Source organism: Mastacembelus armatus, chromosome 3 (genome assembly GCF_900324485.2).
Source record: "Mastacembelus armatus chromosome 3, fMasArm1.2, whole genome shotgun sequence".
Taxonomy (NCBI): Eukaryota; Metazoa; Chordata; class Actinopteri; order Synbranchiformes; family Mastacembelidae; genus Mastacembelus; species Mastacembelus armatus.
This window is the reverse complement of record NC_046635.1, coordinates 16971755-17099528: the sequence shown is the minus strand read 5'-3', so window position 1 is coordinate 17099528 and position 127774 is coordinate 16971755. Positions and strand designations below refer to the sequence as shown.

The window sequence follows — 127774 nt, the reverse complement described above, 5'->3', positions numbered from 1 at the left end:
TTTTTTTTAAACAAGTACATGAGCATACAGAGACTGTAAATTAAGGTCAAAGTCAAAGATTTTTGGTGAAATGCATATATTGCCAGCAAACACTTATAAGCTAGAGTTCCATGATTAGCCATCAATTCTGTTTTAATGCAATTTTTTACTTGTACAGTGCTGTAAAAACACAAATGAGAAATGAGACATTGTAATATGACTTCTCATTGACTGCAAGGCACAAAGATAAGGCTATGTTTGGTACAAACAAAATTACATGACACAGTCTTCTAACTGATCAGTGAATAATGCAGGTGCAGTGTTTTGCTGTGATTTCTTCCTTATTTGCTGCTCAATCATCCAGTCAAACTCTTGTCTTTCTCTGCGGAAAAAGGGGAGAATAAAAGACCATCACTAATAATATTCAGTATTTGGTGTAACAACTGTTCTTTTAATGTTTTATCATTAAACTACCTGTTGCTTATACATCGTCCTTTAAGGTACTTTTCTTCTGCCTTTTTCACAGAGACATTGTCCACCCCAGCTATGGCATAAATGATGGCCTGTGCAAGAGAGCATCAACTGTTAATTGTATCTCAGTAAACATACGACAGGGATATAATAAAAAAATAAAAAAACACATTAGGTAAGGAAATTAACTTATGTGTGACAATGGAGAACAAGTACATAGCAGAGTGCCAAAAGTAGCAAAGATGTAAGATAAATAAGAAATTTAAAATATTTTAAAAAATACTAAGTGGAATAAAACTATAAAGCTACAAAAACTATAAGTGTGTACGATATGTGCCTATGGGTATGTACAGTATATGGACATCGATGGATAAATAAATACCCGATAAAGTGACTACAGTATATTGCACTGATGGTGATTTACCTTATAATTATTATTGCACGTGATTACAGCAGATGGATGACAAATGTACAGTGTTAGTAGTGTTCATATGAACTCTGATGAAAGCTTTAACTCACCTCAGGCAGCAGCACATCCAGGACAAAGGGGACACGCTCCATAGATTTCACTTCAGTCGGGCAAGGAGCAGTTGCCACGGCTGTTGCATAGAGCTCATTTAGATACCAGTAGACCCGGTCCAGCTGCTGGTCATCTTCTAGGTATACATTCACCACCCGTCTCCGACTAGCACTCAGAAAGGAACGAAGCCATCTAGACTGCTGCTGCCCTCGGATCACAGCCTGAAAAGAGAGTGACGTTGAAAATCTAAATTTATTCGTCCACCGATGTGTGATCATCTCTTTAACTTAAAATTCCTATTCAAAGTATTAAATATGTACATGTTAGGGTGTTGCTTTGTTTCTTCAAAAAAAAAAAAAAAAAAAAAAAATTCACACCAAATAACTTTTCAGTCACCGACAGCAGATTAGGATTGGGCCAATTTATTGGTCCCATAGGGAAAATGCTTTTACACTCCACTCAAGAAATAAAGGAAAACCAGGACAGTTAAATAAGTGCAATCTTACATTAGAACTAGAATGTGCATTTCCTTAGGAAAATGCGTGTGATTGCTGAAAGCACGCTGTTATTGCCGCTTGCAATATATATCGATTACTTCAGAAGTTGGAGCACGTTTAAGAACATCAGAACCTTCTACATTGCATTGCCCGGGTCTCGAACCCTGCTTGCCTGAGTCAAGCCTATACCTTACCAATGAGCTATAGTACTGCAGCTGAGAGTGCTGTTTAAAAGAGAGATACACTTCTAGCTGATTACACCACAACGCATTTGTCCCATTCATTCCAATGGGACATCTTCAATTTTCAAAAATCCATATAAAATCACAGAGATGAGACACAAGCAACATAAGTAATAGCACGGGTCACCAAAACGTGCTCAACACTTAAGAGTTGAAACCATGTTTCTAGCTGTAAGCGCATAGGGCTCCTATGCGCTTACAGCTTTTGGCTTTTCTTCCATCCGTTTTTGGCTTAGGTGCCAAAAAACAGATGGAAGAAAATATAGTAAGTATAGTGAGGATAACAATTAGAATGTACATATATGAAAATAGATATACAAACCAAAAAAAAAAAAAAGTACAAATACATACAGTACTGTGCAAACGTTGAACACTAAAAACACAGTTGATGTTTTTAACTTAGTTTTTCATTTATCACTTAACTTAATACAAAGTGCAGTAAAAGGAACCAAATGTAAATCTAAACAGTAGTTGCAGCACTTCCCTTTGCCCTTAAACCAGCAGTAGTTCTCTTTGGTTTGTCTTCACACAGTTTCTGATGGTACTTTGCAGCACCTTGGAGAAGCTGTTGCAATTCTTCTGTAGATTCATGCCATCCCAGTGTTTCTGTCTCTTTATTTGATCTCACATTGACTGCCCAGATCCAGGCTCTGCGGGGGTCCGACCATCTGCTGTAGGACTCCTGGTTCTAGCCCCTGAAAATAGTTTTTCATGAAATGTAATGGGTACTTTATGGGCTTGTTGAATCTGGGATCAATCACACACCAGCTGGTCTTGTGTGATAAGAATCAAAAACATCTAAACTGCCTAAAACCTTTGCACAGTACTGTACATATAAAAATATACAAATGTAAATTAAATGTAAAGGTGTATATACAAATGTAAATGATAATTTAAAATATAAAGAAATTAGGTTACTTGGTACACTTAGCAGCATATAAAAGTGGCAAAAATAAGTAAATAAGGCACACACAGCAAAAAAATTAAGTGACATCAGTATTAGCACTTAGCAGCAGGTGGAGAAGTTGTACAGTTTGATGGTCACTGGGACAAAGGGTCTCCTGTGATGCTCAGTGGTGCATTTCACTGAGCTGAACATGCTCCTCTGTTGAGCCAGCACCAAGTCCAGAGGGTGAGAGTTACTGTCCAGTATATTAAGGAGTTTAGACAACCTCATCTTAACCACATGTAATATGCAAACGAGAAGATGTCCAGTGAGGGCTTGACCAGAGAAGTGTAGGGACTTCAGGAAAACTCTTAATTATTGTTAGGATGTAAGTGCAACTGGTCTGAAGACAATGCTGACACTTGGGCAGAGGATTCTTCAGTACAAGGACATTTTCCACAGTAGCAGAACCCCCTGTTGGTATAGGCGAAATATTTCTAGAGGACACCACAAAGCTTGACGGCACACTCTTTGAGCACCCTCAGATGTGCCCATCAGGGCCAGCTGCCTTTGATTTGCAGAGTATGCTCAGCTCTCTCCTCACCTGAACTGTCTGTGACAGCCCCGACCTGAAGTCACCAGATCCTTGCCCCCTTCTGTCACCGGGCTGCTGTTATTGTAGCCCGTGATGGTCCCCCTCCTTTGGCTTCTGTGTGAGTGTCATCTTGTATGTATCCTATCCTCCTCCCTGATCTTAACAGAGGCACCTCTGAACCTCATTTGCCGCCTTCTGGTCACCAGACCTTAACATCAACTTTTCCTCATCCAGGGTCATCTTGATATCCTTAGGGGCTTTGTGTTTGAGAAAAAACGTACTGTTTCTGTGGTACCTGAAAGTCCACACAGAACTTTAACTAGTCAATGAGGGAGTCTGGGATGCCATCAACATTCTCACCATACAGTTCACAGCATCCCCAGTAAGTACCATCAAAGCACTCTTGCAGTGGATCATGGGCCTCTCCTGGACATATCCTTAATGTTGTGATAGTGGGGGACTGACTCTGGACTAGTGGTGTAAACAGTGGGTGGGGATGCACCAAATTCCGGTCAGAGGAGAAGGGCAGTTCAGTTGTAGGTCTCTTCTGCATACAACAGGTCCAGTCTCCTGTTCCTCCTGGTAGGAGAATCTACACACCACATGAAGGTGCTGAGGGTCTTGGCGAGGGTAACATGACTGAAGTTTCTAGGGACTCATGTCTGGAGCCTCACCGTGACCAAATGTATGACATAGGTCACTACGTTATCAAAGAGGGTAATATAAACAGTCTCTAAGATGGCATGTGTATGTAATATGGCCAAAGGCCCACAGCCGACCGTTCAATAACGGAACTACAGACACGTTCTTTTACAGTTACACTTCCAGTATGACACTGTTTACTGTTTATAAGTACTACCAGTCCACCACCCACATGTTTACCACTCTCTTCCTGCCTTCTGTCTCATTGGATGGTGGTGAAGCCTACACTGAAGTTGAGAATGCCCTCAAGTATCCATTTCTCCATTAAATAGATTAGGCTACACTTACGAAAGATAAAAAATATAAAACAAAGTAAACTATTACTTTCATTAATATTCAACCGTGTCTGTTTATTTAAGCTTTGCATGATGATTTCTCTGGGCAAAACCAGTGGATGTCTTGCAAGTTACACATTAACTGAAGATGAACAGCAACGTGTAATTTTCCAAAGATCCCCGGACTGTAGGTCAGTGACTCAGCAACCTATTCACAAAGTCATGAAATTAAAAAAATTTCTTTAGCTTCAGGTTGTTTTTACCTGGAAACTGTTTAATCACCTTCCAGAAAAGGGTATACTTATCAAAAACATGGTCGCACCTTCATTTTATTCAAGCGATCATAAATTGGAAGGGCCAAGCCACTGAAAGGGACAATTGATTTTCAATTCACCTAGTTGCATCCACGTTTCTCTAATTTTTGTCTTTTGGTAGCACCTTAGTCCCACCCATGAACGATGCAAGGAAAAGGATCAACAAGCCATAACAAGAGACATGACACGTCATTTCCTCCAATCCTTAATTTGTAGCCTCCACTTAGAAACTGACTTCTAATAAAAGGACAGTCTAAATCTCTAACAGACCTCTGCAAAGGATGCACTCACATATCCCTGGCTATAGCTCTTTCAGGTAGCCCCCTTGCTACTCAGAACAAAAATAAGAGCTTTGGGCCTTCTTTCAACATGGCAGACCTGAACAACATCCGGTCGACAAAGAAATTATAAAATAAGGTAATTGAGATTCACCTACTATTTTTTTCCCCTGTAGAAACCATGCTTACTCTGGGGGTAAAGTCTATTAAGAAAGTATTTGCTAATCCAAAAACTACAATCGCAATACAACAGGATTCATTAATCATACCAGAAGGTGTCCTTCCACCATACGCTGCTTCACAATAAAGTGCACAAGCTTCTCATTAGCACGGTTGTGGGCAGCATGGGTCCGGTCTGGCAGCAGTCTTTTTGAGCTTCTGCTGACCTCTCCCTGTTGTTCACTGAAGCTTTTGTCCTTGGGATCATCATGCAGCTCCTCCATCATTGGATCACTGGTGATCATCAGTCTCTCTGAGACAGCCTGTGGGTACTTCCTCCTCACTGGATAGCCTGGGGTAGTTAAAAACCAACAGCAAAGAGCATCATCAGGACCAGGCTGAGCTGCAAGTGTCCTCAGGTAGAATAATATTCTGTGGTGCCATTTTAATAAATGTCAAAATTAAACTTACTCATGTCATGAGCAAAGTACTCGATGAAAGAGCCAGAAAATGAGCCACATGCTGCAAACACAAAACATGATTAATACAGTTTATTACAGGTATATGGTATTAGAACAACTGTTTATATACACTGCATGTAAATACATTACCTGTATCAGCGCGCCTTATCCCTGTCTGCATAAGCATTAAGTCTTACCAATACGTATTCTGTAGTCTGTTACAAGCTCCAAGGACCACTCTACAGCAGCATCATAGTTTTCTTTGGCTTTACGCTATGGCAAAACCAATATAACATACATAGTTAGAGTGCCACTGTGCCAGGAAACTAGCACAAAAAAAAGCATGTATTCTTTCTGAGCAATTCTTACCACCAGATCATTAGCTTCTTCACAGTCAAAAGACTTCAGGGTTTTCAGAGGTACAGTAAACCTAAAAGAACACAAACATAAAAGTAAAAAAAATCCTCATGATTTAAAAGACTGACTGATTTCTTGAAAAGTTTTCTTACATCTGGGTTTGTGCATCAAATATTATACAAGGATTTTTACTTCCACATCTAGTTGCACAGGATGCAGGCACAATTTCAATTTAATTTTGACTAATTCTAGGTCACAATTGTTGACAATCTAAATGCCACATTGAGTCCACAAGATGTCGAAATATTATCTGCTTTGGCTCTTTAGGTCAGGTGTGGGCAACTCATGTTCCTTGAGAGCCATTGCTTTACTTGTTATCTAATGACCCCTGCCCCACCTGCTGATTATTTGGATTAGCTGTCTTCTGTCAACCAGAAGCTGTAACATACCATTTCAGTTGAGGGTGGGGTTTGTGAAGACAAAGTGAATTGGCAGTGAGAGGGGAAAAAAGAAAAAAAAAAAAACATATTTCCTACCCTTTCTTTTTGTGAATCATTTCATCATCAATTAACACGATGCTGGCTTTTTTCTGTTTACGGTTCACGCTTTTTACCTGTAAAAATGGGGGGAAAAAACAGTATAAATTTTCAGGCTTTTCTAATTTGTACATTATTCAGTCATAAATTCAGTGAAAGTATAAAATTCACTATGTTTCTCAAATGCAAGAATTTATTTTTTGAATTTCTGCAAAAATATTAGAATTATATAGGTTATATATATATATATATATATATATATGGGCATTAGTAATACATTGTGTGTTTTTACATCTAAATAATTTTACAAAAGAAAAAAGAATGAAAAACTGATTAATAAAAAATAATTAATTATTAACCCCAAGTTTTTACACTCACCAATCCAGGCCAGAATGGATAATTTCTGAACTTGTACCACACAAATGCTCCTTCTGAGATAGATGGAGGCTCTGAAAGACAAAAGTACAAATAATCCATTTCAAATATAGAGTATGTATACATACATTTCATATTTAGTTCTTGCAGGGGCTTCTCTCACTTTTGTCCACCTGCATCAAGAAACTTGGCAGGTCCTCCTCTTCACCACTGTCTTCATTTTCCTGGAAGGACAAATATGGCAGCAGTTCCTCATTGTGACTCAGTTCTATTGACAGATCTGAAGACAGCAAAGACTCATCTTTTTGGGACTTCACTTCTATAGGCAGACAGCAAGAAGACAGAATTAGAACAGATAATTTTACTCACCTAAAATCTCTGTGAACAGTGGTTATTAGCCCAGCAAATACAAATCCAGAAAGAGTACAGTGTATTTAAGACTAAGATTCTGTGACAATTACAGTTGCGCAAAATGTATTATGCTTTAGGATGCAATGGTGATGACCTCTTACAATACAGTTTCTTGATTTTAAAAAAAAAAAAAAAAAAAAAAAAAAGGTTTATGCATGAAAGAGAAGAACATACCTTCCTCTGCCAGTACAAATTTTGGTCTTGTGCGTTGAGATGGCTGAATACTGGTAGCCATCTGCATATCCCTAGTATCAATTTTCTGGGTCCTACCACACCGGCGCTGGGCTGGTGGACCGTTTGTTTTACTGCAGGGCTCCATCTGCTCCATTGTTAATCTTTTTCTAACTTGTCTTGGCTGAGAAGCTCGCCCCCTCCTGCATTTGCTTTGATATTTGGATTTGCAGCATGATGAATCTACCTTAGATGTCTACAACAGAACAGACATCAAAGAACATCACTGAAATTAACTGTAGGATGAAAAATCTGCAAGCTCAAATTACAGAAATAATATTCTTAAAGATGTGATCAAATACCTTTAACTGACTGATAAATTCAGTGTATTTTAGCTCTGCTTGTTTTGCTCCAGGAGACCTTGAGATACTGGACAGGTTATCTGTGGAACTGCATACTGGTGTGGAGGTCCAGCGAGCATCTTGTGTCTGTCCTGTTTGTCCCCTGCCTCTTTTTGTAGTATTTAGTAAGGAACATGCCCCGGACTTCCTAATAGTGGTAAAACCAGCACCTGTCACACCACAGGATACTTCGGTGTGTGAGGTGACTTTCTTTTTTGGTGCCTTTTTAGGTTTCCTTTTTCTTGTTTTCCGAGATCCACCTGAAATGTCATACAAAGTTATGTTTCTACTGTCATTTGGAGTTACTTGTATGTCTTTAATGAATGCAAATTTAATTGACTCCCAAATACTAAAATCCAGAAAAGTGAAAGCATTGGACTACCTACCTTTCATTGTTGTATGTCTTGGTGAGGTCTTCTGGCTGGAGAGGTTACTCTTGAGTTCATTGGATTAGATGTCAGGCACAAATGTTAAGATTTTATGTTTATTAGGTTCGCTTCACCTGGGTGACAAAGAGCTGTTTGATCGAAAGGCAGAAAGGAAAGTAGGGTAATATTGTTAAACATTCCTGCACAATGTCGCCTTGTTTGGTCGTGGTGGACTTAAAGATAAATTGCATTTGTATCATCGCGTCACATTTGCAATTGTCGGCCCCTGCTTCGTTAGTCCAGCAAACCTGCCAGTTCAGCCCAAGAAAACCACTATAATAACACAGCGTCTCAGTAACGTTAGTACTTCAAAACATGTCGCAATATGTGCGGCCAACAGGGCCACTGGACAAATACATGCTAACGCTTTGCTAGTAAACAACCCGGAACACGACGTTAAACTTCTGTTAGCATATGCTAAACCAGTAAACAAACGCGGTGACGAAATCGCAATAAAGCAGCGACTGCTTAGCAGCTAAGGTCAACTCATACTGCATGACATAACAATCTGAACACGTCAACTTAGCTTATATGCTTTCTCATATAACAAATGTGTCACATCGATTAAACAGCGAGACCTCTATTAAGCTAGTTGAGCTAACGTTAACTAGGCACAACCGAACGTTTAACGAGCTAGCGTCAACGCAATGTAATGAGATAACGTTACTTTGCACATACACGCAATGAAAAGCGACCAGATAATCTTACCTTAATTTAAACGAAATTAACAACTGATGTAACGTTAAAACTGACGACTCACCTTAAAATCTCGTCTTGTGTTTGGATAGCTAGCCTAGCCACCAACTTGACTTCAGTTCAGTAACGGCTATGGGCATTATCGACACTGCACAGGGTCACTGCAAACTGATTCTCGCGGACTAGGAAAAATACCTTCCAAACTGCGATAAGATGTTACATATATAAACCTTCCAAACAGCAGTAAATGTTAAATGCACAGTGTAACTCGACATCCACAAAGTTTTACAAACTTCGTTGCCAGTAGTCCGTACTCGAGGATCATAAACCACCGCCCACAGCTGTACTTTCTACATCTACTGTTTTCTTCTTCTTCTTCCCCCTCATATAAATGTTACAATTAATCCCATCCTTTTGATTATGTATAATGTTTGATGTAGGCTATTTACACTAAAATGTCAGATCGACTCTGAAAGCTTACATTTCAAACTGATTAAAGGACTAGATAATCAGAATCAGCTTTATTGGCCAAGTTTGTTCACACAAACAAGGAATTTGACTCCGGTTCATTAAGCTCTCTAGTTAAATAAAGTCAAACTTATTTTTTCTTTTGAAAAAAGGATAGGAGGTTAAAAAAAGAAAAATCCTAAAATAATAATCCTAAAATATAGAATATATATATTTCTTTTTTTTTTTTTTTTTTTTTTTAAATTTCCTGCAGAAAATATGTGTGAATGCTGAAAGCTGAAATGAGCTGCCCAGCATTGGTAAAGATTGCTGAAATGCATTGCAGAAAAAGCTGAAGGTAGAAATTCAATGCTGAATAATTCTAGAAGATGAAATGTAAAACCGGAGTTGGAAGCTTAATTTGCTTAACAATATCCATCCATCCATCATCAATATCCACTTATTCCTCTTTAGGGTCACAGGGATATGCTGAAGCATCCCAGCTCTCTTTCGGTGAAAGGTAGGGGTACACCCTAAGCAGGTCACCAGTTAATCGCAAGGCCACATATAGACAGACAATCACACACAGACAATAACTCCTATGGGTAATTTAGAGTCACCAATCAACCTGACATACATGTTTTTGGACTGTGAAAGGAGACTGGAGTATCTGGAGAAAACCCACGCAAGCAAACACCACAGAGAAAGGTCCCTGCCAGGTTTCGAACCAGGAACCTTCTTGCTGTGCTAACCACAAAGCCAACATGCTGCCCTTTTCAACAAAATCATTCAGCAAAAATGTAAAATGACCAATGTAAAATTCAGAAAAGAGCTAAAAACAGCATAAAACGTAAACTGCAATTAATAGAAAAATGTAAAAGATATCAAAAACCTGAATACAAGAATTATAGCTTCAGACCCCTTTAAAGGTCAAAGGTGTAGCTGAAAGTAGTTAAAAGCTGAAAGAGGACAAAGCTGAAACAGATTTGAACATTCTCTCCATTCATTTCAATGGGAAAAAAATGTTTGAAAAAAGCAAAATATTAAAAAAGTATAAAAAGTTGAATACAAGCAGAAACGTCCTTAAAAAGCAGAATATTTTCATGATCTTTCTGGCACAAAGTACACAGAAGGAATTAGATCCCGAAAAACGTATGGAAGAAGTGAGAATAAAAAAGATTTGGATTTGCTGCTGAGAAAAGAACATAACATGATTGAAAGCAGTAAGTTGAAATAAAATTCCTTTAAATTGTGAACATATAATATAGAAGAACTTGTAGAGCTTCCAAGCTTATCTTTAGGCAGCTTTGGTGATCCTGGAAGGTGCATGTAGTTGACGCACCTTATGCATTAAAAGGATGATATCCACACAGTTACTTAAATGCTCAAAAATATGTTCATTTATTTACCTTGTGCAAATTGCGTGTATTGAAACGAAGCAGTCAAAAAACTGTGAACACCTTCCCTCCAGGAACACACCAAGTGAGGGAAGGTTCCTACCTTCATAACAATCTTTTACAGTGACACCTAGTGGTGGTTTAAAATATTACCGCTACATGGCTCTTACAGAACTAATTGAAGGAAGGTGTCCTTATAGTGAAAGATGAGAATAAGGAAGGAAGGACTGAAAAAAGGAAGAACTGAAGGAATGAATGATGTACGAATTAAAGGAAAAAATGATGAGCATTGCTAAAAAGGCTGGAAGGAAAGGCATGTGCTGGCAAAGCAGGATGAAATGAAGTATCTTAAAATTGGTAAACAGTAAAGTTTTGTGGTAATTTAAAAACAATCTAAAGGAAGAATTTCTTATAATCAAAGAAGATGAAGGAAGGAAGAACTGAAAGAATAAATGAAGTATGAATCAATATATAAAAGAATTGATCAGGATTGCTGAAAAGGGTAGATGCAAAATTATGAGTTATTGGCTTAAAATTGTGAAAGGCAGAAGGAAGGAAGAATTGAAGAAAAAGGAACTGAAGGAATCATTCAAGTGTGAATTAAATGAAAAATGAATGTAAGGAACATAAGAAAGATGGAGTGAAGAGCAATTAAAGAACATAAGGGTGAAGGGAAGAAAAAAAGAATGTGAACAGAAACAATAAAAGAAATAAAGAACCATAAGAATAAGAATGCATTGTGTGAAAAAGAAGAAAATAAGGAAGGGACAGGGGCGTGGACTTGTCCTGCTTGGAAAGCATAACATGGCACACATTAAGAATGGCCTCCATTGGTGTCTAAAACATCTTGTCAGGAGTCAAAGTCCATGATAAGCTCATATTTGCATTATTGACTTTTATTTTGAAACAATGAAACAGAAGGGCTTCTTTTTTGAAAATATGGCAAGATGCAGTGCACTAAAACGAACTTAAATTAAAACCTGGCGCAAACCAAATAGGCCAAACGCTGGGCTGAGCTGAAATGAGATCATTAGTCTACAGAGGACTTCCTGTTTGCATTACCAACTGTTCCTGCCCCTATCTTTGAGTTACGAAGCTCTGCTTCTGTTGCCTAGCAACCTTCACAGCTGCATAGGCTTGCCATTAAAAGGTTGAATTGGTAGTGAAGCTTTAAGCTTTGCCTGATTTCCCCAAACTAAAGATCTATCTACTGTTTATTAAGTTTTAAAAGTTTTTCTTCTTCTTTTCCTAAATTTTTTGACCAGCAGGCACATGGCCTGACTTTCGGCTGAGCAGAGAGGCCCTGGCTTGTTGGCTATTTCCTATATGGCTTCAAACGGAAGCTATTTCCACCCCTTCTAAAGTCATTGATTCAAACCTAGAGGACTAGAATAAGTGACACAACAGGATAATCAGAAATTCCTCTAAAAATGGATGGATGCATGAGTTCCCTATTTTGGTTAAACAACAAAACAAAAAATGACCATCACTGCCCTGTGACAGTACTTCAAAAGCACAATAAAAATGGTAATGCACGAATTCACTGGTTGTCTTGTTATTACTGGTTTTGTATAGGTTGAAGGTTAATGTTAGTTTAACTTATACGCAATGGTAAAATGGAGATACAAAAACAATCGTAGCGGATGCAAGCGGCGAGGTGGTCACTGTCAAAAGACAATGACCCACATAAAAACGCTAGTAAAGCCTAATAAACTAACCTTAGCTAAAGTTTACACTGTTGGCCAAAAGCAACATCACAATGAGATACATCGCTCGCCAATGCTGGCGGTGAAGCATCTCATTTTCTACCAAAATAATATAAATAGAGAAAAATAAAATTTCTGGCTCCATCATTAGCGATTAATTTAACACAGCTGTGAAGGTTGTTAGGCGACAGGATCCCAGAATCGTGACAATGACTCTCAGTTTCTCTGACATGCACTGTGAGCTGTAAGGTCTTATATAGACAGGTGTGTGCCTTTCCTAATCAAGTCCAATCAGTTTAATTAAACACAGCTGGACTCCAGTGAAGGAGGAGAACCATCTCAAGGAGGATCAGAAGAAATGGACAGCATGTGAGTTAAATATGAGTGTCACTGCAAAGGGTCAGAATACTTATGACCATGTGATATTTCAGTTTTTCTTTTTTAATAAATTTGCAAAAATTTCTACATTTCTGTTTTTTTCTGTCAAGATGGGATGCTGAGTGTACATTAATGAGAAATAAAATGAACTTTTTTGATTTTGGCAAATGGCTGAAATGACACAAAGAGTGAAAAATTTAAAGGGGTCTGAATACTTTCTGTACCCACTGTATATGGCCAAGTATGGTGACCCATACCCTCCTGAGACCCAGCCCACTGACTTGTTTCCCCTTGTAGTGGACAGTTTGTTCATATTCAAATGGTCCTATGGTCCACTGCAGTGGACATGCTATAAAATTAAAAATAAAAATAAATGTAAAAAAGTCTAAATTGTAACATGTTTTTTTTTAACCACAAATATATAGGAAATTACGAAAACAAGAAATTGGAAGACACTTATTTTCCTTGGTTCTCAGGAGGATATTCGGAATTTGTGCTCTGCATTTAACCCACCCAAGTGCGCACACACAGCAGTGAACACACACACACCGTGCACACACACACCCAGAGCAGTGGGCAGCCAATGCTGCGGTGCCCGGGGAGCAGTTGGGGGACCCTTGCTCAAGGGTCTCACCTCAGTCATGGTATTGAAGGTGGACAGGGCACTGGCTATTCACTCTGTGCCACCGACTAATCCAGCCGGACCTGAGACTCGAATTTTCAGGTTACAAGTCCGACCCCCTAGCCATTAGGCAGCGACTGCCCCCTAGGAAATAAGGAAATAAATAAGAAACTATATTGTGAAAAAGAGAAAGAAAGGGAAGGAGGAATGGGGTGGACATGTCCGGCTTGGAGATTTCAACATGGCAGACATTAAAAATGGCCTCTGTTGTTGCCTAAAGCAACTTGCCCGGAATCAAAGTCCATGATAAGGTCACATTAGTTATTTACTTTTTGAAAGTACAACATGCATCAGGGCACTCACATGACCTTGAATTAAAACGTGAACTTTAATACTGAATACACATTATACTTAGAATACTGTTGTAACTTCCTCTGAGGAACTATAAAATTTTATTGTGAAAGTCTGAGCATGTACTGCTGGGAGGAGACAACATGGCTAACATTTAAAATGGCCCTGGTTGGTGCCTTAAGCTGTATGCTAGTAGCCACGGTCCATGGTAAGCTCATGTTAGCATTTCTTTGGTTTAATTTTAAACCAATGTTTCTAGCTGAAATTATGCTAAAGTAGTTAAAACTTAAAATGGACAAAGTTGAAGAGGATTTGAACATTCTCTCCATTCATTTCAATGGGAAAACATTTTTTGAAAAAAGCATAGTTAAAAAAGTATAAAAGATATCAAAAAGCTGAACACAAGCAGAAATGTCCTTAAAAAGCTGAATATTTTCATGGTTGAACAGTCTATCTAGCACAAAGTATGCAGAAGGAGTCAGACACCAAAAAACATACAACCCATCACTAACTAATTGTGACTTTGAATTCAGGAATATTTAATGCAATTCCTAGTTTATTGTTCAGACTTTTTGATACATCTGTAACTCTGAAATTAGCTGTAGTAATTGTTTCCTGTAGCTCCACAAAATTTTCTTCTCATCCAATGCTTTTTGTATTTCTTTTCCCTTTCCCCAAGTTTCAGATGTAGCTAGTGTTAGGTGGCCCTGCTTTTGTCTCTGCAAATTAACTAAACTGAGCGTCATTTCCTCCATTTTAACTTGTCGAGCTGAAGTTGAAATTGTTCTATTGCACCTGAACATAACCTTTAAGCCTGATATTGGCTGCGGTCTACATTTTTAAACAATATCCTAGCAGCTGACCCTTACACTATGACCCCTTAATCAGTACTGACCTCATTGACCAGACATTACTGATTGCTCAGCTCTGTTCAAGTGTCCCTTGACATGATGTCTTCACAGTGTATGGATAACCACCATGATAAAAGGACCTAAAATGGAAAAAGCTGAAGATGATCCAACCATCATTAATTGTACTATGTGTACGTAAAAATATCATCTGAAAAATGCCTATCAGTATAAATAAGCACAGCTACCCTAAAATGTAGCACCTACTGCATTCTGTGTAAGTAACAATTTTGTGGCACCTTTTTATATTTGATACAATATCAGCGTGCTGCGTGCTTAGCAGCGTGCTTAGTACTGCAAAACTCAACAGTACACAACTCTATGAAGATGAATATCTGAAAATAGCATGTTAAGAGCATGTTTATGTAGGTGCCTGTATATTTCCAGCAATGACTTTACAACAACAGCAGAGGGCACTGTGTGATTGCTCAGAACTGCTCGCTATCACACTGCAATGATTCCTCAGACCCCAGTGAATTCATCTAGAACTGCCTCTTCCATTACAAGAAGACATTAGAAGATAATGCAGAACGATTAACAGCTTTTGTATTCCTTTTTTAGAGGCTTAGATCTTGGTCTTTTATGCTTAGGCTAGTATACTGACTTAGAACACCTTTTTCACTTACTTTATGAAGGACCAGCCAGCTGTTGGCTGAGATTTTAATTGACAGAGAATGCAACATGTTTCTTTTGTTCACTTTTAAAAATTCCTCCATTTCTAAAGGCCCTTTCCTTAAAAGTAGTGCCAGGGCCACAGCCAGTATTTTTAGGATGTCTGAGTCCTAGTCTTCCTCAGAGCAACCACCATGTTTCAGTTGTTTGGGTTTTTCTCATTTTATTCATTCAGTTTACTGTTGCATTCTAAAGCTACAACCGGTCATTAATATAATGTTACAAATCTCCATCCAACAAATCCACCTGTCACTCAGCTAGAACCTCTGGATGTGGTTGGTGAGGAGAAGGGACGCCCCGCCCTCATCCAGATGTGCGCCTCTCTCCTGTCTCTTCAGTCCACTGCTGTCCTTAGCAGGGTGTTGTGCTAAGGGAAGTCAACAGTCAACATTGCACCGCATGGGTTTTGTTGAACTGGGCAGCCTGAACCGCGTAGCTGATGGAGGGATGCAAGGCTGAGTACGGTGCCAGTCCGGAGCGCTGTTGAGCACACAGCCTCAGCGAGCGCACAGCAGACTCTGATGGTGGGGAGCGGTCTGCTTCCTCGCACAATCTATGGGAATTCTCGGTCTTGTTTTTAGAATTCTTTCGAGGGTTTTCTTTAGAAACAGAAAGTCGTGGAAAGAGAAACCAAAGCCGTTTAGGATTTTTTCTTGTTTGTTGTCGAGAGGAATGTAACCGATTTCCTCATGCTGCATTTGGAAGTGGCGTGAGGTTGCCTCCAGACTGTGAGGAGTAAACTGCAGGGGCGTGCAGTTAATTGAAATCGATCAAGTGGTCTCTTTTTGAATGCAGAGGTTTTATCTCCTCTCCTCCTCCCCCATCAGCTTACCACCATGACTTCACTGTCGGGGACCAAGGAGAGGTCTGTGAGCAGTCGGAGCAGAAAATATGGGGTAGGGTATTCATTTCTGTAGCCAATGGTTTGAAACCTCTGTTATCTATATGCATTATAGACACAAAACTTAGAATCCATTCAGTGCGTCATGTCCACCCATTCAGATTATTTTTTTCACTGGTTTGCACATATTTTTGAGCACAGTATGAAAATGACGAAAGCTCTCATTAGATTTGTGTTCATACTGGTGCTTGCTTTGTGAAGATCAATTTTCGCAAAAATCATTGCTCATGGTGTCACAACAGTGGCATGGAATTTTTAATTCCTTAATTATCACTAACTGAGGGCCAAGCAGCTAAATCAGGTGTTACACCTGTGCCATTGCATACTGTCTACAGCCTAATTAGCACTGATCTATTACACAGCACAATATAATCAACTCTTCACTTTGAACAATCCCACCTATCAGTCTACTCATTCTTCTTCTTTTCCTTTCGGCTGCTCCCTTCAGGGGTTGCCACAGCGAATCTTCTGCCTCCATTTAACCCTATCCTCTGTATTCTCCTCACCCACACCAACTACCCTCATGTCGTCCTTCACTACATCCAAGAACCTCCTCTTTGGTCTTCCTCTAGGCCTCCTTCCTGGCAGCTCTAACCTCAGCATCCTTTTACCAATGTATTCACTGTCCCTCCTCTGAACATGTCCAAACCATCTCAATCTGGCTTCCCTGGCTTTTTCTCCAAAACATCTAACTTGAGCTGTCCCTCTGATGTCCTCATTCCTGATCCTATCCATCCTCGTCCCTCCCAGAGAGAACCTCAACATCTTCAGCTCTGCTACCTCCAGCTCTGCCTCCTGTCTTTTTCTCAGTGCCACTGTCTCTAAACCATACAACATTGCTGGTCTCACCACTGTCTTGTACACCTTTCCTTTTATTCTTGCTGACACTCTTTTGTCACATATCACACCTAACACATTCCTCCACTCGTTCCAACCTGCTTGCACACGTCTCTTCACCTGTTTTCCACACTCTCCGTTGCTCTGGACTGTTGACCCTAGGTACTTAAAATCCACCACCTTCTTCACCTCTACTCCCTGTAACCTCATTGTTCTACTTGAGTCCCTCTCATTTACACACATGTACTCTGTTTTACTGCAGCTAACCTTCATTCCTCTCCTTTCCAGAGGAAACCTCCACCTCTCTAGATATTCCTCCACCTGCTCTCTGCTCTCACTACAGATGACAATGTCATCTGCAACCATCATGGTCCATGGAGATTCCTGTCTAACCTCATCTGTCAGCAAACCAGAAGGGGCTCAAAGCCGATCCTTGTTGCAGTCCCACCTCCACCTTGAACTCCTCTGTCACCCATACAGCAACACCTCACCACTGTCTTACAGCTCTTATACATGTCCTGCACCACTCGAACATACTTCTCTGCCACTCCAGACTTCCTCATACAAAACCAGAGCTCCTCTCTCAGAATCCTGTCATACACTTTTTCCAAATCTACAAAGGCACAATGCAGCTCCTTCTGGCCTTCTTTGTACTTCTCCATCAGCATTCTCAAAGCAAATATTGCATCTGTGGTACTCTTTCTTGGCATGAATATCAGTCTACTCATTACTACCTTTTTATAGCACTTGTGAGAAAATTACTGTAACTGTAGTACACAACCTCTCCAGCCACCACCACCACTTCAATGGGTGTCTCCTCTCAGACTGGATTTATCCAGCCATAATTTGCAACTTTTTGTGGTTCATTTGAAGTTCCCATTTCAATCTGAGCAGGGAAAAATAGGTCTACAAACAGACTCTAACTTGATGTTATTTATTTGGTAAAGGAAGCATCCAAAATGTTGACTGCCTCAATATGGGTTGTACCACCATCACAGTTTCACACTGTTTATTAATTTAGACTACCTGCCTACCCATTGACTGTCTGTTTAGGCACACATAGTAAAGTGATGTGTGTTTTTGAGGCTCTCTCTCATGAATTTCAGATATGTTCAACAGACCCCAAAACACTAGATAATTTGTTGAATACAACAAAATAGGTAGCTTCCTGATTATAGCTATAGTGGGTATAGTGAACATATATACATCTTATAGTTATTATTGTTAGTGAACACTTTTACAAAAAAAATGCTTATAGCTTGACTATTAACTTGCAGGATATAAGCCATATGCCCCGATTTGCTTATGATTTTATTAGGGTGGAACCTGACTCAGACACACATCTTATGTCATGGTGAACATTTGACCTGCCATACCAGAAAAGCACGGATGCAAACAACATTAATAATACCATTAATGTTATCTTCACAGATGCCTGACACTTCACCAACCAAATCTGCCTCCTTTTTCCCTGACACATGGTACCGCAAGACCTATGAGGAAACCACCCGGTCCAGCACACGCCCTACCCCAGAGGGTGCAGGCTCCATGCCAAGCTCTACAGGCACCCCATCTCCAGGCTCAGGAATCTCTTCACCAGGGTCCTTCTCTGGATCACCAGGGACCATTTCTCCAGGGATTGGGACAGGGTCGCCTGGCTCTTTAGGTGGCTCACCAGGTTTTGGTACTGGCTCACCGGCCTCAGGCAGTGGAAGTTCACCTGGTAGTGAAAGGGGAATATGGTGTGAGAACTGCAATTCTAGGCTGACAGAGCTGAAAAGACAAGCACTGAAACTGCTCATCCCTGGACCTTACTCCAGCAAGGTAAAAACTGTTTGCCTCACTATATAAGTATGTGACCTATTGTGTCATCCAGTGGTGAGTTGGTTGAGTGGGTTGCAGTAGCATGTCCTCCAAAACTAATGTGTTCCATTATTAATTGTGGCATGTGGACAGTGACACTTATTAACTTGGTTGTTCAAGAAAGACGGGGCCTCTAATCCTTCACTTGCTTATGGTGTTGCTGTGTAGATGGAGTTATTGTTCTCATAAATCACATGGATCATGTAATTTTCCAGCTGTTAGTTGACCAGCTCTGAAAGGAGCATAAGCCAGACAGCCTTAGGGATATGAGATCATTTTTGTATCTAATCAATTGCTGACCGTTTGCTAAAAACAAAAAAATTATGTTTTGATTCTTGGAGTTTTCTGTTTCATCGGATTGATTATATTCACAAAACTGACAAATTCACTTTTCTCCTTCTGAGGGAATTTGCATGATGGATTACTGAGAAAAGGGATTAATCAATGTGCATTGCTGCCTCTTTCTAATTTTTTGACAAGTGATTTCTTCCATCTTCCATTAGTACAGTGATCCCCACCAGGTAGACTGTGAGCCCCAGACTGTTGCGCCATGATTAATAGAGGCTCAAATCATGTACTCTACAAATTTATCATAATGTACTTAAACCATCTTTCTTTTTTTCTATACTAGGGAAAAAATAAGGACATAAAGGAAAAAATAAGGACACTGTTATTAGGTTGGCTGACTAAATTAGGGTATGCACATAGAAAGCATGAAGAAAAACATACTGGCCTTTCTGGCAGGGCATTTGACTCAGCATAATTTTTAAGATGTTACCTCTGGATTCAAGGTTGTTGTTCTGCAGGTCACTGGGTATCAGTTATAAATACACATATCACACATCAGACTTTGAGTTAATTGGTAACAAATAAACATGAATTATGCTCTGTGGGGCTAGTAAAGTGCAGCCAGTGCGAGAGAGTCTGATATAAAACTACAGTGGGACATGATCCTTACTGTAGAGAGACAGAAGGGGAGTAGGTGAGTCCTGAGCAACAAATTGAGATGCACTGCCCTGTTAAATCTTTTTTTTACAACATACAACATATCCATTTCTCTGACATTAAGCAAGCCTCTGGTTTTAATAAATGGTTGCCTGAACAGTCATCCAACACTCTTGCATATGCAATAAACACAAATACTTTTCGTTGAAGAGCCATCACTGCCATTATTCTCTGCTCTTGGTAAATGAACAGCTCCACCTTATCACTAAGGGTTTGTTTTCTTGCACCTCTAGGGTCTGTATTATAAAATTGAAAAATAATTTTAATCACTCAGGATTTCTAGGCTGTTTTTTCTTATTACATTGTGGCTTCTTCCCCAGAGCAGTGGACTCACCCATACAGGTGTGTTGTGTCAGGGAAAAGCTGAACTCATGTCTCTTATGAAGCAATGTGACCTAATAATCATGCTCCTTCAGCAAATGTGCCAGAGGAGCAGTTCAGCTTTGTGTGTATGTCCCTGCTGTTGTGCTGTCAGCAGGAGACTGCATGTTATTTCTAAAGGACACTTGGACATATGTGACCCCTCACAGCTAGAATAAAAACACACATCCACCAACCAATATACCCCACAGCATACACATTCATACTCATACCAGTGAACCATCTAGACCTCTTTTTGTCTGGATAGGAATACATGATAAGTCATGCTTGACCTGTGCTAGCCCCAGACACAAATGCACAAATGCACACACACACACACACACACACACACACACACACACGCACACACGCACACACGCGCACACACGCACACACGCACACACGCACACTATGCAAATGATGACCGTTGCCTGTCTTACTGTCACGAGTTGCGGGTCGTGTGGTGTGAAGGAGGAGAGGACCCAGGTGCAGGACAACAAAAGGCTTTAATTCCAGCTCAGGCAGGGAAACCAAAAGTTCTCCGCCACACGGCGGGCAGGTAGGCAAGGGCAGATCCAAGATACACACACAGTTACGGTGAACTAAACTTACTCAGTTCAGAGCATTCACTGCAATGATCCAGCGAGGAACACAGGAACAAGGGAGGTATAAATAGGGGAACACAAAAGGTAATCAAAACACAGGTGAACATAACGGGGACAGGTGAAACTCATGAACATAATTACACAAAGCTGCCAGAGACCCGAACGGGGGAAAACAGGAAGACATTACAAAACAAGAGTCCTCTGGCAGGAAGTCCCAAAGGGGAGTCATGACACTTACCACTGAATATTTGACTGTTTGGATGTATTGCAGTTTGGTGTGTGTGTGTGTATCTGTGATAGAGTATTCATTTGGTTGGTTATGTGGATGCATAAACACACACATTTGTTGCCATTCCTCACAGAGACTTTACATTGACTTCCATTAGTTTCCTGGAAACTTACTCTAATCTTAAACCTCTTTGTCATCACCGTAAAATTAATAATGATTCTTTGTTGTCCGTTATACTGTATGTCCTAATTTTTCATTTACTCATTCATTAGTAGTCTGCACCCTAGTGGGTCCACTTCATCACTAGGGGTTTGTTGAGCAGACAGCATAGTTAAGGGTTGAAGAGGCTGAAGGTTGACCTTCCTATATTGATATCAGACATAAAGGAAAACAGACACTTTCCAATTCCAGTTGGGTCAGTATGGGAGGGTATGCAAGGGAAAACATGTGCTGTTTAGGTATTAGGATGAGCAGAGTGGGTTTTCAGGTTTACATGCACACACATGCAAAATACCCGCACACTTGTAGCAACAGGACACCAAAGCACATCTGGCTACACAGCTGTATTCATTTAAACCCTGTGTCCTTGCTCTACTGGTGTGTATATCTGTGTGTCTGTCTGTGTATGTGTATTCATTCCTTATATGCATGCCCAAATCTCAAATGAATGCAGGGTAAGCTGTTCTTGGTTGGTCCAGTTCAGCTAAGGAAACTGGGTCATCTGTGTGTGTGAATATATTCACTCCTTTAATTGCAACTTGAGATTTACTGAGATTACTTTCAATTGACTTTGTTGCAAATTTTAACATGCCATAGACTATGGGGTATGGAATACTGTTTTTGGAGGATTTTCTGGATGTACAGTGCATTCAGAAAGTATTTTAACCTCTCCACAGATGTTCGACAGGGTTCAAGTCAGGGCTCTGGCTGGACCACTCTAGGACATTCACTGTGTTGTCTTGACTGTGTGCTTAGAGCCATTGTCATGTTGGAAGATAAACCTTCGGCCCAGTCTGAGGTCCTGAGTCCTGAGGAACAAGTTTTCATTGAGGATATCTTTGTACTTTGCTCCATTCAGCTTTTCCTCAACCCTGACCAGTCTCCCAGTCCCTGTTGCCAAACCCCCCCCCCACAGCATGATGCTGCCATGATCATGCTTCACTGTTGGGATGGTATTGGGCAGCTGATGAGAGGTGCCTGGTGTCCTTCAGACATAACATTTAGAACAGTTCAGTCTTGGTTTCATCAAACCAGAGAATCTTGTTCCTCACAGCCTGAATCCTTTGGTGCTTTTTTGCTAACACCAAGCAGGCTTTCATGTGTTTTGCACTGAGGAGAGGCTTCCGTCTAGCCACTCTGCCATAAAACCCAGATCAGTGGAGGGCTGCAGTGATGGTTGTCCTTCTGGAACTTTGTTCCATCTCCACATAAGCTCTTTGGAGCTCGGTCACAGTGACCATCGGCTTACTCAGTTTGGCCAGGCGACCAGCTCTTGGAAGAGTCCTGGTTCTGCCAAACTTCCTCCATTTGACTGTGAAGAAGTCTTCCAGGTGAAGTTATCGAGAGGTTGAGTCATGGCAACTGGACTACTAGTTTTTATTTCGAAATATTTCACTACTCATCCAAGCAGCTTCATTAGTCTGAGGGAAAGCTTGTATGGTATCTCAAATTTATCATTAAGGTTGGTTTCACTCCACCCCTGGCCTAAATAGGCTTGTTAGGTGAACTATGTAAATGGGGCAAGAATCGTTAGACCAGAGGTGGGTACTGAGGGCCACAGCCCTGCTTGTTTTCCAGCTTTCCCTGCCTTACCAATGCTGATTACCTGGGTCATGTGTATTCTGTCAATCAGAAGCTGGAAGGTACCAATTAATTTTGTCTTCCCCCACTTCCACCCTCATCTGAGATGGTATGTTCCAGCTTGTGATTGGCTGAACATACCTGATCCAGGTAATCAGCATTGGTAAGGGACAGTTGGAAAACAAGCAGGGAAGTGGCCCTTGTGGAACATGGATTGCCCACCCCTGTGTTAGATCTACACTCCATTTAATTTCATTAATTTAAACAGTTGTAGTATCAAACTGCAACACCTTTACTAACGTTAATACATATGACTTTTTGTTTTTCTCGCCCTGATGACTGCAATATTGTTAAACATACTCAGTATTAACAAATAACACAGTGAGTTTTGTCCTTGTATCCAGAAAACATCACACTAACCTGATCCGGCTCTAAATGTTATTACTGAAGCAATGGTGTGGTAATTCTGTGTATTTGACCATCAGAGCTTGGAAAGGTCTTGAGTGACATTCTTAAACATCTGTGTCTGGAAAAGTTGCAGACTACAGAGTGTTAGCATTACTTAGTTTTGTGTGCTGGTATTTTACCTTTAAGAAAAAGCTAATTACAAGTATATGTGCTAGACGTAGTTCCTGTAATATTCCTTTTGTTAAAAGCGTAGCGTTTTTTTGACTAGTGCTGAAATAATTGGTGGATTGGTCTACGTGCCACTTTTCCTCTGACATGGTCACATGGTCTTCATCAGTGGATGGAGATGGAGCTGTTGACATGCAAGCTTAGTAGTGCTGTTAAAATATGTTATAATCTGTATGACTTGTAAATGTTGATTAAAATTGATCACATGTAATAATTCAGTCAATCATATTAAATCATTTCACAGAAATGGAATTGATCATTGATAAATTATTTGTCATTCATAACCCAAAAATGTAGCATTTTCTTATTCTATTGTCCTAAATGGAAGAATTTGTTGGTATTTATTGTTTTATATCATTGTAAATTTATTGCCTTTGGACTATTTTGGATAACCAGTCAATATGAAGACTTATCAGATCTTAAGATAGCATTTTTTATTTTCTGACATTTAAGAGTAGACCAAACAATACACTGATCAATTGAAAAATAAATGAAAGATTAATGAATAATGAAAAGCAGCCCAAATAACTTCCAGTGTAAAAGGTAACACTGGTGGATGGTACAATGTGCAACACTTATCTATAATCACAAGCTACATCCTGATGATTTTCAATATATCTGACAGAATCAGTTATTCTCCAAACCTTGCACAACACCCACATCATTTCAACCCCATCCTTTTAATTGCCTGCATAATCAAAAAGCTCCACATCAGCTAGCAGCACATCTGATCATTACGTGAACTAAAGATTGAGATTTAGAGCTTCAGGTGCGTTTAACCCCTGAAAATAAGTAGAGTTAATATGCTTGTAAATATAATCAGTTTTACCGATTTGAGCGACTAGGTCATTTTCTCTTTAAACCAGTAATTTATCTAAAATTAGTCTACTGATCAGATCATGTCATTCTGTCCTTAAATGAGCCTATTCTTGCACACAGGTAGCTAGCTATTCTGTAAAAACCAAATCTCATAACACTACACAAGGTGGCCTTCGGTAACCACGGCAGCTGGTGTTGCCACGGCAGCAAGATGTGACAGATGTGAGTTGCATACATATCTTCATCAGTGCTAATGCGCTCCTCATAGCTGTGTGTGTGGTGGTGAGGGGCTCATAGAGGGTGAAAATGTATGTAGTTCATGTGAATAATAACATCTGTGTGTTTTAGGCAAGAGATAAGCAAGAAATATATATATACTGTAGTTAGTGTGATAGCTAATGTACATGAATGTGTATTTGTAAGAGACTAGCAATGTCCTCCTGGTGCCTTTCAGGTGTGAAAGACATCACATTAAAGAGGCGACCTGTGTGTGTGTGTGTGTGTGTGTGTGTGTGTGTGTGAGTGTGAGTGTGAGTGAGGGAGGGGTGCTGATGCAGGCTAAACTGAAGAGCTTCTTGCTCAGTTTATGTCAATTTGACCATCCCCTAGCACATTCATAAACCCCATCTTTGCATTTTCAATCCAATAATTAATTAATCCAATACAAAAAATGTAAGTAAATATTTAAGTGGTTGAAAAATGTAGGTATTTATAATAAAAAACATACCAAACTACAAAACAAATAATCAGTGTGGCATATAAGGATTGGCACATACATCAAGTGACCTAAAATACCAAAAAACCTGTGCAATCCAAATGTAATATATTTCAACAGTTCTATGAAAAACATAGCCTGTGTGGACACCTCAATGTTGAGAATACAGAGAAAAATATTGTAAAAAAAAAAGAGTCATTAAGGAAAAATGTAATTATTTACTCTGAGCATATTATTATGGGACAGCAAATATAGGTGATCATCAGGTGGCTCACTTTATCTAATAGTAAGATGTTGCCAAGAAAAATATCCATATTTAAAACATGTAGTGTTTTCACTGGTGTTAAACTCAAATCTGCATTCATGTCTGTAAAACTAAAACTATAGCAGAGTTTGACTGATTTATTTTTAGTTCCATTGTCTAGTTGAGATGTATACTGTCAGTGAAATAATGCACAATGGCATGAGTGATACACTTAACAGTGACTTGGCCTATTATTCCTGTCATCAACACAGTCTGTGCATCTCAAACTAGAGCTCTGTGGGGATCAGGTGGAACTAACATGAATGTGATGTTTTAGATCCTGTAAAAACAAATTAACGTCAGCTGAGATCCTTGTGTCCAGCATTTTATTTACACCTCAAAGAACATACATAGTTATGCAGACAGTTATGGTCAAATACACTACTGGTTAAATGAACTAGTGGCCATTATCTGTAGATCTTTTACCATTTTCTTAGTCTTCCAATCTATTGTGATTGCCCCACTCTCATTTTGAATGCTTGCAGATATAGCCATGCAGACACAAAATAAAAGCATCATAGACACACTAACACAGTCTTTCGGTTTCTTTCTTTCAAACTCACACACATTTTTGGCTAAATTAGGCTCTAGAGAACCAAAACAAATTGAGGGAAACAAATATTAAAATTTAGAGTGAGTGAAGAAGAGGAGAATGGGGAACACAGTGGATATGGTTGGCTAGAGGAAAGAAAGAAGACAGCTTTCCCTGATAGTGCTATTATTGTCATTACAGTCACTGACCCAGAGCGGACACACTTAATTAGACTAACTACCCTAGCCAGTTGCCTGCCACAGTCAACACACTGTGTGTGTGCAGGCGCGTGTGTGTGTGTCCTTTGTTAAGAGCCAAAGAAAGCACAAAAAGCTTTGCCATGTCCAATTATGAGCAGATGATGCCTTTGAATTTGTCAGTGTGTATGAATTAGGGAATTTAATACAAAACACATTAGATTAAGTACATGGATATACATCACATGCACAAATAAACACACTCAAACACACACTGCTGCAGCTTTATCTTTTCCTTTTGGCTGCTCCCTTCAGGGGTTGCCACATCGAATCATCTGCCTCCATTTAACCCTATCCTCTATATCCTCCTAACCCACACCAACTATCCTCATGTCCTCCTTCACTACATTGAAGAACCTCCTCTTTGGTCTTCCTCTAGGCCTCCTTCCTGGCAGCTCTAACCTCAGCATCCTTTTACCAATGTATTCACTGTCCCTCCTCTGAACATGTCCAAACCATCTCAATCTGGCTTCCCTGGCCTTTTCTCCAAAACATCTAACATGAGCGGTCCCTCTGATGTACTCATTCCTGATCCTATCCATCCTCGTCGGTCCCAGAGAGAACCTCAACATCTTCAGCTCTGCCTCCTGTCTTTTTCTCAGTGCCACTGTCTCTAAACCATACAACATTGCTGGTCTCACCGATACATTGCTGGTCTTGTACACCTTTCCTTTCATTCTTCCTGACACTCTTTTGTCACATATCACACCTGACACTTTCCTCCACTTGTTCCAACCTGCTTGCACACGTCTCTTCACTTCTTTTTCACACTCTCCGTTGCTCTGGACTGTTGACCCTAGGTGCTTAAAATCCTCCACCTTCTTCACCTCTACTCCCTGTAACCTCATTGTTCTACTTGAGTCCCTCTCATTTACACACATGTACTCTGTTTTACTGCGGCTAACCTTCATTCCTCTCCTTTCCAGAGCAAACCTCCACCTCTCTAGATTTTCCTCCACCTGCTCTCTGCTCTCACTACAATTCCATCTGCAAACATCATGGTCCATGGAGATTTGAAGAAGGGGCTCAAAGCCGATCCTTGTTGCAGCCCCACCTTCACCTTGAACTCCTCTGTCACCCCTACAGCACACCTCACCTTACAGCTTACAGCTCTCATACATGTCCTGCACCACTCGAACATACTTCTCTGCCACTCTACTTCTCTGCCACTCCAGACTTCCTCATACAAAACCACAGCTCCTCTCTCTGCACCCTGTCATACACTTTTTCCAAATCTACAAAGACACAATGCAGCTCCTTCTGGCCTTCTTTGTACTTCTTCATTAGCATTCTCAAAGCAAATATCGCATCTGTGGTACTCTTTCTTGGCATGAAACCATACTGCTGCTCACAAATGCTCACTTCAGATCTCAGCCTAAACTCCACTACTCTTTCCCATAACTTCATTGTGTGACTCATCAACTTTATTCCTCTGTAGTTTCCACAACTCTTCATGTCTCCCTTGTTCTTAAAGATGGGCACCAGTACACTTCTCCTCCATTCATCCTCTCTCCAAGTTCTTGTTAAACCCAGTCAAAAACTCTACTGCCACCTCTCCTGAACACTTCCATACCTCCACAGGTATGTCATCAGGACCAACTGCCTTTCCATTCTTCATCCTCTTCAACGCCTTCCTCACTTCACCCTTACTGATCTTTGCTACTTCCTGTTTCACAACAGTTGCCTCTTCTACTCTGTGCTATCTAACATTTTCCTCATTCATCAACTCTTCAAAATATTCCATCCCTGTCCTTGATCACCCTAACCTGCTGCACATCCTTCCCATCTCTGTCTCTCTGCCTCGCCAACCTGTACAAATCCACCTCTCCCTCCTTAGAGTCCAAGCTATCATACAAATCCTCATACACCCTTTGTTTGGCCTTTGCCACCTCTACCTTCACCTTATGCTGCATCTCCCTGTACTCCTGTCTGTTCTCTTCTGTCCTCTCAGTGTCCCACTTCTTCTTAGCTAACCTTTTCCTCTTAACCCACTCCTGAACTTCCTCATTCCACCACCAAGTTTCCATATCTGCTTTCCTCTTTCCAGATGACACACCAAGTACCCTTCTACCTGTCCCCCTGATCACTTTAGCTGTAGCTGTCCAGTCATCTGGAAGAACCTCCTGACCTCCCAGAGCCTGTTTCAGCTCCTCCGTGAAAACCACACAGCACTCTTCCTTTTTCAACTTCCACCACTTGGTCCTCTGCTCTGCCCTTGTCCTCTTCATCTTCCTCACCACCAGAGTCATCCTACACACCACCATCCTGTGCTGTCTGGCTACACCCTCCCCAACCACTACTTTGTAGTTACTGATCTCTTTCAGGTTGTAACGTCTGCACAAGATGTAATCAACTTGTGTGCTCCTGCCTCCACTGTTATATGTCACTCTATCCTCCTCCCTTTTCTGGAAAAATGTGTTCACTACAGCCATTTCCATCCTTTTTGCAAAGTCTACAACCATCTGTCCTTCTGCATTCCTGTCTTGCATACCAAACTTACCCATCACTTCCTCGTCACCTCTGTTTCCCCCACCAACATCTGTTGAAGTCTACCCCAATCACCACTCTCTCACCATTAGGGATACCCTGAATCACCTCATCCATCTCTCTCCACAATTTCTCCTTCTCTTCTAACTCACATCCTACCTGTGGGGCATAACCATTGACAACATTCAACATCACACCTTCAACTTCCAGCTTCAGACTCATCACTCTATCTGACACTCTCTTCACCTCCAGAACATTCCTAGCAAAATCCTCCTTCAGGATAACTCCTACTCCTTTCTTCTTTCCACTCACACCATGGTAAAACAGCTTGAACCCTGCTCCTAATCTTTAAGCCTTGCTACCTTTCCACCTGGTCTCCTGAATACACAAGATATCCACCTTTCTTCTCTCCATCATATCAGCCAGCTCTCTAGTTTTCCCTTCATTCCCTACATTCAAAGTCCCTACTCTAAGTCCTACACTGCTGCCCTTCCTCTTCTGTCCTTGCCTACGAACATGCCTTTCTCCTCTCCTTCTTCGACCAACAGTAATCCAATTTCCGGTATGGAAGTCATATTTGTGATTCACGCTTGATTTGGCTTAGATTTTACGTTGGTTGCCCTTCCTGACACAACCCTCTGCATTTACCCGGACTTGGGACCGGCACATGAAGACAATGGATTGTGCCCCCTTGTGGTTGCATTAAACACAATGCTGCATAACAGCATGCAAAAATACTCACACAATTATACAGGTATACACACGCCATGGCACCTGAGCTCCTTATAAAAAAATATACACAAATAATAAAGAGATACTGTCCCTTTCTTTTGTATGTGCATTTGCAAAAACAGTCGCTGGATTGTGGTGAAAGTGGCAACAGCACCTGCTGCCACAAGGTCTGTAGCTACCATGGCAACTGCATCTCCACCACCTCTGTAATAGAGAAAAAAGCAGAGACTACTGTACAATAGTTGTGGAGCTGTCTTCCCCTGTCTGTGTTTTTGGCACATTTGTGTGCCTTCTAGATAGGAATTTTATGTATTTTAAGTTGTGTATGGTTAGTTGTCTGTCTCCCTAACATGTATCGTCTCTCCGTCTGTTGGTTATGCAAAAAAATGCTGTGTCTGTTCAGGCAATTTTTATTTCCTATGTGTTACCTTCAGAATTTTAAAAGTTTTGATTCCATCATCCACAGCCAAGATAAAAAGTGAAAACGTCCCAGTGTTCCAATAGCAGGTGCCAGCTCTAGCACCCTGTGATACTGTGAAGTCTTGCTCACTGAAGGATTTATTTGAAGACCTGCTAACTATAGTTCTAACATTAGTTAACTGGCTGTCATAATCTGATATCTTGCACAACAGCATGCACATGCACTCACACAAACAGACTTCACACACATGCACCACACACTGTCATAAGCTATCACAGTCAGATATAGCACATTTTGTTGGAAAGTCACACTAGGAAGGCCTCCTGACATTCAGAGGTGTGTGTGTGTACAAGTTGTCAGCTTTCAAATTAAATGTGGACTTGGGCCTAGGGTTGGCATGTTTACAGTGTATGTGGGCTTAAAAGAAATGATGGCTACACATTTATATGGTGATGCCATTTTTTATTTAGTAGCTTTGTGTAGGAAGTAATGCCTAAATACAAAACCCTTTTTCTATACAAAAAAGCCTAGATTCTATAATACAATAATAAATCCATACAAATTCAATAAAAATTACTTTATTGAAAGCTTATGGAGTGAGGTGGTTCTGAGAGGTTTGTTGTATTTATATATTTAGTTCTAATGTTGGTGTCTGGATGTGAATATAAAGAATGGAAGAAATCATTCTTCTTAATGCAGATTAAAGAAGCTTGAAACAGCATATAGAGGGCAAAGGATTATTTTTTTTATTGTCAAACAGTCAGACATAATATACACATGTATGCACATACAGCCTGTGGCAACGGTGTTAGAATGCAGTGCTTGCATTTTAAGAAATACTGGTGTTTCAGCTTCTGACACATATCATTACAACAGAAACTCTAAAAATGCCTTCATGATCCTTGACAAAAATTTTTTATTTTAAACAGAATTTGAAAATTTACAAGAAATGTACACATTTCATCACAAAATATTCGACACTTCCACTAGGATAAAAACTGCCTGATTCCTTTTATTATGTTCTTGGGAATGGTGTCATTTTGTGAACAAGATTTAAAGGCTTTTCTAATGGTACAGCTGTTGTTTGGTTGTGTATTTCAATACCTACAATACTATAGTGTATATACTGCTTCCAATAAAACACACTGTATGCTGAAAAGAGAGATAATGGAATGCGGTGAAACAGTAAAGTGAGAGGACAGAGACAACTGGAGGAAAAGATGAGTGTGTGACAGTATGTGATTGCTTTATATGGCATCAGCCCTAGAGTACATTATAGGGTCAAAATTAGAGTCAGGCCTTCACCAGTTGGTTTTTCGTGTTTTACAAGTACTGTAATGACATTCCTGTTCTAGATGCAAAGCACTGCTGGCCTGCAAAATGTGTGTGTGTGTGTGTCTATATTCCCTATATAGGTTAAAAGCCTGGCAAATGCCAAAGATTGGATGGGAAGAGAATTGTGTGTGTGTGTGTGTGTGTGTGTGTGTGTGTGCGCGCGCATGTGTGTGTTCATGTATTTTAAGCAGGACTGTGAGCCTATTGTGTCAGAGCACTGTAAAGGGCAGGAGGTGAAACGAGAACAAAGGTGACATTTCAGCTGCAGTTTCTAGTCTAGCTCCATGGCAGACTTCACTTTAGTAGGTGTAGATCAATTAGTAATTAGAGTAGAGTAGTGTTTTTAAAAATGCTTTTATGGGCCTCCAGTATTATAAATGTATGAAATTACTCTAAAAAGTAAATCTCTTATTTTTGTCTTTATATTCTGCAGAATTCATCACCTGTTTATGATGGAAGTGACGCATTACATGTGGGCTCATTCTACAACACTGTGCTTGTCTTGTTTGTATTATAGTATCTGAGTAAAGTAAAATGATACTTAGCAAACACATATTTAGTAGTTGAATTGTTGTCTGCGAAGCTCTCTTTCTTCCCATTTGTCAAACCATACTGACTAATAGACATAAATATAATCCAGTTTTCTCCTAATGGTTATCATCTACAGTGGGTACGGAAAGTATTCAGACCCCTTTAAATTTTTCACTCTTTGTGTCATTGCAGCCATTTGCCAAAATCAAAAAAGTTCATTTTATTTCTCATTAATGTACACTCAGCACCCCATCTTGACAGAAAAAAAACAGAAATGTAGAAATTTTTGCAAATTTATTAAAAAAGAAAAACTGAAATATCACATGGTCATAAGTATTCAGACCCTGTGCTCAGTATTGAGTAGAAGCACCCTTTTGAGCTAGTACAGCCATGAGTCTTCTTGGGAATGATGCAACAAGTTTTTCACACCTGGATTTGGGGATCCTCTGCCATTCTTCCTTGCAGATCCTCTCCAGTTCTGTCAGGTTGGATGGTGAACGTTGGTGGACAGCCATTTTCAGGTCTCTCCAGAGATGCTCAATAGGGTTTAGGTCAGGGCTCTGGCTGGGCCAGTCAAGAACGGTCACAGAGTTGTTCCGAAGCCACTCCTTTGTTATTTTAGCTGTGTGCTTAGGGTCATTGTCCTGTTGAAAGGTGAACCTTCGGCCCAGTCTGAGGTCCTGACCACTCGGGAAGAGGTTTTCTTCCAGGATATCTCTGTACTTGGCTGCATTCATCTTTCCTTCAATTGCAACCAGTTGTCCTGTCCCTGCAGCTGAAAAACACCCCCACAACATGATGCTCCCACCACCATGTTTCACTGTAGGGATTGTATTGGGCAGGTGATGAGAACCCACACACGTGTGGTTTTCTCCACACATGCCGCTTAGAATTAAGGCCAAAAAGTTCAATCTTGGTCTCATCAGACCAGAGAATCTTATTCCTCATAGTCTGGGAGTCCTTCATGTGGTTTTTGGCAAACTCTATGCAGGCTTTCATGTGTCTTGCACTGAGGAGAGGCTTTCGTCGGGCCACTCTGCCATAAAGCCCCGACTGGTGGAGGGCTGCAGTGATAGTTGACTTTGTGGAACTTTCTCCCATCTCCCTACTGCATCTCTGGAGCTCAGCCACAGTGATCTTTGGGTTCTTCTTTACTTGTCTCACCAAGGCTCTTCTCCCACAATTGCTCAGTTTGGCTGGACGGCCAAGTCTAGGAAGAGTTCTGGTCGTCCCAAACTTTTTCCATTTTAGGATTATGGAGGCCACTGTGCTCTTAGGAACCTTGAGTGCTGCAGAAATTCTTTTGTATCCTTGGCCAGATCTGTGCCTTGCCACAATTCTGTTTCTGAGCTCCTTGGGCAGTTCCTTCGACCTCATGATTCTCATTTGCTCTGACATGCACTGTGAGCTGTAAGGTCTTATATAGACAGGTGTGTGCCTTTCCTAATCAAGTCCAATCAGTTTAATTAAACACAGCTGGACTCCAATGAAGGAGCAGAACCATCTCAAGGAGGATCAGAAGAAATGGACAGCATGTGAGTTAAATATGAGTGTCACTGCAAAGGGTCTGAATACTTATGACCATGTGATATTTCAGTTTTTCTTTTTTAATAAATTTGCAAAAATTTCTGCATTTCTGTTTTTTTCTGTCAAGATGGGGTGCTGAGTGTACATTAATGAGAAATAAAATGAACTTTTTTGATTTTGGCAAATGGCTGCAATGACACAAAGAGTGAAAAATTTAAAGGGGTCTGAATACTTTCCGTACCCACTGTATGTCACCCTACCAGCATCCCCTCTATCTTTATAACATTGATGTTTCCAGCTTATCAACAAAATGGTGTTATGCTGTGTCTGCGTTTGAAGAGATGAGAACCCACACGCAGATACCAGAAAACACAGAGTTTATTATAGATGCTGGGTAAGAAGAGCCGGGTTCCAAGTTCCGGGTCAACAAGCAAACCGACTAGCCGACCTGATAGTCCGGTACTGTGGTCCGACGTCGGTCTGCTAGACATTTGTTCTGAGCCGGCAGAGGGCTGCAGCGCAGAGCTGCCTCCAGTTCCTGGTTCGCTCGTTCACATCACCCGTTTGATTGTGGATGGAAGCCAGAGGACAAACTCACCAAGACCTCCAGCACTCTACAGAAGGACCGCCAAACCCTTGAAGTGAACTGGGCTCCTCTGTCTGAAACTATGTCATGGGGAATCCCGTGAAGCTGGAAAACATGCTCCGTGAGGAGTTTGGCCATTTTCAGTGCTGTAGGGAGTTTGGGGAGAGGCACAAAATGTACTGCCTTGGAAAAATGGTTTATGATGGTGAGTATAGTGGTGTTACCTTCTGAGGGAGGCAGACCAGTAACAAAATCCAAAGCGATGTGAGACCAAGGCCGAGATGGTACAAGCAGAGGATGAAGTAGTCCAGTTGCCGGGCGATGAGAGACCTTGCCCTGAACCTCCGAACATCGGCATCCATCGCAGGCCACCAGAACCGCCATATCAAGATGTTGCAGATTCACGTAACACCCGGATGGCAAGTGACCCTGGAACCGTGGGCCCACTGCAAAACCTGCGAACCCACAGAGATTGGGACAAACAGACAATTAAGTGGACCCCCTCCCAGGTCAGGTTTCTGACCCTGTACCTCCCGAACCTGTACTTCCACATCCCAAGTTATAGCCTGCATCTTATTGTCCACCTCAGACCGTTGGAGCCCCTGCCGGCTATTGGGTCGTGGCCGGTCAACCACCGCTTTGATCTTCTCAGGATCAATAATAAAACCAAGGAAGGCAACTTCCGGAGGGTGGAACTCGCACTTGTCTGCCTTGATAAAAAGGCAATTTTCAAGAAGGCGCTGGAGAGCTAGGCGCACATGATGGGTGTGTTCTGCCTGATTGCATGAAAAAATCAGAATATCATCTAAGTACACAAAGACGAATTGGTGAAGGAAATCCCTGAGCACATCATTAATTAGGGCCTGAAAATCCACTGGGGCATTGGTTAGACCAGGATAACCAGATACTCGAAATGTCCTAATATGGTCTTAAAAGTGGTTTTCCACTCATTTCCCTTCCTAAATCGGACCAGATGGTAAGCGTTTCATAGATCTAACTTAGTAAAGACCGCCTCTCCCTGCAAGGCCTCAAAAGCTGAAGAGAGCAGCGGCAGGGGGTAGCGGTTCGAAAAAAAATCCAGAGCCGAGTGGGGATGATGATGGTTGAATAAGACCAAATGCTAAGGACTCCTTGATGTATCTTTCCATCGACTCTCTCTCAGGGTGGGACAGGCTGTGCAGTAGATGGTAGAGAGGCACCTGGGAGAAAGTCGATGGCGCAATCGTAGGGATGGTGTGGGGGAAGAGAAACTGCCTTATCCTTGCTAAAACCCCCCACCAGGACATGGTAGCATTTGGGAACATGAGAAAGCTCTGGGGGAGATCCAGATAAGGAGCTCGCGGGTTCAGCAGGAGGTAATTCAATTTCAATTCAATTCAATTCAATTTTATTTGTATAGCGCCAAATCACAATACAAATCATCTCAAGGCACTTTACAAAAACTAAAACTAAAAACCCAACAATTCCCTTATGAGCAAGCACTTGGCGACAGTGGAGAGGAAAAAACTCCCTTTAACGGAAGAAAAAAAACCTCCAGCAGAACCGGGCTCAGTTTGGGCGGCCATCTGCCTCGACCGGTTGGGGTGAGTGGATAGAGCAGAGAGAAAAGAACAGCAACAATAAACAACAAATAGACACTGCAAGTTGGTGGGGCCAGTAACTGCACATCAGCGATAAACAGCTCCAGGACCAGGGACACCTGCAGAAGGTACAGAGAGAGAGAGAGAGAGAGGGAGGGAGAGAGCACAAACTAGGGGAGAGAGAGAGCACAAGGTTAGTAACATTCAATGGTGGAATATACATGAGGTGGGAGAGAAGGGGGGGGGGGGGGGGGGTAGGGTAGGGGAGCTCAGTGCACCAATGGTCCTCGGGGAGTCTAGGCCTATAGCAGCATAACTAACTAAGGGATGGTTCAGGGTTGCCTGAAGCCAGCCCTAACTATATGCTTTGTCAAAGAGGAAGGTTTTAAGTCTAGCCTTAAAAGTACAGAGAGTGTCTGCCTCCTGAACCCAGGCTGAGAGCTGGTTCCACAGGAGAGGAGCTTGATAGCTAAAGGCTCTGCCTCCCATTCTGCTTTTGAGAACTCTGGGAACCACAAGTAGGCCTGCACTCTGAGAGCGAAGTGGTCTATTGGGATAATATGGTACTATGAGGTCTTTAAGGTATGAAGGAGCTTGATTATGAAGGGATTTGTATGTGAGAAGAAGGATTTTAAATTCTATTCTATATTTTACAGGGAGCCAATGAAGAGAAGCCAATATAGGAGAAATATGATCTCTCTTGCTAGTTCCTGTCAGGACTCTGGCTGCGGCATTCTGGATTAATTGGAGGCTTTTTATTAAGATATTAGGACATCCAGATAGTAATGAGTTACAGTAATCTAGCCTTGAGGAAACAAACGCATGGACTAGTTTTTCTGCATCATTTTGAGACAGGATGTTCCTAATTTTGGAAATGTTGCGCAGGTGAAAGAATGCAGTTCTAGAAATTTGTTTTATGTGTGAGTTAAAGGACATGTCCTGGTCAAAAATAACTCCAAGGTTTTTTACAGTAGTGCTGGAGGCCAGGGCTATGCCATCTAGAGTAGCTATAATTTTAGAAAAGTTATTTCTGAGATTTTTAGGCCCAAATATAATGACTTCTGTTTTCTCCGAGTTTAAAAGTAAAAAGTTACTGGTCATCCAAGCCTTTATGTCAGTTAGACAGGCTTGAAGTCTGGTTAACTGGTTTGTGTTAACAGGTTTAATAGATAGATATAACTGAGTGTCATCCGCATAGCAGTGGTAATTAATAGAGTGCTTCCTAATGATATATCCTAAAGGAAGCATGTACAGGGTGAACAGAATCGGTCCTAGCACAGAACCTTGTGGAACTCCATAACTAACTTTTGTTCGTGTGGAAGGTTCATCATGGACATGAACAAACTGGAATCTGTCCGATAAATAGGATTGGAACCACTTTAACGCTGTTCCTCTGATACCAATCACATGCTCCAGTCTCTGTAATAAGATGTTGTGGTCAATGGTGTCGAATGCTGCACTAAGGTCTAGGAGGACAAGTATCGAAACAAGTCCATTATCTGAGGCTAAGAGAAGATCGTTGGTAACTTTCAACAGTGCTGTTTCTGTACTATGATGTGCTCTAAATCCTGATTGGAAATCTTCAAATAGTTCATTCCTGTGTAAGTGGTCTGATAGCTGCTTAGCAACAGCTTTTTCTAGGATTTTAGAAATAAATGGCAGGTTGGATATTGGTCTGTAATTAGCCAAGACACCTGGATCAAGACTAGGCTTTTTGAGTAAAGGTTTGATTACTGCAGTCTTAAAGGCCTGTGGTACGTAGCCTGATACTAGAGATAAATTTACCAAGTCCAATAAAGATGAGTTCATTAATGGCAGGGTGCCTTTAAGCAGTCTAGTCGGGATGGGGTCCAAGAGACACGTTGATGATTTCGATGAAGCAACTACTGATGTAAATTCAGAGAGATCTATAGGAGAGAAGCAGTCTAAACATAACTGAGGTCCTACAGATGATTCAAGAGCTACTGTAGTAAAAGATTCATTTATTGCAGGTATAGGAAGCATCTGCTGAATTTTATCTCTAATAGTTGTGATTTTATTTGTAAAGAAACTCATAAATTCATCACTGCTGAGAGCTAAGGGAACACTGGGCTCAACGGAGCTGTGACTTTTTGTCAGCCTGGCTACAGTGCTGAAAAGAAACCTGGGATTGTTCTTATTTTCCTCTATTAGTGATGAATAGTATGCAGTTCTGGCTTTACGGAGAGCTTTTTTATATGTTAGTAGACTGTTTTTCCAGGCTAGAAAAATTTCCTCTAAGTTTGTGGAACGCCACTTCCTTTCCAGCCTTCGTGATGCCTGCTTTAAGGTACGAACATGTAAATTATACCATGGGGCTAGTCTTCTCTGAATCACTAACTTCTTTTTCAGAGGGGCTACAGAATCAAGCGTTTCACGCAGTGAGGTTACAGCGCTGTCAACAACATGATCAATTTGGTAGGGAGTAGGATTAAGGCAGCTGCCCTCCATTATGTTTATACTTGGCATAGATGCAAATAAAGATGGAATCATTTTCTTAAATTAAGGTAAGTAGCTAGACAGGTGGAATGGCAGTAGGAACTCCACCGAGTTACCTTGCTCCGAGCCCAATCGATCTGGGGATTGTGCAGAGCTAGCCAGGGATGTACTAAAACAAGCGGAGAAACTGGTGAAGAGATTATTTTAAAATTGACCTCCTCCTTATGGTTGCCCGAGAGGAGCAGGGAGAGCTAATAAACGCCCATCCAATGCGTCCGCCCGAACCGGAACATCTAAGGGGCAGAGCGTTAGTCCTAGTTGGTGCGCCAATCTTGCGTCTAAAAAATTATTGTCGGCCCCTGAGTCAATTAAGGCAGAGAGAGAGTGAGTTTGGAGTCCAACCAAAATAACTGCAGATAATTGGGATCGTGGACTCTGTGTATGGGCCTTAAGCTGGCTCACCAGTATCCCCAAGCAGGCGAGCCCCTGCTTTTGGGATACCTGGACAAATGGGGCCGGCGGAGATTGTGTGACCCTCACCGCCGCAATACAGACAGCAACCCTGTCACAGGCATCGCTGACGTTCTAAGGGGGTTAACCTGGCGCGACCCAGCTGCAAGAGAACTTAGAGACGACTCCTTTCTCCGTCCAAGTAACGGGTCCTTTAGGTCACCGTTAAGGCCCTGCGCATAGAGCCCTCTCAACTCCTTGTCCCCCCATTTAGCTGCAGTAGCTAAGGTGTTAAACTCTACCACATAGTCTACTACCCGCCTACTGGCGGAGAGCTAGTAGGCATTTTACAGCTGTGCCGGTTGAGGGTCAGGTGTACTGGTAGATGGCTCCAGTCTGGTGTCCGCTGGGTCCATTGTCGATGGTCAATTCATTCTGTTATGATGTGTGTGTTTGAAGAGATGAGAACCCACATGCAGATTCCACAAAACACAGAGTTTATTATAGATAGTGTTTGGTAAGATGAGCAGCATCGAATCCCGGCAGCGAAGAGGTCCTCTGAGCAGTGGAACTGGATCGTGGTTGCGTACCCTGGTGGAACCCGAACAGCACAGTGTTGAAGAGCAATGATGATAATCTTTAAGGGGGCACAGGTGGCGAAGGCAAAGCTGGTGACCTTAGAAGAGACAATTCTTCGATTTAGAATTAGAGAACTCAAGTTGAGGAGAGCCAAAAGTGAGACACTACCGTGTAGGTAGACTGACGAAACGGCGATCTGAATGAGGAAGTCCAGAGCTTTTATTGTGTAGGTTGAGTAGTGGGGTGTGCCATCTCTGTGAACAATTTAGATAGACATAGACGACCAGACATGGGAGGAAAAGGGGAAAGAGAAACAAAAAGGAAACAGGGGAGAGAGGGCGTCCAGCCACCTCATGACAAATGGAGGCAAAGGAAGATAAAAGAGAGAGGGAAGGAAACAGAGAACTACAGAAATTAGTCAAAATAGAGTTTAAAGAAGAGATTATTCATATTGGCTAGATAATGGTAGAAAGTAGATAGAGATTTTGTGTGTGTGTTTGTGTGAGAGAGAGAATTAAATTGGCTGTGTGTTCCCAGTCTGTACTTCAATCAGACACAGAGAATAGCCTCTAGCTGTTAAACTTTTCAATTACCTTGTGCAGATAAAGCCCGTGGGGCTCGATTTAGAGGGTTTGAAATGATTGTTGTTGTTCACTGCTCTCTGCTATTGACTGTACACCAAGCTACATGCCAGAGTGGAAGTCATACTAAAGCAGGGTTCTTCTTCTTTCATCTTTAACTCTATATATCTCTGTATCTGTCATTTTTCTGCCCATTTCCTAATATTAGTTAACTGACTGTTAATATCTTTTAATCCTGGGGCAGCATCAGTTGGTAATGCAAGCTTGTGGCCAGATTCTAGTCATTCTGAATCCAGATCTGATGTCCATGTCAAACCTGCTTGAATATCTCCCCTCTCCTAAACCTCAACTTCTCTCTTAGCTGGGCTGAGTAGCACAGTGTGCTTAACATGTATGACAGGGCTCACATGTATGAATGCTAATGTGTGATTATGAAGTCTGGAAAAGAGCAAGTATGCTCAGTTGAATTTCATGGAAACAGAACTGTTAAAATAGCATTTTAGGTGTATATCTCTCCACCACACCCTCCAGTGAGTCCAGCCTCATCCCAGTCACTTAACCACCTTCTTGCACCAGTTTGTCCAGCTGCCTTGCATAGTTCTGCTTGATGCTGCCTCCCCAGGAGAGTGCAGCATAAAACAGCATGCTCGCTTTGGTAAAACATGTGCAGCATCTTCCTGCAGACGTCTGAGGATCTAAGCCGCCTTAGGAAAAGTCATCTATGTTCTTTTTCATACAGAACATCTGTACTGATTCACTTGTTGTCCAGGTGGGCACCAAGATATTTGTAGGCTGGTACCACTTCAAAGCCACATTGTATAAGCCTGGGGGGTAATACATAACTAATTGGATTAATGTCATGGTCAGTGGGGTTTGCTGCAGTGCATGGTTTATGTTTGTCTCAAAAACTCACATGAATCGTCTTTTTACATTTTCTATATTTGTATGGATATAAATACAGATTATAGTTTTCCTGTTTTTCTAGTGTTTCACTGTACTATACATTTTAAGCAACAGAATGAAATATCTCAACAACTCCTATATGTACAGTATTTCACCAGTCCATTGCAGGTCCTTTTCAATATTAGTTGTGAAACCTTTCTAGTACTTAATTGGTTTATGACTAAATACCTGTTTATTAGTTGCCAATTAGCAAAGGTTAGCATCCTAAAAACCTGAAGTAAAATGTTAAAGGTAACTACAACAGCATGTTAGCATTGTCATTGTGAGTATGTTTGCATGCTGATGTTGACATTTGTCCTGAAGCACCACTACCTAAGAATGGCTTCAGAGCCAAAAGGGTGGTTGTATACTCTTGTCATCTGCTTCAGTTTTGTGCTTTTTATTTCACAGTATCTGTTTGAGATAATTATAGGGTCAAAGAGACTTAAATGACATGCAGCAAAGGTTCTCAGCAGGAATCAGACATGGATAATTGTTGAATGGATTGATCCTAAGCAACAGATCATAATACTGTGCAAAAAAGTGTAATTATTTGCTTTTATTTTAGCTTAATTACATTTTATATCCTGGTGCCCCCTATGAAATACAAACTTGCATGTGCAGTTAAAGCTTTTTAACATATTTATATTATTTTTAACAGAAAGAAACATTAACAGGACACCATTGATTTCGAGATACAAATAAACAACAGAAATATGTGTAATTATTTGCTTTTATTTTAGCTTAATTACATTTTATATCCTGGTGCCCCCTATGAAATACAAACTTGCATGTGCAGTTAAAGCTTTTTAACATATTTATATTATTTTTAACAGAAAGAAACATTAACAGGACACCATTGATTTCGAGATACAAATAAACAACAGAAATATAGTAAGTACAAACCCATATGTAACCAAACAGTTACATAACTATATCTCTACTATATATAATAATTATATATATATATATGATAATAATAATAATATAATACTAATAATTATTATATATAAGTACATATAACTTTATATATAAAGTTAGGGTTATAGCCATTTATAATTTTTTATATATATATAAACATATAGTACTTATAGTAGTATATATATATAATGTATTGCCATAATTTTTCCAGATGTATATAAGATATAAAAAGTGTTCGAAAACTTGTTGAGTTTGCTCCTTGAGGTGTAAGTTATGTTCTGCAAAACCACGACAGCTTCCAAAAAACCAATGTTAAGTAACCTTTCAGGAAAAACATTTGGGATGCACAGTTTGGGGTCCAGTGGGATCTCTTTACCAATAACCTGACTCAACAAATTTTGTACCTTATCCCAGAAGCTGTTCACCTTTGAACGTTCTTGTGCAATGGAACAAAGACCCCTTTTAAACTTCACATTAAAATATGTGTCTGGAAAGTTAGGGTTAAAGTGATGTAATTTAGCCGGGGTAATCTACTGTCTAGTTAGCCATTTATATTGCAGAAGTTTGGATTGAGTGTCTATTGTTTGAGTTTGAACCAAAGAGCATGCTTTAAACCAATCTTCCACTGATAAGTCTACCTGTAGGTTGCTTCTCCATGCCTGTAGAATATTTTGTGTTGTTTCTCCTGAGTTTGCTGCAAACTGTTTATATGGTAAAGACACCTGACCCCTTCCATTTAGATGGTTTATAGCAGTACTTTCTAGAGTGGAGAGTGGGGGAAATTTCAAACTATTACCCTGTTTGGCCATAATAAAACTTTGTAAATGAAGATATTTGAAAAAGTGTTTAGATGGAATACTGAATGATGCTCAAAAGATAAAAGAGTACCCCCCCCCCAAAGATCAAACACCTTTGTTATACCTTGATTAAACCATAATTTTAAACCCAAGTCTGCCCTACCAAGGTTGAAAACGCCCATCCAAGGTTGAAAATTCTGAAAAACCAGGGTGAACTGAGACAGTTGTACTGATTCTCTCATATAATCATGTGCTTCGTGCCAAATCATAATAGTATTTTTAAGGAATGGGTTAATAGTCTATTTACCAAGTTTCTTCATGTCAGCTGATTATAAATTTAAGTGTGGAGGAATCTTAATGGATAGAGACTCCATTGAGACCCAAACTGGTGCCTGGTCTTTAACAAAATAGAACATTCTACATCTGATTTGGGCAGAGGCTTCCCAATTCTGTGAGCCCTTACAATCAGCAGGAAATTTTTCAGCCCCAAGCACCTCAGGAATCGATTTTTAAGGAAGAAGCACATATCTCTGCCTTCTGTCTTCTCTGGAAGGCCCAACAAGTGAAGACTGGAGCGTCGGCTACAGTTCTCAAAGTTGTCCACTTTACTTATTAGTGCCTCCAACTCTGTTTTCAAAGTGTGATTGACATTTTTTATGCCGGTGATATTCGTTAGTGTCGATTCCATCTTCAGCTTGCAAAACATGGGCTGCAATCAGTTTTATCTCGCTCTGTACTCCTTGTACTAAGCAGTCCATCAAATCTTGACGTTAAGTCCTCTTTTAATGACTGAATAGCTGGCACAATGTTGGAGAAAGCTGATTCATTACGATATGTAGTTAGCATACCTTCCCCATTAGCGCTAGCTTGCAGCTCAGAGTCACACGTGGCGTCCGGCTTTGGATATTTATGCATTTGCTTGGAACCTGACTGTGGCACTGTGTTCGGATTTAGATAGGCACATAGTTCACTCAGGATTTGGAGGTCATTTAATATCACTAGTGGTTAAATCCTAAAGTTTCTGGGAGCAGCTCATCAGCGCACCATAACCGGATGTCCTCATGCTGTACGTTTTAATTTATTTTGACATACTGCTGTACCCTGTGAATCAGGAAACACTCTGACTGTGTTCAAAGATTTGATTTTGTGTGTGTAAATTTATATACATACATAATGTTTCTGTGCACACACTGTTAACGTGTTTCCTAGTGTGTATGTGTATACATATGTATAAGCAGAAATGTCAGACAGCTTTTTAACTTTAGCTCCACCCAAATGAGTCTCACTAACCTTGAGAACGAAAGATACTGCAGTGAGCAACTGATGGATGGAACAAAATGAGGAAAAGAGAAGAGTAGCGGTGGATTATAAGGGTGTCAGAGAGTGTGTATGTTCAGGTCTGGGATATGGCAAGATGGATTACCCAGCCCAGCAGGCAATTTATCATTGAGACAGAGAGAGCGAGGGAAAGAAAGAATGGTGAGAAAAGAAAGGAGAAAGAAAACAGAGAGGGTGGGGGATATCCTGTATCAGAGAACGAATTGGGTAAACACCAAAGTAGGTGGAGGGTGAAAAAGTGGGATAAACAGTTGTGAGAGAGAAACCCACTGTATCATGTGTTATGTACAGTGACATTCTAACAACAGGTCAAGACGAGGTGGACTTGAAAGCTATAGGCAGCAGGCTTTCTATGTTTTTCTGAAGCATACTGTATGTACTGTACTTTTTGGATTTAAATGCCCTGTGTTATTCAGTGATTGCTATACTGCTACAGTGTGTTTCATTTTAATGCTGTGTTTCAATGCTGCCCTTGTGTAGCTAGTAGTTAGCAGTTTCAGGATGTTCTGTTTTCTAATCGGAGTATGGTGTTACAGGATTACCCTTGAGACACCCAGACCTCCCTGATTGTGAAATCAATTTACATAGACCACTTTCCCAGTCAAATTAACTAGCAATGAAGCCAAGCTTCTCATCTACAATAGATTCAGGCACCAGCCTAGCTAATTGGCAGCTAGCTAACACACTGAAGTAGATCTTTTTTACATACAGCTTTGTTCGCAAATTCCTTATTTACAGTGTAGCTCTGATGCAGATGGTGGACTAATTTAGACAGGCAGGAGAATTTAGGATAAGAAGAACCTTTATTTGTTCCACAGCGGGGAAATTCACATCGTCACAGTAGCAAGTAAGGCTCAAGATAAAAAAAATATGAGCAGAATAGGAAAATTAAAACAAGGTATTTACAATAACAATGTATTAAAAATGGAAAAAATCTAAAAAGTAAAATCTGATAACATTGCACTCTGGTATATTGTAGGTTTACAAATCTTTACAGTTTATAGGTGTTGAGTTCAGCTTGGGGTCTCCTAGGAGCAGTGCTGGTTGTACAGTTTGACAGTAGCAGGAAGAAAGGGCCCGCGGTAGTGCTCCGTCACACAGTCTGTCACTGACAGAGCTGCCCAGTGCTGCCAGAGTTTCATTCATTGGGTGAGAGTCATTCTCCGGCAGTAATGCTAGCTTGACCAGCATGCTCCTGTCTCCCACCACCTGCACTTCCCAGTTCAGAGCTGGCCCACTTGATCAGTTTGTTCAGTCTCTTCCAGTCTGCAGTCAAAATTCTCCTGCCCCAGCAGACCACTCCATAAAAAATGGTGAATGTCAAAAAAGGTCTTCCCTCTACCTGCCTGCTTTGGTCTTTCTTATAAAGAGCATCTGTGTTATTTGACTAGTCCATCCATCCACCCATCCTTTATCCGAATTAGATTCACAGGGATCTGCTGGAGCCTATCCCAGCTCTCTTTGGGTGAAAGGCGGGGGTACACCCTGAACAGGTCACCAGTTCATCACAGTGCCACATAGAGACACACAATTTCACACACTCACATTCACTCCTATGGGCAATTTAGAACTACCAGTGAACCTAACATGCATGTTTTTGGACTGTGGGAGGAAACCGGAGTACCTGGAGTAAACCCATGCAAGCACAGGGAGAATATGCAAACTCCACACAGAAAGGTGCCTGATGGGTTGCAAATCCAGCCCCTCCTTGTTGTGAGGCAATAGTGCTAACCACTGAACCACCATGCTTCCTTAACCAGTCCAGCTTATTGTTGAGGTGAACACCCAGGTACTTAACATTAGAACCGCCAACGGGTCATTTTTACCGCCCTCCTGTTTTCAAATGCCTGCAAATCTGTTAAAATCTGTCTCAGTACATGACCTTTCCTAAAATAGTGGAGCTCTGCATGCAATTATGCATTATCCTTCCACAAACTGTGCTGCTTGTCATGGCCACCAGAGAAGAGGAACTGTGTGGTTAAATGTAAGTGTTCAAATAAATAAATAAATAAATAAATAATGTGCATGAAGTGGAGTTTGCATGTTATCCCTGTGCTTGCGTGGGTTTACTCCGGGTACTCCGGTTTCCTCCCACAGTCCAAAATCATGCATGTCAGGTTGATTGGTGACTCTAAAATTGCCCGTAGGAGTGAGTGTGAGTGTGTGAGGTTGTCTGTCTTTGTGTGTCTATATGTGGCCCTGCGACAGACTGGTGACCTGTCTAGGGTGTACCCCTGCCTTCCACCCGAGAGAGAGCTGGGATAGGCTCCAGCGGATCCCCGTGACCCTGAACAGGAAAAGCGGGTATAGAAGATGGATGGATGGATAATGTGCATGAAATGCGTGCATGCAGTGTGCAGACAATGCACTCTGAAAGGTGTAGTGTGCACACTGTGGTGTAAAGTGAGTGTCAGGATGTGCTGCAGAGCGCACAGAAACAATTTTCTGCCACTTTTTCTTTTCCTTCTAACCGGTGTGTTGTTAGCACATGTTGGAAGCAACAAACTAAATTTTGTTTGTAAGTTTTGGTGTGTTTATTTTATGAATTATTCATAAAGACAGAAGCTGCAACTGCATCAAAACTGTGCCTAATTTCCCCTTCTCCTATTCCATCTTTTGACAGTTCCTACATAATATTAAATGTTCACTGATGTTCATGTTTGCTGTCTGACGTTATTAGAATAACAAGTAAAATGAAAATTGAACCCTGTGCTACCAAAACAAGACACGCAAAGAGCTAGAGACCTCAAGTGAGTCCAGTGCCTTCAACATACATACAGCCAAGGCTTCTAAAGCACACATGTTGGGTTGTGTGATAGCTGGGTTTACAGCCACACAATAAAGGTCTGGCTACTCACCCACAGCTTGCCACATGTTTAATTTTATTTATTTGCAGACACTTACTAGTAGGTTAAATAACAGTCACTTTGTTTGGTTTATAATTTACTTTATTTCAAGACAGCAGTTTGCTAAATGAAGCGTGCAAATTTAGTTAGCATTGGTCTGTCTTTTGTCTATTTGTTAATTTATGTTTCTTTGTCTTTGAGTTACTTGTTCTTTTCCTGGTTTGGCAAAAGAGGGTGCTGAGGTGGAGCCTGAATTTATGCAGAGGCCAACAGAGGACCAGACCACTGACTGGCAAACAGAAGGGGGGAAAGATGACGTCCTTGGTTTAAAGATTTGGTTTCTTTTGTTAAGATTCATTTAAACATAGTATAGTTGTTCTTTATTTAGTTTAATTAATTGTAAACTGACAGACTTGTAGGTCTAGTTATAAGTATGTGTTATTTAGTTAATTATGTTTTGTGTTATAAATCCCCCCTCAGCCTGATCAGCCAGTATATAAGTTCCCTAGTGTTCAGTTTAGGAGTCAGTTTTTTCTTTGTTCAGTCAGATCAGTTTACATTTATGTTAAACTTTTTGTCTGAGTTAAGTTCTGTTCAGTTGACCTCTTTTATGGTCCCAGAACTTTACTTTTTTTTTTTCAAATTTGTCCTATTTTGTGCATTTGGGAAAATAAATCCCTGTCTTTGTTTGAAAATCTATCTGTGGTTCGTTTGTCAACCACAGGTGGACTTCCATATATCAGACTGCATTCTAGATTACCTCACCATCCATCCACAGCACATGAGAGCATGGGACTGTGTGTCTGACATAATAGCCTGCAGTACAGGGTCTTTTTTTAAAATTAACATTTTAATTATTTATAAAATTATGAAGACATTAACTGTTGCCTCACAGCAAGAAGGTCGTGGGTTCGCATCACGGCCTGTCTGTGTGGAGTTTGCATGTTCTCCCTGTGCTTGCGTGGGTTTACTCCGGGTACTCCTGTTTCCTCCCACAGTCCAAAAACATGCATGTTAGGTTGATTGGTGACTCTAAAATTGCCCGTAGGAGTGAGTGTGAGTGTGTGAGGTTGTCTGTCTTTGTGTGTCTATATGTGGCCCTGTGATGGACTGGTGACCTGTCCAGGGTGTACCCCTGCCTTCCACCCGAGAGAGAGCTGGGATAGGCTCCAGCAGATCCCCGTGACCCTGAGCCAGGAAAAGCGGGTATAGAAAATGGATGGATGGATGAAGACATTACAAGACAGGCAATAATATATCCCCACAAACAACATAAAAAATCTTGACACTCTCTTTCATTATTATTTTTTTATTTATTAATTTGTATTAACACTTCTAATCCAAAATTAATTTAATATAACAATATTATTTAAATTTGTTAGTTGATCTGTTGATAGTTTATCGTAGCCTGGCCAGCCAGACCCACGCCTTTCTTTGCAAAAGAATGTGGGCCTGGAACCCCTGCCATAGAGAGTCTTTTCTTCTGGCTTCAAATGAGCTGGGACAATCACAGCAGTTTATCTGCAATGGGGTGGGCTTTATGCTCCAGTCGTCCAACCAGATTTAAACAAGCCTTGCACATAAGAACTGACTTGTTCGTAATGTTTCTAAATGTCAGTCCCAAGTCTGCAAATGTTTCTGTAGCTGTAGTGACCCCTTGTAGTTCTTGGGGGTATTGGAATGCTGTACACTCTAAACATTCCCTGGATGTTCACTGGTGTTGGTGAGGGGTGTCTGCACCTGTGGAAGTCCACCACCAGCTCCTTGGTCTTCTCTGCGCTGATCTGGAGATGGTTCCTCAGGCATCAGTCCAAAAAGTCCTGGATCAGTCCTCTCTACTCCCCAGTGTCCTCATCTGAAATGAAGCAGACGGTTGCAGAGTTATCAGAGAAACAGTTGAGTGCACTGTACATGAAGTCTGCAATATACAAGATGAAAAGGAACATTGTCAAGACTGTTTGCTGCAGGGCCCCTGTACTGCAGGCTATTACGTCAGACACACAGTCCCGTGCCCTTACTGTGGATGATTGGTGAGGTAATCCATAATCCAGTCTGATATACTGTATGGAAGTCCACCCCCATGTGCTCCTTAGAAGCCTTGGCTGTATGGCATTGAAGGCACTGGAGAAATCAAGGAACATGATCCTCACAGTGCTCCCAGGCTTCTCCAGGTGAGAAACAGCTCTGTGTAGGAGGTAGATGAGAGCATCATCCACCAGGCTGCTAAGCAAACTGAAGTGGGTCCATAGATGAGCTCACCAGTAGGGCCTGTGTGTGCTGTGTCTGCAGCCCGCTCACAGGCAGGACATTGCAACCAGCATGAGGGTTAGCAGAGGTGGGGATGTAGGCAGCCATCACAATAACATGAGAACTGCCGCGGTAGATAGCACACCTCCTGCTAACAGCTAGCAGTTCAATGTCTCCATGACAGATTTGCTCCTCAATAGTGTTTTGCCCAGAGTTACACTATCTATCATTCACAAATACTGCCAGCAATCCCCCTTTTCTCTTGCCTCTCCATTATTCTTTCCGCCCATCCAAAGCAATGACTGTGCAAAGTTAGTGAAGTTAGCCATGTTTATTTGAACAGCAGGAGGCTATATTACCTGTACACGCTTTGATGCCTGGTCAGTGCTGTCAGCTCCTCCATCTTATTAGGGAGAGATCTTATGTTCCCCATAATGACGGAGGGTAGAACAGGTCTGTAACATCTCCTGGCACAACATAGAGCACCAGCACAACATCCCCATCTCTTTCCATTCTGATCCTGGGGGATGCCAGGTCTCTCCTCAGGCAGCACCAAATGCTAACAGCTGATCCTGATAGTAAGCAATAGAGATCTGCACACAATGTCCTGACACAGTGGTGAAAAAAATAGTCTTATGTACAGTTCAGTTCTAGTCAGGCACCACCATGGATTGCCAGATAAAGACAGTCACCACCAAGCAACTTTACATAATAAAACATGGGAAGGTAGTATTTAAAAATACACAAATGCACACAAACCATTATTATGATTGCATGAACGAGCAACAGATATGATCTCTTTATACAATCTGTTCTCTTTGATTGGGTTTAACATCCTACTACACAAACACCCCATGGTACATGTGTATACATGAGGTACTTTGTGTAGCCCAATGCTTGATGAGCACTTAACCTAAGATAATTCTGGCAGCATTCAGACAGACAATTAATTATGGGTAATTATAATTTTCAATCCCAAACTGTGGTTACCTGACTGTAGCCTCTGGTAGAGTATAGACCAAACTACATCATCAAGACATTCCTTTAATGACCCTCTGAAGGTCTCTATTAATACCCACTGGTTGTCACACTGACCCCTAGTTTTGTGATGATACTGCGATTGTTGCATGATAAAATCCTTCAGGGACTAGACTCACAAAACCTGCCTTCTACCTAACACCTCTGAGACCATGGAGATGGTAGTGGATTTTATCCAGTTACCATCTGTGGTGCAAACATTGAAGTGGTGACAGCCTACAAATATCTAGATGTGCATCTGGACAATAAGTTGAATGTACAATATAAAAAAAGGGGAGAGACGATCTTTCCTCCTAAGCGACTTAGGTCCTTACCCATCTGCCGGAAGATGCTGCACATTTTTACTAAACAATATACAGGTGATCCTTCATCCCCACTATCATCAGGCTCTACCACACCTTATGCACCTTACACCAATGGCAGATGACAACGGACTACTGACTACTCTTACTATCTTATTTAACTAACTAACTTACTAATGAACTACAAGTCTACCTAAATTTAACCCTGGTGGACAAATAAAGTGTATCTTATTTGATCTTATTTAATCTTACTTTATCTTGTTTTGTTTTGTCTTATCTAATCTAATCTGCACAAATAAACCAGCAGCTAGTGGTTGGGACCCACCATGAATGGTTAATGAAGGTTGATCCTAATCCGGATGGACCCCTAGAAGGGAGCAGTCCCATCCAACTACTGCCCAATAAGCTAACTCTGATCAACATGGAAGCTCCTGTCAGGCATCATAGTAGATAAGATGGGAAAGCACATGGATCAGTACATAAGCAGGGCCCAGAAAGGAATTGGTAGAAACACCAGAGGAGCTAAGCACCAGCTACCGGTAGCCAAAGCAGTCACGTAGGACTGCAATACCAGACAGACTAACCTGTTCTGCATAGGCTTGAACCCCCTCAGCAAAATCATCACCAAGAGTGGTTATTGACTATGGATTGGAGCAACCATCAGCCGCCTCCTTTACATGGATGACATCAAGCTATGTATCAGGAATGAGACATTGACTCACTGATCCTTATCACTAGGATCAGCAAAAACATTGGAGTGTCATTTGGATTGGATGATGTGGTCAGTCACGTAGGACTGCAATGTTGAAGATAGGTACTAGTACCTTGACATCCCACAGACAAATGGGAACAATGAAGCAAGGTGAGCAGTGACTGCCAGAGTAAGGCAATTCCTGAGAAGTGAACAAAATGCAAAGAACAAGGTCCGGACAATCAACATCTATTCCCTGACGGTCATCAGATACCCTGCTGGTGTAATAACCTGGCCAAAAGAGTAGCTCTGCACAACGCACAGAGAGTTTCACTCCAAAGCCAGCACCCTGTGACTGTACACTAAGCTGTAGGAAGGAAGCCGAGGACTAGTGAGTGTCTGAGCCATTATCTAGGGTCCGAAAGAAGACCTAGAAAATATGTGTAAGGTGAAGGCAACACTGGTACCTACAATAATTGAAACCACTTGGAGCTGTAACCCCAAAACTGGGAGTGTGTGAATATGCAACAAGCAATGCTATACCTATAATGTCTTTGTGATTCAAGGAGACAGGCTTCAATGAGAAGGAGAGTGGGAGAATTCAGCTAACCAGTGAGCGAGAGAAAACTAGTGAGAAAACTTACTGGGTTCCCAAAGTTATTTGTTATTGAGGGGAGACAAATACAAAATTCTGGAGAGGCAAAGGTTGGTCCTTATGGGCATCAAATGTGCTTATCACTATCATATGTGGTTTCATTCTGCAATGCGCAGTCTTTACTTATTGTCCACAAATAGTTATTATATTCAGCCATAGATCTGGCTATGGTGCATATGACATGTGTGTCAATGTATGTTCAGTTCTCCAGCCAATTCTGCAAGAATTTTCCCATTTCTTGTTTCAGCCACATTTACCTCCTTCTAATGACTCTCCTTTCTTGTTTTTTTCTCTTTCTATTCATTTGAACATGGTCAGACCTTTATAACAGAGGCTAAATAATGTGATTTTAGGGACATTTATTGTATTATTTAGAGTTTTATTGCTCTTACAATTGAATGACAATTAATCACTGGCTCCTCTTAAAAATAGTTATTTAAAGGTGCCCTGTTGACAATAATGTTGTACAAATTAATTTTTAAGAACAGACAAAACTTTTAAGTGTGTTGCATAAATTTGTTCAAGGTACATCCTCCAGTGAACTGGACAGTGATTTATGCCTGTGCTGAAGGAATCATTTGGCAGTGGCATGAATGACAATATATCCTTTCTGATAATAGTTTCACTGATAGTTATAATAAATTAGATGTAGAAAAGGCTGCAGCTTTTTCAGTTCTGTTGCTTTAATAATGCTCTTTCCTTTTAAACATGATTTAACATAGTTCAAAACATAAATAGGTTTGCATAGAGCCTGTTTGTGTAAATATGTGATTTAGCACGAGATGTAGGGCTGTGCAATTAATCAAATTTTGATTTTGATTTTGGGTGTCAACGATCACAAAAAAAATGTACTCGAGAAAAAACGATTATTCAGTTTTTCAAGTTATTTTGGCCTGTGCTCTGAATGACACATATGCGCACTTTCGCCCCTCCAGAAGCCCGAACTCTCAGCCTATACTGTCGCTGAAACAAGTCGCGTATGTGGTATCTGGTGGCATTTAAAAGTCAGCGCGAGTGAAGATGGCAGAAAGAGAGCAGCCACAGAAGTCTTTGGTCAACAAAAGAGGTAGAAGCAATTCTGTTGTTTGGGAACAGTTTGGATTCGAAGAAACCGACATGGATCAAAAATATATTATGTGCAAGATTTGCTACTCGGTGGTGTCTGCACCACTATTTCAATTTCAATAATGACCAAAATAATTGTGATTATGATTTTTCCATAATTGAACAGCCCTAACAAGATGCTGGTCCCTGCCATGTAAATCATTGAATTTTATGGTGGTGACTTGGTGAAAGATTAGGGTTAGTTTAAGGTTAGGGTGAGGGTTGGGGAAAGGCAGGTAGTGGTTATGGAAAAGGTTACGGCAAGTTTCCAGAAAATTAATGTAAGTCAATGTACAGTCCCAATGAAAGTTAAAAACAAATTTGTGTGTGTGTGTGTGTGCATATGTTGTCAGAGCAGGTGCAAGATACCATTTGCATATATTCTGCATCATTTCACTGATACTAGACCTACTGAGAAATGCATCTGTGTTTATATATTATATAGTGTATATAGGTGTGAAGAATGGATGAGGAGAGAGATGAGAGGAGGTAAATGAGTATGAGAGTGTAGGACATGTTTGCCTACCTAGGTCACTCATCTGGAACTGATTACATGCACAGACACACACACAGATTTCCCCTCTCTCTGACTCACAGTGTTGCTAGTAAACCACCATTATTCTGGTTCAAGCTAAGAGTTCCTTTCTCCTCTCTTTTTATTGATGAATTAGGCTGTGATCTCATGACGTTATATTTTCTTCCATTTTCCATTTTTGAGTGTCCCACAATGAACTGGTGATAAATATAGTAGAAGTGAACAAAGAAAATGACAAAGTTCTGAAAATATTATAATGGAAGTACAGCGCAGTTTCAAAATATTATCTAATGCCCAGCCAGTGGTGGACAGTGTATGTTTATACACACCTGTTTGAGATAACTGCCTTTGACAAGGGTCTTGGCTCCCTGGCTCCTCATCTGAAGACAACTATAAAAAACTTTTGTCACTTCCAGACTTGACTATTGTAATGCTTTGTATTTTGGTCAATCAGTCATCCCTCTATTGTCTCCAGATGGTTCAAAATGCTGCTGCTTGTCAGGTGCAAGAAAATTTGAGCATATATCTCTGGTGTGGCTTCCAGTCCATTTCAGAATTGATTTTAAGTTGAGCCTGATACTCTCCTTTTAATTAATCTATCCTATCTGTGTTGTGTGGTTTTATTTCTTCTGTTGTTTCTTCTGTTGATTACATTTATTTTAGATATTTAATGATTTTATTTTTCATGTAAAGCACTTTGGTCAACTGGATGTTGTTTTTAAAGTGCTATATAAATACATTTGATTTTATTTGATTTGTTTGTGTGTTGAAAGAGCTGTGTCTTGCTGTGTTTTAGAACCTTTATTTTCATTCTACGAACAGTACAAATAAAATTGAAAGAGCTACTTTTGTACAGTTCAGCATTAAATACAGACAGATCACATAATAAACAAGAAACTGATCTTAAGTCTATTTGTCCTTCTCCTTGTGCTCCTGAGTTTTGTCTTCTAAAGTATTTCTTGTCTTACTTGAACACAATGAGTGCTGGTGATGTCCTCACCAGCACTGGGAAGGGAGTTGACAGCCAGTGATTTTCTCTGCTGTCTTTATGACTTTCTTGAGGGCCTTTTGGTCAGCAGCAGGGCAGCCAGCATACCACACTGTGATGCAGTATGCTAGTCCAGGATAGATCCTGAGAGATGGTGGTCCTGCAGGAATTCGAATGTGGAGACCCTCTCAACTTCTTCCCCTTTTTATATGCAATGGGACAGGATCTACTCTGAGTCTTCTGACGTCCAGAACCATTGCTCTGGTTTTGCTGATGTTCAGAGCCACGTTGTTGTTTTTGCGTCATTGGGACAGTTCATGGACCTCATTTCTGTATGCTGACTGGTGTGTACAGGGCATAGAGGAGAGAGCTCAGCACACAGCCCTGTGGGGAGCAAGGACTGAATGTGATGGTGGTGAAGCTGAGTGGGCCAATCTTGACAGTTTGTGGGCGATTGGTGAGGAAGTCTCTTAGGCAGCCATAGATGGATCGGGGGAAGTCCAAGTTATACAGTTTGTCCATTTGTGTACCTGGAATGTATTGAATGTGTATTGAATGCTAAGCTAAAATCAATAAAGAGCATTCTTACATAAGTCCTTGGGTTCTCCAGACTCCATTGTGGAGTGCTATGTTGATTACATCTTCTATGGATCTGTTTGACTTGTATGAAAACTTGTAGGGGTCAAGATTCAAAGGCAGGATGGCTTTGACATTTGACTGGTATGCAAACTGGATGGGGTCAAGAGTCAAAGGCAGGATGGCTTTGATGTGCTGTGCCACGATTTTGACAAAGCATTTCATGACCAGTGTCGTGAGGACTGTTGGTCTGTAGTCATTTAAACTACTGACAGCCTGCTTTTTAGGGACAGGGATGATCGTAGCAGATTTTAAGCAGGATGGGACAGTTTGTGTCAGGGTGATGTTGAAAATGTTAGTGCAGACCCCTGAGAGCTGGTCCACACAAGTCTTTAGCGCTTTGCCAAGTACTCCATCAGGGTGTACCTGAAGGCAGTGTTGCTTGCTTTTAGAGACTGTACCTCTCCAGTCATGCAGGGTTTGAGTTTGGGAAAAACCTGGATGCGTTTGTCAACACTCACATTCTCAGTTCAGCATTTTAAATAAAAGAGAACAGTTTCTGTGTATCCCTCTAGGTCATGTGTTCAAATATAGACCAGACTGTATGTGCAAAACAGTCCTGAAGCTGTTTGAGTGCTCCCACTGGACAGGTTTTTACAGTCCTTATGTGTGGCTTAGTCTGCCTTCTGAGCACAATATATGCTGGTAAGAGGAGCAGTGAAAAATGATCAGAGAGGCCCAGATGTGGGAGAGGTACTGCTCTATATGCATGCTTTAGGTTTACAAATTTGAGAGGCACAGTTGACAGCCTATTTTCCTAAATCTTTACCTCTAGTACTCACACATGCACCCATGTGCACACAAAAAACAAAAAAAGAACTAAAAAACTGAAAACTCTTTTCTTTTAAATTCTCAGTAATAGTATCTTTCTATTCTTTGTCTATACACCCAGACAGTCATTGCTGTACAGACTGACTGCCGGCACACTAAGAGTCATTGAGGTAGGTGCTCAGTTAGACTGTATTCTGTTTCTGTCTCTTGTCTCTTTCTGTCACTCAGTCCATCCTTGCAGTGTAGAGCTGAGGCTGTGTTTTTCTGCCCTTATATGAGGAAATGAATCATACACACAAACACATAGGCCTTTGGTGGTGAGAATGAGTCACTCATAGAATACTGATGAACACAGAGCTAAGGTGATGTGTGAAAGACTTGAGATGAAAGAAGAATGGGAGATGTTCTTATTTAATTAAATCGCCTAATAACACTAATAATCCTAACTTAAATCTGATATTGTATTTTTAATTTTAAAGACTTGGAAAATTAAATAGTTTCCAATTATATTTCAGCATTATATTTTTTAAGAATGTTTTGCTTGAACTGAACTGTCTGGCAACAAAATACTGCACTAATAAAAGGTTATATGTGTGTGTGCTTGTGTGTGTTTGTTTGTGTGAGTGTTCAATCAATGCTCATGCCAAGATTCAGCAAAGTCCCCATCTCTCTTTCTTTGACTTTCTCTCTGCTACAAAACCAGTGATTACCTCTTTGCCTTTTCAAAATGACAGCTTGGCTGCTTGCCAAATCTCAGCTAATTTGGAACAATGGTGTCCTCATCTTGGGGACCATACACTATGTTTGGGTTTTTACTCCTTTGATCGCCAGTGTGTGTGTGTGTGACAAGGAGAGGTCAAAAGTAGCCAAAGTAGTAGAGATTAAATGTTTGAATTCCACTGACATTCTAAACAGGAAAGGCAAGGTCAAAAATGTGGCATTGATTGGAGGATTGCTCATAAGTTCTTTACAGCTCTAATTTATATCTCGGACACATTTTAACTGACATGAACAGCAAGTAAAAAGAAACAGCCTTTCAGTGACTGCATATATTTTATACCTCCTGCAAATGGCAGGAAAATATATGTAGTAACTGTAGCAACTTTTATTTACAAGAAAAAAGAAACATTTTTTACTTTTGACTGGTTTATCTTTGCATATTTGCTGATCATTGCTGAAAGAAGCAAAACATCTTCTTTTCAATTCTTACTACTTTCAATTCGTACACATATATCTGATGAGCTTGTGATACTGTCGGCCTTTATGTGCTTTGTACTATTTGTCTCGTGCTCTTTTGTCTTTCTATTTCATAGTGCTTTTGCTTTCCCCTTCCAGTAATTCCAGTAATAAGTCACATCGTGGGGCCTTGGCCTTCCTCATGGAGACCAGATGTTTTTTACCACCATGTACATCACTGAATTATAAAAAGATGGCTTATTTAAGGACAGGGGGAAGTAAGAATTAGGGTGAGGTAAGGATTATGGTTAGGCAAGCAGTGGTTATGGTTAAGGTTAGGTAAGTCTGAATGAATGTAAGTCAATGTAAATTGTGGAACTGAGGGTTGAAAACACAGTTGTATTTGAGAGTGGTGTCTCAAGTAGGAATGTGCGTATTTGGCAGTATGTATAAAATGTTCCATTAGTTATACTGTTTACTATACCTCAGTAACAAGGTAGTCTTTATCCATAAATACACCTCTAACATGCTCACCAAGGCTAGAGCTCCTATGATGCATGCATGTGTGTATTTTGTGGTTTTGCGGTTTGTTGACATAGTCTAGCCGGCTTCTCTCAGAGTGAGAGGATGCATTTTACTTAGATGAAATGTTGCTTTGTGCGCACACCTACTGTATTTTCACACACTGATAGTATATTGATTGAGTTAATCTAACAGGCTTGTTATTGATAAAGACAGACAGATGTTGCCAGTGTTTCTGTAAAAGAGCTGCTTATGGATATGTCTGATGCATTCCTGTCCATTTTTCTATCTTTACTGTCAATCATTTGTTTGTAATATGTCTGGATAAATCTGCTGAGAGAAATAAGCACAGCAGATAATCACGTCTATTGATTGGACACATATACATATACTGCACATAAGCTATGTAGCTCGTAAATTGATTATTGATTATTATTGATTGATCAATAAATAAAGAGTGACTACCCATCACTTTGATTAATTCTTTACATGTAAAGCCTGTAAAGACCCTGGCATGATATAGGTCTATATACAGTCCCAGCATATCAAACAACTGATGAATTTGCTGTGAGCCAGTTTGCACATCCAGCGATCAGGTTGTTGAGGCCTCCCCTCCTTCAAACACCGCTTGATCCAAAATGGACAAGCACCCTACGGCTCCTCCTGGGGGTGGTGTGTCCACGGGAGGATGGCCCCATGTCGCTCCTTTGGGGAGAGCCCCAGCTCGCATTTGAGCATTGACCCCATACCTGGCTCCAGGGTGGGGCCCCAGCTGCGCCATACTGGGCGATGTCACAGACCTTGATTTATCTTTTTCCATAAGAGGCTTCTGAACTGCTCTTGGTCTGGTCCATCACCTAGGACCTGTTTGCCTTTGGGGACCCTTTCAGGGGCATTTAGTCCCCGACAACATAGCTCCTAGGATAGTTCAGGCACTCAAACTCCTCCACCACAATAAAGTAGCAGTTCAAAGAGGAGAGAGCAGGATGGAGGCGAGATCCTGCCTCAGTGGAAGAGTTTAAGTATCTTGGGGTCTTGTTCACGAGGGAGGGAAGGAAGGAGCGCAAGATTGACAGAGGCTGTGCCAAGCTACGTTCCTACCCTCAAAGCTCATTACCCAAGGTTCATGACAGAAAAGACAAGATCTCAGATACAAGAAGGCAGCTGGCCCTTTGCAGGGTGGCTCTGCGCTCCCTTATACATAGGTTGAAGAGCTTGGTCACCTTGGAGGAGCTCGGAGTAGAGCCACTGCTCCTCCACATCGAGAGGAGCCAGCTGAGGTGACTCAGGCATCTGTTTCGGATTCCCCTGCATGCCTTGCTGGGGAGGTTTTCTGGGCATGTTCTGAGAGGAGGCCTCCGGGGAAGACCCAGGACATGCTGGAGTGACTATGTCTCTCGGCTGGCCTGGGAACATGTCGGTATTCCCCTGACAGAGGTGGAGGAAGTGTCTGGGGAGAGGGAAGTCTGGGCATCTCTGCTTGGGTTATTGCCCCTGCGACCCTACTTCAGATAAAGCGGAAGAAAATGGATGAATGGAAGAGGGATTCAACAATGCTTTTAGCATACTAATTCAATTTTTCTGTTTAAACATTCTGTCCAAAATGATGGAGAACATGGCATTTGAGGTGTGTATCAAGCTTCAATTTCAAATACTTTCTATGAATGTGGAAACTCTAAATATGAGCATTTTTGGAAAGCTGCAAACCTGGCAGTTGGTGCTCATCATTAAATGAATTTGCATAAGTTAAAATTAATTCATTTCTTTGTGTACTCACATACTGTATATTGTATACTGAGTTCTATTTTGGCAGCACAGTGGATTGGTAGTTGGAATTGTTAACTCACAGCAAAAAGTTTCCTGGTTGTAATTTGCATGTTAACCTGTGCTTGCGTGGGTGTTTTCCAGGTACTCTGGTTTCCTCCCACAGTCCAAAACCATGTAAGTCCTGTTGATTGGTGATTCTAAATTGCTCATAGGAGTGAGTGTGAGTGTGTGTGATTGTTTGTCTATGGTGCCTTGCAAAAGGTGATTTTTTTTTTTTTATTGTGAAGCAAACAACAAATAGGACAAAATAACAGAAGACTTCTGTGCATAACTAGCGTGCATAACTATTCACCCCCCTAAAGGCTCTGTATATGTGGCCCTGCAATGGACTGGTGACCTGTACAGTGTGTACCCCTGCCTTTCCCAAAGATAGCTGGGATAGGCTCCAACAGATCCCCATGACCCTAAGTAGGAGTAAGCGGATATAGATAATAGATGGAGTTTTATGTTACAAGTCCATACCACTAGAGGCAGATGTCTGTGAACATGATGAAATAGTGTATAGAAACTGGCTGACAGACCCTTAACTGTAAAATCTTTGGGAACAACCAAACCATAATTACAAAGGTTGGACACCCATCTATTAACACCAATCTACTAAAAATGTTTTTTTTTGTAATTTCAGTATTTAATGTGCCAAGATGCTTTACAGATGATTCCATAGGCATATGCACTCAACACACACAAAGTCAAGCTGCACTGTATCAATATGTATGCTGTGACAAAAAAAGAAGGCAGAGTCAAAGAGAGCATAGAGGTTCAGTAGGTGCCATCATGTGTAAAATGACTTTCTTTCTGCCAGCCTTTGTCACAGTTTTATGTTTCGAACCAAACACTATATTTGTAATTCTGTGTCTACTTGCTCTTCCATTTGTGTCTCTTTCTGCACAGCTTACCCCAGCATACATGGCTATGTATCTTAGGTTTTCTAAAAATATTTATAATCATCACTTGTTCAACATGCCTGCCATTTCTTTTTATCTCCTCTTCTCTCCTCTCCTCTCTCTCAGGTTTTCCTCACTTTCATTCTTCATTAGAGCTTAAAACATAATGTTCTTGATTCATTTTTGTTGTTATTAATTCCTCCAGACACCATTCTAAATCCAAGCCTCATGTTTTCTCTCTCCTTCCAGGATCCCTCTTTCTCTCTCCTCCTCCATGATAAGCTTCAGGTGCCCAACAGTTCTCGGCGGGCATGGAACGAACGTGACAGTCGCTGTGATGTCTGTGCCACTCACCTCACTCAGCTCAAACAGGAAGCTGTGCGGATGGTCCTCACTCTCGACCAGTGGGATTTGTCTCCCACCTCGTCCCCTCCTGCCCTGATTGGAAGATATGGCTCTCAAGCGCCACCTGGTCAAATGGGAGCATCTGGAGTGCTGGGAGGTCCTGGATCACGGGATTGGCCTCCACCTTTTCTCCCTTCTTCTTCCTCCTCAGCTGCTGCTTCTTTACATCCTACTCATCAGCAACCACAGTCACCTTCTCCAAGCCCCAGCCAGACCCTAACACCCAGTTCAAGCAATGGACCTTCCAGCCCCAGCCATGGTAGTTCATCAGTGGGGCAAACATCTAGCTTCTCTCTCACAAACCCACAACCTCAAGGACCAGGGCATAAGCTGGGGTCCAAGCCGAGCTCCCTGGGCCTGGTAGGTGGGGTTGACAGAAGAAATGGGTCCCCCAGTTTAGGAAAAGCAGCTGGTGCCCAACAGCAACCAGTGACTGGAGTGAACAGCCCCAGCAATAATAGTAGCACCAGCAGTAATAATGGTAGTATGAGTACATCAGCTCTGCAAGTCTATCCAAACCGAAGTAATGGAGGAGTCACCCTATATCCATACCAGGTAAGCTACCTGTAGGTGTGTGTATGTGTGTGTGTTTTTTGTGAAGACCATTTGAGCATTATTCTATAGAGTAAGGACATTTTAGCTAAGTGACAACATTTTTCCTAATTTTTTAGACTCCTATTTAAGGATTATCACTTTGTTTTAGGGTTAATGTTACATTCAGGTTAAGGTTAGGGAAAATTCTAGGGATTGTCTTATGTCAATGAGTGTCCTCAAAAAAAGTGCAGATATGTGTGTGCAGGTGAGATTGTTATAACGATAACAGAAAGGGAAAAGTTGTCCTCTTCAAAATGTTTTTTTAAAAACTCAGCACATAATACAAAAAAATCCCTGAAGAAAAATTCTTTGATATTATTTCTTTATGACTGTCTGTTCCTTAATTGTTTATGTGTGTATTCACCCAGAAAGTCTGTAGTAATCACAAGAACACTGCAAATATTACAGCGGAAACTAAAATTTAATTATAATGCTAACAGGTTACCAATCTTTTGATATGAATCGTATAGACATACCATTTTTCATCTTTGTGATGTACCTACCTATGATAAAATCTATTCTAGAATTTGTGCTTGAGTAGATGGCAGCAAAGTCTTGTAGCTCCTTTTTTAATATATTTTTGACAACTACTATTGTATTTTGCTTAATCACATTACTGTGGGTAGAAGAATCTACACAAGATATGACCTCTTCCTACAATGGTGCAAATCCTATTCCAGCTGAGCTGTATAAGACTCTGTGGATGCCGAGCTGGTGCTAAATTAAAGGGGATGGTGATACACACCTTTCCTACCATCCATCATCATAGGGAATGTCAGCTCTCTACTGAACAAAAGTGAGGAGCTGGAGGCACAGGTAAAAAAAAAAAGAGAGCATATTGTGAGTGTAGCCTGATGTGTTTTACTGAGACCTGGTTGAATCAAAACATTGAAGACTCCTGTGTGGATCTGCCTAACTTCATCCTGGTAGGTGCAGACAGAGATTCTGAGGCAAGTGGCAACACAAAAGGTGGAGAACTGGCTTTATTTGTAAACAAGAGATGGTGTAACCCTGGTCATATTATTGTCAAGGAAAGAATATGTTGTCAGGACACTGAACTTTTGGCAGTTGGTCTCAGACCTTATTATGTTCCAAGGGAGATCAGTCATATCATTGTCATTACATTCAACCAAGAGCAAAGTTTTCTCAACTGTCCTACCAGAGAAGGAAAAACACTTGATCTACTGTATGCAAACGTCAAGGAGGCCTACACCTCTACTGCCTTACCACCACTCAGAAGGTCAGATCACAACCTGGTCTAGTGCAAAGTCTACCTACAAAGTCTGTGTGCTGTTTCCCTAATAACAGGAAGGTAGCTGGCCAGATGGTGTATGTCCAAGGCTGCTTAAGGACTGTGCTGCCCAAATGTGCACCTTTACAGAGGATCTTAAACCTGAGTCTACAGTTTGGAAGGGTCTCTGCTCTGTGAAAACATCTTGTATTGAGGTTAAACATGCAATCTTTCCCCTGCAGTTTGATTATGTTCTTTGATTTTTCAAGTGCATTCAATACCATCCAACCAATCATCCTCAGAGACAAGCTCAAAGGGATGGGCTGTACCCCTCCTTTGTTTTCTTGATCACAGATCACCTGACAGAAAGGCCACGGTTTGTCAGGCTGAGGAACTGCATCTCTGGTAGAGTTCTGAGCAGCACATGGGCTCCACAGGGCTCCACAGAATGCTTTGACTCCATTCCTGTACAGACTGTGCATAGCAGACTTCACACACATTTGAATGCTGACACATTCAGAAGTATCTTGATGATATTGCAATTGTTGTATATATCAGGAATGAGCTGGAAGAAGAGTGCAGAGGCCTGATGGAATCCTTCAGTGACTACAATCACAAAAACTGCCTCCCCCTGAACACCTCTAAGACCAGGGCGATGGAAGTGCAACATCTGCAGGAAGATGCTAGTACAACGCACAACGGCTTTGTCTTTTCACACCAAAAGCGAAGCAAGTGAATGAATGAAATGTTAAAGATTTTAGTAGCACCTTCGTCTATTAGCTACGTCCACATAGTGAACCATAGCTACACGACCCCAATTAAAAAACTTACATACATACATGAACTTAATATTTATATTAACATAGTGAGAAATTTTGTTTTTCTCCTGAGCAGATTTGGTTAAATTTACTGATGTTGCCAAATTGTAAGCTCTGTCAATCAATTGTAAACTGTAAGGTGCGTGAGTGTGTGAGTCCAGTAAGGGAAACTGGACACACTTTTTGTTGTTTTCTGGAGCAAATTTTACAGTTTAGTTCAGTAACAAAAGACTTGAACATAACTGACTGTAATTTTCTGTGGATGAGCTGAGGCCCAAGGCATGTTTTTCACGTTATAGTGAATTTGAATGTAGTGTATGAGATTTATGCACTGAATTTTCCATACATTAGATCATCAAAATAGCTTGTCAACTCAGTTATCAATGTGATAAGATGTGCCTGCATATTATTAGATTATGCCAGTGGTGCACAGCAAATAGTATTTTCAGCACTATTTTTAAATTTTGAGTAATGGATGTTGAGTACTTTAATATATGGCATTGTATATCGTTATCATATCATACGATATTGTGCCGAGGTATGTATCATATCATGACGCCCTTAACACCCAGCCCTACAGTCTGCTGGGGAAGAAACATAAAGCAGAAGGATGCAAGGCAGCTGGACAAACTGGTACAAAAAACTGGTTCAGTGACTGGAATGAGGCTGGAGTCACTGGAGGCTGTGGTGGAGAGATGCACACGAAAAGATAGAGGCCATCCTGGAATACACTGACCATCCCCTTCACAACAACCTGATGGGCCAGTGAAGCAGCTGCAGTGGACGACCCACCTCACTGTGCTGCAGGACTGAATGATACAGGAGATCCTTCATCCCCACTATCATCAGGCTCGACAACACCTTAGCCAATGGCAGATAACAATTACTCTCACTACTGACTTACTAATTAACTACAAGACTACCTGAATTTTGATTTGGAGATAAATAAAGTTTATCTTATCTTATCTTAGTGTAACCTTGTTAGTTCTCAATTACTACAATGCCTGACGTAATGTGGTTAACGTTAACATACATGTTCCTGTCCTCTTTTTTTTTTTTAATTTCAAAAAAGCCCTCAGCTAAGTAGTGAACTAGAATGCAACATTATACTTTGTCTTTACAGCTCCCAAAGCATTTTAGACACAGCAGTTATAAACTTTAGAGCATGATTATCCCCTAAATTGAAGTGAAACAAAAGATTATTATACTGTGGGAGGGTTCATAAAAGCAGCTAACTGAAATAGTAGTTTCTGAGTAGCATGCAGGTAAAATTCAAAACAGAGATGTTGTGAAGTTTGTTTTCATCGAAAAGAGCTCCCAAGAATTGATCTTTTAAGCTCTTAACCAAGGAGAAGCAAAAAGTTTTCTTCTGCTGGATCAAGATAGGACATCAAGCATTGGGTTGGCGTGAAGCAAACCACAAAAATGACTACATTGGAAAACTGAGATAAAAGAAGAAGTTTTGAATTAAGGATACAGAAAGACAAGTGAGCATGAGAGAGGAGGCTGTAGGAGGGAGAAAACGCTTCAGTTGACAAGTGGTCTAGAGGTGTGTGGAGGGAGCCTGAGACTCCAGGGGAGATCCAGAGATGTGTTTGTGTGTGTGTGTGTGTGAGTGAGTGAATGTGTTCTACAAATGTAATAATTCATTCAGTGATAATTAGGACTCTGGGGACTCTATGTCACACACCCACATGCAGTACCCTTTTACTGACTCTGTCTCTCTCTCCCACACACTGCAGCTCTACTTATTGTTTATGCTTATGTCTTTCACTGCCCTATTTTTTCTTTCTTTTTCACAATTGTCAGCTCTGTATTTGATGCCTCTTCTATGTTGCTCATCTCTCTTTATATTTGTATCCAGTCCACCACCTGAATCAGACACAGAGATAATGAATTGAAAGTGGAACATTTTTTGTAGAATGTCTAGAACTATTTTAGTCTAGCTGGTCAGAAATAGCCATAGAGACATAAGAGCCTTTACCATGTGAATGATGGCATTCCTCTTTTTAGTTCATTAGATAATCATAATTAGACGATAACAGTTATTAGTTTCTTACATTCTTTTGCTTCTTCATTTAAATGGTTTGCATTTTTTTACATGTGTAAATTGTCTTGTTATTTGGTCTGCAACATTCACATGCATATTGATGCTTTTTATTGTAACCGGTTTCCCTTAAAACCAAGACTTTTTTCATCTTTCCTTCAATGTTAGTTCATAATACCACATTTTAAGTATATAACATAGTTATCAAGGAAGAAAATAGAAAAAGTGTATTTTTTCCATAGTATATGTGTCTGTTTTGATGGTTGTGTGTGTGCGTACATGCATATGAGAGTGTGTGTTATTCATTCACTTACCTTCCAAACAAACAAACAAACAGTAAAATCCCCATAAAATCCCCATAAGTTTAATTTTGGAGTAACAACGTAGTATAAGGTTAGGTTACCGTAAGGTTAGGTTTAAGCAAGTATTGATGGTGGTTAGGGTTGGGCTCCAGGAAATGGATAGGATGGACTTTCACAGTGTATAACTAGTGTTCGCACATAAAAGTACTTTTTACGTACTGTTTTTAAGTATTCAGTATTCAAGTTAATATCTGTGCTGGGAGGTGTAAAATTCTGAGTGTTTCTGCTGTGACTTTGACAGTAATGGTGGTTTATCAGGAAAGGAAACTTGGGATATGATAATAAATCACCCTCATTTAGGTTCCAGAGAGAGAAAGAGAAGGAGGGGGAGGAGAAAGATGATCAAACTGTTGGAATGGATAGTAGAGAATTAAGCAAAGTTAAGAGGGATGGGTTTACAGTAAGACCAAATAAGAGATACATCTGGCATTTTAACATTTTTTGGAATATCTATGTATATGGACACATTGATGAGGTGAATAGCTACCTCTATAGTTTATAGTTTTTCCCAGAGAACGTAAGAGACAGCTGTTGATGCATCAGTGGAGATTTCAGAAGGTCTTACAATGGCTAGTGATTGAACACAGTCCAAATGAGAAATCTTAAAAAGGAAAACAAATGTGGATTGGCAGAAGTGGCCTTTAAGTCAAAACACGTCTTGTTTGATTAATTTAGTTTAATTATTTTAAAAGTAGCACAACAAGAAAGAGCGCCAAAAGAGCTTTGTCCAGAGTTGCCAGGTCAACCCTGGCAAGGACAAATGGAAGACACTGATTCTGTCAGTAAACAAGTGGAAATTTTCCAGGTAGCTTCCTGAGATCAGTGAGGTGCTGGATATTTTCTAGTTGATTTTTAAACCTATCTCATTTGAAACCTGTAGCTGAGACAAATGAGTTATTGGCTATACTTACAAACAGTCTGGAATGTGTTTTAATAAGACATCAGTTTGTAAAAAATTTAAAAAGTATGGGTAAAGTGTAGTAACAAAATTCCAGAATGACAGGTGGGGCACAGCATGTACACAGGTTTACAATATTTTGTATCATATTTTGCATGAAAGATAAATCTCCACTCAGCCCAAACAGTTGAGGTAGATGGCTGCCCGAACTGAGCCTGGTTCTGTTGGAGGTTTCTTCTGTTAAAGGGAGTTTTAACAGTGTGCTCATAAGTGCTTGCTCATAAGGGATTTGTCCGGCTTCTTTGTAAAATTCCTTGAGATTATTTTAATGTGATTTGACGTTCTACAAATAAAATTGAATTGAATTGAAAAAATTGAATTATTGCACTGGAGAAGTAGTACTCCTGAGAAAAAAGTCCAGATTGAATTGAACTGAATTGTCCATCATTGGCGCTTATACTGTCTTTAAACTATAGATCTTATTTACAATAGGCAGTTTATCAAGGTAGTGGCCTGTGTGCTTGGACCCTAGGAGCTCTCAGTAGGAAATATATGTACAATGAACATGATTTACAGACACATACGCAAAGGTGCAAGGAAATGTAGACATACACACACAAGAACACTGCAAATATATTCACAACAGACATACAAGGTTGCAGATTCATTCTCATGCAAGCTATGCATGAGAGCTTCGTTTATTAAAGCCTGGGGTTATGATTTAGGTGCTTTGCTTGTCTGACTGTTGGCAGGACATAAAAACCTATAATCAATAATCCATGTCTATTTTATGAATGGTCCAACTACACCCACCCACACACACACAAAACCACAGTAACAAACTAATATGATCATATTCTCCTACAAAGCCGCTGAAAAATGCACTTTACTCCTAAAAGTGCAGATATTAACATCAGTGTGAGTGTGAGCTAATGTTATTGTGTCAATAAATTTTTGTCCAAATCCCTTTTCCGAGGACATTGTTTGTGGTATAAGGACTTTATAAGGGTTTATTTACTCCTTTGCTTTACTGTCAAGGTTATGGAGCTATAAGGGTCAAGCAGTTAAACTTTGGCTCTGGAGCATCTTTACTGAAAAAAGAGATTTAGCATTAACAGAGTATTAATACTTAAAAAAAATTGTTTTTGTTGTAAGTTTTTTTTTTATGGCAAAGATTTTTTCTTCTGATTTCAGTTGGTAGGGTTTTTTTTTCAGTTTCGTTTTAGCTTTAAGGGGATGCTCTGAGAGGTAGGGCTAAGAAGAGCAGGATTATCACGTTCTGAACATTGAGGGTATGGGGGGGGACCTATACAGTGTGATGTCACCCATAGCCTTACGCTATAAAGCCAATTCAATCTGCCGTTATGGACATCACCATGTTGCTTTTGTGGAGACAGAAGTACCATATTTGGACAATAAGGCAGTGGCTAGAGAATGTGAGTGAGCCAATCAGCAGCAGGCTTGTTGAATATACATGTCCCCTGGAGAAGGCGCCAAATCCATTCCTACTATGTAGGGGCAGGTAGCCTAAAGCCGGTATGGTTAAAGACACCTGTCAGTCATCCCTATGTGGGGTGAAACAAGGCAATATGATTAAAGGAGGCACCTGATTGGTCACCTTAATATCTTGTGTCCATCCATCCATCCATTTTCTTCCACTTATCTGGGGCCAGGTCGCAGGGGCAGTAGCCTATGCAGGAATGTCCAAACTTCCTTTTCCCTGGCCACTTCCTCCAGCGCTTCCGAGCGGCCACTGAGGCATTCCCAAGCCAGCCGAGAGACATAGTCCCCCAGCATGTCCTGGGTCTTCCCCAATACATCCTCCCAAGAGCAGTTCAAAGGTCCCTTATGAAGAAGAGGAAAACAAGGACCATGACATTGCCTGGTACGGTGAAGCCAGGGCCCCACCCTGGAGCCAGGCCTGGGGTTGGGGCTCAAAGACAAGTAGCTGGTGGCTGGGTGTCCCCCCATGGGGCCCAGCTGGGCAAAGCCCAAAACGGCAACACAGGGCTGCCTTTTTGTGGGTCCACCACCTGCAGGAGGATCCATAAGGGGCTGATGCATTGTGGATTGGGCAATAGTCAAAGACGGGTACCTCAGCGACCTGACTCCTGGACACTAAAACTGTTAAGAGCATGTTCAAACAAAGACAACAAAGCCACAATGATTACTCTGGCAAAAATAGTAACTTTGTAATCAGTGCTGATTTTTCAATGGAAGTCAATGGGAGAAGGGCTTGTTGGAGCCAATGGCTACTTCCTCTACAGATTCAAACCCAGAAGCAGGCTTCCTGTGTGCACCCCTTCTACAGTCATTGGTTCTACATATTACTACATGTTACTATCCTGTTTTTTTCTACGCAGAATTGGGCTGGTATGAAATTAGCTTTTGACCAGCTTAATGTTATGTTGGTTTTGGCAGAGGTCTGCTGGAGCAAGTCCACAGCAGCAGCCACATAGGCAGCAGGTTTGTGTACAATCCCTGAACATTAACTCTGGTGTTGAGGCGGCCACATATTTTGTTAGCACATTTCTGAGACCTTGTGCAGCAGGAACAGTCACACTGAAGCAAACACAGTCACCACAGGACGGTAAACTTAGCTAATGTTATCATTAACCCCATGTTAGCTAACTAGCCACCTAGCTAAGACTTAAGATATATAGGCTGTGTCTGAAATAGCATACTATCTAATAGGTACTACATTTGAGTAAGTATGTACTTCCCGACCATTAAAACAGTATGTTCTATATAGTATGAATAAGAGTAGTATGATCTGCCTAAAAATAACCATTAAACATCATTTTACAGCCAATTTACAAAATCATGTCATCAATTTACATTATTTCAACTTTCAATATGTCAGCTGTTTATTTAGATTATGTTAAACAAATGCAATTTAACCACAACAAACAACGTTTTTCCCTGAGGTACACTTGAAAACAACTGAGTCAGCAGTTTTCGCCATTATATGGCATATGACATCTCCTCTCCCATGGAGAGACAGTTACTTGCTCATGAAGCCATTTGTCGGGGGTCTATGGACATGACAGAGCAGACTGACTAGACAGTGGTGTGGAGCCAGATGTTTCTCCTTGCTGTGCAGATGCTATGCAGTAATCACATTCTTCTTAGCCCCGACCCTCAGAGCCCTACACTCCATGCCAAAACAGTGACAAAACTGAAACTGAAAAAAAAAAAAAAAACACTTTGGCATTGAAAATTTTATCACTGTCTCACTGTGGAGTGAGATTTGAACTGAACAGAAATGTCAATGCGTCAAAAGCAAATTATTTTTCTGTTTCATATCTCATTTTTTGGGAGGGTGTTACAGGGCCGCAAATCTTGCTCCATGTCTCGCAATGTACAGACACAAGTATTGAAGATATACTGTATCCAGTGGCCTAGTGGCTAAGTCATCTACCATTTACGCAATGTTCAACACTGCCCAGGTACCGTTTTTGCATGTCCAGTGTATCTCCCTTTTTTCTCCATATTTCTTACAGTATATCTACTCCATCAGCTGTGCTAATGAATAATTCTAAAAAGGGCACACACAGCAAAATTCATTGTTTTACAGTGTTCATCACCTCTCTCTATTCATCCTCACTGCCTGTCTTGCCTATATACAGTCTAATAAAGCACAAATGCCATGAAAGATGGCCTAATAATGATCTAATAATAAAGGACAAATGTGAATTGCTTAAGATGCAAAAATTGAAATTGTAATTGAATAGGGTGGAAACGATAGCAAGAACTAAGGAGGAGAGGTGATGAAAGAGAAAGAGATGCCGCTCTCTTCTAGAGAGAAACTGAAGCACACAAAATCCTGCTTCTGGTATATCAGCAATTTGTCTGCAAATTAAAACACACACATACACATTTTAAATGAACATGAATAAGACAGACAGCATAAAATAAAGGTCTTAGACAGTCAGACATGCTGCCATAAAGTTCTGATTGAGCTTGCTGCCGTATTCTGTTGCGATGACCATTCCATATCAGTCACCCCTGACATTATATCCTAAGAACCCAGAAGGCACACCTAACATTTTCAATTTGTCTTTTGTAGTCCAGTTATGGTTCACCTATGATCTAACTGTGATTTGATAATGTCGTTTATTAGCATTCTTTTCTATTGACACCTTTTGTTTTCTTTATGGTTATAGTAAAATGTTTTTTGTCTTTCATCAGATCTCTGTAATCTCCGAGGCCTCCCGAGAAGTACTGACTGAAGCTGCCCTGAACCGCTACAACACCCACTCTCCATCACACACAAACTCTTCCTCTCACACAACAGCTGTAACCACCACGGCTCCAACCACCACCTCTGCCGCTGCCTCTTTTTTTGCCAGGTGAGATTATTTCCCATCTTTCATATCTGCCACTAACACAGGAAGTGTACACATCTGGAGCACTTTATCCTATGGGTGCATGGCAGAAAAATCACTTGACATCCTTTTTTATTAGGATAAAATAAGATGAGTTCATAAGATAAGATTAACTTTAGTCATCCCCACAGGGAAATGAGAATGTAGGTCTTAAAACTATTTAATATTAATGGTTAGGGGGGGCTACACAATAACTGTAATTGTAAAGAAACTGGCATACAAATTTTGCCTTTCGCAGTTAATTTAACTTGATCAGGTGCAACACTGATCTGTTGACATGCCTGTTGTTTGCTAGAGAAGTGTTTTTAACTGGAAACCACAATTGCCTCCTCTTCTCTCATCTCATTATTATCCCAGCCTTTACCTGTTTGTTTTTTACACTTCTTTTATTTTTTTAATTCAACATGTTTTTCAGGAAGTGCAGTAAATCACGGGAAAATATTTAAGCTTCCCATACTGACACCATAAATGCAGTACTGCATTTTATTTAATCCCATATAGAATCATTTAAGATTTACGGTATGTCAGTAAAAACAACAATCTGACATGCATCTTTTTGTCTTATGAAAGGCTATTATATATTTGCATAACTGTACTTTTGAATAAACAGCTCCAAAACCCATGGCAATGTGACATGCAATTGATTTAGCATTTATAATTTTAAAAAATATTATTCAAAGTGCATTGCATATTGAATTTCCACTTTGCACATTGAATTGCCAATTGTAAAATGAATTCCAAATTGAGTAAAGAGTCTAAAAACCCATGGCAATATAACATGCAATTGATTTAGTTTTCATTAAAAATTTTTATCAATATTATTCAAGGTGAATTGTGTATTGCATTGCTGCCACTTTGCACATTGAATTGTGAATTGTAAAATGCATTTTAAATTGCATGTTGAAATTGCATTTGAATTGCCAGTTGTAAATTAAATTGCAAATTAACTAAAGAGTCCAGAAAAATTCTGTAGTAACCAGTCATCAATGAACTGTTCAATCAAACCCAGACAAATACAGTAGACAACATAAATAAGACACTAGTAATATGGGTAAATTATTGAGGAATAAACATGGCAAGCTCAAAATGAATGAGTAAATTATTCATGGGTAACAAGGCTATGCATGTGTCAGAGCATCTGAAATATTGTTGAGGTGGTATATCCAAGGAGCTGCTTCTAACCACATTTAAAATTGTATGGATGGTTTTCCTTTTTCCTAATTTTTCCTCAAAGATGCATTTCAGCTTCCGTTTTGTTACCTTATGTACATTTCTGTCTTTTGTTCGTCTGTGCTCTTTAAGTCTGCAACTAATACAGTGTGTGCGTGTACTCGCATGTTTGATATGACTGATGAACCTCAGCACCAGTGTCATGCCGAACACACACAAACACAGTTTGCACACAGTTACTTACCTGCCAGGTAACAATGCCATTTTACACAAACACACACATCTGTTCACATTCCAAAAGTACAGCCAGCTGTCTTGGGTCGATTGATTAACCTTATAAGTGAAAAAACACTGTCTAGTTAGTGATGCATGTGTCACTGTGTGTATATATGTATTAATATGTTCATATCCTTAGTCTATCCAGTCCTTATCTCCTGTTTTCCACTGCTAATTGCTACAGATCCTCAAAACTGTCTTCACAACAACTCCTAAAATCACGATTTTCAGAATGCCATATACTGTACATATACACATTTGTCTGCAGTTTTCTCACAGTTGTGTATGTATATGCAGTAGGATTTCAGCTTAATTGGCTTAAGAAACTGTGTAGATTTTGTCACCTATTAATTTTGTCTCAGGTGCGTACATGTGTGCATTTGTGTATTTGTGTGTTTAAGGTCAATGGATGCAGCCATGCGGTGCAGTTAAATCCCATGGCTGGCTTGGTTTTTACTCTTAGATGCACTGCATGCATACAGCCTTATTACGCACACACACCAACACAGTCTTTGCTTTGGCCTCTTCTTCTCTTTCATTCCACTGCTTCCTTTTTTTCTCTTTTAATATTTACTTTCCCCCCATTCCTTTCTTTCTTTTCCACTAGCATTTTTATACATCTTCTCTACTTTTATTTCTCACTGACCTTCTTCTTACCTCTACTAATGTGCATATGACTAATATCTTTCATTAGTACCAATCTGTCTGTGAATATGTCACGCTCACACAGCAGCACTCCATCTTTTCAGTGCTGCAGTGGCCCTCTAGGGATGCTGGGATAGACACACGCTATACATGTGTAGGTGTGGGGTGTGTGTGTGTGTGTGTGTGTGTGTGCGCGCGTGCGCGTGTGTGTGCGTGCACGCACATGTGTGTGTGTGTGTGTGTGTGTGTGTGTGTGTGTGTGTGTGTGTGTGTGTGTGTGTGTGTGTGTGCGCGCGTGCGCTCTTACTCACTGGGGGAAGGGACTTTCTATCAGTGTAGGCATTTTTAGTACTGTATGTGTTCCAAGGATTGGATCTTTGGGGATTTGGGTGTGTGTGTGTGTGTGAGTTGTTGGAGGTAACAGAGTAAATGAATTGGTCCCAAGAGAATTGGTGAATTGAGTAGGTGTTGTATGGCTAGGATGGCTATGAAATAGGGGTTATCTCTTTCTCTGTCTCTTTTCTGCTCTCAGTATTCTATCAAATGATAGCTGACCACCAAATAGAAACCAAACCTATTTGCTGATGATTTAAAGAGGTGGTCAGAGATAATTAAAAAAAAGATAATTAAACTCTGATTTTTTGTCTGTGTGTGATTGAATGAGTACTTAAATGGGGTTTGTATTGAAAAAAAAACAAGGCAATTTTCTATTCAATTGGTCTTCTTCTTTTCCTTTTCGGCTGCTACCTTCAGGGGTCGCCACAGTGAATCATCCCCTCTGTATCCTCCTCACCCACACCAACATGTCCTCCTTCACTACATCCAAGAACCTCCTCTTTGGTCTTCCTCTAATCCTCCTTCCTGGCAGCTCTAACCTCAGCATCATTTTACCAATGTATTCACTGTCCCTTCTCTGAACATGTCATCAACTCTTCAAAGTATTCCTTCCATCTTTCCATCACACATTTCCATCCCTCTCCTTAATCACACTAACGTGCTGCACATCCTTCCCATCTCTGTCTCTGCCTCGCCAACCTGTACAAATCCACCTCTCCCTCCTTAGAGTCCAACCTATCATACAAATCCTCATACACCCTTTGTTTGGCCTTTACCACCTCTACCTTCACCTTACGCTGCATCTCCCTGTACTCCTGTCTGTTCTCTTCTGTCCTCTCAGTGTCCCACTTCTTCTTAGCTAACCTTATCCTCTTAACACACTCCTGAACTTCCTCATTCCACCACCAAGTCTCCATATCTGCTTTCCTCTTTCCAGATGGCACACCAAGTACCCTCCTACCTGTCCCCCTGATCACTTTAGCTGTAGCTGTCCAGTCATCTGGAAGAACCTCCTGACCTCCCAGAGCTTGTTTCAGCTCCTCCGTGAAAACCACACAGCACTCTTCCTTTTTCAACTTCCACCACTTCGTCCTCTGCTCTGTCCTTGTCCTCTTCATCTTCCTCACCACCAGAGTCATCCTACACACCACCATCCTATGCTGTCTGGCTACACTGTCCCCAACCACTACTTTGCAGTCACTGATCTCCTTCAGGTTGTAACATCTGCACAAGAACTTCCAGCTTCAGACTCATCACTCTATCTGACACTCTCTTCACCTCCAGAACATTCCTAACAAACTCCTCCTTCAGGATAATTCCTACTCCATTCCTCTTTCCATCCACACCATGATAAAATAGCTTGACCCTTTTCCTAAACTATAGGCCGGGCTACTGTCTCCTGAACACACAGGATATCCACCTTTCTTCTCTCCATCTTATCAGCCAACTCTCTAGTTTTCCCTGACAAAGTCCCTACATTCAAAGTCTCTACTCTAAGTCCTACACTCCTGCGTTTCCTCTTCTCTCTTTGCCTATGAACACACCTTCCTCCTCTCCTTCTTCGACCAACAGTAGTCCAATTTCCACTGGCACCCTGTAAGTCTACAGCACCAGTGGCGGTCGTTGTTAGCCCGGGCCGCGACGGTATGGAAGTCTCTGAAAAACCTCTGAAAAAAATAATCTTGCACTTCTGTCAGTAGAAATAGAGTCTGTTAGTAATATGAATTCTGAGTCAGTTTGTTATGTCAAAGAAGCACAGCCTATGTTATCACAGTAAAATCTTTTTATAGATTCACCACCAGAGCTTATTTTTATCAGCATTAACACAGTGTCATTCATTGTTTATTATGCATGGGTAATGACTTACTTTGTCTGTGAAAAAAAATTAGGAAATTTGATTGGTGGCAGAAACAAGAACTGAATTAGATTTTTTTAGCCCAGAGTGAAACCACTGCATTCTTGGGCACTGCAAACATACTGCAGTAAAAACGTGTGACACTTTGAATGGCTATCTCTGTGATTTACATTTTATTTGAGAGTGTTTAATAAAATGAAAAAAAGGTCTACTGGTGCTTTACTAAAACACTTTGTTCATATCTCTAAAGCAGATGATTGATCAGCTTCTATATGTGTGTTAGTGCAGACAAACGTATAATATGTATCTACTCTATGTAAGGATGCACCTGAACCAAAAATGTCATACAGTCACCGTAACTCCATGTTGAACACAGTGATATATTAGTATTTTACTGCTTAGGCTTGCGTGTTAATATAGTGCAATACATAAATGGTGTCTTAGGTAGATAGTGTGTCAGTTGGGGTCTAGTTGTACATGTCAATAGATTGTGTCTGTAAAGCAAGTCCTCTGTCCATGCCAGTCTTATTGACCTCTCACAATGCACACAAAAATACAAACACATATACCATAAGTCTGTATCACTATATCTCCCTCCACTGACTGCCTGTTAAATGGAATGTAATTAGCTGCTGAGGCAACAAAACAGCCCAGCCTAGTCATAAATCAACTATGTGTGTGAGTGATTCAGGTGAGTCTGAATGTGTGTGAAGTTTGTTTGTAGTTGCGTAGAAGGGTGAAGAAAATAAAGCAACAGCATGTTACTGGCTGTGCTGTTTGTGACGTGCTGCTTTTTTTAACAAGAGAGAGACATGAAGGGGCAGAGGGGAAGAGAGGCACTGATGGATAAATGTGTTAATACATGTGGTGAAGGCTGAATGGATGGCAGGATAAATGGGTGGCTATTTGGAAAGCACAGGGCAAAGGGGTATAGCAAAGGATGAAAGGAGTAGTGAGAAAGAGAAATAGAACCAAATAAAGGATGGTGACAAAGTGAGCAGGATTTCAAATGGAAAATATGGGAGAGATGTGAGGAATGGAGAACGGTGAAGTGATGCATGTTGGTAATGGAGGAAGAGGTGACAAATAAAAAAACTGGGGTAACAGAGTTGATGGACAGAGAGATTGAATAGATGGAAAACAAGTGCCCTTGACTTTAGGGTTTGACTGGAATAGATCCACTTGGCCAAATCCCAGGCCACTTGTCATTAAACACTATCAATATGGTTGTATATGTGTGTATAGTATGTGTGTGTGTCTGCAATGCTTGAATTGTGCCATAGATATAACTAGTGCCTGTTGTCTGCACCCTAGATATAGGGTGCAGACAACAGGCAAACATTACATTCTAATAAATTGATGTGAAAAAAAATTATCCATGTTTTGCACAGGGTTAGCTCATTCATAAAGGAGTGTACATGGACAGGACAATAGAAACATGATTTGCTGCAAGCTGGGGTATGCTACAAGTAGGACTCTTCAGCAGCAGAGTCAACATGCAGGAACCCATCAGCAGCCTTCCTGTGAAAGCAAATGGTTGATTGAATTCATACACATCTTTCTAAATGAGTCCTTAAATAATGCTATAATTATTTAACATATAGTCCATGCATGCAGCTGACAGGTACAGGTTTTAATAATCTGCTGTATGGATGTTGTCATGTTACATGAGAAGCTGTAATCACTCAACTGGTATAAAAATAAAAAATTTAAAAAACCAATGCGTTTTATTGCATTTGCTGCAGTATGAATATCTGTAAACCCAGCTTGCACACAATGAAAAACCACTTAGTACACTAGTCTTCCTGTGGAGCTTTGTTTCATGCACACACAGATCTTCTGGGAGAGCTACTCAAATGGTGAACTGCTTTGTTGTCCTCTGGGTTACTGAATCCATTCTTCTCCCCCTCCATTCTTGTCTTGTGTTTCTCTCTCCCCCTTCTCTCACTGACTCCTCCTACCCACTCTTATTTCTGTAACCTGCCGCAGTTAATTGAAAGCCAGTGGTGTGAGAATATGGCTCTTTGACAAAGTGTGTGTCAGGGCAAAAAGGCTTCTTCTCTCTCTCGCTTTGTAATCTTAGAAATATATATGAAGATAGATTAAATCAGAACAGAGCAGGACTACCTGCCAATAGAGTTAGAGCTCTTTTATTTTATCATCTTAATACTTCTGCTGCATGTAACCAAGACTGTAAGGGAATCTGCCAGTTTGAATTGCTGCTCCTCAAAGACCAGATAAGAAAATACACTCATGCAAAGACTTAAGAATACACTTTTTTCCTAAATACAGTAAATTGCTTAGGTGAATTGTTGTGAGCAAATTTAGGTTTTCTTCCTCATACTCCTTTTGACAGGGACCTTACTGTTCATGAACTGTCATCAAACATTACAAAATTAAGGAGATGATAGGATAGCAAACACTTTCCTGTAGCCAGGTTAAAGCTGTGCAGATAGATTTGGCCTTGGCAGTCTTGACAAAGATGAAAAGCAAGGGCATAAGAAATAACTATCTTCTCTTGCTATAAATTCCTTTCTTCCAGGTTAAACCAGAAATTCAGGCATCTGCTTGAGAAGAATGAAGAGAGAAGAAAGAGATTTATAAATGGAGGAAAGAAAGTTAGAGGCTAAAAATAATATGCACTGCCTTTGGGCTGAGAGAGATGGGAAGAACCTGTTGTTTTGATGTAAGACACAAGAGAACAGAAGGAAAAAGACAGGATTTAGAATTTCAAGTTAAAAGGTGTCAGGGAGAAGAGATGGAGAACATATAAATATTATTTTTGCCGCAGGGAACTGAGCAGCGAGAAAGCAAACAAACCACTCCCTTTCCAGATGTTGCTACATGTGTAAACATTAGTATGTGTGTGCGCTTGTGTGTGTACGTGTTGCTGGTTGTGTAATCATGCCCTGTTCTGCAGTTAGCATGTTTGTCATGGTTCTACCAGGGTAAACTACAAGGATGCAATTATAGACTCATGCCTGCATGCACGTGCCACCATTCTTTCCCATCAGCATCCTGTATATTCGTCCATTAAAATTATTCAGTATCTTTGCAATGATTATGTGTGGTTAAAACATACTGATTTGACTGACTTGTTTCCCTTTCTCCTTCTTCTCTGCCTCCCTCTTTCAGAGCTGCACAAAAGCTAAACTTAGCATCCAAGAAGAAGAAGCAGAAGACCACCATGGTCACAGCACCGGTGACATCATCATCACCATCATGTGATCCCCCTCTGTTCCCAACCAATTTCAGCTCTGCACTGTTGGTGGCTCCTCCTCCAGCTCCACCTTGTCTTCTCCGTGCAGCCAATAAGATCAAAGATAACCCTGGCCTTGGAAAGGTAATGGGAAAAATATTTTCTACTGGGCTCCAGTGATGCAAGGAAATCCACAAAGTCTATCTTAAAACAAAACTGTCACATGTATCTCTTGTAGAACACCCAAAACAACTATCATTTAAAAAGCAATATTTTAGATATTTTGTCTTTTAGCATTATTCTTCATATCTGATGCTATAATGATTCAAACACAAACCCCTTCCCAAATCATGACTTGACTGAAAGTCATGTGTTAAAGGTTGGAGACTCTTGCTATTGATCTTGGACATCTGGCAATTGTAGTATAAATGCATCTTTGTGATGATTCTTTGTTTATGTGAGTGCAAGAGGTTAGTCACTTGCATCACTTTTGTGTACAAAATGTCTCGCATCAGTTAAAACTATGGCAAATACACATTATATATTCAAAGCCTATTTTTGTAGATATTATACTTGATTTTAACATATGGGAGCTTGAGTGTCATAGAATATAAATTAACACATATGAGGGGGGCATTAGCAAGATATTTATTTACTTACCTACCTAATCATTTTTTCAAACATGACTATAGGCTACCCAGTCATTTGGGTTTAGTATGAGTGCTGGAATGTGATACAAGATTGAGCTGTAGTATTTTTTCATGACCTTTTCCAATTTTGTATCTATCCATGTGTCTCCTGTTATGTGTGTGTCACACCTGATGTACCATACTGAAATGTAGCTTAATGGTTACCATGGTTACAGACATCAGGCTGACAAAAGCCATCTGTCACCACTGCCAACCACTGACGAAATGTGTGTGTGTTCTGGATGTGGAGGGGTTTCATGCTTCTCAAGTGTGTGCAATATTGATCGTCCATGTAATGAGTTTTTAGTGCCCCCATCCTCCACAGTTTGAGTGGGAGGCTCAGTGACTCAATGTGTGTGTGTGTTCTTACTGCTAGAAAATGTATGGAAGACAAAATGACATAGACATGTCCATCATGGTACAAAGAAGGGAAGGGTAAGCCACTATAAGCTCTGCACACCTGGATTTGAACGTTTTTCCCATTCTTCCTGGTAGATCTTCTCAAGCTCTCTCCTTGATTGGCCCAGCCAAAGGCTAGACTTAAACTCCAGAAAACATCTGTGGAGAAACGTTAAGATGGCAGTTCACAGACACTTCTGATCCAATCTGACAGCAAGAGATTTGTCCTGAAGCCACTCCAGTGTAGTCGTAGCTATTTGCTTCAGGTCAGTCATGTGAAAGGTGAACTGTTGTCCCTGTCACAGGTCACTGCACTCTGAAGTAGATTTTCTTCTCTGTATTTGGCTGCCATTATCCTTCCAGTTCAGAGCAGCCTCCCTCTCCTTGCTGCTGCCATAGCATGCTGCTGCCCCCACCATGCTTCATGGTAAGGAGCAGTGCCTGGTGTTAACCAAACCTACTGCTTAGAGATCAGGGCAATCGAATCATCTGCCTCCATTTAACCCTATCCTCTATATCTTTCACACCCACACCAACTATCCTCATGCCCTCCTTCACTACATCCAAGACCCTCCTCTTTGGTCTTCCTCTGGGCCTCCTTCCTGGCAACTCTAACCTCAGCATTCTTTTACCAATATATTTACTGTCCCTCCTCTGAACATGTCCAAACCATGTCAATCTGGCTTCTCTGGCTTTTTCTCCAAAACACCTAACATGAGCTGTCCCTCTGATGTACTCATTCCTGATAATATATATCCTCGCCACTCCCAGTGAGAACCTCAACATCTTCAGCTCTGCTACCTACAGCTCTGCCTCCTGTCTTTTTCTCAGTGCCACTGTCTCTAAATGCCATTTGACAAACTCAAAGTGGGCTGCCATCAGCCTATTACTCAGTGTCTTCTCTTTAACCAGTGTACCATAAAGGTTTGGTTGATGGAGAGCACCTCAGATAGTTGTCCTTACATTCATCCTTCTATTTCACAATGATTGAGGCCACTGTGCTCCTGGGAACAATCAAAGCTTTAAAAATGGTTTCATACCCTTGTCCTGATCTATGTCTCGCTACAGTTTCATCACTGAGATCTACAGAGTTCTTTGGCTTCTATGTCCAATCAAATCAATCTGCTACAGGTGGAGTCCATTCAAGTTCCAGACATATCTTAAGAATAATTAACACAAACAGGATTCACCTGGCCACAGTTTGGAGTGTCACAGCAAAGGAAAGTGAATCATAGCTGGGTGTGTAGTCTACCTGTCTGTACTTGCATGCAAGTGTGACAGTAATAGTTTCTATACATCATTTTGTTTTTGCATTTTATTTAAAAAAGCACCAGGGAAGTATGTAGTGTAATATAATAATATATATAAAGTGAATCGTTATTAGCCAATTTTGGAGTTATTTGCTTGATCTGGAGTGCACAAACTGTTCATATTGTGGCTTAGGTCTGACACATGATCTAGAGTGAGTGCTAATGGCAAGTGCTTGCTCATGAGGGATTTGCTGGGTTTCTGTGTAAAGTGCCTTGAGATGATTTCATTGTGAGTTGGTGCAAGACTATGCCCATGAAAGTGGAATTCTGTTTTCCTACCTAATCATCCGTCACCACAGTCAACCATTGACAAAATATAGTGTGTAGGTAAAATTACAATTTCGTATAAGCATCATTTATATTACATATCTTGAAATCTGTGAATCATAGTGTATTCTTTTTGGGTCTTTCACATTTTAATTGTATTTTTTGTGCAGCTGGTCATTTTATGTTGTGTTTTTTCTCCTGGTCCCTCCTTTCCTCTATCTCTGTTTGTCTCCATATGGAGGAGACAGATGTCTCCTCAGTTGTCAGGGAGACAAACTCATTTACATGCACACACACACACAAACAGCCCATTAATATTTAATCAACTTAGACAAATGGCAAAAAAAAAAAAAAGAAAAGCAAGTCAATTTAAAGAAATATATATTTCATATATTTCTATAGCTAGGGTACATTTGGACCGAGCCAGGCTATCTGCTTCCCTTGTTTTCAATCTGCAGTCTTAAGCCAATTTTTTAAATTCTCTGTATAACTTATCTTTTTGACAATAAGTAATTGGCATCATAGATGTGGTTTGGAAAGAAATGGGCAAATAAAAGAGGTAGAGGATATTGTAGCAAGGCAGGGAGATATTCTAGTATTTACAACATTAACAAGTCTCTCGTGTGAAATCAATCAAAGCTTGCCAAGACCTAATCAAACCACACACACACATGCTCACACACATATGAAAAGAAAATGGCCATGGTGACATTTCTCCAGTAAAAATGTCACCTGCGGAGGGGTTGGCTCCCTGCTGATATGGTATTTGCACAGACTCACACTCACAGGCTTACACACTCACAAATTCATAGGATTATAACATACAATGAAAGATGTCAAGGAAGCACCAAGGCCCCTGGTGGAAGTGTGTATGATACATCCTGCAGAATACATTGGCTTGTCTGAGAGTGTGATGGAGGGTTAGTGTTCTCCCTGATGTTAATATGGCAGAAAATGGATTGAGACATCACATTTAAAGCCATGGGAAATCAAGTTGCACAAGTCAGATGTATTGTTATGTGTGTGACAGTGAGAAAGAGAGAAATGGTGCTAGAGTTCAGCCTTGCTCCATATAGAGATGCCAAATTAAATCAAATCCCTCAGCGGATCTGAGTGGTGTTTGTATCTCAAAATCCCCCTGTGTTATATGTATACACATTGCCTTTCTACACATTGTTGGTAAGCTCTGTCTCACTTTAATCAAGTCAGCCTGCTGAGACCTTCATTCAGAATGTGACTGGAGGGGGAGATGTGTATCAGTCGAGGAAATTAGGCATATATATAATATATATTAGGTATATAATATCACTTCTAAAACCAACTATGGAGTTACAGATGTCAGGTGACAACTAAAGATGTGAAAAACATTGAGGATTTTTTCATCTTCATATTTTATTTTATTTTCTTCTTTTTCTTAATGCTTTCTTATTTTTCTTGACTGGGTCAAAAATGTGTTTTAGAAGCTAAGGGCTTCATAGAAGTTAATAAACTGATACTGTATCAGTAAAGCAAGCATGATTCAGCAGTTGTCATACACAAATTATTGTAACGATACAAAATTTTGAAATTATAATTCTTTATTTTATTATACTATGATTTATTTTTACAACATGATAGTCAGGAAATATTTAACTATTTTTTTCCTTTTGATGTCCTTTTTTAATGTTGATTCTAAGCAATATATTAATATATTCATGTATCATGTACCATTTTGCAACATTTTTGTAGTGTGTCCAATAGCATGATTCCAGGGATGGTTATGCCAATCTGTTATTAGTCAGTCCAGTCTAAATATTTTTTAAAAATTTGGATGGATTGTCATGAAATTTGGTACAGACATTCATGTTTGATTAATTGCGAGAACTTTGGTGATCACGTTGTTAGTCCATTACCATCATCCACGTATTTGCAAAACTAATGGCATTCCAATCAAACTCAGCTCTACTTTGTGTTTTGTCCTAATTGGTATTATGATATTAGTATTAGTATATATTATCTAAATCTTAGTTTCTCCATTGCTGATGATCCTCTATGAGTGCAGTCTGACTTGCTCACAGTGTTAGTAGCAGAGGAAGAGATGTTCATCATTTCTGTAGCAATGGGTTTTTTTATGGGGACAGATTTCAAGCCTGATGCTCAACCCATCCTCTTTTTTTTATCCAGGCTTGGGACATGGCAAATGTTAAGATTGTTATTATTTTAAAGCATTATGGTGCTTAACTGCCAAGGAACTACATGGCTGCAACTTCCATGTGATACACACTGGCACAAAAAACATTTTTCCCATAAACAGTAATTACAAAATGAGTGGCTATAAAATCTTCATCCATTTCTGTATCTGATCTACGTGCAATTTTTTGTATATGAAGAGGGATGAGAAATATTATTAAAATGTCATGTAACATAGTATGTGAGAACTCCTCTTCTCTTAGACCATAATATTCTCATAATCTTCACCTCATCGTTTTTACCTAGTACATGGATAAGTCTTTTGCCTTTGCATCCCCTCCCTACTCTCTCTGCTCCTCTACATATGTGAATGACAAGGGGCTGTGGGAGTTGGTTTTCTAAGTCTTTCATCTTCGTAGGCATCATTTTGCACACACATATCCACACTTACAGATTGTGACTTGACCTTGGGGGAAAATTATATTATGACAGCTAATCAATTTTTAATAGCAGCTACGATCCCTCTCAGGCCACAAGCTGTGTGTCTGTGTCATGAGTGAGCAGGAGCAAGTGCATTTTCCACATGGATATATGTGTCTTCATGCCTATCTAGATGTCTTGTATTTACATGAGCAAGTGAGTCTATTATGGGAATCCAGTGACCACTTTGTTCCACCTCACAACTGAAATATTAATATTGTCAGTATGGACTATGCTGGAGCATGTAACACACACACACAGACTGTAATGGTTGTATTTGCATGGGTGTTTTGCTTGTGGTGTGTATGAGTCTGTCTGCAAATGTAGTTGTGAGATCACCATGATTTGGGTCTTATGATACTGTGAGTAGGGCTGGAATGAAGGCAAACCTAGAATTAAGCCAAAGCCTGAACTTGCTATTCCCATACGATATTTGTATCTCTCTCTTCATGGATTTGCATCACGGTATGTTTCTGCAGTCTTTGGGAACCAATTAGAGCTCAGTGTTAGTGTCTTATTGATTTTCCAGCCAATAGCAATAAAGCTTTTTTTTTCCAGGGGTAGGGTTCATCAAACAATCTTTCAGTTTTGTTTGTTGTTATTTAGTTGAATTCCTTTACTTAAACTGACTTAATTTGTCTGACTGTGGAATACTAAGTTATATTAACAGTAAGCTTTATTTCTAGGGGTGTATTAGGGCCAGGTCACTTTCTCAGGGAAAAAAAAACATGACTGAGCCTCTATATCTATCATAGCATGTACCCTTTAAATGTGAAACAGCTTAGGAGTTAATTCCCCTGCTAATAAACAGACCTATATGTCTGACCCTGCATTGTAGTTTTAAACAGAGTGAAATTGTAAATATACATATGACTGCTGAGCACAGATATAAATTGTTCTCAACCAGAATAGAAGTGACTTTGAGTCTTGGTGAACCTTGTGTCACTATTTCCTGCAGCATGAGATGCAAGAGAAAAAAGTATAGAATAAATAATAAGGTTGTGATGTGTTTTGTCCATAATAAAGACAAAAAAGGAGAAAAAAGCAGGGAGAATAGGCAGATGACACAAGGAGAGAAAGAAATGGATGGAGTGGGTGAACAGTGATATCGAGCAATAGGGTTTTAAAGTGAGGGTGAAGAAGGGAGAGGTGTTGAGAGAGATAACAGAGAACCATGAAAGGAGGAAAAAAGAAGAGAAGAAGGGAGCAATGAAGGGATTTGAATGGATCAAGAAAAGAATGGACAGAGATTTATTAGTGACCTGTATTTTGCTTCATCTCTCTATTCCAAAACACTATCACTTCTTCTACTCTTCTTGTTTTTCAGTAACAAAGGAGTTACCGTTTGTTTTTCCTGCATATGTGTGTCTGCATTTTAAATTGCCACACATATTGATTCATCAGAGGAACTAGGACAAGGATCCTCAGGGAGTATTGTGGGCATGGATTAGATAATTCACAGACAAAGTTTTTTGTGTATGAAAACCAAAGCTGACAACAGCCAAGCTCTCCAAAACACAGACCGAAAAATATTTGGCCATAAAAAATATGTAGCATTTATTGTTATTGCTACAGAAAAAAATTATGTTTTGTCTCTTTGGGCAGTTTAGCTTTAGAATCTCTTTTTGCATAAAACTTTCTCTTTTACATTTAAATTGCTTTGAGGAGGGATTACTTCATGATCATTGTGGAGACAAAAAACAGCTCCAATGACCAATATGTCAGTGTACAGTTGAGCATACATACAAGCAAGTCAGTACTATTTTAAAATGAAGTTGAAAAATGTGTGTTATTTTCTTAGCATCGTCTCATGGATTGAGCTCGAGGTGTGTGCTAAATATTGTGCTTTTGGAACGACAAATCTGCTATCGATTTCTTACACAGCTATCGCTCTGGGCTCTTGGACATAGACAACGTGTGGAACATCGCCGTGCTCGCCAATACTGGAAGCTGGCGATGCAGGCGCCTGCCGCTTGCTTTTATGCCTCTCGCGGCCTTTGCACGGGGAGGCAGTCAAAATTGGAATGAGTGGCCTCCACATACCCCACCACTAGACTTTGACCAGGAAGCTATCCAACCTAGCTCAACTGGATCTGAATCAATTGAAACTTAAAAGGCTATAAATTCCAGATACCAACAGGTGATCCACACAGAAGTCTTTCATATAAAGTATGTTAATCTTTATGGTGATTTGGCAAATAAAACTCAATTGAATTTAATTGAATTCAGGTGATGGAGCCTTTGGAGGGGACCGTGATCTGAACAGAGAGTGAAGGGGGTGCCCTGGTAACAGGTAGTAACAGAGAGTGTTGTGTGCCCACTATATCGCCAGCTACTCTTTTTCAGTGGTGCTGTACTGGAATTCCTGTTTGGACAGTTTTCTGCTGATGCACAGCTCTGGGCAATCAACCGCTTGCATCTGCTACGGCAGAACCTCCACTGGCCCCCTGTCTGACGATTTTGTCTTCAAGATAAATGATTTAGAATATTCAGGAATGTGCAACAGCTTCTTATCACCGGTGTTGGGCAAGTTACTTCTTTAAAAAAAGTAATTAGTTATAGTTACTAATTATTTCTCCCAAAAAGTAACTTAGTTTAGCTTAGTTATAGCATTATAAAAAATATCTGGTTATCAGGGAAAGTAACTATTCTGTTACTCCTTAATGTTCAAATATGTCAATGAATTTGGATATTCTTTAAATTCAACTGTATGTTCAATTATTTATATGTTATGAATAGTAAATGTGTTTAATAAATGAAATGTACATTTAATAAATTATGAGAAGCGTGTGCCAGTGGAAGGTGTTTCATGAGATTGGACTACTGGACTACATCTGAGGCACCTTTTCAGGCGAGATCAGTTAGAGGACAGATCAGGTCCACAAAGATCAGAATGAACCTGTAATAGCTTCCAGGCTGCCAGCATGCCCGCCTCGTTAACTAGGTTATCTCTTTTTTGGTCTTGGGCTGTGGATTGGGTGTTTGATTTATCCATCTGAGGATGCACCTGCCTGCCGGCCACACTTCACCAGCTTGGCAGCGGGTCCAGCCTGCTGCAGGGATTCCAGCACCACAGCCACCCGCTGCACATACTCCACCCAGGTTTCACTATGGATGATAACATCATCCCAGTAGGCGGTAGCATATACAGCATATGGATGCAGTACCCAATCCATAAGGCATTTGAAAGTGGCTGGGGCATCCACCAAGCTGAATGGAAGTGTAGCGTCTTCTACTCCGGCACCCTGTACGGCCACAACTGCACAATCAAACCCAGCAGGGTTTCGTTGTAGTGTTCTATGAGTGTTGTTCATCCGGACAGGGGGGAGAACAAGTTCAGTATGTGCTCTGGGCTGGTGAAAAATGGCTGTCATAAACAACCAGAGGTATTTAAGTGTTTTTTGGAACCTCCGGCCCTACCTTTTCTGATTGAGTGATTCATTCCAGCTGCGACAATTACAGCCACACTCTCACTCAAGCACATGCACCTGATGCAGCCGCCTCAAGCCAACCACAACTCCTATCCCACAGACAGCTCTGTCTCCACACCTAGTTTACCTGCCTCACTAAGATTACATATTCACTGTATTCAGAGCGCATCTCAGTTTATCTCATCATCTATGGCCAAACATTTAAATTTACATACACATCATCAGAGAAAGACCTGAACACAAACATGGTCGCACACTCAGTTACACAATTTATTAAACCAATTCTCTTAAACAGCCTGCAGCCATTTAATGATGCAACCAAAGGAAAGCCTGTTAATGTGTTGCATTTGGTTTGTGGGAGAGATAGGAAGATATTATGTTTCTGTACATATACCCAGAAACATAGTAACATTCTTAGAATTTTATTTGCCTTTGTGCTTTTAATTGGCAGTATATTAGTTATCAGCTGGTTTTTATGGTTTTATTTTTAATAAACCACTAACCATTCAGAGGGTTCATTCAGTGTAACATGATCCTTTTCTGCATGGTTGCCTTTGGCTCATTTCACCAAGTAATAATAAATAGCAACTCATTTGAAGCAAAATGGGTCATTTTATAGAAAATGTATGTATGAATGTTATTGATATTATCTGGCGGCCACAGTAATGCAATTGAGGATAATTAAATTAAAGGCCAACTTGAGAAATAAATTCAAGCTCAAACATGAATATACTTTGTTGTCCATTTCTAGTGTATGACACACTAAGTGATCCAAATATGACTTAAATATTTTTCCATAGTTTGTCACTGATGTGTTTTATTTACTTACCCATTTTTATTTATTATGCCTGCTCAGAGCTAAGGGGAGTAAAGAAATACAGAATTTAAATTACAAACAGTCCCATTTTTGCTGCGAATGCTCTATCTCAGTGTGCAGTAGGGTTTAGAGTGTTTAGGGATTACTGCCTAATTTGTAATCCCATGGCGGTTTTTAACTGGAAGCACTGTTTACCCTCACACTCACACAATAATATATGTGTGCTAACTACCAAAACAGACAAAATATCTCCCTACCCCTCTTAGGAGGTACAAAAACAAAATTATCTTTTTTTATCTTGCACTTCTGCATTCGATCAACATAAAATCCTACCTAGTTTAGAGAATATAATGGTTTGACTTTAAGAAAAATAATTTCATCAATGTTCTCAAATTATTTCTTGAAACAAAACACACAGAGGTATGAGACATATGCAGTTTCTATCAACTCATAATGTAAAGTGTTTGAGGATGAGAAATTGCATTTCTAGCTGTTACCCTTTGTGTTGTATACTAGCTGCAGCTTTGCCATTAATTACTTATATAGTTCACTCCAATTATAGTACTGTAGCTACACTAAATACTCCTGCAGGAACATCAATTAGAAAATATTTTGCATATTCTCAGAACCGTCTAAAATGCAAAAAGCATGTTTATTGCATCTGTATAACTAAGGCAAATTGAATCAATAAAGGATTAAAAAGTTTCCATCTGGACTGAAACATACATTTTCAATATGACAAGAAAACAAACACAGAAACATCGTGTGACATTTATGATATTCTAATTAATGTTAAAAAAGGCTTCAAACTTTATCCAGCGTCCCAGTATAAATATCAGATAAGATGATCAGAGTGGATCAGATCAGTCCCTGAGACAGTTGGTGTGGTTAAAACTATATCCATAAAGCACACACAGTACGTGACACTTGTCTGCTTCAACCAAGCCTCTCTCCCAATTGTCAGAAGAGAAAATCTGGTGGTAATCTTTTGGATAATTGTGTCACATGTACAGTAGCAGGAAGACAGTTTTAGTACCAGACATGGAAAGAGTAAGACAGATGGACTGACTAAGAGAGTGAAATAGGCAGTAAGAGACCAAACAAGCAAGACAGACAAATACTAATTCACCCAGATGAGCCAAAAGAGGAGAACAGTGATGAACTGCCAGAGGGTACCTTAAACCTTAAAATATCTTTAAGTAATAAAGAAGACATTGTTTATATGTTAAAATGTTCTGGAACACTCAGATTCCATGATGCAGTGTTTAGCTTCCTCTGATATCAGACAACAACAGCAGCTGTCAGATGAAAAATTGTGACTGCTAATAGTTTGTGACAGGTGTGGGAGGAAAGAAAGAGTGAGAGGTGGAGAGAAGTCTGAAACAGAATTTCTGCACTGCAGGCTTTTGATATGTGGCAGTGAGTTGAAGGTAGGGAGGGGGTGAATAAGTAAAAAGGAGTGGATTTTTACACAGAGATGAGTGTGACAGGTAAAGTTAGGAAAGGTTTGTGGGAAGAAGAAACACTGAATTGCACTGAATTGCAAACACTGAATAATGAATAATGATGACAGGAGGAGGTACACCAGTCAAAACTTGGGACACACCTTTTTCTTTATTTTTAATAATATTTTAAATATTGTCCATTAAAAGGGTCCTATAATACACTTTTTTGGAAATAAAAAAGGCCCCAGATGTCCCCAAAACACGTCAATACTCATGATGGTATACGTTTCAGATCATAGTTTCTGGCACTTCTGAAAATGTGTCCCTAACACAGTACTTGAAAATGACGGTTTTCGGAGCTTGTCACTTTAAAAGAATGAGCTCGTGGCCCCCACGCCTCTTTGAGGAAGTGTCTGTTACATAAGTCCAACCTGCCTGCTTGGGGGGAGGGGGCGGTTCTGAGAACGGATGTCCGAATGCAAGAAGACATGTCTGAATGGTTAACATTTTGTTTTACCGTGGTTAATAATATTTTATGATTGTGTATTGTATAAAATGGGACTAGGGCATTATTAGACAATAACCGCTAATGTATTTCTTCTTAATGAGCGCAGATTGAATAAACCTGTTTAAAAACATGCTGCTTTGTAAAATTTTTAGCTAGCTAAGTAACAATGGACTGTTCATTTCCGTGTGTAATGTGAATACTTGACACTGTGCACTTTCATTGTCAACATCACGTTTTATACACCAATATTAAAGTCAACTGTAAATACGGTTTATACTGTATCATAGCGTTTCTTCCTATGTGCCAAGGCAGACGCTGTTTAACTATTGATACAGAGATAGACCACAGGCGTGTTTGGGTATTATTTGTTATTGTCTTTGTAATACTGTCATTAAACTTACCTTTTCCTAACTAACGCTAGGTCAAAAGATAGCTAAACAGCTTCCAAACCTAACATCATGATGAGCACCTGGGGCTGGAACATTTGTTTGAATGTGTTACAGAAAGCATTCAAAATCTTATCAGGCTGAATATGACTCCTTGTGTCTAAGAGGATTAAATCGATGTCTGACAGGCTAGTATTACCAATAGCTTGGAAACTATGATTAAAATGTTGCAAGAAGTCATTAATGACATATCTATATCTAACAAAATTAATTGAATAAAATGGGCTGCCTCATAAACTGCAAATACATCAAATAACATATTGTAACAAGTGACTGATATATAGGACGCCGGCTAAGCTAGGCTAATTGCTAGCAGGGTACTAGCATCTACGCGGGCGACTTTAACTTGGCTAGCGGGAGCGCAAGACCTCGTGTCCCATACACCACACGACTCCGAACGTCTGTATGAGCACGAAGACAGACAGAATCTAACCAGCAGGAGGCAGTATCCATCATCTTTCTCCTCTATTTATTTTGAATACAGTATAAGCCCTACACAAGCCAGGCCATGTTGCCAAGTCCCTCCCCTACCAGTCTCTCTCCGTGACGGTGACAACCACATTTTTTTTACATAACAGGGCAGTAAATGAACCAACCCACCCGAAATAACGAACATAAACACACATAACACTGCTAACGCAAAAACCCAACTATCTTGCTTAAATAACACATAAATCAATTCTAGGTATAAATTGTTATTTACATTATTTAAATCTGTAAAAGACATGTTTTTTATTTTTAATTTACAGTTCTGGCATGTTTGTTCAAGTAATGGGTTTTTCCTCCTCTGAATATGACAATACTGATGTGCAGTACCTCTAAAGTATGTTTTTTTTTTTTAACAATAAATGCCTGTTATACTTAGACCTGGTTTTTACTGGTATGGCAATGCACTGCCCCTTCCTTGACTTGAGAAGTGTGGTCTGCTGTCCAATAAATCAGTTCATTTCAGAGTAATTCCAACTTCCTTATAATCCCTTGGATGAATTGATAACAATTGACTCAATAGATTGAAACATCACAAAAGTCACTCATGCAGAAATTTCTGAATTTGAGGATGAAGTTCAGCCACTATGCAATCCAGTCACTCCACGTGCCTCCAGTTTAGCCAGCTTCAGCTCCTCTTTCTGCATGTTATAGCTGCCACCAACCTGATTACTGTGTGTAAAACATGAGGACATTCAGTCATAATGTGAAAAAATGTGTATGTAGTATTTAATAATGTATTACAGAAATTCTTAGTAGTAGCACCTCAACAAGTTACCTGTCCATTAACAATTTCTGTTGGATTCACAAAACATATGTTATCTATCATGACAGCTATTTAATCAAATACTGTGAAAAATATAAATATTAGTTGTAGAGTTTGAGGACATATAACAGAAGAGTAATTTGGTCTGTCATAAAAAAAATCTTTTAATGAAGTGGTGAGGTCTGCATCATCATGATTTTGCATTAAAAGAACAGGTAAAATGGTTTTGTGCCCTAACTGTGTATACATAAGCACATCATGAAAAACAACTCGCTTCACATTGTGTCTGAAGTCACACATCCAAGCAGCATTTGGTTTTGCTGTTTACAGTGACAGACTCCTGGTTTATCAAGAGGGAAGCAGCTCACATCAGAACATATCAAGTCTTTTTGGTATTGTATACCAAAACATAAATTATCGTCTTGCAAATGAACAGAAATCCTGTCTTTGTGCCCAGAAAAAAACATTTTAAAACAAAAAGCTTCACAGCCTCCCACATTTGTCACATGGAAAAACACAAACCTCTGATTTCTGATCTGCAAACTCAGGCCTCTTTGCTCTGCAGTCCACTATGTTGTAATGTGGCATTAGTTATATATGCAAACCAACAAATATTTTTTGCCAAGTAAACTAGAATTACAACATAACACTCCTGTGCCTGTTGTTACAGTCAACACCAGAGCAGCTTCTGTGCTTGTTGCCGTGCTGTGTTTATCCTCTCGGTGCTGAAGCGAGTGAGCACCAATGGGCTGTGTTTGGGCAGAGCAATCATCTCTCGTATACATATACAACAGAAGGAAGTGTATACGCTACTTTTTAGTTATTCTTTAAAAAACAGGGGAAAAGAACCTTGCTTGGTGTGTCTACATACACCCCACAGCCATATAAATGTACTAAAATGGCCAAAAAGTTGATTTTGCATAATAGGACTCTTTTAATATTGAAGACCTCCAAAATAGGAAAGAACACATGTAATTATGGAGTAGGGGTGGGTATCGTCAAGGACATCGTGATACAATATGTACCTTGATACAATGCAGAACAATACAATTCAATACAATACAGGTATAATAACAATATATAATGCCATATATTGCAATGCTCAACATCCATTATTCAAAACCTACTGTGTGCCACTGACATAATCTTATAATATGCAGGCACATCACATTATATAGGTAACTGAGTTGACAAACTATTTTGATGTTCCAATTTATTGAACATTCAGTGCATAATGCTCATGCACTGTGATCATAAAGTGGATTTCAGTGTTCTTAAATTCAAATTCACAATAACATGAAAAAAGTGCCTTAATCGTCAGCTCATGCACAGAGGATTATTCAGCTGTGAAGTCTTTTGTTACTGAACTAAAATGTAGGATTTGTTGCTCCAGAAAACAACAAAAAGAGTGTCCAGTTTCCCTTACTGGACTCACAGGGGTTTTTCGCAATTGAAATGATCAGGGGCTAAGTCATGATTGCACTGGGCTTGTGTTTTCTTTGGTGGGAGGTGATGGTGACAGTCTTTTATAAATTTCTTTCAGTTCACCTCAGAGACTATTTGTTCAGTTTCCATATGGTTGTTCGTGTAAATATCAATATCAAGATAACATACTGTACTTTACCTGAGTGTTATAAAGTTCATGTACTGCTATGTCCGCTATGCATCTGTGAGTTGGGATAATATAACGTGGTTCCATTATGTTCACCATTACTCTGAAGCCTGGGTTTTCAACAACACTATAAGGGTACAGATCTTGAGAGATAAAAAATGCACGTTGAATCTGTAATCTTTTGTGCACAAGCTAAGGTAGATGGAAGCTTGTAGGTTCTGTGGAATATGTTTATCTTTTAGATTTAATGGCAGTTTGGCACACTCATCAGATCCATAAAGCAGTCACCTAGAATGGTTTTCAGTTCACAGTTGTCAAGAGTTAATTTGTGACATTTCTTGCCTTATTATTGTGCTTTAAACCATGGGTTGACTTGTGCTGAGGATAGGTGTGTACGTGTACAGAGTCAATAGCCCTGTTAGTGGTACAACTACTGTACAACTCCATATTATGGCAGGAAACATTCAGTTAAGTAAAAAGATTATCAAAATATTATTCATTATTACTTTAAGTACAGTCGCCAAAACCATCAAATGCTGTGATGAAAGTTCTGCACTTGTGTCTTCAGATAATTAGCATTAGTAAGGTATTATTTGTAATACATGAATATTCGCTTTCTGTGCCTTCAGGTCAAAGTGATGGTGCGTGTGTGCCCAATGTCTCAGTCGGATGCAATTGAGTCTAGCTCCTTTCTTAAAGTGGATCCCAGGAAGAAACAGATCACTATCATGGATCCTTCAGCCACTCTGACACCAAGTGCTGCCTCTCAGAAAAGGACAGGAACCAATCAGGTCCCTCCAAAGATGTTTGCATTTGATGCTGCGTTCCCTCCTGATGCATCACAGGTAAGAGGAAAGGATTGTGAGTTCCTGATAATACACTGTAAGATAAGGTTTTCTAAAATGCATTTTTTGTATTGATCACATTAATGTTGCAGCTATGTGCTTATAATTTGGAGTACAATCATGACTGTTGGGTAGCTTGGGAATTTCTGGGGAGCAACACCGTATTTTCTTATGATTTACTGTATTATGTTTTTATTATCAGATGCTGAAAAGTAACTAGTCACTGAAGTTATCAAGTAAATGTATAAGTAAATTATATAAATGCAATACTTGAGTAAATGTTGTTTTCCTTTACTACATTGTAAACATCTATCATTGTACACCATGAGTAGTTTAATATATAATATTATATATTGCATTAATTGCATCTAATATATGAACTGTTATGTGCTTAGCTCTAAAACAAAAAACACAGCACCAGTTCTAAACTACTTGAAGATTCGTCCTACAGTTTGCCTCCTTCTTACATTTCTTCTAATTCCTCTGCCTCTCTGTCTGTTGCTAGGCGGAGGTGTGTGCAGGAACAGTGGCTGAGGTGATTCAGTCAGTGGTGAATGGAGCAGATGGCTGTATCTTCTGTTTTGGACACTCCAAACTGGGTAACATGCACACAGGCTACAAAATCAGAGCATGTGCAGCTTGTGAGTCATCTTCAGTGGGTGCACCCCACTGTTAGTGCATCAGTCTTTCACTGGCCCTCATTTTTCAGAGAGAAAGGATTAGTGTCTGCTGAAGCTGAAAGCATTCTCAGTCTGCTCTGTCTGTGTTTCTGCCATCCTTTGTCTCAGTCTAATCCTTCTGAAGCTGTTTTTAGAGAAGCTATCTTAAAAAGGTCATAAACCCTTAAACTGCACACTGCAACATGTCTGAACCCACACAGATGCACACTAGCACAAAGACCCACCACACATCACACACACCAATACACAGACATGCTGAACATGCAAGCAGCATTACCCTTCTTGGCTGTGATCTTCCCATATGCAGTAAGAGTTTTTAGGCCCCACTGAAATGCAGGCAATCAACAGAGGCAGACCGCTAAAATGCTGCAGTTCAGCAAGGGACACTTGTGTGTTAATGTTTAAGACATTTACTAGAACAGACTGCGCTGATGTTTTATGGTAAAACCAATATGCAAAGCACATTGCCCTTGAACAACTACAGCAATCATGATAAGCACAGAAATGAGACCCAAATTGTAATAAAGTCCCTAAATTCTGCTTTAAATGTATTTTTAGGTCTTAGCAAACAGGGATATTGAAGAGTGGGCAGAAAGTGGAACCTGCCCACCACTCCCTCTATCAGATGATATAGATCAAACAAACTGAAACAGATAATCACCACAACTCTCCAAAGACACTAACCCAACAGAGCACACTCACTGTTTTGCATTTCACCAGATTTACATATTTGCATTCAGATGTCAAACATGAACACACAGACACACACACAATTTTTATCTATTTATATGATTTTTTTTATCATTTTTGGAATTCCATAATTATAGGTGTTGCACAATATCACATACCATTGATGTTAACATTATCTTTTCAGGAATGTTTTGGTTGAAGTGAATATTATAATTTGTATGTCCGCAAACGTTAGCGAGGGGAATATGCTCCGACTGGATGGGCTACTGCACATGTATGCTAGCTCTCTCCTCTCCTTTTCTCTCTTCCCTGACTGTTGAGATTGAGTTTTGTGCTGTGTTATCAGCTAGATAATGCTATTAACTGTACCTACCCACAGCAGTCACACAAACGATTGTGAATTAATAGTCTTCTCCTCCTCAGTCCTATTTGGTCAATGTAGTGATCAAGCAACAGCTTCTGCTGGAACATGGCAACACCACTTGGGCATAGCACACACAGAGCTGCACCTTCCCAAATAGATACTATAAACAAATTAATAATATATTCCCCCCGAAACCGACCTCTGACTGTGAGGGTTTGACGTTGTTGGATGATACATCTAAGTCATCTGGTTTTGATACAAAAATTGCGTTTTCAACGATTGACAAATCCATCAAAGACAGTTTGCTCTTTCAGTCAATTGCACTGTTAAATTAATGCTTAATGCGGCCCTGACCTTGCTGGTTTCAGCTTAAATGGCTATAGCAGCAGATGAGATCATTCTCTATGATATAGCGCACCTAAAGCCATGGACCCTAATTATAGTGCATTATAATGGCATTATCTTTTTTCTAATTAAAACTGAGAAGGCAAGATGATACAGTAAGCTTTTAAACTCATCTCTCCAGCCCTTGGCTGTAGACATATGAAGTAACAAGATTTTCACTAGATAGGAATGAAGAATAAGAATAAATGAATGAACTCCCTGACTATAAATCATGTCTAATGTATTTTGTTTTTGGTTATTGAATTAGTGTCCTTAAATGGACCAATTTTAGTAACGATGAATCCCTTAACTCATGATACAGTCCTGCCTTGTTCCATCATATTTTCTCACCCTGCTCACTTACTCTTTGACCTGGAATATACACCAACTTCACAAACATGGACACACACAGGTGTTATAACAATGGCATGAATTCTTTAACATCTATTAGCATTGGCTATAACAAGTTTTAAAGGTTTTATTTTAATGCCATATAAACACTACTATAATTGTATTAAAAAAATCTGTAAATAAATACAACCATTTTTGTTGAGCATGTTTCCTATTTCTCTTCTAGTTTTTAGTTTTTTTGTGACACATCATGAAATGCATCTCTGTTTTGACAGTAAGTCTAGCGTGTACAGTCTAGGGAGAACAATGTAAAATTACAGTTTAACTGACAACCTCCCTTCCATCCCTATCTCAGAACAAATCTCACACATTTCTCCACCCTGCATCACAGGAATCAGGCTTTTGATGTCCTCTGCTTTTGTGTAAGCGTTCATGGTGGTATGAAATATGGCTTTGTGCTGGTGTATGTTTGATCTCCAACTCCTGACAGTCAGAGCAGCTGCGTGTGTGTTGGAGGGTAATCATCATATTGTGCCTCAGAGGGACAGATCTGGATACACTTGTTTTCACACACACATCTATTCATACATTCATTTTGTACCTTTTTTTGTGATGTTCTTTTTGATATATCTCCATCTTTTTTCCATCTACCCTTCCCTTATTTTGTCTCTCTCCCTGTCTCATACAGGTAAATCATACACAATGATTGGCCGTGATGAATCTCTTCAGACTCTGGGTATAATCCCCTGTGCCATTTCCTGGTTGTTTAAGCTCATCAATGAAAGAAAGGAGAAAACAGGAGCACGCTTCTCTGTTCGTGTCTCTGCAGTTGAGGTCAGTGCAACAGACAAGACCTGAATTTGACACATTCCCTATAGAGGTCCCATTACATTTGACAAAGGATGCTATTGCCATTCTTCTTTTTAAGTACTAGTGACAGTAGTTCTAGTGCTAGCAGTGAAGTCATCAATTGCCAAAAACTGTGATTTTTTTAAAATTTTAACCATGCTATCACAAGTAATAAATTATCTTTTGTAAGGTTTTGATAAAGGCTACTGTTTTCATATTAAACTGGTATGACCAGATTTTTGGCATTGATCATTTAAAAGAAAGATCTCGAAAGTAAATAAAAGACAATGAAGTGACGACTACTATTCAACTAGTTGACTACTATTCAACTGTTTGTTTGCGTGTGTAGGTTTGGGGAAAAGAGGAGAACCTTAAAGACTTGCTATCTGAAGTGGCTACAGGCAGCTTACAGGACGGACAGTCACCTGGAGTGTATCTATGTGAGGACCCCATCTGTGGCATGCAGGTAATGTGCGCACACACACACACACACACACATACTTATATATAGTGTGCATTAAAATCTCAAAGCTATACCTTTGTTTTCTCAACCACATGTACTTCTTTGTTGTCTTAGCTGCTATGGGATATGCATCTTTGCATACACACTAACAGATCCTGCAGTAGGAGTTACACTTGGCCATTTATTAAGTACACTTATAGTAGATGAAACTAATGCAGTATGTAAAAATACCACAATTAACCGCCAGTAGCTTAAGGCTTGTTTTAATTTTGGACCCAAATGCAGACACAGAACAAGAGAGGTAAGAATTTGTAAAGTTTATTTAGTGGTAGACCAGGTAAAACTAAAAAAACATCCATCCATCCTCTGTACCCGCTTTTTCCTGAAAGCCAGGGTCACAGGGATCTGCTGGAGCCTATCCCAGCTCTCTCTCGGGTGAAAGGCAGGGGTACACCCTGGACAGGTCACCAGTCCATCACAGGGCCACATAGAGACACACAAAGACAGACAACCTCTCACACTCACACTCACTCCTACGGGCAATTTAGATTCACCAATCAACCTAACATGCATGTTTTTGGACTGTGGGAGGAAACCGGAGTACCCGGAGTAAACCCACGCAAGCACAGAGAGAACATGCAAACTCCACACAGAAAGGCCGGGTTGCGAACCCACGACCTTCTTGCTGTGAGGCAACAGTGCTAACTCAGCCACCATGCTGCCACTAAAAAAACATGATTTAAAAAATAACCCAGCTATGGTACAGCTGTGTCCAAACATAAGGCAAAGACTGCAGCAATAGTACTTAAACAGTTAAGTAACAAAGAAGAAAAGTCATCATAAGCATCTTCATCGAATCCTGGATGGAGAGACACAACAAGATGGTATGACCATGAAATGACAAGCATCTGACAATTGGGCCTGAAGAAAAGCCAGCTTACATACAAGAAGCAAAACACCAAAATCCCATGGCAATATGACATGCAATGAGTTAGCTTCCATTTAAAATTTTGAACAGATTAAATCAAAATCAATTGCATATTGAATATTGCATATTGAATTGCAATATAATATATATTGAATTATTGCATTTTCAAATTGAATGTTCAAATTTTATATTGAATTGGCAATTGTAAAATGAATTGCAAATTGAAGCCAAAAAACTTTCATTAAAAATGACTGTGACCTACTGTGTGTGTGTGTGCTGTTTATAGGATTAGAGGGTTTGATGCTTGATACAATCACGTCTACAGTATTATTTAAGGATTACATCCTTAAATAATCTGACATAATCTCATAATCTCATAATGATGCATATGCTATAGGCCTAGACTGCCCGAGGACCATTGGTGCACTGAGCTCCCCTACCCTACCCCCCCCTTCTCTCCCACCTCATGTATATTCCACCATTGAATGTTACTAACCTTGTGCTCTCTCTCTCCCCTAGTTTGTGCTCTCTCCCTCCCTCTCTCTCTCTCTCTCTCTGTACCTTCTGCAGGTGTCCCTGGTCCTGGAGCTGTTTATCGCTGATGTGCAGTTACTGGCCCCACCAACTTGCAGTGTCTATTTGTTGTTTATTGTTGCTGTTCTTTTCTCTCTGCTCTATCCACTCACCCCAACCGGTCGAGGCAGATGGCCGCCCAAACTGAGCCCGGTTCTGCTGGAGGTTTTTTTCTTCCGTTAAAGGGAGTTTTTTCCTCTCCACTGTCGCCAAGTGCTTGCTCATAAGGGAATTGTTGGGTTTTTAGTTTTAGTTTTTGTAAAGTGCCTTGAGATGATTTGTATTGTGATTTGGCGCTATACAAATAAAATTGAATTGAATTGAATTGAATGCACACACGCACACATACTCACACATGCAAACTTTCTCTTACTTGTGCTCCCTCTCTCTTACACATTTCTGATTATCTCCTTCTTCCATACCTGAAGGTAAATTAGGGGTACTCTATTAGTATATGCCATTTAGTCCTGTACATGCTGAATCCTCTTAGTACACAGTATTATCAGTGTTTAGGTACAGTGGTAGGTAAACTGAATTCCCCTCAATATGATGAAGTGGAACCTCCTCTCCCATCTGGCTCTCTGTACTCTCCCTATTCATTTCTGCTTCCTTGTCATGTCTATAAAAGTGCAATATTCACACAATTTTTTTCTTCCCACACATTTTCCAGCTCCAGAACCAGTCTGAACTGCGTGCACCAACCCCAGAAAAGGCAGCCTGGTTTCTGGATGCAGCAATAGCAGCTCGCCACAGTCGCCAACACCCCAACACCACTGAAGAAGAACATAGGAACTCACACATGTTGTTTACATTACACATATACCAGTATCGAATGGAAAAGACTGGCAAAGGAGGCAGTAAGTACTGTTCCAATGCTGTTATTGCCATTAATACTGTTAGGGTGGTACCACTATTTGTAATGTAAGTATCACCAGTATACACTTTATAACAACAATAGTTAATAATTTCAGCTACCATACCTCTGCTTATCACATTTACTCACATGCACATGTCTCTTTAAATAACTAGGTGATAATGCAGTGGTAGTGTAAGTTTCATTGTGTGCGACACATTTCATTATGTTTGACAAAGAAAGACCATAACAAATGTCTCCCCAAAATATTACATATACCATACTAACTAGTTTTAGAGCGACTACAGATGTGTGTGAGAGAAACACAGAAATATGTTTGCCTCTATATGTGTAATGGAGAGGAATGGGGGTGGGAGCAGATATAGCACATGCAGGCAATGTGGATATTTCATGATGACATATGCAACTACTGTAAGAACATGATTTTTTTTAATTACAACATGCCATTAGATATGGCCGACTCACACTGTTATTACAAATTTTAACAGCCTTATCCTTTAGAAAACTAGGATCGCCATTATGTTGCTACATAATTCATACAAAGCACTGCAGCTAAAATTCTTTACTAATGTTGGTACACATTCTGATGATTCCTTCAGCCAAATATACAAATGTCTACAACGAGGACTACATTCAATATTTAGATATTTGTTTCTGTAGCACCATCTAGCCTAGGCAAACTCTCCACTGCACACGTTAGCATGTAAGCAGTATACCTTAATGTTAACTCGTACTTGGCAAATGTGTATTTATAAATCCATATTTAAGTATTGATTCTTGAAGCAACAATTATGAGTAGATCTATACATATGCTTTTCTCACTTTGCTAGTGTCAGGAGGACGCAGTCGCCTTCACCTGCTGGACCTGGGAAGCTGTGATGTGAAAGTCCTTGGAGGAGGAGGAGGAGCTGGGAAAAGCAGGGACAACTCGGCCAACTCAGCCCCTCTATGCCTCTCTCTGTCTGCCCTCGGGAACGTGATCCTGGCCCTGGTCAATGGGAGCAAGCACATCCCTTACAAGTAGGGTGGTGTATGCAGGTGTATGTGTGAGGATAAAACAAATGTACTAAAATGCTTTGAATAATGTAAAGACAAGAAAATCTAAGCAAAAATCAAAAAGAAGAATCCAAGAGGACTGAGGGGTAAATATTGAGGAGGAAAGCAGAATGTTCTAAAGAGGAAATGAAAGCACATGACATTTCTCTTAAGTTGCTTCATGTCTTTAATGTTATAAACAACAACAGCTGCTATTATTCATCACATTCAATTAAAAATACATAAAACAAGAGATCCTATATTGCTGTTGCAGTGTTTAGTATGCCTGGGCAGTATACTGCATGTACAGTAACTGTAAATGTTCTCATTTTGCCTTTCCCTCCATTTACTGTAATTCCTTTTCTATTCCCTCCTTTCTCTTTCACTCTCCTCAAGGGTGTGTAGCTCTGTGCTGCTTTCTGGGTTAATTTATTCACCAGCATTTGAATTTACATTGCAAAACAACCTGCTAACAAACACTGAAGCTGTACACAAAGCTGTGCTGAGTTTGGATTGGCACTCACTCTGTCTGTTGTCAGATTGTGAGGAGATTTGGTTTCATTGTGGATGCTATGCTGCAGCCACTGCAGTACATCCAAAAACTGAGTGCAAGTCTGTAACATAATGGTCACTACAGAATCACAAATGACTGAGCAAGGGCTATATAGCACAACAAAGCTAACACAGTATTTACTGTATGTCATTGGAGACTGGCGACTGTGTGCCACTTCTAGATGAGAGTCAGGAGGATATTTAAGACCAGCTTGTAACATCTAATTAGAAATTGGCTGCTGGTGATTTTGAGAAGAAGGTAGTAATTAGCACCGTTATGGTCTTCCCAGGATTAATAAGAGATTTATAACTGTTCTGATACAAGGATTTGAAGGTAATTAGCAAGGGCAGACCACAATAGAGAAACAAGAGTTAACAGCTAACACTGGCTTGCAGCTAACAATCATTCATTATCTATACCCACTTATTCCTAATTAGCGTCACAGGGATCTGCTGAAGCCTATCCCAGCTCTTTTTGGGACTCACACTCACTCCTATGGGCAATTTAGAATCACCAATCAACCTAACATACATACATAATGTTTTTAGACTGTGGGAGGAAGCCGAAGTACCTGGAGAAAACCCACATAAGAACAGAGAGAACATGCAAACTCCACACAGAAAAGCCCCAGCCGTGTTACGAAACCGGGACCTTCTTGCAGTGCTAACCAATAAGCCACTCTTACAGCTAACATGCACAGGCTAATGATTAGCAGATCATGTTTATATTTTATCTTATTTTAGCATGTTAGCATTTAGCAAGTAGTTTTCAGATTGGTTTTTGGTCATAAAACAAAAAATGTGTCACACATTAAAATATAAACATGATGGAGCTAGGTTTAAAGTTAAAAAAAATCACTTGTGTTCATACAATTCATCATCATCATTCATCAGATGATCACCAAAGTCATCTGGACTCATCCTCTGTGGAACATGAATGTCTGTGCAGAGTTTTATGGATTTCATCCTGTAGTTTTAAGGTGGTTCTGTCATGTTCCAGGGAGGTATCAGGAGCACAGTGTCATCCACACAAGAATACAGAGTCAGAAGTAAAGAGTTATTTATTCGTACAGAGCTGAAATGTATGGCGATGACCAGTAGGTGGTGGCAAAGAGCTGGTTTTGTCTTATGGGAGTGGGATGGTTTCAGTCGGGCCAAAAACACGGTAAGGGCGTGCTAGTATCGACTGATGAGTTTGAGAGGACTGGGTTTGGCCCGCAGAGCAATATCTCACGGAAGCAGTTTTCCCTGGGTCAAAGGATCCGGTTTAACTCACAGTAGAACTTACAAAGAAGGGGAGAGAATTAAAAGGACCAGGCAGTTCGTAGACCAAAAAGGACTGACACTTGAAAAACAGAAAACTCCCGTGATAGGGATCTCCAAAAGTCTTAAGCAAAACACAAAACTGAACCGACTGAAAAAACTCTCTCAAAAAGAACTTCGTCACACAAAAACTTTTAGTCCTGGTCAAAAAAAAAAAAGGAAATCATGAGAGACTTAGCTGGGAGTGTTTTCCTGGTGTCCTCAAGGTGATCCAGAAAACAGTAGGTCGGCGACAAACGAGCGAGAATCAAAGCAATACTCCGCTGGAGTCAAGGTAGGCAACAGGCAACCTGGTGATCTTCCTGAGGCAGGCGTGCTCTATTTATCTGGGGACAAGACGGACAACAGGTGAAAACAATCAATGAGTTAATTCAATGCCCCCATCGTGAGGAGGAGTAGGATCCTGCTGGTCCTTCAAAATAAAGGCGCCACTCCGGAAGTCAGGGGAACTCAGGTCTTCACAGTACCCCCTCCTTGATGGCCGGCTCCGGACGGCCTCCGAGGCTGGTCAGGGTGCGCTCGATGGAAATCCCGGAGTAGGTGCGGATCGACAATGTGGTGTTTGGGAACCCAGGATCTCTCCTCCGGGCCATAGCCCTCCCAATCCACCAAGTATTGTACCCCCCTCCCACGTCTACGGGACCGTAGGATGCGCCACACCGTGTAGACCGGACCTCCTTCAAAGAACCGGGAGGGAGGTGGGGGTTTGGACGGAGGGGAAAAACGGCAAGAACCAACAGGCTTGATCCTGGACACATGGAAGGTGGGATGGAGCTTCATGTTTTTGGGTAGACATAATCTGACCGCTACCGGACTGATGACCTTATCAATAGGGAAGGGGCCAATGAAGCGGGGATTCAGCTTGGGGCTGGAGGACCGTAGCGGGATGTCTCTAGTAGACAGCCATACTCGCTGACCTGGTTTGTAAAGTGGAGCCGGACGTCTTCTCTTGTTTGCCTGGGAGGAATATGAAGAAACAGTTTAATAGTTGCCGCCGTGCCCTCCGCCAAATTCCATGACACCGACGAACAGCTGCTGCTGCGGAGGGGACTAGGGCATCGGCTACCTGAGGTTCAAACAGAGGGGGTTGGAATCCGAACACAACCTGAAATGGCGACAGGCCCGTGGAAGCTGAGGGAATAGTGTTGTGAGCGTACTCAATCCAGGGTAAATTACTCACCCATGAGCTCGGGTCAGAAAAACAGAGGATTCTGAGTCCGTTTTCTAGCTCCTGATTTAGCCGTTCGGCTTGTCCATTGGATTGTGGGTGAAAACCGGAGGAGAGACTTACGGAGATGTTCAGCAGGCGGCAGAATTCTCTCCAGAACCGGGCGACGAACTGCGGTCCCCGATTTGAGACATTGTCTTGAGGCAAACAGTGGAGTCGAAAGATGTGGTCCACCAGAATGCGTGCCATGGTGGGAGCAGAGGGCAACTGTGGAAGAGGGATGAAATGGACCATTTTGCAAAACCTATCGACAACTGTCAGAATAGTGTTCATACCTTGAGACTGGGGCAGTCCTGTGACGAAATCTAGGGCAATGTGGGACCATGGGCGTTGCGGAACCGGCAAGGGATGTAAAAGGCCAGCTGGCACCTGGTGGGATGATTTGGCTTGGGTGCAAGTAGAGCATGCGGTGACGTTTGTGAAATGTCTTTCCTTACTCCAGGCCACCAGAACCGCTGGAGAAGGATCTTAAGGGTCCGAGCAACACCCGGGTGGACATGGAGGCGGGAATTGTGACAGAGCTGCGCGACCTGAGACCTGAGACGTGCAGGAACAAAAAGACACTGTGGTGGACAAGACGAGGGTGTGGGATGCCCAGCGTTATATTGAAGAATTTTCTGTTCCAGGTTGAGGTGCGCGGCTCCCAGGCGGGCCGAGCAGGGGAGAATGAACTTTGGTTCTTCGATGAGATCAGGTGCGGCTTGGACACGGGATAGGGCATCGGCCTTATTATTCTGGCAGCCGGGGCGGAACGACAGGGTGAAGTTGAAACGCTCAAAGAAAATTGCCCAACGTGCCTGACGAGAGTTTAACCTTTTGGCTGACCGAAGGTACTCAAGGTTTTTGGGATCAGTGATGACCGTGAAGGGGCACTTGGTTCCCTCGAGCCATTGTCTCCATTCCTCTAAGGCCAGTTTCACAGCAAGTAGTTCCTTGTTTCCCACATCATAATTTTTTTCGGCCGGGGAAAGTTTCTTGGAGAAGAAGGCACACGGATGTAGTTTTGAGTCTTCACGATTCCGTTGGGAAATAACGGCCCCCACCCCTGTATCTCAAGCGTCCACTTCCACTACGAAAGGTAGGTCTGGATCTGGAAAACGCAGAATGGGGGCCGAGGTGAACAAGGTCTTTAGTGTTTCAAAGGTTTGTTGTGCCTCGGGGTTCCAGGCAAAGCGTTCCTTCGGGGACGTTCAATTCAATTCAATTCAATTCAATTCAATTCAATTTTATTTGTATAGCGCCAAATCACAATACAAATCATCTCAAGGCACTTTACAAAAACTAAAACTAAAAACCCAACAATTCCCTTATGAGCAAGCACTTGGCGACAGTGGAGAGGAAAAAACTCCCTTTAACGGAAGAAAAAAAACCTCCAGCAGAACCGGGCATTAGCTTGTGTAATGGGGCAGCCACGCTGCTATAGTTCCGTATGAATCGTCTATAAAAATTTGCAAACCCTAAAAAGCTCTGGAGTTGCTTCCTGGTGGTGGGGACCGGCCAGTCCCGGACCGCTTGTATCTTCGTTGGGTCCATGGTGATTCTCCCAGGGCTTATGACAAACCCCAGGAAAGTGGTATTCATAGTGTGGAACTCGCATTTCTCAAGTTTTACAAATAAGCGATTCTGCAACAGCTGCTGCAGAACTGCACGAACATGTTGGATATGCTCGGTCTCAGATTTGGAGTAAACTAATATATCGTCTAGGTAAACAAAGACGAATTTGTTTAGCATGTCTCCAAGCACATCATTGACCAGATTTTGAAAAACAGCCGGGGCATTGGTGAGTCCGAAAGGCATGACTAGGTACTCGTAATGGCCAGATGGAATATTGAATGCTGTTTTCCATTCATCTCCTTCGCGGATTCGGATGAGGTGATAAGCATTCCTGAGATCTAGTTTGGTGAAGATGCGGGCATGTTGTAATAATTCAAAGGCGGAGGTCAGGAGGGGCAGCGGATAGCGATTCTTAATAGTGATGTCATTTAATCCTCTGTAATCAATGCATGGGCGAAGGCCCCCGTCCTTCTTTTCTACGAAGAAGAAGCCCGCCCCTGCTGGAGACCTAGAGGGGCGGATTATCCCAGTAGCTAGAGACTCTCGAATATATCGTTCCATTACCTTTTTTTCAGGTCCCGATTGAGGATACAGTCGTCCTCTGGGAGGTATCGCACCCGGGTGGGTGTCAATGGCACAGTCGTAGGGACGGTGAGGGGGAAGAGATGTGGCACGCTCCTTATTAAAAACATCCTGTAGGTCGTGATAAGCTTGAGGTACTGCTAATAGATCAGGCTTGTAAGTAGATGGTGGAGAAGGTGACATAGGGGTTAAAGCAGTACGGAGACAGGTAGAATGACACACAGGGCTCCAACCTTGTATTTTCCCAGTTACCCAGTCAATGTGGGGACTGTGTGTCTGTAACCAGGAAATGCCTAACACTAATGAGGGCTGGGGGGTATCAATGACATGGAAGGACAGAAACTCCTGATAATTCTCTATAGATAATAACACGAGTTTAGTTACCAACTTCACTCGGTGCAGTAAAGTATTATCTAGAGCTCTCACCTGAAGGGGTTGGAGCAGATGTGTCACCCCCAGGGCGAGTCGCTTGACCAGGGACTGGGAAATGAAGTTGGCGTCAGAACCGGAGTCGATGAGGGTAGGCCATAGTAGTTGCTGAGGAGGACTGCTAAGGGTTACCATGGTGAGGGAACGAGTTACTCTGTCTGTTCGGGAATGGCTCAGCAGGACTCCCTCCTCTCCGGCTGAGCCCGATCTTTTACTGGACAACTCGACAGTTGGTGTTCCGGCGAACCTCAGTAGAAACATAGATGATGGGTCCTCCGTCGTTCCCTCTCTGCGGGACTTAGACGCTTTCTGCCCAGTTGCATGGGTTCCGAATCGGGTAACGTGGCTTCCCGCTCCAGGCTGTCAGGCTTAATAGCCTGGAATGTGGGCGGCTCCTTCTTAATTCCGCCTGTCGTTCCTGGAAACGTTGATCCAGGCGTGAGGCGACCTCCATCAGGGCATCCAGATCCTTGGGCTTGGGTTGATGAGCTAGATCATCCTTTAACCGTTCATTTAGACCAAGATAGAAGTGGTCGTAGAGGGCGGCCTGGCCCCAAGGACTGTCTTCGGCTAGAGCCTGGAATTGGATAATGTATTCAGCCAGGGGACGGTTTCCTTGCTTAAGCTTGGCTAAGTGAACTGTGGCCTGCACTTCCGGGCGTACAGGGTCAAAAATTTTAGAGAGTTGTTTCCCAAGGCTTTGGAAGGTCTGGCAGAAACTTGCCCGTCTTCTCCATGCCGCCGTGCCCCAAACTGCAGCACTTCCTCCTAGGCGCGTGAGAGCATACGCCACTTTCAATTCTTCAGTGGGAAAACCGGAGGGTTGCAAAGAAAAGTTCAGCTCACACTGGGAGAGAAAAGTGCAGCTGAAACCCGGCTCCCCATGATAGCGGGCAGGGGGCTCGAGCCGGGGTTCAATATATTCGGTCTTCCTGGGTGGAGGGGGTGAAGCAGGTTGGGGAACTAGTGCAGGGTTTGCAGAGGACATTACATGAATCAGTTGAGACAGCTGCGCAGAAACTTGGTCTACACATTGGGAAATCTTGGTTAACTTATCTTCATGGACTTGAATAGCAGATTCGATTCCTGAACATCATGACGCCGATGTGGATGGCGTGTGGTCCATCTTCTGGCCAGGTTGTTCTGTCATGTTCCAGGGAGGTATCAGGAGCACAGTGTCATCCACACAAGAATACAGAGTCAGAAGTAAAGAGTTATTTATTCGTACAGAGCTGAAATGTATGGCGATGACCAGTAGGTGGTGGCAAAGAGCTGGTTTTGTCTTATGGGAGTGGGATGGTTTCAGTCGGGCCAAAAACACAGTAAGGGCGTGCTGGTATTGACTGATGAGTTTGAGAGGACTGGGTTTGGCCCGCAGAGCAATATCTCACGGAAGCAGTTTTCCCTGGGTCAAAGGATCCGGTTTAACTCACAGTAGAACTTAGAGAGAATTAAAAGGACCAGGCAGTTCGTAGACCAAAAAGGACTGGCACTTGAAAAACAGAAAACTCCCATGATGGGGATCTCCAAAAGTCTTAAGCAAAACACAAAACTGAACCGACTGAAAAAACTCTCTCAAAAAGAACTTCGTCACACAAAAACTTTTAGTCCTGGTCAAAAAAAAAAAGGAAATCATGAGAGACTTAGCTGGGAGTGTTTTCCTGGTGTCCTCCGTTACAAGGTGATCCAGAAAACAGTAAGTCGGCGACAAACGAGCGAGAATCAAAGCAATACTCCGCTGGAGTCAAGGTAGGCAACAGACAACCTGGCGACCTTCCTAAGGCAGGCGTGCTCTATTTATCTGGGGACAAGACGGACAACAGGTGAAAACAATCAATGAGTTAATTCAATGCCCCCATCGTGAGGAGGAGTAGGATCCTGCTGGTCCTTCAAAATAAAGGCGCCACTCCGGAAGTCAGGGGAACTCAGGTCTTCACAGGTTCAGTCTGGACCAAAGTGACAGAACAATTCAATTCAATTCAGTTTTATTTGTATAGCACCAAATCACAGAGGGGAGGGGAGGGTTAGTGTAGAGTAGGGTTGGGGAGCTCAGTGCACTGATGGAGAGTCTTCAGGCTGTCTAGGCCTATAGCAGCACAACTATGGGTCAGGGTTTCCTGAACCAACCCTGACTATAAGCTTTGTCAGAAAGGAAGGTTTTGGGTCTAGCTTTAAAAGTACAGAGGGTGTCTGCCTCCTGAACCCTGACTGGGAGCTGGTTCCACAGTAGAGGAGCTTGAGAGCTAAAGGCTCTGTCTCCCAAAACTGGAAACTCTGGGAACCACAGGCAGATCTGCAATCTGAGTGCTCTATTGGGATAATATGGTACTATGAGGTCTTTAAGGTATGAAGGACCTGCTTCATCGAAATCATCAACGTGTCTCTTGGACCCCATCCCGACTAGACTGCTTAAAGGCACCCTGCCATTAATGAACTCATCTTTATTGGACTTGGTAAATTTATCTCTAGTATCAGGCTACGTACCACAGGCCTTTAAGACTGCAGTAATCAAACCTTTACTCAAAAAGCCTAGTCTTGATCCAGGTGTCTTGGCTAATTACAGACCAATATCCAACCTGCCATTTATTTCTAAAATCCTAGAAAAAGCTGTTGCTAAGCAGCTATCAGACCACTTACACAGGAATGAACTATTTGAAGATTTCCAATCAGGATTTAGAGCACATCATAGTACAGAAACAGCACTGTTGAAAGTTACCAACGATCTTCTCTTAGCCTCAGATAATGGACTTGTTTCGATACTTGTCCTCCTAGACCTTTGTGCAGCATTCGACACCATTGACCACAACATCTTATTACAGAGACTGGAGCATGTGATTGGTATCAGAGGAACAGCGTTAAAGTGGTTCCAATCCTATTTATCGGACAGATTCCAGTTTGTTCATGTCCATGATGAAGCTTCCACACGAACAAAAGTTAGTTATGGAGTTCCACAAGGTTCTGTGCTAGGACTGATTCTGTTCACCCTGTACATGCTTCCTTTAGGATATATCATTAGGAAGCACTCTATTAATTACCACTGCTATGCGGATGACACTCAGTTATATCTATCTGTTAAACCTGTTAACACAAACCAGTTAACCAGACTTCAAGCCTGTCTAACTGACATAAAGGCTTGGATGACCAGTAACTTTTTACTTTTAAACTCGGAGAAAACAGAAGTCATTATATTTGGGCCTAAAAATCTCAGAAATAACTTTTCTAAAATTATAGCTACTCTAGATGGCATAGCCCTGGCCTCCAGCACTACTGTAAAAAACCTTGGAGTTATTTTTGACCAGGACATGTCCTTTAACTCACACATAAAACAAATTTCTAGAACTGCATTCTTTCACCTGCGCAACATTTCCAAAATTAGGAACATCCTGTCTCAAAATGATGCAGAAAAACTAGTCCATGCGTTTGTTTCCTCAAGGCTAGATTACTGTAACTCATTACTATCTGGATGTCCTAATATCTTAATAAAAAGCCTCCAATTAATCCAGAATGCCGCAGCCAGAGTCCTGACAGGAACTAGCAAGAGAGATCATATTTCTCCTATATTGGCTTCTCTTCATTGGCTCCCTGTAAAATATAGAATAGAATTTAAAATCCTTCTTCTCACATACAAATCCCTTCATAATCAAGCTCCTTCATACCTTAAAGACCTCATAGTACCATATTATCCCAATAGACCACTTCGCTCTCAGAGTGCAGGCCTACTTGTGGTTCCCAGAGTTCTCAAAAGCAGAATGGGAGGCAGAGCCTTTAGCTATCAAGCTCCTCTCCTGTGGAACCAGCTCTCAGCCTGGGTTCAGGAGGCAGACACTCTCTGTACTTTTAAGGCTAGACTTAAAACCTTCCTCTTTGACAAAGCATATAGTTAGGGCTGGCTTCAGGCAACCCTGAACCATCCCTTAGTTAGTTATGCTGCTATAGGCCTAGACTGCCCGAGGACCATTGGTGCACTGAGCTCCCCTACCCTACCCCCCCCCCCCCCCCTTCTCTCCCACCTCATGTATATTCCACCATTGAATGTTACTAACCTTGTGCTCTCTCTCTCCCCTAGTTTGTGCTCTCTCCCTCCCTCTCTCTCTCTCTCTCTCTGTACCTTCTGCAGGTGTCCCTGGTCCTGGAGCTGTTTATCGCTGATGTGCAGTTACTGGCCCCACCAACTTGCAGTGTCTATTTGTTGTTTATTGTTGCTGTTCTTTTCTCTCTGCTCTATCCACTCACCCCAACCGGTCGAGGCAGATGGCCGCCCAAACTGAGCCCGGTTCTGCTGGAGGTTTTTTTCTTCCGTTAAAGGGAGTTTTTTCCTCTCCACTGTCGCCAAGTGCTTGCTCATAAGGGAATTGTTGGGTTTTTAGTTTTAGTTTTTGTAAAGTGCCTTGAGATGATTTGTATTGTGATTTGGCGCTATACAAATAAAACTGAATTGAATTGAAAGGAGCTTGATCATGAAGGGATTTGTATGTGATCAAAATGATATATATTCTGTAATCTATTCTGGATTTTACAGGGAGCCAATGAAGAGAAGCTAATATAGGAGAAATATGATCTCTCTTGCTTGTTCGTGTCAGGATTCTGGCTGCAGTATTCTGGATTAACTGGAGGCTTTTTATTGAGTTATTGACATCCTGAAATAGAATGATAAAAGGTAGGTTGGATAAATGGTAGGTTGGATATTTGTCTATAATTAGTCAAGACTCTTAGATCAACACTAGGCTTTTTGAGTAAGGGTATGATTACTACAGTCTTAAAATGCTGTGGTACGTGGCCTGATACTAGAAATAAATTTACCAAGTCTAATAAAGACTGACAACTAATGACAGGGTGTCTTTAAGCAAATGGGGACTAAGAGACATGTTGATTATTTAGATGAAGCATCTACTGATGTAAATTCAGAGAGAGATCTATGGGAGAGAAAAAGTCTAAACATAAGTGAGGTCTTACAGATGATTCAAGAGCTATTGTAGTAGAAGATTCATTTATTGCAGGTATAGGAAGCATCTGATGAATTTTATCTCTAACAGTTGTGATTTTATTTGTAAAGAAACTCATAAGGTCATCACTGCTGAGAGCTAAGGGAACACTGGGCTCAACAGAGCTGTGACTTTTTGTCAGCCTGGCTACAGTGCTGAAAAGAAACCTGGGATTGTTCCTATTTTCCTCTACTGATGAATAGTATGCAGTTCTGGCTTTACGGAGAGCTTTTTTTATATGTTAATAGGTTTTTCCAGGCTAGATAAAATTCTTCTAAATTTGTGGAACACCACTTCCTTTCCAGCCTTCGTGATACCTGCTTTAAGGTACAGATATGTGAACTGTACCATGGGGCTAATCTCCTCTGATTCACTAACTTCTTTTTCAGAGGGTCCACAGTATCAAGAGTTTCCCGCAGTGAGGCTACAGCACGGTCAACAACATAATCAGCATTGTCCTGCTTGAACAACAAGGCAATGTTGCCATCCTAGAAAAAAGCAGAAGACAATCAAACCACAAAAATGACAGTCTTTCCAGCACTAAAAAAAAGTTTGAGTTCAGCTATACTCCAAGAACTGCCTCATATATTTCATCACTAAAAAAAAGCTGAGGCTGTCTGCCAGAACCTCACAAATTTTTGCAAAAGAGTGCCATCCTGTTCTCATAATCACAGTCCTGTTCCAGTTTTGTAACTAGGTAACCAGTGATTTTTTTTTTACAAGTCAGTTTTTTCCCAGTTCAAGAATAGAGACAGTTGTCTCTCACCACTAAATAAACTACTGAGCTTGTGCAAGAATTCAAGTATCTCAGCATCATCCCAAACATTTTCCCCTGGTAAAGCCCCTTTCCATCTCCATCAGTGTCTCTCGCTCTCATACAGACGCTTTTCTCTAAAATTCAGTTTCACCATTGCAGTTCAAAATATTAGCAATGTAAGCATGTAAATTCCTTCAGGAATGTCTGAATTAATTATACATAAATCTTAAAAAAGCAGCTGTGTTGGTGTTCCAAGAGTGTAAATGCTGCATCCTTATAAAGAGCCTCATATTATATACAGTAGATCTCCCTAATAAAACTCTTAATAAATCTAGCACAGGCTAATGTGTGTAATCTTATCTAATGTCCTCAGCAAGGGCAGCATGGTGGTTTGGTGGTTAGCACTGTTGCCCCACAGCAATAAGGTTCCTGGTTCAAAACTTGGCCCTTTCTGTATAGAGTGTGCATGTTCTCCCCTGTGCTTGCATGGGTTTTCTCAGAGTACTTTGGTTTCCTCCCACAGTCCAAAAACATGTATGTCAGGTTTGGTGGTTCTAAATTGCCCATAGGAGTGAGTGTGAGTGTGGTTGTTCATCTATGTGTAGCCCTGTCATGGACTGGTGACCTGTCCAGTGTGTAGCCCTGCCTTTCACCTGACGAGAGCTGGAATAGGCTAAAACAGATCCCTGTGACCCTAAATAGGAATAAGTGGACATAGATGATGGATAAATACTCCAAGAATCATCAATTTCCTACATTAATCTCAGGGAATAAATATTGAAGAAAGACTGAGGAAGAGAGTGGAGCTTTGTTAAAGCCTCAGGCAGCAAATTGAGAATGAAGACAGAAGAGAAGAGCATCAACAAGAAAGAGGAGGTCAGAATAGAAGTATGTATGTGTGAATGTACACATATGTGTCTTAGACATAGCTTCAGCCTGCATTTTTAGAAAAGGGTGACAGCAGTATAAGGTATTGTGCCACAGAGGAGCTGTACTCACCGTCAGCATTAAAGCCTCAGGACACACACATACCCCAAATGATTGCAGTAGCCCACCCAGAAGAAAGTCTTTTCTTAAACACACAGCCTAGTTTTACTATGCTGCCTGCTAGTATAATCTCTCAGGGAGTGAGGTCATCTCCCAGCATTAGAGTACACATTATCCAGCTTAGGCTGGAATAGCACACTTGCAGCATTAATAAATAAGCATAAATACTAATCATCCTCTTTTGCCTTTTAAATCTTCCAGTTTCATTGATATCATCTTAGTGTTGTTTAATTATTTTTATATTGATTCATTGCATTCTCTCCTCCTTGTTTTGCAACCAAGATAAGCTATTAATAATCCTTTGTCAAATGTCAGACATATGTGTGCATCTGCTAAAAATTGACTGCTTTTGTCACATATTTGAATGACTATGTGTTTTTCCAGTATGTCTTAAGTACTCACATCGCAGTGTGTGTGTGTGTGTGTGTGTGTGTGTGTGTGTTACCAGGGACAGCAAGCTGACCATGTTGCTAAGGGAGTCGCTAGGCAACATGAATTGCCGGACCACCATGATTGCTCACATCTCTGCCTCACCCAGAGATTTCTCAGAAACCCTTTCCACCATCCAGATTGCTTCTCGCGTCCTCCGCATGAAAAAGAAGAAAACTAAAGTAACTGTGGTGAGTTTTAATCGAATCTTGATGTTTCATTAAAATTGAAAGATAACTTTTAATAATCCCATAAAACTAAAACTTTAGGTTCAATCATCCTCAAGATAAAGACAACAGCTTGTCACTGTTAATATACATGGACATGGACATGTCTGTCTAACACTGAACTGTTCAGTGTCCATGTCAATCTTAGAGTGAAACACACACATATCCTACTTGAAATTACACTGCATAGTATTTCTGGAATTTATGTGAAAATCTTAGTTTTAAACTACAAGTAGAGATATCGTTGATTACAATAACACACCGTTGTGCTGTTTTAAAACCTCATGCATTTACCATCTCCTTTCCTTTTTCTACCAAACCACATGTGCCTGTAGTTCTGCTGACACCACCAATCTCTCACCTCTCATCTCTAATGCTCATTTATTTCAGAATTGTTCAGTGGATGAAAAAGAGTTCCTGTGAGGGTGTGCAAGATCTAAAAAATGTTTAACTACTGACATAAATGTACCAGTTTGTTATAGAAATTGGAATAACTATATTAAACAGAAATACATTATATAAAGGTTCTTACTTTAAGTAGGTTGGGTAACTTGGCTAGGGTGTTGGACCAGAATCATCCTTTTTCCTCTCGTCTATCTTTCCTGCATTCTGAGCTGTCAATTAAAGACTAAAAAAGCATGTGTTATCTCTCTCCATACTTGCCTCCACCTTGCTCATCATCTGATCTCTCCTCAGCAATACACCTCCAGCTCCTCTGGAGGAGAGAGCTCCTGTGAGGAGGGTCGTATGCGTCGTCCGACTCATCTGCGTCCTTTCCATCATCGTGGAGATGGTGACCTGCCATTGCTGCGCCTATCCAGTGACCCTGACGAATACTCGAGCAGCGAGCAGTCTTGTGACACAGTGATCTATGTGGGCCCAAATGGGGCTGCTGTGTCAGATAGAGAACTGACAGACAATGAGGGACCACCAGAATTTGTACCAATTATTCCTGCATTGCTTCAAGGAAAAACAGAGCACCATCAAACACTGTGTCAAAACCACACACCTGGAGCCCAGAACAAGGTAATTTAAGTATTTTACATTTAGATAATCGGAAGTAATCAGAATATTTATTGTGAAGAAATATCAGATGACTTTCCACTCCTGCAGGTGCAGCCAGAAGACCAACCCAGTGGCCCCTCTCAGCCCTTGTCCCAGCCCTCTCAGTCACTGCTTGGGCAGCCATTGGCTCCTGTCCCAGAGGAAGGAGCTGAGTGCCTGAAGTGTAACACCTTTGCTGAGCTGCAGGAGAGGTTGGACTGCATTGATGGCAGTGAAGAGGTGATAAGTCCTTTTCGTCTTTTTTGTTGTTAATACAGTGGGTACGGAAAGTATTCAGACCCCTTTAAATTTTTCACTCTTTGTGTCATTGCGGCCATTAGACAAAATCAAAAAAGTTCATTTTATTTCTCATTAATGTACACTCAGCACCCCACCCCATCTTGACAGAAAAAAACAGAAATGTAGAAAGTTTTGCAAATTTATTAAAAAAGAAAAACTGAAATATCACATGGTCATAAGCATTCAGACCCTTTGCAGTGACACTCATATTTAACTCACATGCTGCCCATTTCTTCTGATCCTCCTTGAGATGGTTCTGCTCCTTCAATGGCTGCAATGACACAAAGAGTGAAAAATTTAAAGGGGTCTGAATACTTTCCGTACCCACTGTATATAAGAAAACAGAAGCTACCAGAGAAGAGAGTCTAGATCTTGATGAAAACCAGAGAAGGAAAGGTAAAATTAGTGTTAATGTGATGGGATCTGTATTTGGTGGTAATTTCAAAATTTGACAGGTTATTTCATTTGACAGTTGAAAACTCTTATAAAATTGAAAAAAGATTTTGTCTATATATGCATAAATAGCTGCATAACACTTTACTCACACCTTGCTTTTGAAGTGACAATTTTCTGTCCCAGGTTCCAGGTTTTCATGTTGTTAGCAGATCTTGTTTATTCTCAGTCCCCAGCAATGATGGGGGCTCTCTTGGATAACAATGTGGTATTATTCTGAAATTATTGCAAACAATTAAATCAAACTGTCCCAGGTATTGTCAAAGAATTAAGGTTTTCTCTTTTTCACCCATTGCTGCTATCCATATTTTCAGGTGGCTAAGTTCCCCTTTGAAGAGGTTCCAGCAAACAAACAAGGTGCCAATCAAGAGCAATGTCCACCTCCAGCTATCCAAACCTCAGCTCCTGCTCGTGTGCTGGATACAGAAACAAAAACAGGTCAAATTTGAAATTCACTCATTACATACAGTAATACATTACAAAAGTGACCTTCTTCTTCTTCTTCTTCATATTTGTCACACATTTTAATCCAAATACATACACTTTAAATACAAAATTCAGTTTTTAAATGATGATTTCATTAAGGGAAGAAAGCTGTCCAAACCTTCCCGGCCCTGTGAAAAAGTAACTGCCCCCTAAGCCTAATGACCTAATGGTGGCAACAACTGCAATCAAGCATTTTCAATAACTGGCAAGGAGCCTTCCACATCACTGTGGAGGAATTTTGTCCACTCTTCTTTGCAGAATTATTTTAATTCAGCCACACTGGAGGGTTGAAGAGGGTTTTTGAGCAGGAACGGCATGTTTAAGGTCATGCCACAGCATCTCAATCGGATTTAAGTCTTGACTTTGACTAGGCCATTCCAAACCCTTAATTTTGTTTTTTTGAGACATTCAAAGGTGGACCTGCTAGTGTGTTTGAGATCCTTGTCCTGCTGCATAACCCAAGCTTGAGGTCATGAACGGATGGCCGAACATTCTCCTTCAGGATTTTCTGGTAGAGCTTAGAATTCATGGTACCATCAATTATAGCAAGTTGTCCATGTCCTGAATCTGCAAAGCAGCCCCAGACCATCACACTACCACCATCATGTTTGACTGTTGGTATGATGTCCTTTTTATGAAATGCTGTGTTAGTTTTACACCAGATGGATGCAGGATGCATACCTTAAAAATAGTTTTTTGTTTCATCAAGTTTCTCTCATCAGTCCACAGAATATTTGCCCAAAAGTCTTGGGGATAATCAAAATATTCTTTTAGCCAATGTGAGACGAGCCTTTGTGTTTTTATTTTTGTTCATTTTTTTCTTTCTTATTGTTGAATCTTGAACACTGACCTTAACTGAGGCAAGTGAGGCCTGCAGTTCTTTAGATGCTGTTCTGGGTTCTTTTGTGAACTCCTGGATGTGTCGTCATTGTGCTCCTGGAGTAATTGCGGTAGGCCAGCCACTTGAAGGGTTCACCATTGTGTTTTCCATTTATGGATAATGGCTCTCACTGAGGTTCACTGGAGTCCCAAAGCCTTAGAAATGGTTTTGTAACCTTTTCCAGACTGATACATCAATTACTTTGTTTCTCATCTGTACTTGAATTTCTTTAGATCGCAGCATGATCTCTTTTAGCGTGCTTCACTTTGTCAGACAGATTGTATTTAAGTGATTTCTTGATTCAACAGGTCTGGCAGTAATCTGGCCTGTATGTGGCAAGTGAAATTATATTAGCTTTCCAAAAAATCTGGTAAATCACAGTTCTTTTATGATTTAGCACTCTACTGTATACTGTAAAAACCTGTATCATAATATTCTTGGGGTCCAAACATCTTGTGACCATCACATCATTTAAAAGGCTAACGTGAATAATGTAGATAAATGTAATTTAGCATCAAACCAACACCACTGTACGTTAAAAGTTTCTTTTGCATTTCACCTTTGGGTCCTAATCCTGCCCATCATCCCCAGGCTTTGCATGTGGTGTAGGAGGTACCATTAACCTCTCTGTCACCTTGGCAGTAGCAGGGTGCAGAAGGAGGACAAATGACCAGCAGCTACAGGAGATTAAGGTGGTGGTGGAGGAGGCAGAGCTGGCCCAGACAATGATCCACAGCCTAACTCAGAGTTCTGGATCCCCCATAGTTACTAGTACCAGGAGCGTTTCAGCAAGCAGCAGTATCAACTCTAAACCCTTGCACAGGGCCAAAAGCTCCCATCTGCATGACAGGTGAGGACACATGGTACTGCATGCCCAAAAATCTAAATCTGATCTATTGGATATCAGTTGAAAAATGGTATTCTCTGTTATTTTACTAAACAGCTGTGAGAATCTGAATGTGGGCAGTAGCACTGAGGGGAAGGGACGTCCACTAGGATCACCACGTCTTGGCATTGCCAGCTTGACCAAAACCTCAGACTACAGGTAAAATATGCATACACACATACTATGTGCAATAAGCTCTCTGGACTCTGAACCTCTTTATTTCATCCAGTTTTGACAGAAACTATTTTCAAAATGTCTTAATGCTTGAAATATGAACACAAAAATAATCTGATTCCTCCTCAGGCCACCGTCCTCCCCATCCCAACGGTGTAAAGTGTACACCCAAAAGTGTGTGATGCCAGCAACGCCCACTGTGTCCTCACACACTCTGGCTCAGGATGTCCAGGCCACAGACACTCTGACCTTAGACAGTATGCATCTTTCTATATATTTATTCTTTACAATGAAACCTTTAATACACACTGGATATCTATCATATAAATTATATGATATTTTTATGTGTTTTTATAAGTGTTCTAATTCAGTGTTTTGTTTATTTTCCTTTCTTAAGCTTGCTTTTTTCACAGATATTATAAACTTGTCTGTGTTATCTTCCTTGGTGTATGTGATTTTCTTTCCTAAAGTTAAACATACAATCCTTGAAACTGTTGTGTAGCAATACACTGGTATTGTAATTGGTACACTGGAATACATATCTACTATGCATATATTTGTTCCCCCATTATATGTTGCGCCCACTTGGATAGAAATCAAGAAGAAACAACTATACTACCAGAATGAAAATAAACATTTTTACTAATTTTTAGAACCCAGGATCATTGCCACAAATGGCAGAAAATGGTATTCATATTCTCTTTGAATCTAAAATATTGATAGTTAATGAATTAAGTTTTTTTTCTTTTTCCTGTTGTAAAAATGTTGTAATTAGCTACCAATGCTCTTAAAGTCTTAATGCATAAACAACCTGTTATTGGCATTCTTCCACACATTCCACATCTAGTGCTGTTTTATACAACGGGCTGTGTAACTGTCTTAAGTAATTTAAATATGAGCACAATGCTATTTATCTGCATAATAACCAGTGTTTTGAAATTGGCCTCATAGCATGATGCCAGTTTTCTAAATTACCAGTGCACCAGTGGGCACACTTGGAAACAAAATTAATTATGACACCAAGTGTGTATTTCTGATTGCGCAGACAGTTTGGCTACAGACAGCGGCCGTTCTTCTACAGAGTCCCTGCTGTCCAGGACTTCTCCTGTGGGCTTGAGCCCACAAGTCAAAGAGCCAACTCCATCTCTGTCTGCCAGCCTGGGCTCAGCTGAGACACTCTGTGATGATGATGTACCACCGATACCAATGGACATGCACAAGGATGGTGAGTTTCAGGAAAACTGAGGTATTTGTACACAAGGAAAGGCGAGTAAGAAGCAATAAGCGAATGAGTCATATTCAGACCTTTACAATGAAAATGACAGATATGTATCTCAAGAAATGTGGTAACTCTTTTCTCTTTCTTGCACTCACAACATCAGGACTGGCTGTATCTGTATCTGTAAGATCAGCTGGACCTCTCTTCCTTGGGGACGATGAACTAGTGTACACAGTGGCTTTTGGTGGTGAAGAGAACCTTGATATTGCAGCTCTTATGGAGACTCATGACCTGACCTGTCGTCCGACAAGCATCATTAGCTTCAACAGCGACTGTGGCTCTGTGCCTGCTCTTGCTTCAGGCTCTCAACCCATCAGCATCGTCAGTGGCTCCAGTGAGAATGGAGCAGTGGAGGATTATCACATACCTGCATGTCTGGCAACAACCACAGGTGTTACAGAGGTTGTTGCTATGGCTGAGGTTAGTTATTACTGAATTGCTTTGCATTTACAATAATTTAAGATATTTGTCTAAATGTGTCAAAAAATTGATGTGCTAAAAAAGACAGATATGATTTACATCACAACTAAATTCTGATAATGATACATTTTTGACAGCATTGTCATTCCCAAATATTGTTCGTTGTTGCAGGTGGCAATGTCCAAGCTGCGGATCGAAAGTGAAGCCTTAGCCACAGTGGTGTCTACCTGTGATTCACCTGTTTCATCCTGGATCAGTGACCTGAGTATGGGCAGTGAAGCTGATCATTCTCTCCACAGCTTCAGTCAGTCCCAGAGTCAGCAAGGGGAGGCCATGGCTGAACTTGAACCCAGCCAGAACTTTGGAGTTGAGGCGCTGGATGGTTATGAAAGCTGCAGGAGCCCCACAAGAGGGAATCTGGAAGAAGAGCTTGTGCTTGCAGAAAATGGGAGTGAAATGGGAACTCCCACCAAAGACAGGTTGAGAAAACTGCCTCTGCCTCCCACTATGGCGAAAACTAACCATCAAATTCTGGCAGGACCTGGACCTGGTCCTTTCAAGAGCACCATTAGTGTTCACCCATGTGTGGCTGTTAAGCCCCTAATGATTCAGGATTACACCATCCTCTGCTCACCTACTAAGACAAGCCTAATCAAAGACACAGGCAAATTTAATGCACCACTTTTAGCTTCTATTTCCAGCGAGATGAGCTTTGAAGACCCCTGGTTGAAGCGTGGCATGGAGGTGGCAGAGAAATCAGAGAAGCGAGAGCCAGTGCACTTAAAGAACCATTCTGGGGAGATGGCTCGAGCTGGGAGCAGCGACCACTGGAGCTCCTCAACGGATGGTGAGAAAGAATTAAATGTCAAAAGTAAAAGATTTACCGGCTTCCTCAATTAAATCCTTGTTCTTTCTTTGACTTTTACCAGGTATTGATCATGGCAGCTGTAGTTCAGGTGGTAAGGCTGTGCTATCTCCAGATTCCTTTAAGAGAGTGGTGGATGGTTGTGAGATGGTCACTGTTGTTGGAGGAGAGTGCCTTACTAGTAGCTACAGCCCAGACAGCCATCGTACTGCCAGTCTTCCCCGTGGCTGGCATCGTCTCAACCGCCATGACGGCTTAGATAATGTAATCGATTACAGCAAACTTAGTGTGACCACTTCAACTCCCTGCAGTCCCCGAGCAACACTTAACCGCCAGGGGTCAACTGGAAAACAATACTTTTTCTCCAACAAGAAGGGGGGAATCCCACCTCTCCCACCAGAACGAAAGTCCAGCCTTGACCAGCGCAACAGGGCAGCCAGCCCTCTCCACCAATCCATCTCACTACTGGGCTGCTCGGCAGATGATGCAGGGATATCTGGATTTGGGACCAGACAACGTGGCTCCAGCATTGACAGTAGTAGACTTTTCAGTGCCAAGTTGGAACAGCTTGCAAACAGAACCAACTCTTTGGGTCGGGTCCCCAGTTCCCACAGTGGTTCCCACCATTATGAATTCTTCTCTCTAGAAAGAGGTGAGAGCCTGAGAGGGGGAGCAGGAGCAATGAGGGGGGACAGCACCATGCCACGATCAGGACGCAGCCTCACCCGCACTGGATCTGTATGTTGTCCTACTGGAAACACCACCAGCCCCACTTTCAATACCAATCGCAGCCCAATCAGCGCTCCCCAGTCACCAGCCAAAACCAGCAGCCAATCAAAGATCTCAGCAGTCAGTAAGCTGCTTATGACCAGTAGTCCCAAGGCCAGGAGTCTGTCAGCCTCCAGCACCAAGATGCTGAGCTTCTCTACCAAGTCTTTAAGCCCAGCTACCAGCCGCAGCTCCAGCCTTCCTCCTACTGGAAAGGCAAGTATGCTACTTCACCATGAATATACTTTCACACATTTTAACATCTGCAAACTTCATGACTAAGCTAAACAGACAAAACCATGAACTATGTAAATAGCATTACCAACCAGTCTGAGAAATGCCTCTTTGTGCAGTGTTATTATACACAAAAAGAAACACAGATCATATTTATCAATAACTTGATGCAAGTACTCTAACATATGTACCTGTTACATCAGCCCCAGTGCTCAGTCCAAGGCCCCCTGCAGCAACAGGGACCTTCTCTTGGATCCTGTTCTACCCAGTCTCTGAGTCGCAGTCGAGGAGGGAGCCTGGCTGCAAAGCTGCCTCTCCGGGCTGTCAATGGACGAATCTCAGAGCTCCTCCAGGGAAGTGCAGGTTCTCGATCCAGGAGTCAAACCCAGGAAGGATGCACAGATTCTGGAGAGGAAAGGGGAGCTGGAGGGGCAGGGTTGGTCTATATTACTTGACTAAATGTTACATTTTAAACATTAATTAGGACATCCTAATATATGCGCAAGTAATAGTTTCTAGACAGTAGACATCATTCATATGTTACGTTAGAATATTACCATTAACAGTGCTGATCCAATGATTTCAAAAGGTGTGTTTTGTGTGTGTGTGTGTGTGTGTGTGTGTGTGTGTGTGTGTGTGTGTGGATCAACTTCCATCAGGGAGTTTTGTTTTCTCTGCCCTATTACCTAAAAAGTAACAGGTTTCAAAAATGGTATTACAACAGTGCTTCCTGTCTCTTCCAATTTTCCTGTTCTTAGTGGCTGGGGAGCTGGAGCAGGAGGTGGTGGAGGAGGTGAACCAGGAGAGGAGGGGACAGCAGTTGTTCAAACGCTTCCCTCTCCATACAGCAAGATCACTGCTCCAAGAAAACCACATCGCTGCAGCAGCGGACATGCCAGTGACAACAGGTATAACGTAAAGTTCAGTAAGAAATTAAAACATTTAAAATTGATTTTGGTGATTTTATTTTTTGATTCTACTTTTAACTATGATCTAATTTTGCTTCTAACAGCAGTGTACTGAGTGGTGAGCTCCCCCCGGCCATGGGGAAGACAGCCTTGTTTTACCACAGTGGAGGCAGCAGTGGGTATGAGAGCATGTTGAGAGACAGCAGCGAGAACACAGGAAGTACCTCCTCTGCTCAGGACTCCCTTAGTGAACACAGCTCAGCCACCACCTCCTCTAGACGGAGCACTAAGAGCAGCAAGAAGAGCAGGAGCAACACAGGTCAAGAAAACTTTTCAGGAAATCAGCATAATATACTATTGTTATTATTTAACTTTATGTCATTTGCCTTAATCAGCAGAGCTGCAGCATATTGTACCTGTATTCAAATATAACAAAACAAGTTAGGCATAAAATTGTACACACTTGACAAATGCACATACGGCTAGTTCTTTAAGCATGACAGAATGTGACAGTCAGGGATCTCTACATGAAGAAAACACTGGTGAGAAAAAAAGCACAATAAGAAAGGGAAAAGTGAATAAAGCTGTGGTTGCAGAAGGTACAGGTCGGAAAGGTGACCCTGACCACCCATCTGTGAAATGGTAAAGGAAATCTGCTGGTGTGAGCTGTAATAAATATATATTCACCAGAACACTACACAGAGCCTGACCACCAAGTTATAATCCTCTGTGCATTATACTAGATTGGACAGAGGCAGCACATCCTGCTGTGCTCTGATTATTGATTGAAATTGAAATATTGCTTTCCATCCATGTGTGTAGGATGCAACCTCAGCTCCTATCTTTATCTGCCATACAGATAAAGTCTGGATTTACTCACATTTCACTTGAACCAGTGATCACTGATATCAAGTTCAGGCAGACAAAATATGAATAATAAGAGGAAGAAAGGACATATGTGCCATACACTGAAGCAATGTGCAAAGATATGTGTAACCAAAATGTTAATCACATCAACAGCTGAGTCTCTTTTTGTGCTTGATTTCAATTTGATTGGATTCACTAGCTCTCTCTTAATTTTTCTTCCATGTCTCTTTCTGTCATTTTTTTTCATTTATCCACCTTACATATTTCTCTCATTACTTGTTACTCTCATACAGCCCTCGTTATTCACCTTCCTGCAGACCCTTTGTCTTCCTCTGTCCCCTTACATGCTGCTTCATGCTACGTAATGAAATACATATGTCTCTCCTTGGCCTTTCTGTGCTGCACTGAGACCAAAAGACAGCTCTAGTCTTATTAAAATCCCTACTTTTTTCTACCTCTATCTCTCCCTCTCACACACATACCTTTTCTGTCTGAATTTGATAAGTTACATTCCTGTCAAAGTGGCTGGGAACTTCTATGCAAAGTGTGTATGCGTGTGCATCTATGAATGTGTATGTGGGCAAATTCGACATACAGAGTGATCTACTGCTCATATCTATGAGCAGTATAAACAGAAACTAAACTAGTTACCTTCTTTCACACTCTTGTTTTTCTGTCCTTTTTCAGTCACTCACTATACTCACTGTCTTTTCCTTTCTCCATCTCTCCAGTGATTTATCTATTTCCCTCTCTCTCTCACCCATGATGTCTTTCCTCAGATGACAGAAATGCTGCCTTTATATTCTTGTCATCGTTTCCCCTGTAGGACACTTATTCTGATTCAAAGCACACTATAAATAGTAAACAAGTTCGGATTCCCTACTAAGCAATAGGACACTTAAGTTATATTGTATATACTGTATGAATGCGGCTGTAGTATTTTCCAGTAAAGAAACTTTATTCTGCCAGTTATTTGGCAGACTATTTTCTTAGTTGTTCAAGTAATGTTGTATATTAGTAACAATTAAAGCTAAGTGACTGTCAAGCTAAGCCATGCTACTGCTGATGTACAGGCAACAGGAGTTGCAAGTTTTTTGTCACAAATAAAATGTACAACTGACTATAATCCCATGCTTGTCAAAGATATAACTCTTTCATGTAATTTTTAAAAATGTGCTATATATCACTGCTACAATAGGTACTGAGCATAAAGAAAAAATTCATTGTTGTCTCAGTTAAAGGCTACAGTATACAGCATCTCTACATCTGCAGATATTTTGTAAAAAATGATAGTGTGTCACACTTTTTATTTATCTTCATTCTGTGTGTTCTTTCAGGCCTCCAGCGTCGTCGCCTAATACCAGCACTAACCTTGGACTCTTCCGCCTCCTCACCATCTCACCGCACCTCCAAACAGGCCATTACTTCCTCTTCTTCCTCTTCCTCTAGCCCAGGTGCATGCTGGGTAGATGGGCCACTGGGGCCCCCAGCTCCCTCCAACCTCTGGGGTACAACAGCAACATCAGAAACCTTTGAGATCAAGGTGTATGAAATAGATGATGTTGAGCGACTACAGAAGAGGAGGGACAAAAGAGGGAGCAAGGTGAGAGAGGCGGGGCGTGAGTGTGGGTGAGAGGAGGTCGTATAGCCAAACTAGATGTGAAAATAATCACTTCCCAAAATTCAGAGGATGGAGAAAAATAGTGTGGAGGAGAGTAACTGGAAATGAGACAAATGAACAAAAACACATAAAACGGTTAAAGAAATAATACAGTGTGTGATGATATTATACAGTATGGTGGTAGGGGGAGGGGAAATAAAGACTAATTTCAGGAGAGATTTGTAGATGGAAAGCAAAATAGCAAAAAGGCAGGCCCAGGGACCACAATGCATATTGCACTTGATGTCAATGAAACTGTTTTAATGAATTAATAACTTAGGAACACAGTATAAAGCAATATATTGTTATGTTGGACAGTGCTGCATGAGGAAATTACTGGACTTTAGAAGAACTAATGTGTTTTATAAGTACAAGAAAAAAAAAATTCAGAAAATGAATGAATCAACATTAGCATTATGTTCAGTTTAAATAATGATGATTTAAATAAATCTACATTATATTCCTCTTTGTGTAGCTTCTGAAGTATCCTTTTATAAATTATGAATACAAAATACAGAGTGCTACTGCAAAACTAAAATTGTTGCAAATGATGGTGCAGGATTTTTGGAATCATACTCTCAAACCCTTATGTATTCAGAAAAGGGAGCACTGTGAGCTTTGAGAATGAGAGATGGAGAGAAAAGCATGAAGTAATAGATTTTTCCTGCAGCATCCATAAGAGAACTATTTAACCCCTCACTGTTCCAGTGAGGGAGCTCATGCTCTGAAAGTTTTCAACTGCGGTCACACTGAGGTGTGAATGTATGTAACTGTGAATGTTAAACAGGCTGCTGCTGAAGCAGGGCCACATGTGTTTCACAGCACATTTCTCTGGATAAATAATGGTGAATAAAATCCATATCTGCCTGCTCTCTCTGTCTTTCTCTCTCTCTCTCGCTCAATCAGGAAGTGGTGTGTGTCAGTGCCAAGCTTCGTCTGTTTGAGCACCGCCAGCAGCGAATCAGTGAAATCAGAGCCAAGTACCAGTGTCTGAAGAAAGAACTGGAGCAAACCAAACAGTACCTGATGTTGGAGCCACACAAGTGGACCACAGAGTGTAAGTGTAGGAAGTGAGAAAGAAAAGCATTACAAGTTAACATGCATATTTGTCTCAATGTTTTGACAATTTGTTTATATTCAAGAGCATGTTATGTATTCTGAGTGTAATGGCAGTCAAATCCAATTACCAGGCTTCACTTCTGGATAATATATACAGTATATGTTACAATTCCTTCATTTATCTGTCTCGATGGTCTCTGACTTCACTACACTGTTTGTTCCTTCCTGTTGGTTCCTTCCTAAGACATAACTCTCAGGTTCAGTAATTTCCAAAAAAATCTGGGCACCATAGTTTTTAGCAAACATTACTCAAATAGACGCAGTGTGATAGAGAACAATGTTCAACTGTGGATTGATACGTGTTTGATGCTCTAGCGAATATTACTAAGTTACTAAGCAAAGTAAAGGTAATTCAGCATACTAGTGCTACTTAATGATGTGTTTTTGGACAACAACAATTGTCTGTAATGCAGAGGAATAGGCTTCTTCAGATTTCGGCTGCAAAAACAATACTCTAATTTAATTTTTACATACAGACAACAGTGTTTTAACAATTTGAGACTTTTTGTCTGCTTGTCTGTCCATATCCAGTTGAGCTACAGCAGGCCTATGAGGTGGATTCACTGGAGTATCTGGAAGCCCTGGAGACAGTGACAGACAAACTGGAGACTAGAGTCAACTTCTGCAAAGCCCATCTCATGATGATCACCTGCTTTGATGTGTCCTCAAGGCATCGGTAGACAGAGACATGGAGACAGAGAGAGAGGGGGAAGGAAAGGTTGGAGAGGAACACACGCAGCTGTTCCCTAGTAGACATGTAGAACTTTCATGACCTGATTAGCGAAAAACATTTCACTGGATGACTGTACAGATGGAAGGAGGGGTACAGGGATGGACTGCTCAATTGATCTATCTTATATCTCCAGACGTAAGTTGGCATAAGGACAGATGGATGGAGAAATTGATGGATTAAAGAAATGTAAAATATATACAGCTAACAGGCCAATGGACAAAATCTTTGTGTTGGGGCTTGGAAACACCTTCACATACAAAAAATGAACACCATTTAATGACTAGGCTACTTTGAATCAGATAAATATAGCTGCTCAAAGGGACAGACAAATGGTTGAGCTTGAAACGTCAAACATAATCAAGTGACCACATTTTTCCAGAGAACTGAATATGTGGCTGCTGAAAAATCTTTCAATGGAGAAAGATAAAGAAGAGGAGATTGAGAAGAGAAGAAGGACCTTTGAGAGCCACTGGCTATAAATAGAGTGCTGACTCAGAAAGGCCTGGTATTGTTGTACAGTTGATAAAAAAGACTGTCCAAGAGAAGGGCAAAGAAATTATTTAGATAAGTGCCTTGTGAACATTGAAACAATACCAAGACCAATTCTTTTTCTCTGAATTTGTGTACATGAAGTAAGTTTGGTGCTAGCATAGAAAAAACACAGAAGATCAGTGTCTTTGGAAAATCTATACTTATATCCATTACTAAATGTTGTGTTTTACTGTGGGTCACTGTTCGTCTCATAAACAAACTAATATTACTTTTAAATTAGTTTTTACTTTTTTTATCTTTTAATTTAGTACCCTGGTGAAAGACCATATTTTTGTTTTCTGTTTGGATCTCTAATAACAAAGAAGACCTAAAGGAATATGAAGACTGAAACCAAGTCTTTTTAAAACATCTGAAATGTTGCAAGGAG

At 40.8% G+C, this 127774-nt stretch overlaps 2 protein-coding genes across 4 annotated transcripts in view; one reads left to right on the top strand and one right to left on the bottom strand.

The window, feature by feature from the left end:
- LOC113122104 (PWWP domain-containing DNA repair factor 3B) overlaps positions 1–9187 on the bottom strand; it is a 9404-nt gene extending 217 nt beyond the window's left edge. The window contains exons 1-14 of one of the 3 annotated variants that reach the window (XM_026293081.2): positions 8819–9187; positions 8017–8147; positions 7592–7890; positions 7233–7485; positions 6811–6966; positions 6651–6721; positions 6273–6349; positions 5749–5809; positions 5577–5652; positions 5390–5440; positions 5146–5270; positions 970–1191; positions 454–542; positions 1–361 (exon numbers count right to left, since the gene is read on the bottom strand). The exon at positions 1–361 is cut by the window's left edge and continues 217 nt beyond it. In XM_026293081.2, coding sequence (XP_026148866.1) covers positions 253–361; positions 454–542; positions 970–1191; positions 5146–5270; positions 5390–5440; positions 5577–5652; positions 5749–5809; positions 6273–6349; positions 6651–6721; positions 6811–6966; positions 7233–7485; positions 7592–7890; positions 8017–8023 — 1596 coding nt within the window. In that variant the 5' untranslated portion in view covers positions 8024–8147; positions 8819–9187 and the 3' untranslated portion in view covers positions 1–252. Of the gene's footprint in view, positions 362–453; positions 543–969; positions 1192–5028; positions 5271–5389; positions 5441–5576; positions 5653–5748; positions 5810–6272; positions 6350–6650; positions 6722–6810; positions 6967–7232; positions 7486–7591; positions 7891–8016; positions 8148–8818 lie in introns of all 3 variants that reach the window. The other 2 variants (XM_026293079.2, XM_026293080.2) reach the window with 2 other exon arrangements.
- A 6884-nt stretch (positions 9188–16071) lies between these two features.
- Positions 16072–127493, top strand: kif26ba (kinesin family member 26Ba). The gene is made up of 28 exons (XM_026293072.1): positions 16072–16131; positions 18405–18797; positions 59834–60544; positions 70131–70291; positions 77745–77952; positions 93263–93478; positions 93984–94077; positions 96636–96781; positions 97146–97262; positions 99431–99617; positions 100465–100654; positions 113572–113743; positions 114476–114805; positions 114893–115063; positions 115891–116014; positions 117534–117792; positions 117886–117987; positions 118132–118259; positions 119048–119227; positions 119385–119701; positions 119873–120548; positions 120631–121550; positions 121772–122004; positions 122327–122476; positions 122581–122795; positions 124681–124946; positions 125910–126060; positions 126654–127493. Exons 1-28 carry the CDS (start codon positions 16072–16074, stop codon positions 126800–126802), a joined length of 7026 nt encoding a protein of 2341 aa, XP_026148857.1. The 3' UTR covers positions 126803–127493.
- The last annotated feature ends 281 nt before the right edge of the window (positions 127494–127774 follow it).

What these genes read in the sequence shown, in the direction of transcription:
- kif26ba (XM_026293072.1), top strand. Translation starts at nt 16,072, where the DNA reads ATGACTTCACTGTCGGGGACCAAGGAGAGGTCTGTGAGCAGTCGGAGC. An exon ending in GTCGGAGCAGAAAATATGGG is followed by an intron (nt 16,132 to 18,404) that starts GTAGGGTATTCA and finishes TTATCTTCACAG; the next exon opens with ATGCCTGACACTTCACCAAC. An exon ending in CACCTGGAGCCCAGAACAAG is followed by an intron (nt 114,806 to 114,892) that starts GTAATTTAAGTA and finishes CCACTCCTGCAG; the next exon opens with GTGCAGCCAGAAGACCAACC.